Source organism: Xyrauchen texanus, chromosome 25 (assembly GCF_025860055.1).
Source record: "Xyrauchen texanus isolate HMW12.3.18 chromosome 25, RBS_HiC_50CHRs, whole genome shotgun sequence".
NCBI lineage: Eukaryota > Metazoa > Chordata > Actinopteri > Cypriniformes > Catostomidae > Xyrauchen > Xyrauchen texanus.
Window position 1 is genome coordinate 39964333 of NC_068300.1, and position 122138 is coordinate 40086470.

At 40.9% G+C, this 122138-nt stretch overlaps 1 protein-coding gene across 1 annotated transcript; it reads left to right on the forward strand.

Annotated features, from left to right (window-relative positions):
- Nucleotides 1-31942: 31942 nt before the first annotated feature.
- Nucleotides 31943-103466, forward strand: opn7b (opsin 7, group member b). Its single transcript, XM_052092162.1, has 5 exons — nt 31943-32030; nt 38066-38228; nt 57755-57882; nt 82099-82433; nt 102975-103466. Exons 1-5 carry the CDS (start codon nt 31943-31945, stop codon nt 103464-103466), a joined length of 1206 nt encoding a protein of 401 aa, XP_051948122.1.
- The last annotated feature ends 18672 nt before the right edge of the window (nt 103467-122138 follow it).

Genomic DNA, 122138 nt, shown 5'->3' on the forward strand with positions numbered 1-122138 from the left:
AAGATTTTGCTAAAATATGCAGACCTTGTATCTTTTAGAGCCTGTCTGTAGCTAAAGACTCTCCTTCCATGCACCCTGAAACACCTCTAATTTTGTACTATATTATGTACTATTAAGAGCTGCTCTCTTAAGCTTGAGTATGATCATTATATCACCCTGCAGGTCTTTTCTCTTTAACTTTTTTTAATCAAAGGGGCAAAACTATCTATTTTTCTAAATTTAATCTGTGACTACATGTTCTTCTGATGTTTTTGGCATACTCAGTATTTGGGACAGATCTGGAAGATTCTTAGTGAAGCTATCTTTAGTGGTCAATAGAATAGTTCTACCAGATCGATAATGTGTTGTTGTTTGATAATCTTAGCAAGAACAAAATACAAGAGACACGTTATTTTCATCTCTGTGTTTTGTGACACAAAGTGTTTAATGTCTTCATCAGTAGTCGAAGATGTGAAACCTTCCGTGACAAAATAGTTTTATCTGTATTTCAATCGGGTCAATTCTCTGAGGCCATCGGATGACATTCTGTGCTTCAGCTCTGCCTCTGCACTTTTAATATTTCCTTCCAACTCCACAAGTTCTTGTGCTTTGGATTTTTTGATGAATGAGGCATATTATATGATCCAACCCCTAAGAACTGCCTTAAGTGCCTCCCAAGCCACACACACAGAGGATACTGAGGTCTAGTTGGTCTCCATATAGACATTGATTTCAGCCTTAAGCATTTGTTGGAATTCAGGATTTTGCCAAAGGTATACATTAAAGCACCAACTACAGTCGTATGCAAAAGTTTAGGGACCCCTGACAATTTCCATGATTTTAATTTATAAATAATTGGGTGTTTGGATCAGCAATTTCATTTTGATTTATCAAATAACTGAAGGACACAGTAATATTTCGGTAGTGAAATGAGGTTTATTGGATGAACAGAAAATGTACAATATGCATCAAAATGAAATTAGACAGGTGCATAAATTTGGGCACCCCAACAGAAATATCACATCAATATTTAGTTGAGCCTCCTTTAGCAGAAATAACAGCCTCTAGAAGCTTCCCTAGCCCGTAATGAGTGTCTGGATTCTGGATGAAGGTATTTTGGACCATTCCTCCTTGCAAAACATCTCCAGTTCAGTTAGGTTTGCCGAGCATGGACAGCCCGCTTCAAATCACCCCACAGATTTTCAATGATATTCAGGTCTGGGGAATGGGATGGCCATTCCAGAACATTGTACTTGTTCCTCTGCATAAATGCCAGAGTAGATTTTGAGCAGTGTTTTGGGTCGTTGTCTTGTTGAAATATCCAGAATAACTTCAACTGTGTGACTGATTCCTCTACATTATTCTCAAGTATCTTATATTGAGTGGAATCCATGCAACCCTCAACTTTAACAAGATTCCCAGTACCGGCACTGGCCACACAGCATGATGGAACCTCCACCAAATTTTACTGTGGGTAGCAAGTGTTTGTCTTGGAACGCTGTGTTCTTTTGCCGCCATGCATAATTCCCTTGTTATGACCAAATAAATTTATCTTTGTTTCATCAGTCCACTGTACCTTCTTCCAAAATGAAGCTGGCTTGTCCAAATGTGCGTTTGCATACCTCAAGCGACTCTGTTTGTGGCGTGTGCAGAAAAGGATTCTTCCGCATCACTCATGATTGGATCAAATCAAATCAAATCACTTTATTGTCACACTACCATGTACACAAGTGCAACAGTAGGTGAAATTCTTGTGTGCAGTTCCGAGCAACATAGCAGTCATGACAGTGACGAGACATATACCAATTACAATAAACAACATACTTACACAACACAATTTACATATCAAATGTACACATACTTACACAACACGATAATTATATACAATACACACAATATAGAATACAATATAGAATACACAATATGCAATACAATAAGTAAGGAGTATATGAAATATATATATATATATATATATATATATATATATATATATATATATATATATATGAAGTAGTATATTGAGGAGAAGTGTGAGATTACAGTTGAATAAAGTGCAGTGCTAATTATTGATCCTGATAGATCAAGTGTTCAACAGTCTGATTGCTTGGGGGAAAAAGCTATCATGTAGTCGGCTGGTGCGGGTCCTGATGCTGCGATATCGCCTGCCTGATGGTAGCAGTGAGAACAGCCCATGACTCGGGTGACTGGAGTCTCTGATGATCCTCCGAGCTTTTTTCACACACCGCCTGGTATATGTCCTGGAGGGAGGGAAGCTCACCTCCGATGATGTTCCTGGCAGTTCGCACCACCCTTTGCAGGGCTTTGCAGTTGTGCGCGGTGCTATTGCCATACCAGGCGGTGATGCAGCCAGTCAGGATGCTCTCTACAGTGCTGGTGTAGAACCGTGTGAGGATGTGTTGGTTCATTCCAAACTTCCTCAGCCGTCTCAGGAAGAAGAGGCGCTGGTGAGCCTTCTTCACAACGGCCTCAGTGTGGATGGACCATGTGAGTTCTTCAGTGATGTGGACACCGAGGAACTTGAAGCTGCTGACTCTCTCCACCGGTACTCCATTGATGGTGATGGGGCTGTGTTCTCCGTCTTTCTTCCTGAAGTCCACAACAAGCTCCTTGGTTTTACTGACGTTGAGGGAGAGGTTGTGCTCTTGACACCAGCGTGTCAGAGTGTGCACCTCCTCTCTGTAGGCTCTTTCATTATTGTCAGTGATCAGACCTACCACCGTCGTATCGTCAGCAAACTTAATGATGACATTGGAGCTATGTGTTGCCACACAGTCATGTGTGTACAGGGAATACAGGAGTGGGCTGAGAACACAGCCCTGTGGGGCTCCAGTGTTGAGGGTCAGTGATGACGAGGTGTTGCTGCCCATTCTAACCACCTGACGTCTGCCTGACAGGAAATCCAGGATCCAGCTGCACAGCGAGCTGTTTAAGCCCAGAGCCCGGAGTTTCTCATCAAGCTTGGAGGGCACTATGGTGTTGAATGCTGAGCTGTAGTCTACAAACAGCATTCTCACATATGTGTTCCTTTTTCCAGATGGGAGAGAGCAGTGTGTATTGTAGATGCAATGGCATCATCGGTGGAGCGGTTGTTGCGGTAGGCAAACTGCAATGGGTCCAAAGAGGGGGGCAGAACAGAGCAGATGTGATCTCTGATTAACCTCTCGAAGCATTTGCTGATGATGGGAGTCAGAGCAACAGGACGCCAGTCATTTAAGCAAGTGATTGTGGCTTGCTTTGGTACAGGCACAATGGTTGATGTTTTAAAGCATGTGGGGACTACAGACAGGGAGAGGGACAGATTGAAAATGTCCGTAAAAACACCAGCCAGTTGATTCGCGCACGCTCTGATGACGCAGCCCGGAATGCTGTCTGGACCCGCAGTTTTACGGATGTTCACCCGTCGGAAGGATCGGGTTACATCCACAACAGAGACGGAGAGTGAATCAGCCTCTGTAGCGTCAGCCGCGAGTGCTCTCTCCGCGAGGGTGGTGGTGTAGTCCTCGAAACGAGCATAAAATGTATTAAGTTCGTCCGGGAGAGATGCAGCGGTGTTCATGGCGGAGACTTTATTCCGTTTGTAGTCCGTGATTGTGTTAATTCCCTGCCACATACTTCTGGAGTCAGTGGTGTTGAACTGACCTTCAAGTTTGTGCCTGTACTGGCGTTTGGCTTCACTGATGGTGTTACGGAGGGCATAAATGGCTTGTTTACGCTCCTCCGTGTTAGAAGAATTAAAAGCGGAGGTCCGCGCAGTGAGTGCCGCGCGAACCTCGCCGTTAACCCATGGTTTCTGGTTGGGGTATATCCGTATAGTTTTGGTCAGAACAACGTCCTCTACGCACTTCCTGATGAAACACGTTACGCTGTCAGCCTAAACCTCGATGTCGTCATCAGAGGCGGACCGGAACATCTCCCAGTCCGCGTGATCAAAACAGTCTTGTAGCGCAGAGTCTGATTGGTCCGACCAGCACTGGATCGTTCTGAGGGTGGGTGCTTCCCGTTTTAGTTTCTGCCTGTAAGCAGGTAGAAGTAGAACGGAAGAATGGTCTGAGTTGCCAAATTGGGGCGGGGGAGGGATTTGTAGCCATCCCGGAAAGGAGAGTAACAATGGTCTAAAACCCAATCCCCTCGTGTGTTGAACTTTATGTGTTGGTGGTATTTTGGAGCGATTGTTTTGAAGTTGGCTTTGTTAAAGTCCCCGGCAACAATGAACGCAGCCTCAGGGTGCACGGTTTCCTGCTCACTTATACTCCCATACAGTTCCCTGAGTGCCCGGTCTGTGTCGGCTTGTGGGGGGATGTACACAGCTGTGATGATGACCACTGTGAATTCCCTCGGCAGCCAGAATGGTCGACACAGAAGCATGAGATATTCCAGATCAGGAGAGCAGAAAGACTTGATGAAATGTACATTCCTCTGATCACACCATGATTTGTTGATGATAAAACACACACCACCACCTCTGCTTTTACCGGAGAGGTCTTTCGCTCTGTCCGCTCGGTGCACGGAAAAGCCCGTGATTTCGATGGCCGAGTCTGGAATCTCTGCAGCCAGCCAGGTTTCTGTAAGGCAGATAAAACAGCAATCTCTCGTCTCTCGTTGGAAAGAGATCCGCGCTCTCAGCTCGCAGAGCTTGTTGTCCAGAGACTGAACATTTGCCAGTAGTATACTGGGTAGCGGGGGTCGATTTGCATGACGTCTTACTCTGATGAGAACGCCGGCTCATTTTCCTCTTTTCCTTCTGCGTTTCCGCGGCCGAGCAGCCCAGCCAAAGGGCTCCGCCAGCGTGTTTGTAAACAGCGGGTCAGCATTAAGGAATTTGAAGTCCGGTTTTCGATGTGTAATTGTAGAACCAATGTCCAAAAGTGTTTGTCTGTCGTAATCAATAAGGCAGACAACATCCAAGACAAAAAAACAAAGAACTGTAAACAAAACAAACAATAAACCGCAGTGTTGTAACGGAGCTCGCAATGCAGCAGCCATACTCGGTGCCATCTTGAGTCTTTTAAACGTCGCACCTGTCTATGAAGTTCAAGGCTTAATGAGCTCACCAAACCAATTGTGTGTTCCAATTAATCAGTGCTAGGTAGTTACAGGTATTCAAATCAACAAAATGACAAGGGTGCCCAAATGTATGCACCTGTCTAATTTTGTTTTGATGCATATTGCACATTTTCTGTTAATCCAATGAACCTCATTTCACTACCGAAATATTACTGTGTCCTTCAGTTATTTGATAGATCAAAATGCTGATCCAAACACCCAATTATTTATAAATAAAAATCATGGAAATTGTCAGGGGTGCCTAAACTTTTGCATACGACTGTATATGATTTCCTTTTCTCCATATGTTGCAACATCTCTAAACTCACAAGGGAGTTATCTGAGACTGTTGAGATGTTTCTAATTGAACAAACAACAACAGATGAAATGAGGTACTTAGAAATAAATCTTATGGACTGATGAAAAAAATGTACTGTCCCTACCAGATGGGTTCAAAAGTCTCCAAATATCTGTAAGACCAAGATTTGTACACATACAGTGAAGCGTCAGTGTTGCTCTAGGGGGCTTACACACTTTTGCTTTACTGTGATCAAGGACTGAGTCCATCAAAAGATTAAAATCTCCTCCCAATAATATATAAAGCCAGCTGCTTGCAACATCCCTTCAAGATCTATAAAAAAGCCCTGATCATCAGTGTTAGGTGCATGAATATTAGCCAAAATCAACCTTTGCCCCTTAATGTCTGCTAAAACAATAATGACACTTCCTAATTTAGCTTTAATCTGTTTGAGACATTTGAATTGTAGATGCTTACCTATCAATGTAATGACTCCCCTGCTCTTATTTGAGCCAGAATTAAAGAAAATATGTCCACCCTATATTTCCCAAATTATTCAGCTGCCTGCGGGGAAAGATGTGTTTCTTGAAGAAATACTGTATCATATTTCTTACATTTAGATTGTGTGTCAAAAACAAAATTATAAAGACCACATTTCAACATTAGAGCAACAAAAAAAAAACCTGAACTTCCCCCAGAACCAACCAAACAAACAGAAAAAATAAAAATGTGTTCATTAACCCCGCACATGACAGCGACCAACTGCCGTTCATCCCTCTAAACTCAAACAGTCTATGTACACCTATGAGAGCCCCCACAACATCTTTGCCATCGGATTGTTCAAGTCCAAAAAAGGCCATTTAGTTTCCTCGGGCAGACAAACTAATGTTCAGTTAGCCGGGCCATTCGGCTGACACATAATTGTAACATATTTCCTAATCACTCCTAATAATTATTTGCAAGAAATATTCCACAAAACAAACTCCATCTAATAGGAGGCATAAGCACAAAGAACGTGTAGATACATCCACAAACTGTCCCGAAGGAGTGTTATTCCACAAAACAAACTAGCCACTACAAGGAACCATGACAAAAGAATTGATCGCGGCCTGTCTCCCTCATCGGATCGCCGAGCCGAAACTCTGTGAGCTCGTGCAATTTCCAGCTTATGGCCTGTTATGTTGACTTGGGAAGAGCTCTCGTCTAGGAATTTTACCATATCTCTGCTTTCTTCATTCTCAGGAATTCCAACAATTCTGACATTTTTTTCGGCGGGTACGAAGTCTTCCAACTTTTCCCAAACACGTTCCACGCCCGTTTTGGTCACTAGCAGGTTAGCAGCTAATTCCATCTCCGTTGACTACAGATAATTGATCTGTTTCTCGACATCGCCCACTCTTGTAACCAACTCAGAGAATTATGTGTCCATGGCAGTGATCAAACGAAGTATTACAGCAAGATCCACCAAGTCAGCAATGTCCTTTGCCAGCATTGCAGACATGCTCGACAGTTGACCCTAAATATCTCCCAACGCACCAACCAAACTGAGTCCCCGGTCTGCGGCCCTGTCAGGAGTATCAACTTGAGCGCGTAAGTCTCTTTTAATGTCTCCAGAACAAGATTATTTTGAATTCTTTAACATTTTGTCTTCATTGAACAGTTATGGAACAGGGTGTATCGAATCTCATCGGTTTTTGACACAAAAAGTATTAAAATCTAGCAAAGTGTGCATAGTTAACCATTCAAACGTCCAACCCTTGCATGGTGCCACGTGACTCCAAGTACAAGAAATTATGAATACAAAGCAACATTGAATGCAAACTTTATTAAATAAAATGTATTCATAGGTAGGCCTTTTTCATGTATTGCCAACACATGTATGTTGTTTGATAGACTATTCACAATGCAGAGTCCAGTGATCAATAAGTGTCTGTATCCAGCATGATTAATATTGAAATGTGTGACAATCAATAACACAAGTTTTTATAAGCAAATATAAACATTCAACATTTATTCAAGTTAACATATATCCATTCTCACTCCATTCTTTCACTACTGTCTCTCAACTTTCTCCCTACTTGTACTTCTCTTGAGCAAGGGTCCTTAAGAAAAACCTTAAGAATAATTTTTTCTAAATACAAATGCCTTTTGGCTCTTTCCACCGCTTTCTCTTGTGGAAAAACAGCTGCCCGAAGCTTGGGGGAAGTGGTGGAAAGAGCCTCCTGTTGGCTCTGGCATAAGAGGGAGGACATTAACTGGAAGCCTGGAGGAGAGGTGCAGTGACTTGGCCACCACTGACGACCCGCCAACTGGAGAATGTTGTGGATAATGGTCGAAACAATCTGTGAAGGTTGGGTGCCACCTGAAGACCTCTCTACCTGGCCAAGGCTACATTCATTTAAAATGGTTGTAACATGGCATCTTTGATGTAATCAAATCATTGATGAAATAAAAAGAATTACTGTGTACATAATGGAAATAAAAGCATAAATACAAACAAACAAACCTGCTGTTTCTCCTGGACTGTCATCTTCATCTCTCTCCTCATCTGAGTTTTTCTTCAAAGCTTCAGTGCAGTGCCGCGTAGAGAGCTCAGAACACACGGCTTTCAACATTTCATACATTAACCATGAAAAACATCTAATTTATTGGCTGTGTTTAGTACAGAACAGTAGTTAAAGTGATTTTTGTCCATTTAAAAGTGTCTGCTAAATAAATAAATGTAATGTAAAGTGCATCGATGCTTACCAAAATAGTTTTCTTCTAAATTATGCAGTTTTATAGAAATAGTCTATTGTTAAGTCCAAACAGCACAAACATGGCATTCATTCGATCCAATCAAGTGGGTAATCTCATTGAAGAAATTTATTTTTCATTTACTGAGACTTATAAATGAAATCAAAATCAGAGTAACATATCCTCCTCAATCTATTAAACTGACTTTTAGGAAGACCCTTTTTTAAAGGAGTAGGGTTTTACACACCAACACTGTAAAAACAACAATGTTTTTTCTAAAGAAATGGGGGGAAATCCTCAATAAATGCTCTCTTGACCTTATGCTCTTGATCATAGAACAAGTATCTTTTGAGGAGATTGTACAACTGGAGGAGAAGTTGCGAATGCATCCCCGTAAGGACTTTGATTCAGGCCAAGCTTCCATAAATTTTTCAATTGATAAATATTGTGAAAAACTACAAGAAATTAAACTGAAGAAGTATAAACGAGATACTGAGGACTATCTTCGTAATGAAGTGTAGGAGAAGGCACCTGATGCAGCCTCTTCTAACAGTAGATATATGGGGCCATTTAATGTTTATAATCCAGGGTCGGTTTTGCCCTCTAGGGAATTTATCACACTTCCATAATAGCGGACGACGTGTAGGATCCCGTAATTATAGCAGACGGGTTGCCAATTCTACCTATATTGACTTTACTTTGGACAGTGTGTCTAGTGCTACTATGTCTAATTATTTTTAGGATGACAAACTCCATCAAAAAGACCCCGGGAAAAAAGAAATGTTGAAGAGGTTCTAGGGCATCAAAAGCCAGGAGCTTCTCAAGGAGATGGTAATCAATATTTTTCCCAAAATACTGTCTGATGATCAAATCTAAGTTTTGTCTAAAGGATTATCATTTGTAAAATATTTTGCTCTGAAAGTAGATTTGTTTAAATGTTTCAGGAAAATTCAATTCTGGCATTTTTTTTCCAAATCTGTTTCGACTAATGTTTCCCAACCAGCGACACCTTTTAGACCTAAAAGTACATTTTGTACTTTTGTTTCTAACCAATGTTTCTAACCATTCTATTCATACTTTTTGTCATATGGTTGAACAAGACATCATGAAAACATGTGAACCTTCACATTTTACAGTTCCTTACAATTTATCGACAAGTGAGAAAAAATCTTTAATTGAATTGTCGAATGACCCCGATGTCGTTATTAAACCTGTGGATAATGGAGGGGCCATTGTGGTTCAAGACACGGAAAAATACAGACAAGAGATTCTCTCACATATAAAAAATACCAGGTTTTACAAAAAACTTCAGAATGACCCTACCTATACTTATCAATCTGAGGTATTTTGTTTTTGAATAATGCCCAATAAACCCAAGGATGGATATCTTTGACTGAGTTTGATATCTTATAATGCAAGCATCCTATCAGGCCTGTTTTTTATACTCTACCAAAGATTCACAAAAGCTTATTGATCCTCAAGTGTGTCCAATTGTGGCTCAAACCAATGCTCTTCTATCTCCCTTATCTCCATATGTAGATTTTTTTTATTAAATCTTTTGTTCATATGTTACCAGAATATATTAAAGATTCAACGGATTTCATTAATAAACTATCAGATGTACAAGGTTTATCCGAAACATCTTTGTTGCTTACTTTAGACATAACTAATTATATACATAATATCTCTCACAAGGGGGGACTTCATGCTCTAAATCATTATCTTTCTGGCCGAGGAGGCATGATTACACTTTTTGCCCCAAATTATGCAAATTTGTTTGTGGGGATTTTTGAGCATTGTTATGTGTTTAACAGCAATGTTAATCTTTTCCTTTCATGCATCTTAAAATGGTGTAGATACATTGATGATGTATTATGTATTTTTGAAGGAGATCTTAACAAAGTTCATGATTTTGTAAAACTTGTAAATGGTTTTGTGGAGAATATGGAGTTTAATTTGGAAGTGAGTTCGGTGTCCACTTTCTTGACATGTGACTTCAGAAAAACGAAGGGAGTCTCATTACTACACACCCACCTGATTGGATCGAAAAGCCTTTAGGTCAGCTCTTCATAAAAGATACATTTTCAAAAAACATTGGCATTTGCTAATATCTGATCCAGAGCTAAATGCTTCATTCCAGCATCCTCCTCTTATCGCGTTTAAATGGGCTAAAAACCTTAAACATCGTTTAGTCCATGCCAAATTCTGCAGTAAGGTTTCTGCACCATCTCAGCGACTGCTTAGTCCGATCCCAAATGGAAACTATCGATGTGGTAATTGTGCACAGTGTAACAATTCTTTTAAATCATCCTTTTTTTGTCATTCATGAACTAGAAAAAGATATTCAATAAACTCTGTTATTACTTGTACATCTACCCATGTTGTGTATTTGAATTGTTGTCCTTGTGGTCTTGGATACATGGGTGTGGCATGGGGGGGCGTGGTCGTGTGTCGGTCTGCGGGAGAGAGAGAGCGGTAAGGCTTGTCACCTGGTTTGTAATTACCTCTGACACCTGTGTCTTATTATAGTGATACGGAGAGAGTCATTTAAGGAACGCCAAGTGTCGAGAGAGGGAGAGAGAATTTCCAGAAAGCACGACAGACGGGAGAGTGCATCTCAATCATGCTCAAATTTATATATATATATATATATATATATATATATATATATATATATATATACATACACCTTTGTGGGAGGTGTAATTGTGATCGACGGTCACCGTCGATTCTGTGTGTGAGAAAGCACGATCAATAAAAGGTCTGAACTTGAACCTGCCTCGTTGTCTCCTGACTCCTCCATCGCTTCAATCAAACCAGTTCACAATGGAATAAACGTCACATCAGTTAAAACAACCATTCGATCAGGAGAAAAGATCTCAATTATACATTTTTGTTGAGTTTAATCATGATGTCTCCTCTTTGCATTTTTGTGGCATCAAGAGTGTTAAGATGCCACCAAGAGTAGGCAACATTGAATTGATTTTACAGAGACGTGAGATTTATTGGATCTACACACTTCAAATCTTATCTCCAATGGGACTTAATAATGAAGCCTTGTTTAATGTGATGCTGTAGATATATTGTATGCTTAGTTTATTCCATGTATATGTAGGTGTGAATATGTGTATATGTATATATATATATATATGTATGTATTTATATGTACAGTATATGCGTATATATATACGTATATGGAACATACACTCACCTAAAGGATTATTAGGAACACCTGTTCAATTTCTCATTAATGCAATTATCTAATCAACCAATCACATGGCAGTTGCTTCAATGCATTTAGGGGTGTGGTCCTGGTCAAGACAATCTCCTGAACTCCAAACTGAATGTCAGAATGGGAAAGAAAGGTGATTTAAGCAATTTTGAGCGTGGCATGGTTGTTGGTGCCAGACGGGCCGGTCTGAGTATTTCACAATCTGCTCAGTTACTGGGATTTTCACGCACAACCATTTCTAGGGTTTACAAAGAATGGTGTGAAAAAGGAAAAACATCCAGTATGCGGCAGTCCTGTGGGCGAAAATGCCTTGTTGATGCTAGAGGTCAGAGGAGAATGGGCCGACTGATTCAAGCTGATAGAAGAGCAACTTTGCCTGAAATAACCACTTGTTACAACCGAGGTATGCAGCAAAGCATTTGTGAAGCCACAACACGCACAACCTTGAGGCGGATGGGCTACAACAGCAGAAGACCCCACCGGTACCAATCATCTCCACTACAAATAGGAAAAAGAGGCTACAATTTGCAAGAGCTCACCAAAATTGGACAGTTGAAGACTGGAAAAATGTTGCCTGGTCTGATGAGTCTCGATTTCTGTTGAGACATTCAGATGGTAGAGTCAGAATTTGGCGTAAACAGAATGAGAACATTGATCCATCATGCCTTGTTACCACTGTGCAGGCTGGTGGTGGTGGTGTAATGGTGTGGGGGATGTTTTCTTGGCACACTTTAGGCCCCTTAGTGCCAATTGGGTATCGTTTAAATGCCACGGCCTACCTGAGCATTGTTTCTGACCATGTCCATCCCTTTATGGCCACCATGTACCCATCCTCTGATGCTACTTCCAGCAGGATAATACACCATGTCACAAAGCTCGAATCATTTCAAATTGGTTTCTTGAACATGACAATGAGTTCACTGTACTAAAATGGCCCCCACAGTCACCAGATCTCAACCCAATAGAGCATCTTTGGGATGTGGTGGAACGGGAGCTTCGTGCCCTGGATGTGCATCCCACAAATCTCCATCAACTGCAAGATGCTATCCTATCAATATGGGCCAACATTTCTAAAGACTGCTTTCAGCACCTTGTTGAATCAATGCCACGTAGAATTAAGGCAGTTCTGAAGGCGAAAGGGGGTCAAACACAGTATTAGTATGGTGTTCCTAATAATCCTTTAGGTGCGTGTATATGAAAGAAAAGGATCTGTATGTAATGGTGAGGGTTACCTTTACAGGTGTATTTTATTATATGGAGTTGAGCTGCTGTATACGTGATGTTTTTCTCTGTTCTGTATTTATAGGTGTTTTCTAGATATTCACTTTTTATTGGTTGTCATTGGTTGTGATGTCATGGTCATCAGATGTGCTGATTGGTCATAACATATTTTAAATTTAGTGCTGTTGCTCTCTGTTTGTAAATGACTGATGAAGGTCGAGTGACCGAAACGTTGCTTAAAAGCTGGGATAGTGTGCAGGGTTTTTTTCAGTTCAGTTGACTTTGCTGAAGCTTGTGTTCTACACACCTATCGATTGCTTCTCAGGTGTGCGAGGTTAGTCGTTTATTGATAATATCTAAATAAATAGGCATTGTATGATGAATTCAGGACATTAAATATGCACTTTACAAATGATCAGACATTACAGGTGGTGAATTATGTTAATTTTATGGCAGACATAATGCAGCCTAATAAAGATCAATCTAAGCCAAATCATTGCCAGAAGAGGCCCAGACCAAGTGCCCTGCTCTGCCCCAGCTGTGTTGAGCCGGATCGGCCCAGTGCTTTAATGCCAGAACTAAAACACACGTGAGGCAGCCGGCTGCGGGCAACACTGGGCCAGGATTTTACCTGCTGATGCCGACTTTGCGCGTTTTTACAAACTCCTCCCCGCTGCGAATCCCCAGCGGGTACGTCAAAAATAATCATCCCCTTAGGGACACTACCCTATCCCACCCATTCTGTTCTTTTTATTTATTTAAATGTACATACTGTAATTACACCTATACATAGCCATATTCTCTTCATACTATCCATCCTGCACATACACTTATTTTTACTGCTCTTATAATGTTACCACACTGCACATAGCTGTACATACTGTACATATCTGTCTATATGGTTCATACAGATTATCCATATTTACTCTGTTTTTCTTACTATATATTCTGCTAATACACTGCATATATCTATATTATTCTACTACTATTTTAAATGTCACTGCTACTTCATTGCACATATCTGTACATGTTGTTCATACACTGCTCATATTACATAGCCATATTTATTCTGCTCTTATAACACTGCAATATATTTCTTGTCCTGCCTATGCGCCACCTGTCTATACTTGATTATCACATTGCATTTTCTGCTTTTTTGCACTTCTGGTTGGACGCAAATAGGGTCCATTTAGATTTTATATTGACTTTAATACCAGGTGTAAATATGGCTTGTTATATTAAATATGTGGTGTCATTTTGCACACATCTTCTCCTGAAAGGACACGTGCCAGCACACTTCTGTACCAACACATAAAAAACACATGGCTTTGCTTTTATCTCTTTCTTTCCTCAAAAGTCCATATGTTTTGAAGGCAGGCTGTCAAGGGACAGCCGGTGATCAGGTTTTGTCTGTAAAAGCCCATCTGCACAAGGACTTTCTCATAGAGCAGCTGGTGGAAGGGTCCAGTGCAAGAAAACTCTATAAAAGCAGACATAATTAATATAAACACAATAGCTTGAGGGGATACAGGCTCTTCATTTCTGTATGTTTCTGTGGAGCTGGTGGTGATACTGAAGCTAAAGAAATGAAAATCTTCCCATATGCTCTCTCAGGGACAGAGATAATCGCCAATGTCCTGTTTATATAATCAGGCTTATTGTTATAAATTCAGTCCCTTGTCATCATTGGCTTTAATTTAAATCTCCCAGATTTCTCTGGTCTTTTAATATTCAAGCAAGCTTTTATCTGTGTTCATCTAACCTCTTCTTCTACCCTTACATGTATGTCTTGGACTTTGTTTTTCACTCATTACTCTTCATTATCATTATCATTATCCAGCTAAAATAATGTAGATTTATTTCAACTTTCATAAGAGTCCCATAATAGTTATCTTATGAATGAAACTTGAAAATTTCCTTAGGAAAGAAAAATCACCATTATATGAAAGGACATTTCTCATCAAATTCATCCAGTCCAAATTATCTGAGCATCCTGTAGAAAAGAAAAATTATGAGATCTTTTTAATATCGGTTATTTCTAACTCACATAAATGTGATTAAAGTTTCACTCAGTAATTTTTTTTCCTCATTTAAAAGGTTTTACTTCTAAAAAAATTAATAGTAATTTTGAAACATATGTATAAAATCATGACCACTCATGTGAGATGAAGTGTTCAGTAATACAGCTGATTACTTCTCACTTAATCTCAGTAACTGCCATATTATTGGACACTTCCATTCATGGGTTAAAATTTATCCTGGTTTACTGTTCATAGGACATTTCTACAATGGCATTGGTAACTGAAAACTACAAAGTTTGTATGATGCAGGATCCAGGCCACTAGGTGTCAATGTAAGTCAATGTAAGCCACTTCGTCATCTTTCAAAAAATGACTGAGTGCACTTTTAAATAGAGAGTAAATGTGCTGAAGTTTTTTTGAATTTTGTATTATTCATTAAAAGCTTCTCATTTAAAAAATTTGTCATTTAAAAGCTTGGAATTTGGACTTGCTGCTAATGCTCCACTAATGGAGACAGAATAATAAATTTTAAATAGCTGTAATATGTCACCCGCACAAGAAGAGACAGTCACGATGTGAGTCAAAACTGCGTTTTATTGCAACAAAGGCAGGCAACAGTATAAACAGGGCAAATCCAGTGAAGAGGCGTCAAAGGGGAGCGTGATGTCGGAGCCGGGGAATCAGAATAGAATGGAGGGGCAAATCCGGGAGAGAGTGGTCAACGAGAGCGTAGGGGGTCAAAGCCGGGGTAATAAGAATAAGAATAACAAGACGGGACTAGTGGGGAGCAAAAGACGGGGGAACAATGGGAGCTGGCAAGCTAAGAGGAGGACAAGAGGAGTTCAAAACTAGACGAGACTAGCGGGGGGCAAAGACACGGGAAACTAAATACAATAACCAACGGGTGTGAAACGAATGTGCTGTGATATAAATAGGGGAACTAACGAGCGGTGCAGGTGTAACGAATAAAGGGGTGATAAGACGAGTACAGGTGAAACTAATGATCTAGTGATTGGGACGAGTGCGGGTGAAACTAATACTGGTGATAGGAGAGCGGGCATGCGAGCCCGAGGAGGGAGACCTGCTAACGAGCATGAGAGCTCGTAGGAGCAAAACGAGCGTGGAAGCTCGAGGGAGCAAAACGAGCGTGCGAGCTCGGGGTAGCAAAACGAGCGTGCGAGCTCGAGGGAGAAAACGAGCGTGCGAGCTCGAGGGGGCGGAACGAGCGTGGAAGCTCGAGGGGGCGGAGCAAGGGAGCGGGGTTTGTGACAAATAATGCATTAAACCAAAATGGAATGAAAATTAAACAACAAAACACACAATACTTACCCAAATTTTATTAAATATGGTGTAATATTTATTCTAGCAGTCATACTGCGAGAGCAGTGGTGGTTTGTGTTTCTTATGTATGTGTGGAATTGTGCTTGCCATCTCATTCAGAGACACTTATTTACAGCACTCAACAGTGACAGTTTCACTGTAAAACGTATTAAATGTGAACACAACACTCAAAATGGGTATAAGTAAAAACATCATACAGATCGAATAGTCATGACTCATCAGTCATAAAGTCTCAACCAATGGTGTAGTAGTGTTTGAGGAAGTGGGGATACTGTGTTTTTGAAGGTTTTTCCTTTATTTATGAATTTATGAAGGATTGGTCGATCAGCTTAGTTGGACTGTTTGTCTTGCCAGTGTAATCAGTTGAGCTCCAACCTACCGCTGCTAGAAAAAAAATAATAAATTCACTCAATGGTGCTGAGGCATTGCGTTAGTAGATTGAAAAAGTTCCGGGTCAAAAGCCTACTCTTGTTCTGGCGGCCATATATATCATCATATATATCATTTAGGTGGGCATATGCAATATCCTATGAACGATAGGTGGGCATATGGCATATGACTGCGTATGCCCTAGACTACATTACTGGTTTCTGTGCATTGTTACGTTCCCGTATGGAACCGGCATGTATGTCTGTTTGTGTTTTCTCTCTCCTTTGTCTCTCGCTCTTTTTTTGCTGTCATCTTCACAGATATTCACCATTGGTCCGGAATCCTGTCAATCCTTGTTAACCGAGCAATGTTATCACCCTACTCTCGCCAATCAGAGTAGACCTCATAGACTATAAAACCGTGCACCAAAGCTGACATGAGTGAGAGCTGACTTGATTACTGGCTGACTCGTTACTTGTTCATTTTGCTTACAGATATCATTGACAACTCTGTTTTTGTTAATTCACTCACTTTTGTAAGTATCACTTATTGTTGTACCATTTTCATGTTGTGTGATCCAACTTCTTCGACCTTGTTACTTTTAAACCTCCATGTCATCACAAATAGGTAAACGAGGACAGGTACAATGTGACATACATTGTGTGGATTTGTGTTTTTGTATAGATTCACTAGGTTTAGGGGCAATTACCCTCTGTGATGTTTTATTTCTAGGATAGTTAGAATAGCTTATATAATGCGTCATTGATGCTGAAGATTACTTTTCTTTCTTTAGACAGTTTAGAGGTTTTCAATCAGGAAGTCAGTTTGTTCTGTTTTGATTAGTTATTTTCTTTGGCACCGTCCATGTCCCTTTTCTCCCACCGGACTTGGTCTTCGGTAACTTCGTTTTTGTATATATTGTAGTTATTTCTCCTATTCCATACCACTTAAGTCATTGTATAATAAATTCATCCACTTTTGGTACATCTTGGCTCTGTCCCTTGCTTCCCAGCTTCCCATATTTGTAAAACATAAAAATGATTGTCCCCAATTAACATGTTCCGTTTTGGTTTGTTGCCTCATGAAACAAACAGAAAATGGGAAATGGCATGTCATTACTTACAGCAAATGACTAAAACAGCTCCAAAACAATGTAACAAGTTTGCAGAGATTTTGAAATATACCTCACAGAGTGACATTAGCTTGTCTTTCACACAGACACACTTTGTGTGCATACTTGCACTGTCGCTTAAGGAGGCCGAGTCCCTGCATGAAGGAGCCTGCAGCCGCAGGCTGTCCGAGATTTTCAGCCACATGCAAAATAAACTGTAACAAATTATCAGCTAAAATATCAGTGGTAACTGCATAATCAGTCATTATATTTTGATTATATATATATTGGGCACCGCATATGCATATCATGTATCCCTAATTAATATGAGGGAGAGAGGCGACTGTAGGAGCTAGAGGAAGAAATATTTGAATTCTTATTAATGTTGTAAGAAACTTTAAGCACTGTTTTCTTAGTGTTACTGACTGATTCTGTTGTTCTTTGTTTTAGAACATTTCAATTTCACTGGTGTAGGTACAGACTAATAACATATTGGTATTGTGACAACATTGCCTACAATGCATGGTAAATCTTGAAAATTATGAAAAAGTAGATATCATGCAATAGGAGAGTGAGCACCCCTAATCAGGTTTGTGTCACTGAAAACACAAGTTCCCTATCGATTTATTTCACTCGACAGTGCCAAAAGTACTATGGGGAAGTCCATCTTAGAGGACCTTGTTGAAACCCTTATACAATCATGCCAATCCTTTGATTGGCAAAGGTGTCTGAGCCCAGCCCCTTCAGGCACGCAGTTGGCCTATATAAGCCCTATATAAGCCTATACATGGCCCTGCGCTCAGTCACCATTTCTTCAGAATTTTCTTCCTTCAAGACTGCAAACTTTGTCTTAGTCTTGGAACCCTCTCTGCTTCGCCGTCGATATACACTTAGAGTGGATGGAAATTCTCAGTGAGACGTGGACAAGATGACTCATTGCCTGTGCTCAGCACTTGCACCGAGAGGCTTTCTGCTCCCCTGTGTGTTGCGGTGAAGAGTTCCCCACATCGCCGTCGAAGACACTCTTGGTGAACAGGTTTTTCACTTCAGACGCTTGTCGTTGATCAGCGCAGCACTTCAGCGACAATTTTTTTTTGCTTTAATGCAAGAATCGCTCACACAGCCCTCTTGGCCTGTGCAAAGTCATTTGGGTGTTAAGTTAAGGTCTAGAGCTTAGACAAAATGCAATCAGAAAATGTCTAGAGCCTCCAAATTTTAGATCCTGATTTGGGGGCCCTTGGGGATCAAATTTCCAGGTTCTACGACGTTTTGACCCTTTTTTCCCAAATGTCGTACTTGCCCATTAAACCAATGCAATTCTACAGCTAATACCTGAGGGCTTCGAATGCTTCATCGTTAGGCCCTCAGAAACAACATATAAAAATATACTTCCCTCAGTGTTTGGGAAGTACTTTTTCTGTATATTTTTTCTGTATAAAATTTTTATACAGAAAAAAGTTACTTTTCATACACAAGTCAGCCAATTAAGCACTTAACTAAGTCATTCAGACTTGAAACTTTGCAAACTGTCTAAGGGGCCCCTGAGAAGCAAGAGATTTCAAATTGGAGTTATTTGGACCTTTCGGAGTCATGTCCACCGACCCACTGTGAAAATGAATGGTATAAACTGTACGTGAGTTCGCTCCCTGAGCTCCAATGGACCCCAAATTTCACATGGTAACACTTTGAGGGCCCCATATCATACTAAGGTCAGACATACTATTAGGAGCAGACAAACACATACTAAGAGGACTAAAGCCTAGGTTGCAAAAAAATCAGACCAGTGGCAAAAAAAGAAGAAAAAAAAAAGATTCTGTATCTGCCCCAGTGCTACAAATGTTTGACAGCTTTTCATAGGTCATTAGTTTTTATTTATTTTTACTTATTATTTAGGGTTATAATGTTAACTTAGTTAATTTTAAATTATATCATGTTTAGGATTTTTATAGAAATAATATTACTACTAATTAAATTTGAGCTTATTATTACAAACCTGTGGAATAAGTCAATTCTCATAACTACTGCATTATGAATGGTTAATTATTGTTTGTGTTGTTGTAAATACAAACTATTAAAATGTGTTACTTAATAATACTTAGACTTTTATATGGTTATTTTACTTTCTCAGTGATATAGTATATTAACTATTCAATTTGAATATCCATTAAACATTCTCATGGTAATAAAACAAAAATAAATAAAAAAACGGGATGTGATTTAAAAAAAATCATAAATAAATAAAAGAAAAATTATAAGGTGCACTCAGTAATGTTTTCCTCATCAAACTAGCTTACCTACATTGGTTTTCTCATTTACAATAGTTAAATAGCTAATTTTTTTAATGGCATCCATTACCAAAAACATCTTGGTTACGAGTGTAACCTTGATTCCCCTTCTGTCACTCACTCAACGTTGTCGATGTAGTGACACTAGAGGTCTCTCTTGAGAGCCTCAGTTACGTGTGAAAAGGCCAATGAGAGTTGGCGAATTTAATGGGCGTGGTTTCGCCGGGTAAATCACCGCGGACCACCTGTTACCCAGCATGCTCGTTTGCCCCCGTCCGGTTCCGAGATGAGACCAGCTCGCATTATTGCCAGTCTGTTGACTCTCCCGGAGCCCCCTAGCTGGATGAGTGTTTCGCCGCTGCATCAGAGAGCATCTTGGCAGACTCGACTGAGCTAGTGCCTACAGGTGTGCCAGACCAGCCTGAGGCCGATGCCTAGCTGTCCGCTATGCTGACCCGGGCCATCGCGAGTCGCCACCTGGCGGGATCAACCGTCACTCCCCTCCAAGGCCTGTAGGTCGATGTCTCTGGCGACCAAGGCCTACAGTGCTGCTGGACAAGCCGCCTCTGCCCTGCACGCTACGGCCCTCCTGCAAGTCCACCAGGCCAAAGTGCTGAGAGATCTGCACTTGTGTAGTCCTGGTCCTGATGTGCTTCAGGAACTGCGCTCGGAAACCGACCTCGGCCTCCGGGTCGAAGGTCACAGTGCATAAACACGTACAGGGGATGATAACCCTCGTGGTCCAGGAACGACATCTGTGGCTGAATCTGGTCGAGATGCGGGACCCCGACAAGGCTCGCTTTCTCAACGCCCCATCTCCCAGTTTGTCCTATTCGGCAACACTATAGAGGGCTTAGCCCAGCAGTTCTCCATGGTGAAGAAACAGATGGTGGCCATTCAACACATCTTGCCCGCCGCGGCTCAAGATCCTGCATCTGTCTGCTTGCCGAGGGCATCCTCCTATGCTGGTGAAACCCCAGGCAGCTCCGCCCCATCCTGGATCCAGTTCTCAGCCCAAGCGTAGAGCTTCCCGCAGGAAGCGGACACCCCCATCTATCAGACCACCTCCCGGACCCAGAAGGCTCCCAAGCACTCCAGAGATGGGCAACCCAGGGAGAGAGACGTCTGCCATGGAGCTTGTATCCAGACCACTCCATTCCCCGGAGGAGGGCCGGTAGAGAATCTTTAGTTTCCTTTCCTTGCCGCACCCCCAACGGGCTGCAGTACCCATGTTGTCGCAAATGAAGCAGTTTCCTCACTCCCTAGGTCACTTAACTGGTGCCCACAACCACCGATCTCACGGTGATCAGACACCGAGCATCTGCAGTCGGGCCCCCATGAAAGCGGACCCTCCGCCTTCACGTGCCCAACTGCACCACACACGTGCCTCAGGCTGGCAGGTGGTGAAGAGTCCAGAGGTCGTTGCTACAGAACCTCCTCCTCTGCCGCCTACCCGCCCCAGGCCGGGTAAACGGAAGGAGGTAAGTGCTTTGAGCATCTCCTCAGCACAACCCCATCGGATTGAAGCAACGCTCCTCAATGTGCCGTTGCCTGCTCCCTCCCACCGCAAGGCCCCACCTCCAGGTACGTCACACTTGATCGTCCCCTTAGTGCCCCTCGCCCGGTGCTTGGACACGTGGCTAACGCTTTTCAACCCGTTGCGGTGGCTGGCCAGGACCATCTGACTTGGCTACACGATTCAGTTCACCAGGCACCAGGCAATAGAGCCTGTTCCTCCAGCCGAGTTGAGGATTGGGTTCTACAACACTTACTTCATCGTGCCAAAGAAAGGCGGTGGGTTGCGGCCAGTCTTGGACCTGTGAGTTCTGAACGGGCCTTATACAGACTCCCTTTCAAGATGCTGACGCAGAAACACATGTTGACGTGCGTCCGGCATCAAGATTGGTTTGCGGCAGTCAACCTGAAGGACGCGTACTTTCATGTCTCGGTTTTACCTCGACACAGACCCTTCCTACGGAGGGCCGGGTGTATCAGTACAAGGTCCTCCCTTCAGCCTGTCCCTGTCCCCTTGCGTCTTCAAGAAAGTCGCAGAGGCAGCACTTGCCCATTAAGGGAAGTGGGCATTACTCAACTACCTTGACGACTGGGTGATTCTAGCACACTCTTGATACATATATTTATTTGATATATAAAACAACTGCTGCTCAAACACTCATTTTGATAATGCAATTAAAGTAATGGAAGCCTAAGCGATAATTCTCTTAGAGGACTCGTAGTAGCATTACATTATTAATTCATTCAATTCCGGCATCTCATCTCATTATTATCTTGCCTATGCCTTATAAGGTCCCACAGCTGTCTCATTGGTTGTATGTCGTGTTGCTTTCCCCCACCACCACCCAAATATCACCAGTTTTGGTCCCATTCTGTTGTGGGGGGGGTATGCTCCTCTACCCTGCCGTCATTGCCTTCTGGTACGTTCTGATGTTTCAAGCGAGATTCCTGATGCTGAACCGTAGGACGGTGCTTACACCAACGGAAACTAATCTATAACTAACTCATGTTATCCCATATTATCGAGTTCTCTGAGAGAATTAATTCTACCTACAACTTGCCCAGAGCACAACACAAGATCAGGTAATTGTTGTAAAATGGGAAGTGAACACTGTGATGATAAGAAGGACCTCATTCATGAGAGATTATGTATTAACAACACTTTAGGCTGTGGAAGATTATCATCACATTCAATATGAGATATTAAATGCAGATGTTTAGTTATATAATTAGCATGCATCACTACTTGCGGCCTGACTAACTAACTGACTTAGATGTTAGCAAGATGCTACACTGTCCACCCATGTGATCGCTTTCACTGAAGAGTGTCAATCAAACAACACATACTTTGACATCTACAAAGACCTGCTCTGATATCAGAACCTAACAGAACACTTTACAAATCCATATATCAAAGGAAGAATTGTTGCATCGCAACCAACATTGGGAGGGGATATGATATATTTTTTGTGGGATGAATATTAATGTTTTGTTTTGGATATCACAAGTATACGTTTTTCTATGATAAAAACAGCTGCCCACAGGTGAAAGATAATAGTAGAGGAAGTCAAATTTGTTGGTAAAGAGAAAGCAATTGCATCAGGGAAGTGCCGATATATCACAGTTTTTGTGTTGCCTCTAAATAGCAAATTCACTAAACATTTGCACCATTGTGACCTGAATTTCAACACAAAAACTTAAACATCCACAATCTAGTTCAACCAGCCTCTAAATGTATTCAATTTAAGTCATTTGGATTCAATTCATGAGATGTTTGTGTTGTGTTTCTTTGGATCATGGGAGCAGTATTTTATCAGTGTTTGGGAGTAGTTAACAAAAATAACGATGCTACTAACTTAATGACATTTTACAGTAGCGTGACAGTAGCTCAGCTTTTTTACAATAGTGTTGCCTTTCCAATAATGAGCTACATTTTCCAACAAGTAGTGCTGTAGCGTCACAAAACGCTACATTTGTCACATTGGATTGTGAACGTAGCAACGGAGCTGAAGAAATTATCAAACACACTCACCTAAATGTCCTCTCTCTGTCATAATGCTGGAAAAACAAAATCATTGAAGTGAATCGGGTCTTTTAGACAGTTTATGTAAATGAACCGGTTTAATAAATGATTCCCTTATTTTTAGCATTGGGAAGTCAAGTGAGTCTATGAAGTATCATTTGAAAGCTTACAATCTAAACTTTTCAGGGATAATCATCACTGCTGCATTTATGTTACATAAAATAACAAAATAAGGCAGCAAAAAAATTGCATCGCAAATTTCCGCTCTCTAGTGGTAATGGGGTAGAAATATTTTGGTGAAAATAAAAGTCTTTCACATAGCACAAGTCATTGATCAAATGAAAGTTCTTTTGTTGCCCTAATACCAGTTTTTCAAAAGAATCACAAAGTGAAATATAATTTATGTAATTATAATAATTATGTAATTATAGTTATATCTTCTTTTACCGTTTTCTAAAAAGAAAAAAATTATAATTAGCCATTTTTTACTTTTCTGTGAGCTTGCTTGACTGAATAATCCAATGTTATATCTTAGATGTACAGAACAAAATATGCCATCCAGAAGGAAAAGCATGCTAAACAAATCATCAGATTTTTTTTTTTTTTTTTTCACTATTGCTGTTCTTATATCACTGTTGCTTTCTTATAATGCTTAGATTGAGTTTCTAGTCCACTCAGAGGCTAAGGTATTGAATGAAACAATCAGGGTGGTGCATGAACTTAAAATTGGATGAGCATCTATAGAGGAGCATATCTGTGAGGGCTAAAATGCGTTACAGCGCCACCTACACTTCAGATCTGTATATTGTGATGAAATGTGACAGAGAAAAAAAATAACTTTTTTCTAGTGCTTACTGCCATCTAGTGGAATGAAATGAGATTTTCAAAGTGAGTTTCACTTTTATGTGTTTGGTTCTTGTTTTCATGTCTTCTATTTTAAAGTTTAGTTCCTGTTCAGGTCATGTGGTTTCTTGTCATGTGATTTCCTGTTTCTTCATGTGTTCCTGGTCATGTGATATCCTGTTCCCCTCCATGTTCATGTGTCTTGTTTTCATTGGTTCATTGTCTTATTATTAGTTCAGTATTGTGATTGGTTGTCTTGTTTACCCCTGTCTGTGTATCTAAGCCCTCATGTATGCCATTGTCCCTTATCAGGTAATGTTAATGTAACATTGTTTGTGTACGTCGAGTTATTGTTCCACCATGCCAAGTCAAGTATAGTCTAGTTCATGTTTATTTAAATTTTTTTTCAAGTTAAGTTCATGTTTATGTTTAGTTTAGTTATGTTTTACTGCACTTGGGTTCTTCGTATCATCATCGTCTTGTCTTCATCCTCTTCAGCCTACCCCAATGTTACAGAATACCTGACCACATAAGATTAACCCATCAGTTCAGCTCCTGCGTCTCTACCAGGGGAATCGATCCCTGGAGGAATATGTGGAGGACTTCTGTGCTCTGGCCAGCAAGGTTGGCTTTAATGAAATCACCCTCAAGGACATTTTTTGGGAAGGCATGAGTGAGCCAGTCAGATCTATGATGCCAGGTGGTCGGATTACCCTCAGCCTGGCTCAGTTCATGGACTATGCCCTGGTACTGTGCGGTTCACCTTTCACTGTGGGAGTGGCTGATGAGGGACTCAGCACTCTCACAAAGCCTGCCATGTTCCACGAGCTGGGTCCCATTCCTGCCATGGTTAACAAGGCAGTGCCCATGCCTGTAGCCAGGACTGTCCCAGAGCCATTGCCTGTAGCCTCGACTGTCCCAGAGCCATTGCCTGTAGCCTCGACTGTCCCAGAGCCTATGGCTGTAGCCTCGACTGTCCCAGAACCAATGCCTGTAGCCTCGACTGTCCCAGAACCAATGCCTGTAGCCTCGACTGTCCCAGATCCAATGCCTGTTGCCTCGACCTTCAACGTAACCATGCTCCCAGCTGTCCAGAAAAGGAGGAGAAGGAAAAGGACACCTTTTCCCTAGTCTCTGCCTGTGCTCACGACCACGGAGGTCATTCCCTAATCTCTGCCTGGGCTCACGATCACGGAGGTCGTTCCCCAGTCTGTTTGTGTACGTTGTGTTATTTTTATGATTCTCACTTTTAATTTGTATTTTTTTTTCTCCTTCAAATTAACGAAACAGTAGATTCCATTTTACAAATATAATGGTTTTATCAAACCCCCTCCCCCATTACCCACCCATCTAAAATGTGTCAGTCATAATTATATATAGATCGCTAGAATAAATCCACAAAAAACTAAAAATTTAAAAAACAAATAAACTTGCAAAAAATAAATAATTTAAATAATAATGTAAAAAAAGTTAGTCACCAAATATATTAATGACACTCTTATATTGCATCTCATCACCAGGTCATTATCCTGTACCTTCAATAAATGTCAAGTATTTATCCCACTTTCTCCTATAAACATACATTTTTTCAAGTAGTCTACATTACATTTTTTCATATGCTGCGACTTACCCCAATTCTGTAACCCATTCTTGGAAAGATGGTGAACCTGGTGACCACCAACCTCTCATAATAAGATAGAGAAGATGGGTCTCCAAGGACATAAATGTCTGGACAGAATGGAAAGCAACATTATGACACATCTTGAATATCGTTATGAACCTTAGACCAAAATTCCTGTATGTTAGAGCAGGACCACAGAGCATGCATCAGGTATCGGTCCTCCCTCTCACATCGCCAGCATTCAGCAGGGTGCTTCAGACAAACCTAAATAGCCTGCAATATTTTAAATTGAATAAGTCGTACTCCCAGATTCCTTGACATTACTTTACAATTTTTACATATTCTGATCCAATCCTTATCACTAATTAAATGATTCAAATCCTTACTCCAGACTACTTTAAGAGCAGAATGGGAACTATAACCTACTTTATCCATTAGCAATCTGTAATATGCTGACACCTCATGCCCTCTACTCCATGCTGCTAGGATTGTAGACAAAATATTATCCTCTTGTGGAGCTTGACTACAAGAACCAAAAGTTGCACATAACACATGTCTCAGCTGTAAATACCTCCAAAATTGCACTTTGTTTATTCCCTTCATTATCCATTCCTTCCAATTTCCAATGCGCAATTTGGGATTCATCCAAATACTTGAAGCTGTGTTCAAAAAGTGGATAAACTGAAATATTCTCACTATTTTCTTCCAAATTGATTGAAGATGTGATATTATGGGGTGGGACTGTACTGTTTGAGGTTATTTGAATGGATAAGCATTGCAGTGGCGGCAGCGGTATTAGGATAGATTGCTCAACATTAAACCACATTAAACATTAAAACACAAGTTTAGGATGTCCCCCCCATCAACCGGCTGTTGCAACTTGCTCATATGCAGCCAAGGCCACTTACCATTCCAGAGAATTTCTTAGTTATCTTATCAAACTGTTTGAAATATTGCAGTTGAACTGATTGAAGTAAATAGATAATTCTTGGGAGATATGTTCATTTTGAGAACATTCACCTTACACTAAAGAGACCAATTTAATGATGACCACCTCCCTACATCATTTTAAACTTTCTGCAGTAATGGGTCAATATTCACTCTCACTAAATCATTAAATAAAAATGATTTTTATGAGGAAAAATAATACCAAGTTACCATATACCTTCTTTGGGCCACTGAAATGGAGTAGGTTGGAAAAACCACACAGGACAATAGGCTGTTAAAGGAAGAGCTTCAGACTTCGACCAATTGACTTTGTAACCTGAAAGCTTAGAAAATTAATTAATAATTTTAGCAAACACGGCACAGACTTGTGGGGCTCTGAAACAAACAACAGTATGTCATCTGCATACAAAATCAATTTGTGAACCGATCCCCCCACAGCAACCCCAGGAAAGCATGTACTTGATCGTATATCTGCCGCGAGTGGTTCTAAAGGCAAAGTAACCCCATTATACATGTTAAACAGCAATGGAGACACCTCAGCAGTATAGCACTTAAAAAATCTCTGCAGTAAAGCCATCTGGCCCCGGAGACTTAGGTTAAACAATTCATCCTCAGGCAAGGATTACTTATACAATTTCATTCAATGTAATGGGGGAATCAAGTTCCTGTTTCTGCAATTCTGTCAACTTTGGCAAATTTAATGAGTTCAAAAAATCCTTTATATCTCCACCCTCTGTTTCACAGGTATATGTGTATAAATCCATATACAATTTTCTAAAATCATAATTAATATCCTCTAACTTAGAAACAGTTATTCTTTCAGTAGACTGAATAGCAGGAATTAGAGCAGACATTTCTCTTTGCTTAATATAGTTTGCCAGAAGCTTGCCCGCTTTGTCCCCAGATTCAAAATATGTCTGCCTTGCCCTGAACGATCCAAACTCCACCTTCTTCGACAGTATATCATTGTACCTATATTTTAATCACGTTAAATATCTCAAACCTTCATGTGTGGTCTTTTTCATCATCTCCAATTCCCTCTTTTTAATTTCTCTTTCCAAATTAGCCAAGTCTTTAATATTACATTTCTTTATATATGATGCATTCTAAATAATATAACCCCTTAACACTGCCCACATTTGTCTCCTCATATATTTTAATTTCAGTTCTCAAAGCCTCCTTAAAATCAGATCTCTGTAAAAGGGAAGAATTGAACCTTCATCTGTAAGTACATTGCCTATGCTGATATGGAGTCATTTCCATACATACCCAAGCATGATCTGAAATAATAATGGTGCCGATCGATAGAACAGGTCGAGCAAGAGACAAGAGATTTTGATATAAAATAATAATCAATTCTAGAGTACATTTTATGAGAAGCAGAATAGAATGTATAATCTCTCCCATCCGGATTCAAAAGCCACCAAATGTCTACTAATCCAAAAGCTTTGCACATATTTTTTAACTTTACTCTAGCTTTGGCCATTTTACATCTTATCAAACTACTCCGATCAAGCACTGGGTCGAACACTAAATTCAAATCCCCACCTAAAACAATATCATACTGCCCAGCTGCATATAACAGCCGGATCATCCTTATTTGGAGCATAAACGTTGGCTAGTTTTATATTCTGCCCATTCATTTCCCCCTATAGAACAAGAATTCTCCCCTCTTCGTCCTTCATTTGTTTAATGCATTTAAATTGTAACTGTTTATTTCACACCCCTACAATTGCTTGAACCCACATTATAGAATACTTTCCCAACCCAACCCCTTGTTAGCTTCTCTGCTTCCTTCTGTGACAAGTGAGTTTCTTGAAGAAACACAACATCCCTTTTCTCTGCCCTAAGTTTAGACAACCTTTCTTCTTTTAATCGGATGACCTAACCCCTTGACTTTCCATGTGGTGAGACGCAGTACTCTAGATAAAAGCAATACCAACTTTCAAAAAGGTAATAAAATAAAAAATAGCAATCAAAAACATACATGTACCATTTTGCCACAGACACCCCAACCCGAACAAAATAAACTGCGCTTGAACAAGAACAGAGCGCATAGTTGTCCAATAATTATCGATTAATGTCTTTTCAAACAAACATTTACATCCATGACTCGCATGCAGGTCAAAGGCAGCAAACAACTGTTACTCACTATTGCCGCAAAATACAAATCCCCGGTCAGTATGCATACTATAAGTATACGTAATATGCATTAGCCTACTCAATAATTGACATAACCAATACTGTATAAATACTTGAAGCCGTAAAATAAATAAAATATCTAAATTTCAAATTACTTTTTTTTTTTTTTACCATCTAAAACAACTCGAGTCATAATAATGAAATAAATACCAAAAAAGATACATAGATCCAACATGAAGGATCAGTCCAGTCACTGCTCCATCTCTGTAACATACTTCAAGGCTTCTTTTGGGCAAATTAAGCGTTTATATCCCTTGCTGGTCTCAAGCCTTAAGGTCGCTGGATACTGTAACGCTGAGTAGATGAAGGAGACGAGGGGCAAGGATCTAAATGCAGTTCGTATTTATTTAAAGTAAAACAGACTGAACAGGAACAAACCAAACATCCACGATGGGAAAAATAAACAAAAAGCACGAAGACGTCAAGGGACCACGAACGGGGAGAACAGGTGGAAAGGTGAAGAACAAACATCCATAAACATCAACAACGATTGACAATGACTGAACAAAGAACCAGGGTTTAAATACAGCAAGGAACAAACAAGAGAATGAGGGACACCTGGAAGAAACAATCAAGGGAACACCAATCATAATAACAAACTACAAAGGACTACAAAAACCAAACAGGAAACAGGAACCAGGAAACAGGGGCTAAACTAAACTTCAACATAAGAGCACAACAACAAAAGACACCAATGAACATGACAGAAACCAAACAGGAAACAGGAAACAGGGACTAAACTGAACTTCAACATAAAAGCACGAAGACAAAAGACACCAATGAACATGACAGATACAACATTGCAATTTCACCCCACGAACATAAAGGACTCTTCGGCATTCTCTAAACTTTTCTCCCTTGAGTTGCGTCGCTCTTGCAAAGTCAGGGAAAATCTGTATCTGATTACCCTCAAAGTTGATCTCCCTTTTCTCCTGTGCAGCCCGCAACACCGAATCATGATCCAGTGATCTTAGAAATCTCACCAGTATAGGCCTAGGTCTGTCCTCGGGATTGGGTCGAGGGCCAAATACTCGGAGAGCCCGTTCTATCTCCATCTGTCGCTCCGATGTATCTATTAATGTGGAGATCAGCTCCCCTATGAACTTAATCATGTTTCCTCCTTCCTTTCCCTCCGAAACGCTGATAAAGCGGAGATTTTTTCGTTGGCTCCGATTCTCCATGTCCTCCACTTTATCTTTTAACTGATCAAGTTCACATTTAGTTGCTGGCGGGTTCGTTTGCCATTCATTCTCTGTTTCCTCGAGGAATTCCACACGTTTTTCGACATCATCGATTCGCGTGATCAACGCAGATAGCTTGTTCTCCACAGAAGTTGTAGTTCGGCGAATGTTGTCAGTGCCCCCCATATCATCCGAGATTTTCTTCAACATAATGTAAATATTCACTATGTCTTGTGACACTTCATTCTCTGGACACGGCTGCGGGGAGGAACTCTCACCATCCTGAGGCAGTTCAGGAGCCTGTGATCTCAAATGTCTCCAGCATTCAAGTTTTTCAATTGTTTCGACGTTTTACTCATTAGACTTTAATCAGGATATAAATCTCTAAAAGAACTGACCGTGTTATATTCGTTTAATAGGATAATTCTCTCAACGCGGTGCGGAGCTCAGCATTAAGCAGCCATCTAGCCTCCTCGCATCACATGACTTCGTGTACGTCGTGTTATTGTTCCACCAAGTCAAGTCAAGCATATTCTAGTCTTGTTCATGTTTATGTTTTGTTTTTTAGTCAAGTTAAGTTCATGTTTATGTTTAATACACGTTTGGATTTACGGTCTTTGGATTTCACTTATGTAAATTAACTGCACTTGGGTTCTTCACAGCCTCATCATCTTGTCTTCATCCTCTTCATCCTACCCCAACGTTACAGTGAGGTAGAGTGAACAGAACCAGAATTACATGTTTGCAAAATTGGGACAAAAAAAAAAGAAAATAAATTCTGTTTGTCATAATATTATAAACACATACAATATTGTTTATGAATAATTTGATTATTTTAATTTTATTTTGGGTGTTCTTTGAAAAATTAGACAAACAGTTTTCAATTAGTCCACAATATGTGTGAATGTGAGCTTTTACATTTGATACTAAAAATTGCGGACGGCAGCCCAAAATGCACCAGAGAATTATTTTCATCTTTTTTGAAGTGAAACATTTAGTGTATTACTGTTGTTTATAACTATATTTCAATTCTGTTTTATAAAATAGGCTGTTTTCCTAGTTTTTCAGTGTATATTGAGTAAAAATGTGTTCAATTTATTGTTGTCACCCTCATTGCAAACATTAACCATGGTTTTACCATAGTAATATTTTAGCAAACATAACTCTAGTAACTTTTTTCTTTTCTTTGTGGAAACCATGGTTTTGATACAGTTTCAAAACAGCTTCTGCAACACTGGTTATAACCTGGCATATATTCAGATATGTGGTGTCGTCAAGCACACTTCCACCATTTTTAAAGGTCTGGATCACAGTTGAGGAGTAATTCTTTACAGTCCCAGTAAAGTATATCGGATTGCAATAGTCTGCTGCTTGCTCAATTTGCATTCAAAAGGACCTGCAAGATCTGGAATTGCGCTGTGAAAATTGCGTTTGGTACTATTTTTGTGAGTGCGTATGCACTGTTATCTGATTTGCATAATGTCCTTAGTGATGTGGGGGTTAAAACAATGCAGATACGATATACAAATAAACAACACTATCAGCGGCTGCAATTCATTCTTTGTACATTCCCATCTGAATATTTTCTATGCTCCACTTAAACAACTGTACAGATGAATATGTTATACAGTTGTTGTATAATTCACTCGTATAGCTCAAACCCATCCACTGGTCTCATTTAGAGCCCCTACACACACTGTGCATTTCCTTTATGCATCAGTGCTCACATGCTACATGTCTTTGCCTTGTAGACTGTGTGCACTTCAAAGGAATTTATGGACATAATTAGCCTAACACTAGTTTCCTGGGGCCTTCTCATCTTTTAGACTGGAGCTGGTGTTAATGGAAATTCATTGATCAATTCTTTTAAAATAGGAAGGTGTGAAAAATATAGGACAAGTCAGGACATATCATACTGATGTTAAATCTGCTTCTCATCTTCTTGTGTGCAGATGGAAAACTCGTCTGAAACTAACTTGTTTCTGTCCAAAATATCAAAAGAGAATGACTTTCTTTTGGGAACCATCTACAGCATATTTGGTAAGTAACTGAACTGTCCAAATATGATTTCACGGTTAATTGGATTTATTGAAATGTTTCATTAATTAATTTTAATCTAAATATGGATTAGTGTACTTGCTAAAAACTGTTGAATCTGTAATCACTATATTGCTGGGTCATTACAATCATCTCATAATTCTTTAGCCTGATCTCATGAAAATTACGTGACTGGCGACATTTTTGTAAAATTACATTATGTGGTTCATTACACATGTCACAGTTATATGGTAAAATATCCACTGTTTGGCACTACAATTTAGTTAAATGTTCTCCCAAACAGATGAGGTAAATGCTATTTTGAGTTTAAAATCAACAAAACCTACCTCCCTAGCCTAAACCTTAAACTTAATTGATTGTTTCAGAAAACAAATGTTAGATGAAAAACGTCATTTCTAAAGCAACCATGTCATTTTGTGGTGCTTCTATGACAATTTCGACTTAAGTGTCAACTCGTGTGCTGTTCAGGACTCATACCCCTTTACATCACAATTGCAATTCTCTATCAGTTACCACATAATTTGATCACACTCGAACAAGCTTGTAAATGTAGTTGGTTATGTAATGCAAAGGTTAAAGTCATGGGGGTAACATATTACAGGGAACATGCGTAACACAATTAGATTACTTTTTCGAATAACAAGTAATATGTTTTTTCTTTTTCTTTTTTAAGACCATAACGTCTGAGTAACTCTTTAAAATATTTTAAACATTTCTGTTCTATGCCTCTCCTTTCCTCATATTGCAAGAAGTCACGAATAAGTGTGCAAGCTGTGTGAGATGTTGTTGTATGTGTGGGTAGTGCATGATGGGTATTGTTATTCTAGAGAATGTGAGCCATGCCCATCAGTGATATACAGAGCACAATAAGTCTTCTTTTAGCCCACCCTGAGATTTATGTTTTAAAAACTGCAAAATATTACTGGTAAAGGAATATAAATCTGAAAGCTTCAGTGAAATCTTGTTGTAAACATACATTAATTGGTGGCGGTGGATTTGTTGTGCAGTGGAGCTTGCATGTGCAGCCACCATAAATGTTGCCTTTGTCATGACAATCACAGCCATTTTTATCAAACGTGTTACATTCTGGTATGTAAAACTTTTTTTGCCAAGATTGATAAGGAGAAGTCTTCCCTTGGCCATAGCATGATTACGCATACAGTTTCATCCAATGTGGAATGATCACTGACAGCTTCTGCATCCAAAATGCTCTGTTTTAAAGCAGCCTGTAAGCACAGGTCTAGGAACGGTTTGCATCTGAACTGCTCTGTGTTAAAGAATTTAACATTCAACATTCCGGTGAGTGAAACGTGATTACTAAATACACACTGCTTAAAAACGTCTGTAAACACTGTTGGATTATACACACAGAAGAATTGAAACAACATGATTTGGATATAGAAAAAACTTTCAACTTGGAATGTTTCTACATCATAAATAAAATGGCACAGGTTGCGGAGGGGCCTTTCATTGGTCAGAACGGCCCCTCCGCAACCTGATCTCCTGATCTTCCACAGAGTTAAAGCAGACTTCTCTTTTGTAAGGTTACAAGGACCTTCAGATTTGCACAACTTTAAGACATTTCATCTTAATCTAGCCTTGCTAGATAATGCTGAAAATCACTTTGAACTGTGGTAAAATTTGTACCTGACAAATGAATGATTATAGACTGATGAACCTCTTTAAAATGTGTGTAGCGATGTGCAATCACCTATAATTGATAAATATAATCTTACATTTTGTATGATTCATCTCATTCTACTAAGAATGGTAACTACAAGGCTTAACTTGATAAAATGCAATGATGTGTAAAACCAATATGATTTTGTAACCAGAGATTTTCATGTTTTGTTACCTACACATATAACATCCATAAAAAAATAGAATGTTTAGTATGTAAGCGTTCGCTGGTGTATGAAGAGAAAGCTGATGACAACGAATATCATGTCTCTTGTACCATTCTCAAGATATAAAAGCTCATGATTAAATATGCACTGTTTTTGAACGGGACATTTTTAAGAGTCTGAAACAAATGACCATATCTCTGTCGGAAAAGACAGCCCAGTTGACCACGTGGCTCTGAAAAGTCACTTCTGATTGGCGCAGGACACCTTTGGGGGATGCACAGTTAAAGGATGGGCAAGGAGGAGGCGAGAACCGGCTTGTCAACATAAATAATATTTTAATGAGAAACTTAAAACAAGGACATAAACACACACACGACGGACATGCCCGTAATTCTCTCTCTCTCGAACCATCGTCACCGGCCGCCTTTATCCCTCATCATTCATACAGACAATAAACTTCGACCATACAGAGATCAAAACATCAACGGAACGAACATTCAACCAAGTGCCAAGAACCAAGCAACACAATGAACACAAGTACATATCCAATATTGTGCTCAAAGTGCTGGTGTATTGATTCAATAATTTGGGTAATCCGATAGCAAATTGATGTAGACTCAAAGAAGGATAAATGGTTCTTAAGGTATTGTCAACAGACTCTATAAGGTTAAATCATAGCTCACATATTTTGAGACTCTAAATTCCCTTCTAAATTTAGCATACCAAATATCCTTACATATAATGGTGCTAGAATGCGTGCAAATTATAATACATATAACGGTGGTAGAATGCGTGCAAAATACCCTACATAACTGATCCACATCTCTAAATTATATATGTAATACCCTACAACACACTTAGGCAGAGGGATTATAAGACTAGCCTTTCCCTGGCCCAACATGATATAAAGGGTGAAATGCTCACTCAATTCACTGACATATGCAGCTGAACTTCTCTGTGTTCTAGCAAAAAAAAAACTGACTCTGGATCAGTGGCTGCGCGCAATGTTCTACATGGTTTGTGTGCACAAAGAATATGCCTTAATTTATAAAATTATTTAACTTTATTGTTTTATAATAAACAAGTAGTTTTGTTTTTGAAATGTGATTCGTTTTTATTAAAGTTATATACATATACGCATTTGAAGTACTATGTGATCAACCAATGGCACCTGCAGCTATACAGCTATATGCATCATGCTCCGACTAAAACACTTTCCGACTAAAACACTTTCTCAATCAACTCAAGCCTGCACTGAGAGGACATGTTAGCATTTCCCACTGAATTTCATCCTGATTTCGGAAAAACATTTCAAGTTGACACTGGCATTGTCAGTGGGCATGCATATGTGGACATATGATGCAGGTTCCTTTCACCAGGAACAATGAGTACAATGAGCCACATAAAATTATGTATTTTTTTATTAACCGTGCAATAAAACTTAAACAAAGTGTTGCTGTAAGCCTTTTCTGTGAAAGCACTGAGCCCCACAATAATTTTAAGGGTTGTCTCACAAGTCATTGTAGAGCCGGGTTTTGGTGCAAAGGCATGTAATTAAGGGGATCTCCCATCCCTCTAATTACACATGGTCTAGTTTAGTGGAGGATCACTTGCAAAGTTATATCCAATATTATAACACCTATTCTAATGCGTTCAATGATACAACAAAATTCATTTTTACATAGAGGTAAATCCAAACATAAATAACATAGGTAAATATGTTGGTGATGAATAACTAGAACTTCCTTTTCAAGTCGGATGAATGTGGGACTACTATTCTTTTGATAGGGAACCATTTTGATTAAATCAGCAAAAGTGATTCTGTTAAAAAATGACTGAAAATCATAGGAGGGTCAATTGCCTCTCTTGCTTTTTTTTAGCAGCGTGTCAAAAGACTGCCATGTAATATAATGCAATATAACAACTTAAGACGTATGCAAAGTAAGGCGGAAAGTGTCTTTCCACTGTCCTTTAAGAGAGAAAAAACACTCACCGTCCCAATTGCAGCCCTCTCGCTTTCCCGCCATTGCGAACAAGTTGGCGGCATGACGCAGGTCAATTTCAGTGCCTGTTTTATTGCTGTTGGTGATGTGTAAAAACTTGTTGTGACAAGCAGTGCTTTCTTCCAGCCTCAAGAAGGTTTTCGAACCATTAACAAAACCCCGCAGTTTTCGAACCATTAACAAGATGTAGCATACTGCAGGTCACTTTGTTGACTGTTTTACTTTTGTAGTAGACATTTCAGAAGGCTGCCACATCAAAACAAGAATAACAGAACTATTTGCATATGCACGAGGCATGCATGCCATGTTAAACCTAGTGAAGTGGGTTCTTCTGCATTCTCAGGACGGGGATTTAGCTTTTCCCACCATTGTATGCCGGAAATTAGAATACCATCCAAGTCTGGTGACTGTTGTATTGCCCTTTGTTTGCATGCCAGAAGACTGCGACGGTGCATCTGAAATGACAATGGATGCACAAGGCCCACCAGCTCTAATTGATTAAGTTGGGCAGGGCGACCACCCCATGTGGGTGGGAGGCTTGCTGGCATTGACAGTCAAAAAAGAACACCTGCGTACACACACCTCACTACTTATTTCTCACTGTTAAGGGACTGAGATATGAGATCCCCTCTCATCTGTCTAAAAATCCTGATTAAATGGCGCTGTACTTTTTATGCTTTGAGACACACACATAAGGGGCAGAGTGCCAAGTGCAATCTGCCAATGAGATTGGCATGATTCTAAAAGAGTTTAGTAACAGTCCCTCCAGTGAGGAACTCCCATAGCGTCAGCCCGGGGAACAAAGGTTTCATCTGTAACCTATACATTCATATCCCTAGAACAGTAGTCCCACATTTAAAATGTTGATTTAAACTTTATGGCTGATTTTTGTTTTTTAAAGAAAGACTTGATGTAAGTGAGTTAGGAAAAATATGAGCTTTATAAGCTATATTTTTTTGGAGTATCTGACTCAAATCTGTTGTTTACAGACTGGACAGAAAAGAACAACATTGAATCTATACTAATCCAATCCAAACCACATATATAAAACATTCTAAATAGTCAATTCAGATTTCAGTGTCTGAATTCACTCACTGTTTGTGAAATATTCTGAATATAACGATTGTAACATTTCCTGTGTGGTTAAATATGAATGAGTGAATTAATAAATTGTTTCAGACACAGCATAAATGTAAATACACTAATGTGTCTGTTGCTTATGGTAAATGGTCTGCACTTATATAGTGCCTTTTTAAGCCTTAATGGTATGCAAAGTGCTTTACACTGCATCTCATTCACCCATTCACACACCAATGGTGGCAGAGCTACTATGTAAGGTGCTAGCCTGCCATTGGGAGCAACTTGGGGTTCAGTGTCTTGCCCAGGGACACTTCAGCATGTGGAGTTGTGTGGGCCGGGATTCGAACCACCAACCCTGCGATTAGTGACCGACCCGCTCTACCAACTGAGCCCCAAATATGTTCTCTCATTGAGAGTTCAAACTGACAGCTACGCTCAAGATGGGTTTCAGTCAAACTGCTTCACATATTTATGCTTAGTTCTACAAATTTGACTAAAGAAAATATGAATCACTGTGTGTTTCCATCCACTGCATCATGCGTATTTCCCTTGTAATGATGATGGAGCAGCTTAATGACCTCCTTGCTTGGTAGAGAGATTTGTTTGCAGAATTGGAGCAATTTTAAATCTTTTTATTAAATGCTGCCAGGACACCCTGCAGAATACATTTTTTATTTATATAAATCTGATATAATGAGAGGCCGAAATGGCTGTGATGCCCATACGCCACTAGCCTCCGCAGACCTGGGAGTGCCCCCACTTAAAAAAAAATTCTGGAGGATTGTGAGGACCCACTTTCACAACCAGCTGTAGGTTAAACACTGAATGTCAAGTCAGTATTCAATAATTGTGTGCTAAGGTCAGACCTTTCATTGGGTCAATCACATCAAGCTATCGTACACTCGTAACACCTTCACAAATGGTCAAAACACGTCAACATTTGCAAATAAACTGTTTCCATCACCTTAGTATTCTATCACCTTGTTTGTTTTTGCACAATTTAGTAACAAATGCTGTCGATAAAGCTTTCCTTTATAAACCAGTTTGCACTGTGTCTAACACCATCTCTCTGTCTTTCCCTGTGCAGGTGTGCTGTCTGTGTTAGGAAACACTACTTTGTTGTTTGTGGCCTATCGTAAGAAGTCATCTCTTAAGCCAGCAGAGTTTTTTATCATCAATCTGTCCATCAGTGATTTGGGCATGACAATATTCCTCTTCCCCTTCGCTATTCCCTCTGCTTTCGCTCACAGGTGAAACTCACTTACAGCAGGAACATTTCACATAAAAGTCAAAGAAAGAAATCACCCAATAATTTCAATTCTGTCATTATTTACTCACCCTCATGTCATTCCAGACCCATATGCTGCAATTTTTTCTATAGTACACAAAAGGAGAATTTTAAGGATCTTCATGCAGCTATTTTCCATATAACATGCAACATAAAAGTAGTAAATATGACTTGTGTGCTGTATTTCATATCATCTAAAGTTATACGGTAACTTTGTCAATTGTCAATGTAATTTAAATTTTAATAAAGCACAAATTAAAACAACAATAGTTGACCAATGTGCTGTACAACAACAAAAGCAATATAAACAAATATCAAAATTATACTATAAAAAACATCTTTTCAAAACAAAATACATAAAACATCACAATATACCTAAGATTGAAGTTTAGATGTGAAAAAGGGCACAAATCAACCTTTCAAAATCCTTAAAAGAGAGAAAAGCCTTGACTTTAGCCAAAACTGTCAAATAAAACACCTAGGATTTTCACAAATGCTTTTTTTTTTTTTACAAATTACCAAAATTAAGGTTTGGTAAACCCGAGGCTTCAGAAGGCCCAAAAACCATGATCTCAGTTTAACTCTTGTTGAGGTTTAAGAAATCCAAGAAGCGAACCAAGAAGTAAATGCAATGTTGTAACAATTTAAGCCCCTGTTTCGGAACAAATCAAATGAGCTACAGGTCTGAAAACGCCCTCAGATTCTTTGTTGACAAGATAACGATATTAGATCATATATTCTATTCTCTGCCAATGATCCATCTGTCCATTCCATTTGGACTGGTGCTTTAAGCTAGTTTGAACATATTTCACGTACTGTTTACAATAAATTGTTGGTCAACTAAAACTACAGTTTCTCCCCTTGACCTTATTCCCCCACATCTTCTTAGATATGTTTTTGACGCTGTTAGACCCAGTATCCTGTTAACTATCAATAAGTGCCTAGTAAAAATGATAGTGAAATAGGTTCAAACTGACACCAGTGCAAATAGAAGGGACAGATGGATCATGAGCTAAGAATATGATATGCATTCTTTTATCCACTATCTTGTCAAAAAAGAATCTTAAGTTTTTTTATTTGTTTGTTTGTTTGTTTTTTAGACCTGTATCTTGTTTGATTTGTTCCCGAAACAGGGACTTTTGTTAGAATGTTGCATTTTCTTCTTGGTTCAGTTCACTTCACAAGGCAACAAAACTGTGGCAATTAGTGCTGTCATAAAATATTGATATACTATATAGATTATTACGGTATTTTATCAATATATTTTTGAGGCATCAACATTTAAAAAATATCAAAGGAGACCTATTGTTACGATGAGCAGGAAGGCAGATGAGGGGCAAGGATCTAATTGCAGTAGGTCTTTATTAAAGCAAAAATCATAACACGACAAAACAGGAATAAAGGAAATATCCACATTGGGAAAAATAAAACAAACACGGAGGAACAAAAACACGGAGGACATAAACAGGGAAACAGGCAAAACAAGCATCCAGAAACATCGACAAGGGAATGGAGAACAAACAGGATTTATATACACTGGAGACATGATGATGACAAACTACAATCAGGTGAGCACAATGACACAGGGCTGGCAGTGATGAGGGCCGGGGATCATGGGAAGTGTAGTTTTGGACAAAGACAAGTGAAACCCAGGGCAGACAAAAAGGGAATCGTGACATAACCCCCCCTCAAAGGAGCGGCTTCCAGACGCTCCTCAAAAACAAAAAGGGAATACCCAAAAAAAAACATCCAAGAAGTGGGTGGGGGGGGGCAGGCCAAAGAGGGGACAAGGGGCAAACAGACAGACCAAGGGAGCACAAGGGGCAAACCGACAGTCCAAAGGGGCACAAGACAGGCAGTCCAAGGGGGCACAGAGAGCAGACAGGCAGTCCAAGGAGGCACAGGGGGCAGACAGGCAGTCCAAGGAGGCACAGGGGGCAAGAAGGCGGTCCAAGGAGGCACAGGGATCAGACAGGCAGTCCAAGGAGGCACAGGGGGCAGACAGGCAGTCCAAGGTGGCCACAAGAGAACTGGATCAGGTGGCCTGGGAGCTGGCCACAGAGCAAAGACAGGTTCAGGAGGACTGGGAGGTGGCCTCAGGACCACAGCCATGGGGAACTCCGAGGGCGGAGCCGAGGTAGGCGGAGCTGTGGACTGCTCAGGAGACCACATCGTAGAAGGCTTCGGAGGTGGAGCTGAGGGAGCCACTGGAGGCGGAGCCAAGGGAGGCTCAGGAGGTGGAACTGAAGGACGTTCTGGAGGCTCAGGAGGCGGAGCTGAGGGAGGCTCTGGAGGCTCGGGAGGAGGAGCTGAGAGAGGCTCGGGAGGCGGAGCTGAGAGAGGCTCGGGAGGCTCAGGAGGTGGAGCTATGGGAGGCCCAGGAGGCGGAGCCGAGGGAGGCTCAGGAGGTGGAACTGAAGGAGGTTCTGGAGGCTCAGGAGGCGGAGCTGAGGGAGGCTCGGGAGGCGGAGCTGAGGGAGGCTCGGGAGGCGGAGCTGAGGGAGGCCTAGGAGGCGGAGCTGAGGGAGACTCAGGAGGCGGAGCCAAGAGAGGCAGAACCAATAGGGGCTCAGGAGGTGGAGCCGAGGGAGGCTCTGGAGGCTGGGCCGAGGAAGGCTCAGGAGGCTGAGCCAGGAGGCTGAGCCGAGGAAGGTGGCACTGTAGGAGACTTTAGAGGCGGGACCTGGAAGGCTCTGGAGGCGGAGCCGAGGGAGGTAGCGCCGTAGGAGGCTCTAGAGGCGAAGACCTGGAAGGCTCTGGAGGCGGAGTCGTAGGAGGCTCTGGAGGCAGAGCCGTAGGAGGCTCTGGAGGCGGAGCCGAGGGAGATGGCACCGTAGGAGGCTCTAGAGGCGAAGACCTGGAAGGCTCTGGAGGCAGAGCCGTAGGAGGCTCTAGAGGCGAAGACCTGGAAGGCTCTGGAGGCGGAGTCGTAGGAGGTCTGGAGGCAGAGCCAAGGGAGTTGGAGCCGTAGGAGGCTCTGGAGGCGGAGCCGAGGGAGGTGGCGCCGTAGGAGGCTCTAGAGGCGAAGACCTGGAATGCTCTGGAGGTGGAGCCGTAGGGAGGCTCAAGAGGAGGAGCCCTGGGAGGCTCGAGAGACGGAGCCCTGGGAGGCTCGAGAGACGGAGCCCTGGGAGGCTCGGGAGGCGGAACCGTAGAAGGCTCAGGATGCGGAGCCCTGGAAGGCTCGAGATGCGCTGGCTCTTGGACAGTCGAGGCTACAGGCGCTGGTTCTGGGACGGTCGAGGCTACAGGCGCTGGCTTACTGACGTTCGGGGCTACAGGCACTGGCTCACTGACGTTCGGGGCTGCAGGCATTGGCTGGTTGGCCGTGGTTGGCGGAGGCTGGAGAGCAGAGGCCTTTCCTCTTCTCCTCCTCCTCCGGGCGGATGAAGTTGGCAGCGCTGGTTCGTTGACCACAGCAGGCGTGGGGGTTGGCTCACTCACCGTGGCTGGCGAGGAAAGCCCAGAAGCGGAAGCTGGGATCAGGAGAGGTGGCTCCCTGGCAGCTAATTCCTCTACGATGAGTCCCACATATTCTTGCCAGGTGTAGTCTCCGGTATCTGGTAATTCCCACCACCAGTGTTTGGGTACACCGAACCGGTACGCCACCTTCAAAGTGTGGTCATCCCAGCCGGTGTAACTGGCCACGCTGGCGAAGAAGTGGGAGAACTCCCGGACAGACAAGTCCGCCTGTGTCAGCTCCTTGAGGAACCCTGCTAGATCCATTGTTGGTCGATCGTTCTGTTACGATGAGCAGGAAGGCAGACGAGGGGCGATGATCTAATTGCAGTAGGTCTTTATTAAAGCAAAAATCATAACACGACAAAACAGGAACAAAGGATAGATCCACATTGGGAAAAATAAAACAAACACGGAGGAACAAAAACACGGAGGAACAAAAACAGGGAAACAGGCAAAACAAGCATCCAGAAACATTGACGATCAACAAGGGAATGGATAACAAATAGGGTTTATATACACTGGAGACATGATAATGACAAACTACAATCAGGTGAGCACAATGACACAGGGCTGGCAGTGATGAGGGCCAGGGATCATGGGAAGTGTAGTTTTGGACAAAGACAAGTGAAACCCAGGGCAGACAACAAGGGAATCGTGACACCTATTATGCTCCTTTTTACAAGATCTAATATAAGTCTCAGGTGTCCCCAGAATGTGTCTGAAGTTTCAGCTTAAAATACCCCACGGATAATTTATTATACTATGTTATAAATGCCTCTTTAAATGCAAATTAGCTGCTACTCCCCACCCCCTTTCCGGAAGAGGGCTGTGCCTTTACAGCTCCTGCTTCAGATACTACAGCAGCAACAAATCTGAAACAATACAGCATAAATACCGGAGTTCAGCCATATATGAAAAGTTGGTACTAATCCATGCTTGAGAATCAATTTTTTTTCAATCCTGCTTTATATTGACACTCATTCACAAAGCAGTCCAGTGTAAAATTATTTGCACAAACATACATGAATATATGTATGGGGCATATTTCCTTCAAAAGCAAAACTTGTCCACTATGTCTTCAGTGGCTCTGATGCCTTGAGTACATGAAGACTCTTATGTTCACTTTTACAGCCAACAACAGAACACTTATGACACTTACGAAGCTGAGACATTATTCTTCTCACTCAGGTCAAGTACATTTTATTTGTATAGCACCTTTCACAACACACATCATTTCAAAGCAGCTTTACAGAAGATCAGCATTAACAGACGATAAAACTGTAATGTCTATAATGTCGATGAATCATCATTGTGTAATTAGATAAAATACGATTGTTAATCGTGCTTAAAATTAAGTAATTAAATAATAATTGTATTAATAACCTCAGTGAGCAAGCTGAAGGCGACTGTGGCAAGGAACACAAAACTCCATAAGATGTTGATTAATGGAGAAAAATAACCTTGGGAGAAACCAGACTCACTGTGGGGGCCAGTTCCCCTCTGGCTAACATCAAGAATATAATGTCAATATTACTTATGTATAGTTAAAATCATGGTTTTAAAATTATTAAACTAAATAAGTGTTAAGGGTCAGTGTTTAAACATCGATTTTGTTTGAACTGTAAGATTAATGACCAATGTCTTTGAAGTCCAGCCTGGATTAACTGCAGAAGTTCACATAGATGCAATTGTCCTTATTAATTGGCTGATGAAGGCTTTTTTTGGCAATTGATAGTCTATGCATTCCATTTCAAGATTGTAGTCCATCAATAGTCCGAGGTGATGCAGGCAGAGATCAGGGATATGAAAAGCAGTTCAACCTGGCCGGTCATTTCGGTGAGATTCGGTGTGGTCCATCCTAAATCCAAGGTTCAGACAATGGCATATGAAGTATCCCATGTCTTATGTATGGAGTTAGCATCAGTTCATCCTCTGAAGTCTGAAGAGATGCTTGGCTGGCACCGGCTGTATTTAGTCATCATCATTCAGTGACACGTAGCAGGAATGGTGCTGGATCCAGCCGGTTCTGGTGACCTCAGGATAGGAGTCCCTAGGTTGAGGCAGGGAAACAAATAAAATAATATAAGCATAGATGCCATTCAATTTATTGCAGAGCTATATATCATGATCAATGTTTCTGGTGTTTGGTTCCGGCAGACTAAACTAAAGCAGTCTAATTGTGGGTATAAAAATGTGCGGATAAAAATGGCGGACTGTATGTATATCACTCAGGGGAGAATCTATGATATAGGGTGGATTCTGCACCAGTTGTGGGCGTGGCCTGCTCTAACGTGACGGCACTTTAGAGCAGAAACAAAAACCATTCATTTTGTCTCACTGTTTTTGATTAATAGAAATATAAGAAAGAGGAGTGGTTGGATTTTTAAAATTGTAGGGTGGCTGTGTACACACACTGCAGACTCACATTTAGGTACAAACACCATGTAAAAGTGAATTTGCATAATAGGTCCTCTTTAAATTAGAAGCCTAATTTGCATGCTTTCTAATTCACTCAGCTGGCCTTCTGTTTAATAGTGTGGTATAAAAGCGATGGGAGACCACAAGGTGGTGATATTACAATTACTGAAGCCGGGTCGCAGGTGGGATAAACATACAGAGGACAAGATGGTGGCACAGCATCAATCACTCCAAAGTTACAAAGGTTTTGTTCTTCAAAAATGAACAAATTGACGTTGAGGAGTTTGCAGGTTAGTGTATACTTCTAGTAACTCCGCAAACTGAACGATTAGAAACGGACAATGTAGTTCATTCTACAATGTCTCTGTATGTAGCATTGAATAGGTCTTTCTATCAAACTGTCAAACCACAAAACAACATATTTTTAACTGAAAATACATTGTGTAGGCTATATGAAAGTAACATATAAATAATAGTCTATATCGTCCAGTGATGGCTAGAGCAAATAATCTATGTCCTTTGATAATGATTGAAGTAGAATTTAATGGAAAAAAATGTGAGTTGCGCTCTGTGGAACTGCAGATATTTGATGTTGAGCTTTGGCAGTGTGTGTGTACCCATGTAGAAAATAATTTTAATAAATCTTTTAACACGCCATGTCATCTGTCAGACACGTCTGGTACACCCCTCTTTAATTTACCCTGCCTCTAATTATTACAACATCAAGTTATGTTGAGAAATATGTTTGAAATGACAAACTATTGTGCAACGAGCAGTCCTATATCTATCTGAAACAAATTCCTATATCTTCAATAATCATCTGGATAATCTTCAGATTAATGATGCGTGAAAAAGGCATCGATACCAAACCCAGTGTCAATAAAAGTCCCATCGGATTAAACTGTTCCCTTATTGGTCAGAATGTTTGTGTGCTGTTCTGGAATTTAGTGGATCCATTGATATACCGGTTGAAATTATATACCTGTTAAAATTTGTCAAGCGTGTACATTTTCAAGTGTTGTTTATGTCACATTTATGCAAAGCACCACCATGTGGTACAGAATGTGTGTTCCACTTTTATTTTTATCCATCAATAGTTCCTTTTGCATGTGCAGCGCGCTTCAAATGTGAGCACCTGTGAATGTGTGGAGAGTGTTGTGCTGACTCTGGCTGCACCGCATTTACCATTTAATCCTCCTTGGTTCATACAGGAAAAACTATCAAGTGCATCGAGCACTCTGTTTGAAGCAGATGATAGCAGAGTACAAATTCACTTTGTAGAGCAAGGCACAAACAGAGTACATACTTATTTAATTAACAGCAGCCTTTGCGGTTTAATAATCACTTTGAGTCACGTTGCATCTGGCTTATTCGGTGGCGCGACCAGCTTTTCCAGAGTGGGAACCTCATCATAACATCAGTACTGAGATCAAAACCTCCACGTTTTTATAATAGGAGAGAGCATAACGGTTAACTAGCATGTTACTACAGTAAGTCGAAATTCGCGAATATCATACAAATGAACGGGGAGAGCTGTAAACTGACACCTATGCCTTCTCTTACAAAACAGAAATTTTATCATAGTAAACTCCACACATAGTTTACTCCAAAAGTATTGTTTAGTGCAATACATGTTGAAGATTAATGGACAGGTGGTCAATTCTTTAAATGATGAGCTGTTTCCACACAAAAGCAGTTTATTCAACGTAATCTCCTCCATAAACATCCCTTCAAAAAGAATAGCCTACTATCTACTCGCCAGTGTACCACCCATAGAATTTCTACGGGACTGCAGCATTATACTATTTTAGGCTAAGCTTGAAGGCTCCCTATATAGAAGGGTTCTGGTCAGAGCTACTTGGTTATAACAACACAGAAACACTTCAAAATAAAAGTTCTGCCAAAATAATGGTGTTCAATGGTGAAGTTAACTATGCCTTTAAGCAGCTTGGAAAATGATGTCAAGCCTTTGGGCAATTAGCCAATTAGCTTCTGATAGAAGGTGTACTGAATTGGAGGTGTAAATGTGGATGTATTTTTAAGCCTACCTTCAAACTCAGTATCTCTTTGCTTGAAATTATGGGAAAATCTTCATAAATTAATTAGTAAAAAAGACCTCAGAAAGAAAAATCGTGGACCTCCACAAGTCTGGTTCATCCTTCGGAGCAATTTTCAAACACCTGATGGTACCACGTTCATCTGTACAAACAATAGTATGCAAGTATAAACAGCATGGGACCACGCAGCCATCATACCGTTCAGGAAGGAGATGCATTCGGTCTCCTAGAGATGAACATAATTTGGTGTGAAAAGTGCAGATCAATCCCAGAACAACAGCAAAGGGCCTTGTGAAGATGCTGGAGGAAACAGGTAGACAAGTATCTATATTCACAGTAGAACAAGTCCTATGTCGACAGGCTGCTCAGCAAGGAAGAAGCCATTGCACCAAAACCGCCATAAAAAAGCCAGACTACAGTTTTCAAAAGATCTTACTTTTTGGAGAAATATCCTCTGATCTGATGAAACAAAAATGTTACTGTTTGGCCATAATATCCATTGTTATGTTTGAAGGACAAAGGGTGAGGCTTGCAAGCTGAAGAACACCATCACAAACGTGAAGCATTGGGGTGGCAGCATCATGTTGTGGGGGTGCTTTCCTGCAGGAGGGACGGGTACACTTCACAAAATACATGGCATCATGAGGAAGGAAAATTATGTGGATATATTGAAGCAACATCTCAAGACATCAGCCAGGAAGTTAAAGCTTGGTTGCAAATAGGTCTTCCAAATGGACAATGACCACAAGCATACCACCTAAGTTGGGGCAAAATGGCTTAAGGACAACAAAGTCAAGGTATTGGAGTGGCCATCACAAAGCCCTGATCTCAATCCGATAGATAATTTGTGGGCAGAACTAAAAAAGTGTGTGTGAGTATGGAGGCCTGCAAACCTGTCTCAGTTACACCAGTTCTGTCTGGAGGAATGGGACAACATTCCAGAAACCTATTGTGAGAAGTTGTGGAAGGCTACTCAAAATGTTTAACCCAATTTAAAGGCAATGCTACCAAATACTAACAAAGTGTATGTAAACATCTGACCTAGTGGGAATGTGATGAAAGATATAAAAGTTGAAAAAAATAATTCTCTCTACTATTATTCTGACATTTCACATTCTTAATATAAAGCAGTGATCCTAACTGACCTAAGGCAGGGAATGTTCCCTGTCAAAAAGCTACACTTTGATGCTGCACTGATTTAGCGCTTTGGGAACAACTTTAGGTACGACAAGCTGTGAATATGTACGCAACACGTCAATGAAATTGACCAGAATTTATAGCCTCAGCTGGTGACATCATTGGATGCACTTGTAGCAGGGCTATAAATAGATGCGTCACAGGTGCATTGTCAGATCTTTTACCTTCAGATCATTCTGTGTGTGTTGTGCTTCTTGACGGTCAGAACTTTCTACTTCCCTCTGTTAGGAGTTATAATTGTTAGGCAGTGCGCAGAAACCTTTCTCTTTCTCTTTTCTTAAAAAAAAGAAGAAAAAGAATGACTGATTAACAAAGCAAGCAGTGTGTGTTCCCATGTTCATGCTCTATGGCTGAAATGGACACACACCAGTTTTGTTTTGTGTGTTTGGGGGAAGATCATGCTGCTCTTGCGTCGGGGCAAGGCGGTGCAAGCATTGCGATCTATTTACAGTCAAAATGCTTCACACTCGTCTTGCTTACTTCCAAGAGCCAGTGCCCACTCTTTCATCATGGGGCTCTCGCATAGATATGGCTGTGGAGCGAGAGACTGTCCGTACCTATCGCTCGCTCTCTCCCCAGATCCAGCTGATCCTCCTCGTAAGCCTGAAGCGCGCTTTCCATGCACAATAATAAAGCGGCTGAGGAATTACTCGAGGTGGTTACTCGGGATGTGGCCAGACTACAGTTAAACTGGCCACATGAACAAGAGACCCCCAAACTAGAAGACATATTTCCTTCTGGTGGCCAAAAAAAAAAAAGAACGCTATATCAGTCCCTTGCTTTCTTTGATGACCTCCATGACGAGCTCTCTAGTTCATGGAGGAAACCTTACACTTCCCATGTCTTCATGCCCTCGACGTAGACATATTCGACTATCGTGGTTGTCGAGGCACAGTGATGTACATATTCAGTGATGTAGCCGGTAGGAGTGACACTTGCAGGTTATCTCTCACCTGGCTAGGCATTATCACGAAAGAGACCCACTCTCCCCACAAAGCAGTGCAGGACCACCTCCACACTTGTGGGGAAGGCTTATTAGACAGCAGGTCAGTGACCCTTGGGACGGGGCGCGTGTATCATCCACTTCGACCCTCCCGATACCCCCACGAAACCTCTCCCTTCCAACCCCCTCTGTTGTTTCGGGAGTTGGAGGCTTCCAGCAAAATGTTGGGTGTACCGTTGCTTCCTGCCTTAGTCCAGGACACGGAACGTTCTACATCCCCTCAACAAGAAGTGTCAAAATTAATACCCATCTTAGAGAACCTGGCAGTGTGGAAACTTCTGCCAGGTATTTCTATGTGGGTCCTAAGAACAGTAGAAAAGGCTGCAGAATTCAATTTGTTCAATTCAATTCAATCTGAATTTTTACAGCTAATTCCACCTCTTAAAAAAAACTCTGTAGTGGCTTCCTTTCCTTCTTAAGCCACTTCTGTGAGGGAAAGTATGTTTGACGCTACACCTGTTTTAACAAGACTTGAGCTTTATTGTAACAAAAAGGTGAACACTTAAAGACAAACCTCTGTCCTCCAAAACAAGCAGTGTGGTGTAATGTAGGTCAAAAAACTTCCCCTCTGCCCTTGCCACATCACTTCCTGTTTAAGATGGCTACCTTCAGGAAGTCCCCAAAAGGGGTGCAATTCTTTCCCCTTACCACAGGGGGGAGTACAGACAATAGTTACATACAGCCGTGACATTAAGTAACATTATTAATAGCCTTATGGCTCCTACAAACTCCTTTTAAAAATACAATATTATCATATATGCCACTAAAGTCTCCAAAATATCACAATGTATTTAAATTACATCTCGTTTCATCAGCTCATAAATTCTACTGTAGGAAATTAGCTTTAATAAGAGAATTATGATTAATTCTCTTATAGGAGTAATATTATTCTCGTGGCTTATTGACAATAATATTACACATATAGGTATAGCTTTGAAGCTAAATCTTTTAGAAACAGGGGTGAGATTATTTATCAAAATATACCACAGTCAACATATAATTAAAAGGGAAACATGAATAATTAATCATAAATTGTTATAATTAATTATGAACATTTTGATCTTGAAAACATTTTGATTTTGATTTATTAGAATCAACTTGAGATAGCTGAATTAACATTACAATCAATTTATCTGTTCGTCCAGTGAACACTCAGTATTGATTGTCTATCAATTCTCAGAAAGGATATTTTTCATGGCCACAAAAAAATGTACTTTTTCTTAGCATGGAGCTGAGATCGAATCGTTAAATTTACATTGATTTACAAGCAGACCAGAATCAACTCGCAAGAATGTACACAAAAGTGAAAATAAAATGAATCAGAATAGGGGAAATGCAGTTATGAAAAGAGTCATTTTGACCATCTGAGAGAACCATCGAGCTCTTAATTTAAATGCACCTTTGTTACAAAGGGGTTTTCATCTTATACTAAAACTAGGTTCAGTTAGTTCCCCGTCTGTCACTCAGTCGGCGTTGTGTCGCTGGCACCCGCGACCAGACCTCTGGAATCTCCATGTCTGGCCCTTGGACGGGATGCGGTAGACTTAGGTGGCCTACCACCCGCGGTGGTAGACACGATCACTCAGGCGAGAGCCCCCTCAACGAGGCGTCTTTACGGCCTGAAGTGGCGTCTGTTTGCTCAGTGGTGTTCTTCCCGTGGTGAAGACCCCCAGAGATGTGCAGTTGGATCAGTGCTTTCCTTTCTGCAGGAAAGGTTGGAGGGACGGCTGTCCCCCTCCACGTTGAAGGTGTATGTAGCCGCTTATCCAGTGGAAGGTAAGTATTTAGGGAAGCACGATTTGATCATCAGGTTCCTGAGGGGCGCGAGGAGGTTAAACCCCTCCAGGCCGTGCCTCGTTCCCTCGTGGGACCTCTCCGTGGTCCTTCGGGGCCTTCGGGGAGCTCCCTTTGAGCCCCTTGAGTCAGCAGAGCTAAAGGCGCTCTCTCTGAAGACCGCCCTCCTGACGGCGCTCACCTCCATCAAGAGGGTAGGGGACCTGCAGGCGTTCTCTGTTAGCGAACTGTGCCTAGAGTTCGGTCCGGCTTACTCTCACGTCATCCTGAGACCCCGACCGGGCTATGTGCCCAAGGTTACCACGACCCCCTTTAGGGATCAAGTGGTGAACCTGCAAGCGCTGCCCCTGGAGGAGGCAGACCCAACCTTTACGTTGCTGTGTCCGGTGCGTGCTCTTCGCATCTACTTGGACCGCACGCAGAGCTTTAGAAGCTCAGAGCAGCTCTTTGTTTGCTTTGGTGGACAGCGGAAGGGAAGCGCTGTCTCCAAACAGAGGATCGCCCACTGGGTCATCGATGCCATCACGATGGCATACCATGCCCAGCACGTGCCGCCCCCTGCTGGCCTACGAGCCCATTATACCAAGGGCGTTGCGGCTTCATGGGTGTTGTCCCATTGCGCCTCTCTAGCAGACATATGTAGAGCCGCGGGTTGGGCAACACCTAACACCTTTGTGAGGTTCTATAACCTCAGGGTTGAGCCAGTTTCGTCCCGTGTGTTATCAGGTGACACAAACAGGTAAGTTCGGGTCAGCTGGCCGGGTGTATCGCTTGTGCATAGCTCCTTTCCCTTCCCTTGAGGTGAAGACGTGCGCTCTTTTCCCTAGTTGCGTTTGCAGGAAGTGTGAACCCTGGACGTTCTTCCTCCCTAGCCTAGCAGCCGTTGAGTCTTCAGAAAGGCTCACTGCCCCCCCGGTGCGGGCGTCACTAGGCCCCCGTACTGAGGTAAGCGCTCCACATGTGCTGGTTGCCCCCTTCGGCAACCCTGTGTGATGTATATCCCGCAAAATGTTTTCCCTACCGGCAAACCGCGTCTTCCTTGGACAGAGGGTCCTCTGCCCTGGGTCGCCGTGTTTGTAGTAACCCCTCCCCACCTTTGGGTAGGGTCTACCACGGCGCCGTTCCACACGATGTGCGGTTTCCACCCCTCTCGGGGCCGGGTGTGGTCTCCGCTGTGTCCTCCTCTTTGGAGGGACACCCCCCAGATGGACCACTTATATTTGGCCCCCAGCCTGTCCTTATACTTCTGAGCAGTTAGCTGTTCCCCCTAGGAGCAGGGGACCACTTCATGCCTGCCAGTGTGTTGGGGGTAGTTATGCGACGGCTTGCTGCGCTGGCTACGAGGCACACAGAGGTTTGCCCGTCTTGCACCACTTGTCTGTGTAACTCGGTTCAGCTCTGTGGCGTTTTCCATGGGACCCCTAGTGTCAACTCAGCGACACAACGTCGACTGAGTGACAGACGGTAACGTCTCAGTTACTGACGTAACCTCCGTTCCCTGATGGAGGGAACGAGACGTTGTGTTCCCACTAGCCACTATACTGAACCGTCCGCTGAAAGCGCAGGGTCTTTGGCTCGGCTCCTCAGTGCGATACCTGATGTGTATTTGCAGCGTCACTCCTTTTATACCCGTATGTCCGGGGGAGTGGCATGCAAATTCCACACGGCAATTCTCATTGGCCTTTTCTCAAAATCAGAGATGGATGTGCTCCGCAGGAGCAACCCCTAGTGTCAACTCAGCGACACAACGTCTCGTTCCCTCCATCAGGGAATGGAGGTTACGTCAGTAACTGAGACGTTACTGGTACGATACTTGCAGTTGCAGGAGAACGTCTTGATGTGTTCAAGTTGCAATCAATTTCTTCCGTATTCAATGAAGAAATTAGGATGAACTCTGGTCATTGACTATGGTCCAGGTAGTTGCACATGGCTTGAGATGTTGAGGCCTGCCAGCCTGTGACCTCATGGTCAGCATGACCAGCAGCAGATGGTCAGGGGAAAGATCCAGGGGAAAGAGAAAGTAAGAGGCGGGACATGTCTTTTAACTCCTGATGGAGTTCCCTCCTCTCGAGTCTGCCTTGACCAATGAGAAAGGTGCAATTTCCAAGCGGGAAATGTTCCTTTGTTTGGAAGCTGACTCATTGCATGAGTGGGGGGTAAGTTGATAATGTGTGCCCCTTTATGCTCTGATTAATATAGCAAGCATACAATACGTGCTATCAGAATTATATATATATACCACTTTGCAGTGTGTCACACAAGGATTAATTTGATAGAAAACATGCCAGAACTGATTGTACATTATCTGGTTGTTCTTACTGTACAAAAACACTTTACAAGACAGTAATGATCCTATACACAATGTCCTGGGGATATACAGGTATATTTATAGTTTTTATAATTATTTTTTAAATATAGTTTATTATTTAATGAAGAAAAGTCTGTTGTTCTGGGCTTTAAGTCAATTTCTTATGGGGGAAAGATTGCTCTGGAATGCAGTTAGCTTCCCCCGCTTGGAATGTCACTGATGTCCACTAGTTGCTGGACCTTGTAAAGACAGTGTAAAGCTTGATAATGATCAGTGGGGAGCAGACATAACAGAGTTGGCTTGGGCCTACTTGGACCTTTGCTTGTTACAGTCTTGAGACATCTGTTGGCTTATTCATTAAATCATGAATAATTGTGTGTCTGATTGATTGGTCAAGATGCTACAGCTAGGAGGAAGTAATACATCTTGTATGAACACATCTTGTGAACACTACTGGGAGTTGACAGCACACGTCTTCAGCTCAGTGGAGGTGAAAGGTGCTATGCGCTAGCGATACACCCGGCCAACTTTCCCGAACTTACCTGTTTGTTCCTGTTAAGACACGGGATAAAACCGGCTCAACCCGGAGATTGTAGAACCTCGCAAAGTTGTGGGGTGTGGCCCAGCCCGCTGCTCTGCAAATGTCTGTTAGAGAGGCACCACTGGTCAGCGCCCAGAAGGCCACCACACTCCTGGTAGAATGGGCTCGTAGCCCAGCAGGAGGCAGCACGTGCTGGGTGTGATATGGCCTAGCTATGGCGTCTATGATCCAGTGGGCGATCCTCTGCTTGGAGACAGCACTTCCTTTCCACTGTCCACCAAAGCAGACAAAGAGGTGCTCAAAGACTCCGAAGCTCTGCATGCGGTCCAAATAGAGGCTTAAAGCTCGCACCGGACACAGCTGGGTCTGCCTCCTTCTTGCAGGTTCACCACCTGATCCCTGAATGGGTCTCAGGATCACGTGAGTAGCCCGGACCAAACTCCAGGCATGTTTTGCTGACAGAGAATGCTTGCAGTTCACCTGCCCTCTTGATGAAAGTGAGTGGTGTCTGGAGGGAAGTCTTTAAAGAGAGTGCCTTAAGCTCAGCTGACTCTAAGGGCTCAAAGGGGACTCCCCTTTAACTAACATTAACAAAGCTTAATAATTGCTGTAAAACTATGTTGTTCATTGTTAGTTGTTGATACCTAAGTTATTATCTATTGTTAACTAATAGAAACTTTATGATTCAAATACTTTAGTCCTTTTTCTAATAATCATACTTTTTTGTTAATTTTGGAGCTTGACAGAAATAGTCAAAATAAACTGTTATTGTATGAAAAAAGAGCTGTGTAAAATTGACTGTATGTTCTACATGAAAAAATAAAAGGGTGAGTAAATAATGACAAAACTTTCATTTTTGGGTAATGTAATCCTTTAAGGAAGAAAAGGACATCTCTCTATCTTTTTCTTTTGCCCTTTAGATGTTGATTTGCCCTCTTGAGACTCATTAAAGAGGGTCGTCTCTCTCTCATCTGAATGGCGTAATCATTATAAAGGCTTATTAAATCAGCTGAAACCGCTGAAAGCACTTGAGTGCAGCATCAGGACATGATCTCTCTTTTGATGTCACATTTATGCAGTTCACACATGAATAAATATACCTCCAGAGGCACATTGTATTTGCTATTCCATCTTTTCATTGCCTTTTTTGTTTGTTTCATGTGGTCCAATCATTGATTACGTAAACACTATTCTATCTTTGAAACCATTTCTAGATTATTTGAACAAAGATATGTTCAAATACATACTTTAACATCTATCTCATGCAGTATGTGTATGTGCAGTGCATGCATGCATCTAAAATGCATGCACTGACAATGCATCTAAACATTAGAAATGAAAATGCCTGACAGGGACAGAAAAGTCTAGGCAGTTCTAAGGCTGTTTTCTCAGCTGACTATCCTTGTTTTTGCTAGTAATGTGATTTTTGCATCATATTATCATTCACTTTAGGAAGAAAGCGTTTCATAATAACATAAATGTGATGTAAAGTAGTGCATCTGGATTGCCAAACAAAACTTCCTGGTTACTTCCGTAACCTCCGTTCCCTGATGGAGGGAACGAGACGTTGTGTCGATGTAGTGACACTAGGGGTCGCTCTTGAGCGCCCAAGACACCTCTGATCTTTGATAACAGGCCAATGAGAATAGGCGAGTGGTATTTGTATGCCACTCCCCATACATATGGGTATAAAGGAGGGGACATGCATACCGCTCATTCAGGTTTGTGCTGAGGAGCCGAGAATAAGTTCCCGGTAGTTCAGCGTTGTGTCAGGTGGGACACAATGTCTCGTTCCCACCATCAGGGAATGGAGGTTACAGAAGTAACCAGGATGTTCCCTATCTGTCACGCACTCAACATTGTGTCAATGTAGTGACACTAGGGGTCCCCAAAAATGCCACAACTAGCTGAACCATGTTATGTGGATCGGCGGTGCAAGACGAGCAGACTACTGTGTGCCGCATAGCCAGTGCACTGGGCCTCACATAAATTCCCCTGATGCTAGTATGAGTGTCGAACAACCCTTTGGGGATGAGTCGACTACCCAAAGGATAGCGACAGGCTAGCCCAGTCATGCCTCTTCTCTCTTTTTTCTTTTTCTCCCCAGAAAATGAGAGAATTCGCTAACCAACCAGGATGCCAGTGTTTACGTCGGGAGAGTGTGTGTGTATTTTAAGTGGAGATATGTCACATGATCTTCCACTTCTCTGCAAATGTCTGTTAGAGAGGTGCCACTGGTCAGAGCCCAGGAGGCCACCACACTCCTGATGGAATGGGCTTATAGCCTTGCAGGGGGTGGCAAATGCTGAGATTCAGCCAGTGCTGAAGCGGTCTCATGTGCATCAACCCGAGCTGTGTGGCCACCGCCAAGGATGACATATGCCCCAGGAGCCTCTGAAATAGTTTCAGTGGAACCACTGTCTTCTGTTTGAACCCCTTCAAACAGGCCAACACCGACTGTGCACGCTCATTCGTGAAGCACGCCTTCAACAAGATGGAGTCAAACTCCAGACCGAGAAAAGAGATGCGCTGAATCGGGAGGAGATTTCTCTTTTCCCAGTTGACCCGAAGCCTTAGCCGGCTGAGGTGCGAAAGCACTAGGTCCCTATCGCAAGCTTCCGCAGAAGGTTGCCGATTTCCGCTGGCAAGGTAGCGGCGTTCTCGTCTTTCTTCGTGGAGTAGTGGATGCTGCTAAACCTGGGTGGGCGCCTGGCGAACTGAATCGCGTAGCTGAGTCTGGCGGTTGGGGTCAGCCATTGCGACGGGTTGAAAAGCACGAGCCACGAGTCCAAGCTCCGGACGAGGGGGACCAAGGGGACAAGATTGACGGGGCTTGAGCCCTGTGGCGGTGCTGAGTCGAGAGAAATAGATGCACCTGATACTCACCAGTGGATCGGTTGAGGCAGGGTAGGTTTTTCTAAACCGTCCTGGTTTGAGTATGTTTGTGCCACAGCTTGGTGCGCAGTGGCAGGGAAAATGCCGCCGGGGCGCTGGACCTGCCAAAGAGAAATGGTGGATTGTGGTCGGGGTGACGGACATACACATCGGTTATGTGACCCAGGGAATGAGGAAACTGCTCTTTTGATGAATGTTTGGGTAACGCAGCTACTGGAGTGAGCAGCAAAACAAAATGAAAGGGAAACCTGTCTACCAGCTCCAGAACAGCAGGTTTTCTCGTCCATGTGTCACCTGTCTCAGGGGCTCTTAGAAGTCTTCTTAGCAGGCAGAGTGAGATGGGTGGTGTCTGCTTCTTGCGGGGGGCTCAACACCAGTGCAGGGCCACAGGGGCAGGCCGAGTTGGATCCGGTGCAGCCGCCACAGGGAGACGCCCTTGGCGGTGTGCAAACTGGGTGAAGGATCTAGAGCCGCACCGGGGCAGGATATGCTGGATGGCCTCCGTCTGCTTCTTCACCGCTGAGAACTGCTCCGACGGTGTCACCGAATAGGCTGTCCTGGGAGATGGGGGCGTTCAAGAAGCATGTCTTGTCGACCTCTCGCATCTTGACCAGGTTAAGCCATAGGTGGCGCTCCTGGACCAGCAAAGTGGATATCGTCCGCCCGAGAGACCTTGCCGTGACCTCCGTCGCTGAGCGCAGCTCCTGCATCAATCACGAGGCAGAACTACCCTTGTGCAGTTCTTTCAGCGACCTGGCTTGTTGTACCTGGAGGAGAGCCATGGAATGCAGGGCGGCTAGTCCAGTGGCACCGTAGGCTCTGGCCGTCTTTAAAAAGACGTTCCGATGTGTGTTTCTCTTTTAGAATATATTCATTTAGGAAGGAAAATATAGTCTTACAGAATACACTCTAAGTGATCTGCTGAAGTGCCCAGGGACAATCTCTGCAGTGCACCGTGCAGAGAGGGAGAAAGCCGCTGTAATGTGCTGTAAGGATCCAGCAAAGGTGAGGAATGGAAGCCGTGGGAAATTCAGGTCGCTGAACCATTGACCGCTCTGCTCCGAAGAGAAAATCTGAATGAGCAGTTTGCACGTCCCCTCCTTTATACCCATATGTCCGGGGCAGTGGCATGCAAATACCACTCACCAATTCTCATTGGCCTTTTATCAAAGATCAGAGGTGTCTCGGGCTCTCAAGAGCAACCCCTAGTGTCACTACATCGACACAATTTTGAGTGAGTGACATATAGGGAACTACAGTTGACAATTGTAAGTGTGATATTGCCTAATATTGCTTTCAATTATCCTTACACTATTGAATCTGCATGATTCAAGTTTTGTTCATGTGTGATGACTTTACAGGGCCTTTCAAATAGAACATAATTTAGTGAATTAGATCTAACATGTATCCCATTACCAGTGTGCAGGAAGCAGTGAGCACTGCAATTTAGCCTCAACTTTCTCTGACATTCACTGGTTTGATCTGATGCATTGAAGGTCAGTGGAAACATGCTTCACGTTATTGCTTAGCAACTGTTTAACCATGCAAATGATCTGTGGAGAGGTTATGTCATATCAGAGACATTAGACAGACAAGTGTGTAAAAAACAGAATACAACAAGATCTCATCCCTTTTGCACTTGGGTTTTTGTTTTGTACTGCTTATATGCTCAAATAAGCTTAAAGGGGTAATTCGCAGAAAAAATTTAATCCTGTCATCATTTTGGAACAACATAGGTGTGAGTTTGTGATGACAGAATTTTCATTCAAGTGATTGCACAGACTAAAGTCTTGTTGTCTTTTTCTCTATTTAGGTGGTTGTTCACGGAGGTGATGTGTATGTGCTATGCATTCTGTGGAGTTCTGTTTGGTCTCTGCAGTCTCAGTAACTTGACTGTGCTCTCCTGTGTGTGCTGGCTCAAAGTCTGCTGCCCCAACTATGGTAAGATCTGTATTTGTGTGTTATATGGCATGCTACATAATTCTGTTAAATCTAATAAAGAATCGTCTATTAAGTTCCAAATTTTTGATTGGTTATTTTAAAGCCCTAGCACTTCAAGGGTTATGAGAGGTATACTATATGAGAGGTATACTTTCAACTATAAAAACATACTGTAAATTTAAGAACTCAAAATGTAAACCCCAATGCAATAAAAGCATTTATTGAAACCAAGCTGCAAAAATGCCGCAACTTCTCTAAATCATTTGGGTCTCATTAATTCATGACCGCCTCTACATCAAAAAAACATTAACACCTATTAAAATCATTGCACCCTTGGCCCCGCCCACTTCGTACTCAGAGAGAGCACTGTGTTCTTTTGCTGACCGGCGCTGTTTTTTTTCTTTTTAATTTTCTCCCCAATTTGGAATGGCCAATTCCTAATGGTGCATTCACATACAATGCAAAGCGAGCGTTTCGCATAGCACGATTACATAAAAAGTAAAAGCCGGGTGGCGTGAATGAAGCGAATGGCGCAACTCGAACATGCAAATTTGAATCGCGTCATTAGCGCGAGTTGATTTTTTTCAATTCGACTGAGAAATCCGCATGAAGCGTTGTCACGAAAGCCTATTAGCATTGAGATTGTCCGGCTGTCACTGACGTAGTAACAGAAGAAATCTGGAAAAAAGGATAAAAAATTTGTTGTAGCGGTGTGTGGGCACCTGGAATTGTGTGGACACAACGTCATACATGTACAGAGACCGGACGAAAAAAGACATCGCTTGGAGGAAAGTGAGCGAGGAAGTTAGGCTACCTTGTAAGTTCTGAAAATATGCGCATTACTTGATTCCAGCTATTGGTTGTACTTTACTATGAAGTCGTAGAAGCCCCTCCTCTTGTCCTTTTCCGGAAGAGAAGGTGGAATAGAGTTTAAACATAAGTTTATAATCCAGCGGTCAAACTCGCATGAATAATGCAAGGCGAATATTTTCTTCACGTTGTACGTATGTAAACACATCAAAAGTCCTCGTGGTTGCATAGTGACTCCCTCAATCCAGGTGGTGGAGGACAAATCTCAGTTTTCTCCATGTCTGAGACCATCAATCTGCGCATTTTATCACGTGGCTTATTGAGTGCGTTACCACGGAGATGTAGCGTGTGTGGAGGCTTCACGATATTCTACGCAGCATCTATGCACAACTTGCCACGTAATCCACCGAGAGCGAGAATCATACTATAGCGGCCACAAGGAGGTTACCCCATGTGACTCTACCCACCCTAGCAACTGGGCCAATTTGGCTGCTTAGGAGACCTGGCTGGAATCACTCAGCATGCCCTGGATTCAAACTCATGACTCCAGGGGTGGTTGTCAGTGTCTTTACTCGCAGAGCTACCCAGGCCCCCTCCATCTGCGCTATTTTTAATTGTTGGTGTATGAAAACATGTTATAGATGGACATCTATAATCATTTTGACACGTCTGTGCTGATGTGATGCTGGATGTGTGTGCGTCTATGTGTTTTTTTGGCTCATGTCAGCGTGGTTTGTTTGTGAACCAGTCATAATATGATTTAAGCTTTGCAAAGCAACTATTTTTGAAGGATTGGGCAACTTGTTGAAAAATTGTTAAAAACAATTGGACCTGATGCAAAACAATAACAGATTAATTCATGAATATTTCAATATGTCATGACTGTTTGATAGTTTATGGTGCTGAGTGTTAACTGTTTTGCTTGAGATGAACAGTTTAATATATTTGGATGCTATGTGTTAGATCTGCGTTATGTGTAACCCCTTAAATTTAGTTTTATAATGTTGTGGAGCTTGTTCATTCTCTTTCGAGTGAGTTAAATATGGCTGATTTCAAGGGGCTGCACAATGTTAGCCAATCAGATCAGTGGGTGTTTACCTTGAAATTTTCAGGAGGCTCTTAGGTGGTCACATAATGCCATGCAAAGAACGGATGTGTGATCAGTGAGCTATGCGCACTTTGCTAGTTATAACATTTTTAATGACATATACCGGTGAGATTCGATACAGTCTGTTCCATAACTGTTCTAGGAGGACAATATGTCAAAGAATTAAAAATCCTCGGGCTCTGGAGACATTAAAAGACACTTAGGTGCTCAAGCTGACACCCCTGAGAAGGCCCAGAGCCAGGGAGTCAATTTGGTCAGAGAGATGAGGGAAATGCGGAGAGAGATGTTGATCATGGTGGCTTTGTTGACGAAGGTCGTTGCTGACTTGGAGGATCTTGCAATGATATGTTGATCGATCACTGCCATGGAGACTCAATTATCTGAGATAATTACAAGAGTGGGGGATATTGAGAAATGGATCCATTATCTGGAGTCATCGGAGAGGGAATTATCTGCTAATACACTAGCAACCAAGGTTGATTGGAGCATGTCTGGGAGAAGTTGGAGGACATGGTGAACCGTAGTCAGTGGAATAATGACCGTATTGTAAACATTTCTGAGGCCAAAGAAGGTCAGGATATGGTGAAATTCCTGGACGGCTCTTTCAGAATCTGATTTACATTACAGAATCTGATTTGCCCCTATCAATTCTGGCCAAATTTCTGAGATCATCCGAAAAAGATCTTGTGTTAAGCAAGGCGAGGAGTAAAGGAAGGATTTCTTATAAAAACCACAGCATTTTCTTGTTCCCAGGCGAATTCGACGAGAGAAACATGATCGATTCAACAAATGCAAGAAACATTTACATCAACGGAAGGTCGCTTTTGAAAATTTAAGAATAGATGATAAGGATGGCCATAAACATTCACATTAGCCACAGCAAGCAATGTCCTTCATAAAGTCAATGGAGTGAGTAAGCTATCTTGTGGTACTCATGCTGCAGCCAAGTGGGCCGACTCACTAAACATTCACTTGAGTGTTTGAGGAAACTGAGCACCTTTATTTTTTGTGTTGGTTCCACCTAGAAGCTGGAGTTTGTTTTGTGGAGTATTTTTTGCAAGACATTGGAGTGATTATTTCATTTTTTGCACTCATGTAGCAGCCAAGTGAGCCGGCTCACTGAACATTCGTTTGACTGTCCGAGGAAACTGAGCACCTTTTTTTCTTTTTGTGCTGGTTCCGCCTAGCAGCTGGAGTCTATTTTTTTGGAGTAATTCACCTTCGGGACAGTTTTGTGGATGAATCTACATGCTCTTTGTTTATTCTGCCTATTGGCAGGAGTTTGTTTATGGATTATCTTTTGTTGTGTAATTCTGTCTAACAAAATTTATATTGAAACACCGGACTTGAGCAATCCGTCACAGGGGTTCTCATAGGCATACATGTTTGATTGTTGGAATGTGGTCTTTATCATTTTGATTTTGACACACAATACATTTTTTCCTATATGTCAAAATGTCAAATATTAATATGAGTGGATTGTCTCCACATGGAATGTGACTGGGTTGGAGCAACCCATAAAAAGAAGGAAGGTTATTTCTCTTCTTAAGCATAATAAATATGATAGTGTTTCTTGAAGAAATGCATTGTTCCCCGCAGGAAGCTGAAAAATTTGGGAATATATGGGATGGACATGTTTTCTTTACAAGTAGCACAAGTAACAGCAGGGGAGTCATTACATTGATAAGTAAATCTAAAATTCAAATGTCTCAAACAGATTAAAGATAAATTAGGAAGAGTCATTATTGTTTTAGCAGAAATTCAGGGGCAAAGTCTTATTTTGGCTAATATTTACACACCTAACTTAGAAGATCAGGGATTTTTATAGATCCACTATCATGAGGGGTGCCACTGGCACCCCTCATGATATAATATTGGGAGGAGACTTTAATCTTTTGATGTACTTAGGCCTTGATCATAGTGAAGCAAAAGTACCTTAGAGCAACATTGACGCTGCACATGATGTGTAAAATCTTGGGCTTACAGATATTTGGAAACTTTTGAACCAATCTGGTAGGGACTATACATTTTTTTCATCATTCCATAAAATTTACTCTAGAATAGATTTTTATATACATCTAAGCCCCTCATTTTATCTGTTGTTGATTGCTTAATTGGAAACATTTTAGTCTCAGATCATGCCCTGGTTGGTTTAGAGGTGTTGCCACATATGGAGTAAAGGAAATCATATAGTTGGTGCTTTAATGTATTCCTTTTGCGAATTCTAACCAATGTTAAAGGCTGAATTTAACGTTAATATGGAGACCAACTTGTCTTCAGTATCCTCTGTGGGTGTGGCTAGGGAGGCACTTAAGGCAGTTCTTAGGGGCTGGATCAGACAGTATGCTGCATTGACCAAAAAAATCCAAAGCACAAGAAGGAAGGGATTATTAAATGTGTAGAGGCAGAGATAAAGCGCCGAATGTCATTTAGTGGCCTCAGAAAATTGACCCGATTTAAATATAATAATATTTTGTCACGGAAGGTGGGATTTTGGCTATTCAGGGCAATACAGTCATATTTTGAGTCGGGGGACAATGCAGGAAAACTTCAGGCTTGATATATAAAACAGAGAGAGTCTTTCTCTACCATTCCCTCAGTGAAATCTGCTTGTGGTGAAATATTTACCTCAGCCATTGATATTTATAATGCTTTTAAAGAATTCTGTCTTGATCTCTATAGTTCCATGTCTTCGTTTATTGATGAGAATATTAGAAGCTTTGTGGAACCATTAGAACTTCCTAAACTGACGGCTGAGCAAAAAGATTCTCTTGATTCTGATATAACCTTGGAGGAGCTTGGCGAGGTAATTAAGGCCTTGCCTACAGGCAAGGCTCTGGGGCCAGATGGCTTTGCCCCTGAGTTTTCAATATCTTGTGCTACAGAAATGGCTCCACTTTTACTAGAAGTTTCTATGGAATCATGGAAAGCTTCCACCAACCATGACACAAGCCCGGATCAGTCTGATTCTTAAAAAGGACAAAGATCCAAGTGAGTGTAAGATTTACTGTCCAATTTCCCTGATCCAGCTAGACGTAAAATTATTTTCACAAATTTTGGCTAATGATTTAGGAAATGTAAGGGTTCGAGAATCTTTTTATTGGTTGGATTAAGTTACTTTAAAGACAAAAGGTAGCGGCGATACAAATGAATGGGTTAATTTCAGATTATTTTACTCTGAATAGGGGCAAATTTGGGTGATTTAGTTAGAGTTAATTTTGAAATTTTAATAAAAAGGCTTTCGAGCGATGTGGGCAGGTGGGCTTCATTACATTTATCTATGATTGAGAAGTTTAATATTATTAAAATGAATTGTATTACAAAATTAAATTACCTACAGTACTATAATATCACCCTATAGATGTTCCCCTCTCTTATTTCAAGCCATTTGATAGAATAGCGTAGGTACAGAGGTACCAATTTGGAATGGTAAACGTCACAGATTACATTTCAGTATTTTACATAGGCCGACTGACAAAGGTGTGCTAGGTCTACCCAAGATTTTGCTTTATTATTATGCATTTGGTCTCAGACATTTGGCTCATTGATTGCTTCCACCTGTGAGAGCCGCTCCCTGGTTTATATTGAACAGGAAGTTCTTACCCCTATTTCACCATTGCAATGCCTTTCTATCAAACTAACCAGAGAAGTTAAGTTACACCCTGTTATCTTGCATGGGCAAAAGTGTTCAGAGTGTTTAATTCAGACATTTATTTAAATTTTGCTTCGAGTACATGGCTGAACTCAAAGTTATGTATTAAAAAAGGTCATCTTTCTGCTGGACAGAGAGGTTTTTGTGGGAGGTTAATACACTCAGTGTTCTATATGAGAGTGGTGTTGAGATACTTTGAAAATTGGGCTGAACATTTTGAGATTCCCAGGTCTCAATTCTTTAGGTATTTACAGCTGCGCCATCTGCTTTGTACTATTTTGGGGAGCAGCATACACCCCGCTATAGTGGCAGATACACTGGAAGTGGTGATTACTGCTTTTGGAAAAGGCCATGAGGCATCAGTGTGTTTCTCCCTGCTAATTCAGAGTCTTTAACTTTAACTTTAACTTTAACATCTCTCAAGAGATTATGGGAGAAAGATTTAAACTTTGTATTGGAGGAGGTAGTGTGGGGTAGGATTCTAAAAAACATCAAGTCTGCATCTAGAGATGCAAGTGTGCGCCTTATGCAAGACAAGATTTTACATATATTCTATTGGACCCCCTCTAGATTTTATAGGCTTACTATTAAATAATCACCCACCTGCTGGCAATGTCAATCAGAAGATGGGAACACAACTAATTTTTTTCGGTGGTGTGTTAAGATCCAAGAATTCTGGTTTAGGGTTCAGAGTTTTATGTGTGATTTATAAAATGTAATTTTTCCCCAGACTCGCCCAGGCAATGGGCGGTCATTAGTATAGGGGATAAATACAAGAAATTGGGTCCTAACCAGTGTCATGATCGGTAGACAGATCATTCTGAGGGTATGGAAGTTGGCTGGTTCACCCTCATTTCTGGAGTGGTACACGAAGATGGGCAGGGTGGCAGCATATATATATATATATATATATATATATATATATATATATATATATATATATATATATACTGTATATACACTCACCTAAAGGATTATTAGGAACACCGGTTCAATTTCTCATTAATGCAATTATCTAATCAACCAATCACATGGCAGTTGCTTCAATGCATTTAGGGGTGTGGTCCTGGTCAAGACAATCTCCTGAACTCCAAACTGAATGTCAGAATGGGAAAGAAAGGTGATTTAAGCAATTTTGAGCGTGGCATGGTTGTTGGTGCCAGACGGGCGGTCTGAGTATTTCATAATCTGCTCAGTTACTGGGATTTTCACGCACAACCATTTCTAGGGTTTACAAAGAATGGTGTTAAAAGGAAAAACATCCAGTATGCGGCAGTCCTGTGGGCTGAAAATGCCTTGTTGATGCTAGAGGTCAGAGAAGAATGGGCCGACTGATTCAAGCTGATAGAAGAGCAACTTTGCCTGAAATAACCACTCGTTACAACCGAGGTATGCAGCAAAGCATTTGTGAAGCCACAACACGCACAACCTTGAGGCGGATGGGCTACAACAGCAGAAGACCCCACCGGGTACCACTCATCTCCACTACAAATAGGAAAAAGAGGCTACAATTTGCAAGAGCTCACCAAAATTGGACAGTTGAAGACTGGAAAAATGTTGCCTGGTCTGATGAGTCTCGATTTCTGTTGAGACATTCAGATGGTAGAGTCTGAATTTGGCATAAACAGAATGAGAACATTGATCCATCATGCCTTGTTACCACTGTGCAGGCTGGTGGTGGTGGTGGTGTAATGGTGTGGGGGATGTTTTCTTGGCACACTTTAGGCCCCTTAGTGCCAATTGGGCATCGTTTAAATGCCTCGGCCTACCTGAGCATTGTTTCTGACCATGTCCATCCCTTTATGGCCACCATGTACCCATCCTCTGATGGCTACTTCCAGCAGGATAATGCACCATGTCACAAAGCTCGAATCATTTCAAATTGGTTTCTTGAACATGACAATGAGTTCACTGTACTAAAATGGCCCCCACAGTCACCAGATCTCAACCCAATAGAGCATCTTTGGGATGTGGTGGAACAGGAGCTTCGTGCCCTGGATGTGCATCCCACAAATCTCCATCAACTGCAAGATGCTATCCTATCAATATGGGCCAACATTTCTAAAGATTGCTTTCAGCACCTTGTTGAATCAATGTCACGTAGAATTAAGGCAGTTCTGAAGGCGAAAGGGGTCAAACACTGTATTAGTATGGTGTTCCTAATAATCCTTTAGGTGAGTGTATATATATATATGTATATATGTATATGTTTTTTGTTTTGTTTTCTGTTTTTGTGTTTGTTTATGTGTGTGCGTGTGTGTGTGATTTGGCTTTGACCATGTTTGTTGGGGGTTAGGGTGGGATTGGGGATTGGGAGGGGGAATAATGGGGGTTAAAATATTATTCTGTGCATGTATGTTTTTCTTTTCTGTTTCATATGTTGTAATCAATATAAAGTGTTAATTGGAAAAAGGAGGCTCTTAGGCCAAAACCAAGCGTTTCAGAAAAATTGCCAGAGACAGGGTGGAAAATTATCATATATTACTCAATTATGACTGTTTTGGAGAAGAAAAAAAAACGTAATAACATTATCAGCAGACCTCAGGGAAGTTAATGAAACTACAAAAAAGTAAAGCCTTTAAACTCTTGTTTTAATACAGTGGTTAATTGACAGGTGAGTAGGTGGTCATTCACCGCTGTCCAAGATGTATCAGCATGGATTAGCTGTTGCGGTTGCTGCCTGCATGCTGCACACTGATTAGGAGCCACATTGAACCACATAGATCTCAAACCATCGCTACTCAAGCACAACCATAACAACAACGACAACAACAAACAATTGCTGTAAGTCATGCATCTGCTCATGTTATTTCTTCCTGCATTGCATGCAACGTTTACTATAGCTTCTTCTGTCAGCAGTGAAGGATACACAAGTGAGAAACATAAGGAATTAGTTAGGCTGATGGAGAAGGTTAATGAGTTAAAGGCAGGCATTCGAACGCTAATGGAGGTCAGTGAGAAACAGAAGCCGGTAGATACCGTTTCGGATGAGGGCAGTACAGTGAGCAACACAAACACTTTGGTTCCGGATGTAGAACCCACGAATCAGGACATTTGGGTGACATCTTGGCAGCATATTCATTTAGAAAAGAGACACCTCTCTCCCATTCCTGTTAGGGTTTCCAATCGATTCTCCCACTCAGTGATGCACCCACTGAAAATCATGTTGAAAGAGCCTTAATAATTGGTGATTATATTGTAAGGATCATGGAAATAGAGACTCCAGCCACCATTGTTAAATACATTTCCTGGGCTTGAGCGTCTGACATCAGATCAAATCTACAAGTGCTGGCTAATGCTAAATATAGATATTCTAAATTTGCTATTCATTTTGTCCAGGGCTAACAATGTCCAGCTTAGCCAGTCGCAGATCACTATAGATAATGTTAAAGAGGTGTATGAACTTGCAAAAACAATGTCAGACACTGTAATATGCTCTGGCCCCCTCCCTGCTTGTCATGTTGATGAGGTTTATAGTAGATTAGTGTCACTGAATGGCTGGATGTCTGAGTGGTGTCTAGAGAACAGCATAGAATATATAGACAACTGGAACAGATTTTGGGGCATACCTGACCTGCTAAAGAGAGATGGACTCCATCCCTCCCGAGAAGTTGCCACTCTCCTCTCTAGTAATTTGGGTCTACAACAAATAAACTACAACACATAGTGACTGTATCAACTAGATATCATATAGAGAACAACCAAACACATTGCTCTCACTAAATCATTTAGAAAAAAACATTAGCTCTCTTTCTACCAAAACACTAATTGTAAATTCAATTATTACAGATCATAGTTGGATGTGCTGTGTTTGACTGAATCCTGGCTTAAACCAGATGAATATAATAGTTTAAATTAATCTACTCCCCGAGGTTATTGGTCTAAACATGAGCCTCACCTGAAGGGTCGAGGAGGAGGTGTTGCTACACTTAACAGTGAAGTTTTTGGTGTTACTCAGAGGAGATGATATAAGTTTAAGTCTTTTTAACTAATAATGTAACATCATCAGATTTAAATAAAAAATATCTGTCATCTTTTGCCCTTGCTAGAGTAAAAAGATCACCCAGAACAGTATTCTTCCACTTAGCAAATATTGCTGACAAACTAATTCATGCATTCATGACCCCAAGACTGCATTATTGTAATGCATTACTGGGAGGATGTACTGCAATTTGAATAAATAAACTTCAGTTGGTTCAAAATGCAGGTAGTAGACTGACTTGAACCAAGAAATATGATCTTATTAGCTCCATTTTATCGTTGTTACACTGGCTACCTGTTAAATTTTATATTCATTTGAAAATTATGTTAACTACATACAAAATTTGAATGGTCTAACTCCACAGTACTTAAGTGACCTTCTGGCATGCTGTATTCCATCATGTTCATTATGATCACAAAATTCTGGCCTGTTAATATTCCTAGTATATAAAAATCCACAAAAGTGGGTAGATCCTTTTCCTATTTAGCTCCTAAACTATGGAATAGTCTCCCTAACACTGTATGGGACGCAGACACACACTCAGTTTAAGTTTAGACTAAAAACTAATCTATTTAGCCAGGCATACACCTAATGCATCCATCAACTCACAATTAGGGTGCTTTTGTTAGGTCTGCCGGAACAAAAAACATATGTCATGATCTATAACTCTGCATAAAATTGAATGGCATCCACACTAATATTATTCTATTTGTTTCCATTACTGCTAGGTGTTAGACTCCACTGCTACATGTCGCTGAGTGATGAAGACAAACTACAGCCAGTGCTAGCCAGACATCACATAAGCCTTTTACGGTGCACTTCAGAGAAAGACCTGATGCCAGTTCAAACTGTAAGACATCGGATAATTCATATGCCACTGCCTGTACCTTGGACTTAGGATGGACCCCACCGAACCTCACTGAAATGACCTGCCGGTTGAACTGTCATGCACCTAATTGATCTCTGCCTGCATCACCTTTGTCTATTGATGGACTACACTCTTGAAATGGAATATATAGACTATTTAATTGCCAACAAAATGCATGATTTTCTGTAAAGCTGCATTGAAACAATCTGTGTTATGAAATGCGCTATACAAATAAAAATATCTTAACTTGTTTACACCTAAAATGCAATGTGGTCGCATTAGTTTTTTATTACATCTGAATGTGAATTCAGTGATCCAATAACAAACCATTTAGGAACATTTTTATTTACCACTTGCCACATAAGATTAGATCACCCTAGATGGATCTTTTGTCAAATGGGTCTAGAGGTCTGTTTTTAGAGGACTGATTTCTCCAGTGTGTTCCCACATGTTTAATTCAAACTTAAAGATTTTCATTCCTCTCCCGCTCAACTTAGGCTCCATTTCCACAATACTACACTTTCATTATTTCAAAGGTGACATATAGCTGTTTATTCTTCTCACTAATGTCATAAAGGAAAATAAAAGGAAAAATAGTGGCATGTTTGTACAGTATATGTATTATTATAATTTGCAATTACTACAGGTTCCGTCCCTGTGAAGTAACCTAACCTTTCAGTTTAGAGTTCAGTGTCTTGATCAAGGGCACAGTTGTTTATGAATCATCCCATGTGGGGTTTTTATCATACTACCTCTTCATTACCTGATTAGATCATTTACCACTAAGCAGGCATTCAGATGAGTCTAAAGCAGATTTTACAGCCTCCTAAGCTGTTTGATGTGGAAGGACACTTGAAGGACACATGAATGCAACGCAAAGTTATTTCTACACATTAATTTGAGGTGTCAGCCACAATGTGTGATTGTTGACAACATTACATTGACTTTCTATGTCCTGACACCCATGTTCTATGTTGTATTTGAATTTCTGTAAGTGTTCTTGTATATTAGTGTTGTTTTGTTTGTGAATGATTTGGCCTTTTTGAATAAATCCTTCTTGTTCACCTCCATACATTAAGTCTTATATCTTGTTCATTGATGTCTCTCCCTTTTGAAGCCAATGAGCTTTACTGCTTTTCATGCCTATAAAGACTGACTATGGCATGAGCCATCAGCATTCGAGTGCAGGCTGTGAGGCAGCATATCTTTGGTTTCACCTGCTAAACAAATACACCCTTTTACTGAACCAGTTGAGCTGGTCATTGGAGTCTGAATGAGATGAGACATCTCGTTCATGAACGGACTGAATGAACTAGTAAACTCGTTCGCAAACTAAATTAATGTCTCGGTGATCTCGTTGGTGAGCGAAGATCAAGGAGGCATGTTCATTCAGTTCGGCATGTGAGTCAATCATGATAAACAAGGAGTGAAAGAGGCGAAATGCACAAAGAAAAGTTTATAGGTATGCACAAAAAATAATACAGAATTGATGAATGTTTAAAAATTACTGAAGACCATACAGTTAAAAGGACATGAATTACAAATGGATATGTTGTGCTTTGGAGCACAGTGTGAGATATAATTTTCTTGAAAAAAATGTTGTGTCTTCATAAAATTGAAGATCAGCATTTGACAAAATATAGTAAAAATAAGACCTATCATTTGTAGTGAAAAAATTTCTTTGTACATTTGTTGAAATGCAAATTCCATTTGTATTGCTTTTAAAGACTGACTTTAGTGAGAGCAAGCTGTGAAGAAGCATATTATTGGTTAGACACACTAAACAAATATGCCCCTTCAATGAACCATTCGGTCATTTGAGTCTGAACGAGACAAGAATAACTAATCTTGAATGAGAATCTACTGTTCACTGAACAAGGGAAGGCATGTCTTTCATTCAGTTCATCTCATTCAACAAGAAAAGGGGCTGGATGAATTATGAATAAAAGTGAGCGATGACCATACATTACAATGACATAAGGACGTTAATGAAACTCATAATTATTTTGCAGACTAGTATTGTTGTCTTTTTTGTATAACTTGATAAAGTTGTGCTCAGCAATTCACAATATGATAGATATGCTTTGCTGTAATTTGTGGGGAAATGCTAAAACTCTCTGCAGTTCTGAAGTCTCTTAGTATATTTGTTGACACTTTTGATTCAATGTAAATACTTGTTCAAAATGTAAAAGATGGTCATTTGGCGGCATCTACATGTGCAAAGGTGTAATTTGCAGAAATGGTCAATTAACAAATCAATGAACGATTGTGAAGTTTCAAAAGTCTCGAGTCACTGAGATGAATCAAAATTACCACCATTGATGGGCGATTTCCAATCGGAAGTGAGCATCCCCTGCTCACTCCGAAGGCCAGAACCCTTGAATTGGGAGCTCTGGAGGGAGCAGGCCACTCGCATTTCATATACGGCCCTTTGGAACACCCTTGATGAAGGGAATAATGAAAACATACATCACTTACTCTTTATCTTTGCCTGAAATATTACCATTATGACATAGTGCATCCATCATCCTATTAGCTGTTTATTTATTGCTGTTATTTTGTTGTTGCAAATAAATATATTTTTTGTAATATATTTTTTCAAACACTGCCTTTGCCCCCAAAGTCTTATTCAAGTGTCTTATTTGCCCCCATGTGGTGTTTTTATAACAATAATAATAATAGTAATAATAATAATAATAAATAGCTGTACTACATAAATATATAAATACATGAATGAACATTACCCGCCAAAAGTTATTTGTTGTGAGCACGAGATATCTTAATAATTAGGTTTCCTCAATGTTTATGCTACAGGAAAATGGCCCCTGTTTATTGAGTATTACTGCTTATGGCTATATCTGCTATTTTATGTATGAGGACGAATGTAAACTTTGGAGGAGTTGTATCTGTGACAAAAGGGCTATAGAGCTTGCATGAGCATTTGAACGTGATGTTTTACTGACAACCTTGCTTCAAAATATACTGGTATACACGCCACCCAGGGTCACATTATTATAAAAAGTAAAATTACTTTGTTTAAGTGACCATCGCATGTAACCTTTGCTAACTGCCTTGTGGAATGGCCTTTCGTGGAGGGGTTTATTTGCTCACTTTGATTTGGAACAGGCATTTATTCATTGTTGTGGAGAATCCAAAGGAATTTTTACCAAATACAAGATTTTTTCACTGTTTTTGACAGCAAGACAAACATGTTTACCTGTTCATTTATCACTATCAAAGATGATTGGACATGTGACCATAAAAAAATAAATGTCTTGTGATCTTCTGTTATCATGTTAACTGAGGTATAGACAGGTCAAGAAAACACTGCAGGAGAGAGATGGGTTAGAGTGGATTACAGACAGTTTGTGATACTGGAGAGGAAAGTTTCAATTAAAGACAGCAGGACCATAAATCATTCAGGATGTTTTTTAGAGTTAGGTTAGTGATTGTGTCGAGAATGTCAAAGCCATGAATTCAGTTCCTTACCAAGATGAAGAGAATTTATCAAATGCTTCACTCAAAGAAACACACAAGCTCAAGGGAAAGACAGAGACAAATGGAGATGACAAAGAATTGCAAACATGAAAGAATTTGTTTTAGACAGACTTCATTAGCTGAGAGGATGTATATGCCTTTTGAAACACAAAAACCTAAGGATATAACATCAGCATTTTATTAACTTCCTATATTCAGAAAATATTCATAATACATTATGTAAATTATACTGAATGTGGTTATGAGAACATGAGAATTAATTAAAAGTCAAGTGAAACAAAAAAAACCACAAAACAAAAATTTTTAAAAATGTCAGCACTGATCCAAAAGACGAGTAAAATAAAAAAAGATATAAAAAGAATAAATAGAGTATTCTGCAATTGTTAACTCAAGGATATATTTCTACTTGATCTAACCCTTAAAAACTACTTTTGTTGGTGTAACATAAATTGTCAAAAGAATTGTCATATTAAATAATAAAAAAATGTTTTATGTGAGGATCGATATTCTTGATACCACAAAACAATAGGAAGTATAGATACTTTAGTAAAGATTGTATATGCTTGTGTGTGACTTTCGGGACGTTTTTTCCTTTTTCATTTTCATTTCTTCGATAATTTTGGCTGAGTTAAAGCCAAATGCATACATTGTGCCAAAGGTGTGTATTTTTGGGGTATCTATAATACGCTGTGTACATAAAATAGTTGTCTCCACTGAAACCCATTAAAGCATAAAACTCAGTGCCATTAAAGCATAAAATCATGAATTCTATGATATTGTGCTTTCATTCTGGAGCCTTGGCTTCAAAATTTTATTTTGTTATATTTTCCACCAGATGGCACCATTTTACTCTTGTTTAGCCTTTGGAGCAAATACATGCTTTTTCCTATTTTCTGTTAGCTGTATTATAGAGCACTGCAGGCCAGTTGAATAAACGATGCAGATAAAATTGTGCAGGTGTGTTGGTATGGATGTCAGAGTGTGTTGTGTGTGTGTGTGTGTCTGTGTGTGTGTGTGTGTGGCCGCAGCACGGGCTGGAGAAGAGATGGAGTGATGTGGTACAGGAGGATGTGGAGCTGAGTGGACTTGCCGATGACTGGTACCAGCGGTGTCAAGATCGGCCTCTTTGATGGGAAAAAGCATGTATTTGCTCCAAAGGCTAAACAAGAGTAAAATGGTGCCATCTGGTGGAAAATATAACCATCATGCACTTCCGGGAACAAAGGTACGGGGGCGGGGTGCGGCCGTAAGCGGCACTCGGAGCCCCGGGACCGTTCACCCGGCCACGAGGGTTCAGGGGGGTGCGGAGGATTCCACTCCATCCCGACGCTCGCAGCCGCTGGGCAAGCATGGCCGTCAGCTGTGCATGGCGACAGACTGAACCAACCCACTCTCTGATGCTGTAATTGAAAGCTCATCCACTTCCCGAGCCGTGAACGCGACCGCAAACTCGCCCTGAGATGATCCGGCGGTCACATCGCAAACTCGTTGGGGTAAACGAGCGTGCTGGGGAATGGGAGATCCGTGGGGCGTTTCCCGCCGGAGAAGCTCCCATTGAAATCCCCAAATGGTCCCCCAGTGCTAACCGACCCGTCCCTCTTACGAGAGAAATTGCCAAAGTTGCCAGAATCATGCCCTCGCAGTGAGAGCATGATCCATCCACAAGTGCTGTCCCTGCGTGGGCATTGCCCAACACGAGAGGTAGCAATAGTGGCTGTGGGAAGCGGAGACGTAACAACCGCAAACAGGAAACATACACAGACGAAAAAGGCATCTTGAAAAAGACGTTTTTCGTTTGCGCCACTCTTTTAGAGGAAATGAAACTCTTTTAAGTGTTGTTATATATATATATATATATATATATATATATATATATATATATATATATATATATATATATATATGTATGTATACGTAGGTATACATAGAGATATATATATAAACGAAGTTGTTCACTCCGTAGTTTTCTAGAGCTGAAGCGCCCAGTGGTATTTGCTCAGCACAACCGTGGTGTACGAGGGGGAGGACCGCTGGAATGCGCCGTAGATCCAACAGCGTAGAGAGATGAATGAAGGCGGCAGAGGAATTCAGCTCTGTGAACTTGCTCGCCCGGCTCCGAAGAAGATATCTGATGTGTGTTTGCAGCGTCACTCTTTTTATACCCGTATGTCCGGGGGAGTGGCATGCATATTCCACATGCCAATTTCCATTGGCCTTTTCTCAAGATCAGAGATGTCTGGGTCCCTAGTGTCCACTCATCGACACAACGTCGAGTGAGTGACCGATAGGGAACTCAAGGGCATGAACTATAAATCTTTTCAAGTGCAATATTTTTAAGTTGACATTTACACTTGCAGCCACTGTGTGAAAACACAGCATACATAGGGCCTTAGAAAAGAATTCAGACTCTTGACCAATTCTCACATTTCACTGAAAATAAAATGGCCTATATTCAACTTTTACTGTGTGTAATACATTATGTAAAACAAAATGTCACTAGTAAATTAATGTGACAATGGTTTTATGTTGAAATATGTACTGAAAAATTAAAAATTAAAGCATGCAGTTTTATAAAAATCTTCAACCCCTCTATCTGCTCTGGAAGCACCATTTTTGTACACTACTAAAAAATGACAATGGCAATTCAAATACTGAACAACTGGCCTCAACCTGTAAATTTAACATTCTTAATAATGCTTTACAGGCTACCACAAGCCATTCTAAATTTGCAGCAGAAAATGCAGCATTGATGATTTCATTAACTTACCCAAAACTGACACTGGTCTGTTGTCCTTGATACCTAATTACAGTGGTCCGAGGATGGATAAACCGCAACCGGCGACAGGTTGTTGGGTACCCAAGGCTCATCAATGCACAAGGGCAACGAAGGCTATCCCATCTGGTCTGAAGTGACAGAAGGTCTTCTGTGGCACGAGTCACAGAAAATTTTAATGATGTTACGGGAGGAATTTGTCACAACACACTGCTGCGTATGGGGCTGCGTAGACGCAAACCGGTAACAGTGCCCATGATGACCCCTGTCCACCGCCGAAAGCAAATACATATACATACATATATATTTCTGTATGTAAACATAATATCTAAAGTATATTTTAGAGCTGCTAATCTCAAACCCTACCCCTAAACCTAACCATAACCATTTCTTGACTACATCAAAAAGTGCCAGGCAGTCAAATCACAATAATTTATTCAGAAAAATAGCACAAAGCAAAAGTAGTCCAAACAATGCTTTGATGCATTTAAAGCGCTAGCAGAAAGTTGAATTTAAGTTGTTAATTGCTAAAAATCTCCTGATCCACTCCATGAAGGTTTCATATTTAATTTAAACAAATACATCACGCAGAATATTGCATGTTGCAACCTGTCACGTGACACGTGAGAGGTAATGAGTATTTTTCAACACTGACGTAAAACATGTTGTAAAGCTATTGAGGCTGCAATTTTTAAGTGTTTAAATGAATGCAGGATTTGTTCATTTTATCATTTAAAATTTAGTGTTGATTAAAGTTATGTAATCCATTGAAACAAGTCGAATAAGCCACCAGAAATCATACAGAACAGAATGAAAAAGTTATTATATCAAATTAGGTAAATGTATCAACTGCGTTAAATAAATGTGATGACAATTAACATTTAATTAATCTTATTGATTATAAATATGATACAATTAACTGATTAATTCCACTAATTCAATATTAAAGTATTAAATAAGGATCAATAAACATTTGTAAATCTCTAAAGTTGTTCATACTTCAGACAATCATGAAAATCATGAGGTGAGCAAATGATGACATCATTTTTTAATTTAAAGAATTTGGCCGAAATAATGGTCAGGTGGCTGACAAGTGGTGTCACATCCCAACCCAGAAATAACTTTTCCATTATCACATAGATTGCCTTAAAACATCTGTACAACCTGTCCAAAATCTTCACATGGCTGTCGTTAAATGAGTGTGTTTTATATGCAGGTGCACACTTGAGACCTGTCCAGAGAGCTTCATCCGTCTGTGTTTCTCCAGCAGACTGTGAAGTGGCTTTGTTTCACTGCACAGCATTGCACTTGCTATCCTGTCTATGTCTTTGAGCTGGTTTGTGTTGTTTGTGCACGGTGCTGTACTGTTGACTACCCCAGGCTTGTGTTCCTGTGGGTGACTGGATATGAACAGCCGGTTCTGGCCTGTGTGTGTGTCTGTGAGTGCACTCGTGTTTGTGTTGTCTCAAATAGTCAGACCTCTACAGTAACTGCGGCAAACGATCTGGTCCACTTTTTAAACTGGCCATGAAGCACCCTCTTAGACAGGAAGAGATGTTAATGACATATAAAATGATCAATAACAGTTCAATATGTAATTACATGGCAATTAGGGATGGGGTTTCTGGAGATATAGTATACCATAATAATAGACCAACCTAAAAAAATGTAATGTATATAATGGTGCGGCAGTCTCTGTAAGTGATTGCAAAAAAAAACTAATCTCTAAAAATGTGAGGAGAGTGTAAGTACAGTACAGAGAACCTACATATAGTCTATTTTATATAATTAAGAAAGTAAAACTGAATTTATAGTTATGAATTTATTCAGTGATTATTTGATCCTCAAAAGCACTTGTTGTTTTAACCTGGTATGTTGCACATTGGTTTCCAGGCAGTTGGATAAAATGTCTTGTGTGCTTTTACTTTTGGAAGTTATATTAAGGCAAGGCTAGTTAATTTATTTAGCACATTTCAGTTTGAAAAGTGCTTCAAAAGGGTAATTCAAAGTGCTCAAGACACAGAGAACTTAATTTTAAATAATTTAAGAACAAGGAATTATAAATACTAATAGAAATATAGAAATAAAAGATTCAAATATAAAAAAGGATATAATAGTATAATAGTATAATAGTAAGATGAAATAGTGCAATCAGTGAAGTGCTGCATAGTTCTCAATCAGCGAAAGCACAGGTAAACAGATGTATATTGAGAATTGAAAGTATAGATAAAGGAAACACATTTCTATAGATGGCAGTTTTCTTACACACACTTCTACAGAACAGGAAACAGCTTGCAACACATCAACTGTGTCCTGTAACAGCAAAGTAAACTATACTGACAAGAGAAACAGTTGTTGAGAGGCCTTTACTATTTTACAGTGTGTGTGTGTGTGTGTGTGTGTGTGTGTGTGTGTGGGTGTGGGTGGGTTTAAATGGTTTACGAGGACATTTTCTAAGGTTACAAATGTCTAGGTTAATGTTGTAACTTCCATTCCCTGATGGAGGGAACAAGATGTTGTGTCAAATGAAGTGACACTAGTGGACTTTCTTGAAGGCCTTGGTCCTCCGAACTTGAGAAAAGGCCAATGAGTAATTGGCAGACAAAATTTGCATGTCCCTCCCCCGGACATACGGGTATAAAAGGAGGGAATCATGCATCTGTTCATTCAGGTTTTGCACTGAGGAACCGAGAATAATTTTCGGCTGTTACAGTGGCTCGGTTCAGCGTCGGGTTACAACAGTACCCCATCTGTTGTTCGCTCGACGTTGTGTCAAATGAAGTGACACAAGGGGGTCCCTATTCAATCACACCATGCACTGAACCGTGTACTTGAGCTGCTGACGCAGGTGCGGGCAGTTGCGTGCCAAAGCAACAGGCTGTGTCACACTGCACGTAACCTTCCCCAACGCCCCATAGAAAAAGTCATAAACTTTTTAGGCTCCTGGCATCCCGAAGGGGGGAACAAGCGATGTGCCAAGCATGGGAGCAGGCCACACCAGCCACGCCTTTTCTCTCTCTATCTTTCTCGCAAAGAGTTAAAGCGGCTGGGGCCACTTAACGCTATAACACGCATCGGGGAAGGCATTCTTTTCCAACTTCTATTCTTTCAGGGGGAAAAGACCATGCGGAGACCACAACCTGCCCAGGCTGGGGGAGGTAAAATGTGGCAAAATACATCACATGGGTTTTCAGGCCACATGTGGAAGTGGCGCGGTGGTACATCATACTTGCTGCGAGGGAGAAGTTGCTAAAAACATGGAACTGGGGGGCAGAGGGGACTGCCCAAGGGAGACGTGGGTCCGCCAGTAGGGGGACCATACCATGGAAATACACACAGGGGGATTAATCCATGAAGGCCCATCCTGTGGAGCACCTATTCCAGTACCCGTAGTGGGTCTGGTCGGGGAATTCCTCCACTGAATTCGCGGACCAGAGGGCTAGTGAGGAAGGACATCCAGGGAGTGCAAGTTTAGTGGACTCTTCTGGACGAAAGAGCGCACATGATCACCTGCAAGCGGAACCCCCCGGTCAGATGTTCCATATTCCCGAGTTCTACATGCTCAGACCTGAGAAAAACACAGACTCAACCCTGAGATTCTAAATTTCTTATAAAGGTATTGTGTGTCGCCCAGCCTGCTGCTCTGCAGATATATGCTAGGTAGGTGCCGTTGGCCAGTGCCCACAAGGATGCCACACTTCTCATCAAGTGTGCTTGAATCCGCAAGGAGTGGGACATGGCCTGGGTGTGATAGGCCAAAGCAATGGCGTCAACGACACTTTGGGATAGCCTCTGTTTGGAGACAGCGTTCCCTTTCCGCTGTCTACCAAAGCAGACAAAGAGCTGCTCAGAACATCTAAAGCTCTGCATGCAGTCCACATAGGTATGCAAAGCATGCACCAGACACAGCAACAAAAAGGCTGGGTCTGCCTCTTCCCGGGGCAGTGCTTGCAGGTTCACTACCTGGTCCCTGAAGGGGGTCGTAGGAACTTTGGGCACATAGTCCGGTCGAGGTCTTAGGACGATATGGGTGTCTGTCGGACTGAATTCCAGGCAGGTGACTCTGACAGAGAGCGCTTGCAGGTCCCCAACACTCTTGATGGAAAGAGCACGATCAGGAGGGCCGTCTTCAAGGAGAGGGCTCTGAGCTTGACTGATTCTAGCAGCTCAAATTGGGGTCTCTGGAGGCCTGAAAGGACCACGGAGAGATCCCATGAGGGGAACAGGCATGGCCTGGGAGGGTTCAGCCTCCGGGCGCCTCTAAGGAACCTGATGATCAGTGCTTCCCTAGGGACTTACTGTATACTGCATCGTGGTCAGCCGATATAGTGGCTACATAAACATTCAAGGTGGAGGGGGACAGCCTCCCCTCCATCCTCTCCTGCAGAAACGAGAGCACTGACCAGGGGCCAGACGTGGAGGTTCCAGATGTCTGGGCGCAAATGCCAGAGGGTGCCCCATCCCTGAGAAATAAGGTCCTTCCTCATGAGAATTTGCCAGGGAGGGGCTGTCGCGAGGAGCGTGAGATCCGAGAACCATGTCTGTGTGGGCCAATAGGGGGCCACTAGAGTGACTTGTTCCTCACACTCTCTGACCTTGCACAGCACCAGTGCAAGTAGGCTCACTGGGGGAAATGCTTACTTGTGCAGCCCCCGGGGCCAGCTGTGCGCCAGCGCATCTATCTCGAGGGGAGCCTCCGCTAGGGAGTACCAGAGCAGCCAATGGGAGGTCTCTTGGGAAGCGAGCAGGTCTACCTGTGCTTTGCCGAACCGCTCCCAAATCAGCTGGACTGCCTGGGGATGGAGCCTCCACTCTCCGCTGAGCGTGCCCTGTCGTGACAGCGCATCCGCTGCCATGTTGATGTTGCTCGGGATATTAAGTTAATGAGGAGATGGCGGGCAAGTTGCGACATGTGACAAGAGAGCATGCCAGATTTGCAATTTATGTACGCAATCATGGTGGTGCTGTCTGATCAAATCAAGACATACTTGCCCCGAAGTAATGGGAGAAACCTCTGTAGGGAAAGAATTACAGCCAGCAACTCTAGGCAGTTGATGTGCCAACCCAGCCGGGGCCCCGTCCAGGAGCCGGCAGTTGCGTGCCCGTTGCACACGGTGCCCCAACCCTGTTTGGAGGCATCTGTGGTGACCAGAACGCGTCAGGACACCTGCTGTAGTTGGACTCATTTCCACAGAAAACAGAGGTCTTTCCAGGGGTTGAAAGTCTGTCAGCAGGTGGGGATGATGAACACACGGTATGTGCCGTGGTGCCATGTCCATCTCGGGACTAGAGTCACAGACCAAATTATAGTTTCAGCACGGTAAAATAATGCACATATTATTTTCTCTTCTCAGAGTCAGTCAAACTTTCTTTACAGGTAATAGTCAACAACAGTGATTCTCAACTAGATTCAGAACCAAGACTTACCATTATTTGCATTTAGCTTAGTTTTTTACCTGCTGTCTGCAACCCAATCAGAACAAACATGCATCCCAGGGGGGTCACAACCCAAAATTTTTGTTTCAGTGGTCTACCAGCATGATCACAGAGGAAATTGACATGCTGCTTCCGAATGTTCATGTACCATGAATTCAACCCTTTCCTGCCGAATGACCTTTCAGTGTGATGTAACAGTCAGCTGCACGGATGAAGTTGGGAAGGTCATTCCTCCTACGTGGAACAATAAAACCAAATGTCCAGGAAAGTGTTTTGGTCCCTCTTTGTGTTGGTACAACAAGGCATGTTCTTTAGCCAACCGCAGGCTTCTGGTGGGAACGTAGCTCTTCAAAAATGATTTTAGGTATGCTGGAGCAGACCCAGTGACTGTTCTGTATGTCAGCATCAGAGCCTTGAATTTGATAATTGCATCAACCAAAAGCCAGTGTAGAGAGACTAGGAGTAGTGTAACATGCACTCTCTTTGGTGTAACATGCACTCTCTTTGGTGGGACCTTATATCATGCTCCCCTGTGAGATTTTTTTTATTTGTATTCTTTTGTGCAAATAAACAACGCTTAAATAAGCATCAATTCTGGTGACTGAGATAAGCATTTATTTAACATGTTTTTATCAGTTGAAGTTCTTTTAACTTGACAGCATCTAAAAATGCAGCGCTTAAGTGAGAGATGCTAAAAACACAGTGAAACATGACGCAGTTGTCAAAAGACATCCATCTAGTGAATGTTTACAAGGAAAACAATTGAAAAACAGCACAAGTGGATGCAAAACACTTTCAGTTTGAACAGCCCCTTGTTCAAATGACACAGCACTAGCTGAAGTTACCTCTCAAAAAGACAGCCTTTTGTTTCAGTTGACTGTAGGTAAATTTACACTGTATACACTGTATTCGTAAATATCCAGAAGAAACTGCTCCAAATGATTCAGTGAGAGAGCGCTCTGAACGAATTGTACTGAATTACGAATTGATTCCGACAGTTTTGCCAGATCAAAAAAATGATTATTTTGCAAATTGGGCATTGTTAGTTCTTTTAAACAGCCAACAGAAATACGGGAGTCATTTCATGATTGGTGAAATATTCTGAGAGTAATTATTTCTAAGGTCAGTGAGAGCACTCATGGTATGCACAGTGTGTACGGCCCTACAGCTGCAGGTGCCATTGGTCCGTGGTATATATTATGTGCAGTTTCTGTCTATCCCTGCTCGGCTAGAGAGCGCAAACAAGTGCAACTAACATGCGGATCAACGTCTTGACTATTGATAAAGCTAACAGAGAAGTTTCACGTTTCACTTACAGTCATGTAAACCATTCATGTTAAAAACACTTGTTAATCAGTGATTATTTTAGCTTCTGTCCAAGATTTAATAACATAAATGAAAGGCTAAAATAAAATAAATAGCCTAATAGATAAACAATAACAGACATTGTGTTCACAGTTGACAATCTTGTGAGTATTCCTGAGGCATCACTTATGTGGAGCAGCATTTTCTGGGAGACAGATGTGCTGGAACACTTCACACATAGTGAGTGGGATCAAAACTTAAGGAGGGGGAGTTCTGGTGAGGGGGAAAAGTAAAAGGAAAATATCTCTAGTAAACATCTTGTTATAAGAAATATTCCTTGTTCAATGCAAATTAATTAAAAAAGAAAATGTAAGTAAAGTAGGGCCAATTCTAACTTTTTTTTATATTTTCATTATGCCACAAATTCTGTCAACTGAAATTAACTTGTATTGAACCCGGAATATTCCTTTAAAATTTTAGATTGTGTAGATCTGTAAAGGTTCACAGTAAGCATAGAGGTTTAGTACAACATAATATTTTATTGTAAACAACAACAATACTTTTCTGTAATTAACTTTGAATAGAGAAGTACAGAAACTGAACCTTTTTCTTTAACAGGTTGCCTATTCTTTTCACATTATATGCATACTATATGTACTAACATTTTTTATTTAAGGGTAAGCATTGTAAGCACTGATTCTACAGGTATATATTGCAGCAATAGTAAGAGTAATATTGTAGAGAGCTATTCTCTCTCATGCTTTGTCTTTTATGTTTTCATCAGGAAATAAATTTTCCCCATCTCACGCATTTTTGCTGGTGGTGGGGGTGTGGTGTTACGCTGCTGTGTTTGCAGTTGGGCCGCTCTCAGGCTGGGGTCAGTACGGGTCAGAGCCATATGGTACCGCCTGCTGCATCGACTGGCATGCACCCAGCTACAGCACACCTGCCATGATCTACATCATCTTCCTCTTCTTCTTCTGCTACATTGTGCCCTGCACCATCATCTTCCTCTCTTACACACTCATATTTGTGACAGTACGGGAGTCCCAGCATGCAGTGCAGCAGCACATCTCTCCTCAAAACAAGATCTCCAATGTGCAGACACTTATTGTCAAGGTAAGACTAATGAGCGAGCTAAAGTAGAGAGAGAATGGTTACAAGTGCTCTTGATCTTACAATTGGCACAAGTAAATGTAAGCAGTACTGATGTGTGAATTAAGCCAAATACATTTTTTGGGTGTCAATGACAAATAAGGATGTAAGTTAAAATCTTTTAAATAGCTAGTTTATGTTTAATGCACGTGCCAAAATTTGTATCTTTGTACTCATGTTGGTTTCATAGTTCAAAACATTTTAATAATGGTTATTTTGTTAACACTACCTTAGTTCTCTTTGTTAAGGGTTTATAAATGGCTTCATTAATGACTAATAAGTCATTAACAAATGCATTATTTATTACTGATATGCAATTATAACAGCATGAATAACAAGAGTGTTTTTGTACAATACTTAACCCTCTGGGGTCTGAGGGTATTTTGCGCCCTGGAGAAGTTTTGACATGCCTTGACATTTGTGCTTTTTTCAGTTGCTTAAAAACATATTAATGGCTAAAGTCATCAGACTTTATCAAACACAGTATTCAGCACAAACTGGGCTACAATAATATGTGAGCAACATGTGTGTACATGTTTGTATTTTTGAGAAAATTACGTTTATGCACGATTTTTGGAAAAACTAAAATTTTAAGTCACTGAAATAAGGTCATATAACAGATACTAAACATTTGTCCACAAGACGTTTGAGAACTGGATCTTGTAGCCTAGAGTTTTTGCTACAAAATGATGTGAAAACCATCCTGATCACTCATTCATACAAAACAATATAGTAATTTAACTTTTGTACGACAATTTTAGTGTTGAAAGGTAGTATGCGAGGAGGCGTGAACTATCATGAATATTCATTGTAATTCACACATGAGAGACAAAGACCCTCCCCTGGGCCTATAAATGAGGGATAGAGAATTAATGTGAGGAGACTTAATGATCAAAATCAAGTTTTAAGTTAAAAGAAGTAATCTGACTATATATTTTCTTTACATAAAGACTTTACTTAAGTTTAGACCTACACTACCGTTAAAAGAAGTCTCTTCTGCTCACCAAGACTGGATTTATTTGATCCAAAATACAGAAACAACATTGATATTCTGAACTCTTTTTACAATTTACAATTTTCTATAATAATCCTTCACAAATCATTATAATATGCTGATTTTATAATATGGGCATATTTAAAGTGCATTTTACTCATATACACCTGAACAGATATATGCAAGCACAAGCTTTGTTGATGATAATGAGGCAGCATAAACGCTATTTAAAATATAATCTAAACATTCATGTAATTTTATATCATATTACATATCATATTTATATCATACAGCATACAATTGAAATACCTGCTTTAGCCGAAACAACATTTACATGTAACTAAAACTTGCTTATTAGGAGTCATATTTAAAATTTCAATACTCTGAATCCTGTCTGGCAAAGCTGGAACAGTCCCACTAGTAAAATATGAACATGTTTATATAAAATAGCATGTCAGCTAAAGAAAACTCAATGACTTACTCGTCTGAAATTGTATCCTCGGCTGGATCAAATCTCTCTTCAAAATACAAATGTTCATCGGAGTCCTGCTCTTCTTCTGAGGAAAATGTTAACTTTTCCATACTATTGTAGAGCTTTCTCGCCTGTGTATTGTTGCAAACGCGCAGAAAAATGAATGAAATGTATTTAAATCAAACCTCACAGTCGTCTGTGTATCGTTACAAACACGCAGAAAAGTTACGTTGTGTTTACATTAAACCTCACCGTCGGGGTGAGTTGCGTTGATCGTCTCAGCACATTAGCGTATGAATAGTGCGCTCTGCTGGTAGGTGTGATCACATTACAGATAATTAGATAGACTAGTAAAAACTGTACATCGCATTGTTTTATACAGATTACATTGCAGGAGAATATTTGTTTTAAATTTGAATTGTTTTATTTAAAAGTAGACATTTTAAGCTTTCTTTAGACATCTGTTTCGTGTTTGTGTGAGAAGTATTCGCAGAGTTTAATTCATTTTTGTGACGTGTTTCTGAAATATGCTCGTGAACACAGAGACTGCTGAAAGCTCACCCTTTTTATTTTCTTTATTTTACTAAAGCACAAGATTTTTTTGTTATTGTGAGTGTAGACCCTTTATAGTCTCTAATAATGTCTTACACCCAAAAATTATGGAATATTTTAAGTTGTTTCTGCTGTAATGATGAAAATATCCAGCAGGATATTTCAAAAACTGCGATTAATCACGATCATGCGATTAAATATTTGATATAAAATCATGCGATTAAATATTTGAATTGACTGACAGCACTAATAATTATAGTTTTATATATATTTATATTAGGTCTGGGAAATTTAACGTTAATTTCTGCGATTAATAGTTTACTTTTTAACACATTAAAAAACACCTGGGTTTTTTTCACTTTGTAAAACTTCACTAATGTTTTCCCCCACTTCAGATTTTCATGCTCATTCACAAAATGTATCATATAATAAAGCCGTATGGCCATTAAACCATATGGAACTTTATGGGCATTAATATTGTAAATATTTCATATGTATCCATATTACTATATTAAGGTGTATTTTCATAGGTTACTAATGTTGAATAAGTGTTATTAAGCGTTTATAAAATGTGAGGTAAAATGGCTCACTATTGGGCAGGTATTGCATGGAAATCTCACTTTTTATTAATGTTATATATGCATTTAATAGATTTTGAATGCATTTGTAGATGACATATTAGTATTTAATGAACCCCTTAACAAAGGGAACATAATGTATATTGTTAAAGGACTAAATCTCTATTGCTGCAAAAATCAAAAGTCAAAGTAAAAACGAATTTTCCCTGCACCTTAAATACATATCAGTGTACAGATCTTAATGATTAAGATCTGTACACTAAGATTGTGTATTTAAATTTTTTGTTTTAATGTATAGGTAAAACATTTTGGTAACTTTATTGGTATTTTAGGGATCAGAAATTAGACAGCAATTAATGACTAATTGGACTTGTAAAGGCCTGGTTACGGATTTATTTAGAATCATAAGGTACTTGTTATGCCTTTGATTGCTGATTTCATACCCTTGCCTAATAGCCTCTTTATATTTGTTTTTGTCTTGCAATAAACTTTTTAGGTAAAAAAACAAAATTATAAAGTGAAAAGTACATAGTTTATAGGTTCTTATTACTCTGTGTGAATGTGTAGCTTATACGTATAAATTAAATATAGAAACGTCTAGGTTACGAATGTAACCTCCGTTCCCCGATGGAGGGAACGAGATGTTGTGTCGGAGAAGCGACACTTAGGGGTCTCTCTTGAGCCACCGAATATACCTCTGATCTATGAAAAAAGGCCAATGAGAAGTTGGCAGTCAGTATTTGCATACCCCGCCCCCGGACATACGGTTATAAAGGCGAGGCAAATACTAGAGTTCATTCCGGATTTTTCTGAGGAGCCGGAAATGGTCCGGCCACTACAGCGGCTCGGCTCAGCGACGTGGCCGGGAAGGACACAACGTCTCGTTCCCTCCATCGGGATATGGAGGTTACATTCGTAACCTAGACGTTCCCCTTCTGTCACTCTCTCCACATTGTGTCGGAGAAGCGACACTAGGGGTCCAATTTAAATCACGCCATGCGCTGAGCCGTGTACGTGGTCTGACACAGGAGCGGGCAGGTGTTTTTTACGTGCCAGATGACCAGCTGTATCAGACTACACGTACCCTTCCCCAATGCCCCACCAAAGTCGTCGGAATCCTTTTGGTTACCCTAACAGGGGAACAAGGTGACGCTTGCCAACCTGGGAACGGGCCAAGCCTTTTCTCTCTATGTTTCTCGCATAGAGCAATAGACAGCTGGGGCCCTTACATGCACTGAGGGAAGGGGGTCTTACCCAATTTCCTATTCTTTCAGGGGGAACAGACCCTGCGGAGACCACCCCTACCCAGCTGGGGAGGTAATGTGGTGAATACATCACATGTGTTTTTAGGCGACACGTGGAAGTGGCGCGGTGGTAGATCCAGTCTCAGCGAGGGGGGAGTTGCTACACACGGCGACCGGAGGGCAGCCGAAACTTACCCAAGGAAAACGCGGGTCCGCTCGTAAGGGGACCGTATCGCAGAAAATACACACAGGGGGACTCTGCGTAGGAGTCCTCACCCTGTGGAGCACCTATTCCAGTACAGGGTAGATTTGAGTACCCGCAGTTGATTGGGTCGGCAAGTTCCTCCGCCGAACTGCGGACCCATGAGGGCTAGGGAGGAATCGACCAGGGATTCGAGCTGAGTGGAATCTCCTGGGAAAAAAGACGCACAGTTTTACCTCAAGCGAGGGAAAGGGCGTATATGCAAGCGATTCACCCGGTCAGCCCATCAGCGTGTTACCGAGTTCTACTGGCTCAGACCAGAGAAAACACGGGATGAGATTGTAGTATCTCGTAAAGGTTTTGGGTGTCACCCAACCCGCTGCTCTACAAATGTCTGCCAGGGAGGTACCCCTGGCCAGTGCCCACGAGGACGCAACACTCCTTGTCGAGTGAGCTCGGACCCGCAAAGGGGGGTCTGAGTGTGATAAGCCAGTGAAATGGCATCTACTACCCAGTGGGAAAGCCTCTGTTTGGAGACAGTGTTTCCTTTCCGCTGTCCCCCAAAGCATACAAAGAGCTGCTCAGAGTGTCTAAAGCTCTGCGTGCGGTCCAGATAGGTACGCAAAGCACGTACTGGACACAGCAACGACGGGGCTGGGTCTGCCTCCTCCCGGGGCAGCGCTTGCAGGTTCACTATCTGGTCTCTGAAAGGCGTGGTAGGAACCTTGGGCACGTAGCCACGTCGCGGTCTTAGGATCACGAGTGTCTGCCGGACCGAACTCCAGGCAAGTGTCGCTGACAGAGAACGCTTGCAGGTCCCCGACCCTCTTGATGGAGGCGAGCGCGATCAGCAGGGCAGTCTTAAGAGAGAGGGCCCTGAGTCCAACTGATTCTAGTGGTTCAATGGGAGGTCTCTGGAGGCCCGCGAGGACTACCGAGAGGTCCCAGGAGGGGCACAGGCTTAGCCGGGAGGGATTTAACTTCCGGGCGCCTCTTAGGAACCTGATGATTAAGTCGTGCTTACCAAGGGACTTGCCATCTACTGCGTCGTGGTGGGCCGCGATAGCAGCAACATACACCTTCAAGGTGGACGGGGACAGCCTCCCCTCCAACCTTTCCTGCAGGAATAGGAGCACTGACCTAACTGCACACCTCTGTGGGTCTTCAGCCCGGGAAGAACACCAATTTGCGAACAAGCGCCACTTCAGGGCGTAGAGCTGCCTGGTGGAAGGGGCTCTGGCTTGGTTGATCGTGTCTATGACAGTGGGTGGTAGGCCAGCTAGATCTTCCGCGTCCCGTCCAGGGACCAGACGTGGAGATTCCAGAGGTTTGGATGCGGATGCCAGAGTGTGCCCTGCCCCTGAGAAAGAAGGTCCTTCCTCAGGGGAATTCGCCAGGGAGGGGCTGTAGCGAGGAGTACAAGGTCTGAGAACCAGGCCCGGGTGGGCCAGTATGGAGCCACTAGTGTGACTTGCTCCTCGTCCTCCCTGACCTTGCACAGCACCTGTGCAAGAAGGCTCACTGGGGGAAATGAGTACTTGCGCAACCCCATGGGCCAGCTGTGTGTGTACGCTACCGCAGTGGTGCTGTCTGACCTGATTAGGACATGTTTGTCTCAAATTAATGGGAGGAACTGTCACAGGGCAAAGAAAACAGTCAACAACTCTAGGCAATTGATATGCCAGCGCAGCAGGGCCCCTCTCTAAAGGCCTGCAGCTGCGTGCCCATTGCATACGGCGCCCCAACCTGATCTGGATGCGTCGGTAGTGACCAGGACGCGTTGGGACACCTGCTGCAGGGGCACTCCTCCTAGAAAGCAGAGGTCTGTCCAGGGTTTGAGTGTTTGGCGGCATGCAGGGAAGATTATCACACGGTGCGTGCCGTGGCGCCATGCTCGTCTCGGGACTCGAGTCTGAAGCCAGTGCTGAAGCAGTCTCTTATGCATCAACCCTAGCGGCATGACTGCGGTGGAGGATGCTATATGCCCCAGGAGCCTCTGGAAGAGTTTTAGAGGGACCGTTGTGCCTGGCTTGAACTTTGCGAGGCATTTCAGCACCGACTGTGCACGCTCGTTGGTGAGATGTGCGGACACTGAGACTGAGTCTAACTCCATGCCGAGAAAGGAGATGCTCTGAACCGGAGTGAGCTTGCTCTTTTCTCGGTTGACCTGAAGCCCCAAGCGGCTGAGGTGTTTGAGCACCTGGTCTCTGTGAACGCATAGTAACTCTCGGGAGTGGGCCAGTATGAGCCAGTCGTCGAGGTAGTTGAGTATACGGATGCCGGCTTCTCGGAGCGGGGCAAGAGCTACCTCTGCGACTTTCATGAAGACATGCCGAAGGGGAGGACTTTGTACTGAAACGCCTGGCCGTCGAACGCGAACCGTAGGACGGGTCGGTGTCGCGGCAGAATTGAGACGTGGAAGTACGCGTCCTTCAGGTCTACCGCTGCAAACCAATCTAGGTGCCGGACGCTTGTTAAGATAGACTTTAGCGTGAGCATTTTGAACGGGAGTTTGAGCAGTGCTCGGTTTAAAACTCGCAGGTACAAGATTGGTCGTAAGCCGCCGCCTTTCTTGGGTACAACGAAGTAAGGGCTGTAGAAACCCTTCTTCATTTCAGTTGGAGGGACAGGCTCGATCGCGTCTTTGAGTAGAAGAGTAGCGATCTCCGCGCACAGGGATTGGGCATGTTCGCCATGCACTGCGGTAAAGCGGACGCCCGCGAAGGGGGGCGGGGGCCTGGCAAACTGAATTGCGTAACCGAGTCGGATGGTCCGGGCCAGCCAGTGTGACGGGTTGGGAAGTGAAAGCCACGCATCCAATCTCCGTGCTAGGGGCACCAAGGGGACGAGTATTTTTGACGTACCCGGCGGAGCTTCGCAGCGGGGCGGAGCAGGTAAAGTGCCGTCGGGAGGCAAGGGTGCGTCCCGAGGCTTCGGTGCTGAGAAAAGACTCGAAGCACTTACCTTGCTCCGCGCACCCGGCAGGGGCGGGTTAGTGACTGAGCAGGAGGTCTTATGGTGGCGTCCTCTGGACTCGTCAGAACCGGCCGGCCAGGAGTCAGTCGTGGGGCTGAAGGCGGACCTGTGGCCACGTCCAGCGTGCCGGGACTGTTGAGATCTGGGGGCAGAGTGCCGTGAGAACGGCATTTGCGGGCCAGATGACCCAGAGGCAAAGGAAATAGCTCTTTTATTGTGAATTTGGGTACCGCTGCCCCGGTTAAGGGGAGCGGCAAATGAAATGTATTCAAAACAAAATTCTCCTCCCGGCCCTTCACCGGGGGACGGAGCGGTCTTACCATCTCCGGAGCTAACGTCTTGGGCTCTGGGTCGTCCGTCTCAGGAGCGCCTGGGAGCCTTCCGGGTCCTCGAGGGGGTCCATGAGATGGGGGGCGCCGAATTCCTGCGGGGCGCTCGACGCGTGGGCTGAGAGCTGGGCCCAGGTTGAGGCGGAGCAGCTTGTTTCTTCGCAGGGGGAGCAGACGGGGCATGGCCCGAGGCGGCAGACTTGCGGCGGGGCAGGATCTGGGAGATCGCCTCCGTCTGTTTCCTCACCGCTGAGAACTGCTGGGTAACGGCCTCGACGGTGTCGCCGAAGAGGCCGAACTGGGAGACTGGGGCGTCGAGAAAGCGAGTCTTGTCGGTCTCACGCATCTCGACCAAGTTCAGCCACAGGTGTCGTTCCTGGACCACGAGGGTGGCCATTGCCTGCCCGAGTGACTGCGCCGTGACCTTTGTGGCTCTGAGGGCGAGGTCGGTCACTGAGCGCAGTTCCTGAAGCACATCGGGATCAGGGCTACCCACGTGCAATTCTTTGAGCGCCTTGGCCTGGTGGACTTGCAGGAGGGCCATGGCGTGCAGGGCGGAAGTGGCCTGTCCAGCGGCACCGTAGGCCTTCGCTGTCAGCGAGGATGTTGTCCTACAGGCCTTGGAGGGGGCATAGGTGAAGCCTATCCATCGGGGGAATCGCCGTGTATCCATGGACCATTCCGCCGTCGAGGGTAGCGAGAGCGGATGAGCGAGTGGCTTTGCGAGAGGTGAAAGGTGCTCTCCACAGCGACGTCAGCTCATCATGCACTTCCGGGAAGAACAGGACTGGGGGGGCGTGGCCATGGGCGGCGCCCAGACCCCAGGAACCAGTCATCCAACCGCGATGGCTGTGGGGAGGATAGAGGGTTCCAATCCAAGCCCACACTGGCGGCGGCCCGGGAAAGCATGTCGGACATCTGAGCGTCAGCCTCAGCCTGGGGGTGCTGGCCCGAAGCCGGCAGCCCAGGGGAGTCATCCGCGTCAGATGCCGTGCTCTCCAATGCAGCGGCGAGCTCATCCGTTTCGAGCTCTAGAGGATAGGCAGGCTGGCTGTGAGGCGAGCCGCTGTTGCCTCGAGCCCGGACAGGAGTTAACGAGCGTGCTGGGGAACGGGTGGTCCACGGGTCTCTGGTACCCGATGGAGCCGCACCCGCTGCCGCCCCCAAATCGTCTCCAGCGCCACTCGCACCGTCCTCAATCCCGTGGGAAGAAGGAGCAATGCGAGGTGCGGCTGAAGTGGCTTGTTCTCGGTTGAAAACAAGTCGCGACCGCAACGTTGTCATGGTCATGCTCTCACAGTGAGAACATGAACCAACCACAAACGCAGCCTCGGTGTGATCGCTACCCAGACACGCGAGACAACGCCTGTGGCCGTCTGAAGCTGAGAGAACTCTACCGCATCCAGGAACTACACAGCGGCGGAACGGCATCTTTATAAAGACGCGTCCTGAAAAGGACGTTCACGCTCGCTGTGTTTGCTCTTTTAGAGGAAATTACTCTTAAATAAAATCACTCTTTTAAGAAACTCTTTCGAGTTTTTATCTGCGCTGTCGAAGCGCCCAGGGGCAACAATGCACAGCCGTGCAAAGGATAGGAGAAAGCCGCTGTTATGCGCCGTCAAATCCAACAGCATGCAGATCGTCAGAGGAATACACGGGTGTGTGTAACTCATAGCAGACAGCATACAAGACCATCGGCTGCGAAGAAAATTTATGAATGAACTCTAGTATTTGCCTCGCCTTTATACCCGTATGTCCGGGGGCAGGGTATCCAAATACTGACTGCCAACTTCTCATTGGCCTTTTTTCATAGACCAGAGGTATATTCGGTGGCTCAAGAGAGACCCCTAGTGTCGCTTCTCCGACACAACGTGGAGAGAGCGACAGAAGGGGAAGCAGAGATTTTTGTTGCTAAGTGTAAATAAAATAAAATAAATAAATACAAATCTTTGCACAAAGTGTAAATAGATGCTATTTACTACCATACAATATAGGGGCATCCCTGCAGCATGTTTATTGTGTTAATTTAGAGTTCCACAGACATCCACCAACCCATAAACCTAACCTTCCCTGCTTTGATGAAATTTGTTGAATGATCATTTATTTTATACTTATAAGCTGCACATTCACACAGAGTAATGAGAACCTATTAAGGATGTCATTTGCATCATAGTAGCTACTGATATGTTTTGTTTTTATCTAATAAATTCATTGTTATATATAGAAAAGCAAATGTAAACGGGTTATAAAGCAAGAATAAAAAAATCAACCAATAAAGGCTTAATAAATATGTTATAAGTCCATAATTATTCACTTTTAAATGTAATTATTAGTCATTATTTATGGTCTAATTTTTGATCCCTAAAATAAAGTGTTACCAAAGTTATTCACTAATATTATAAATTTTTTGAGTCATGGATAAAGTTTTCTCAGGGTCATACCATTTGGCAATATAAACTGACACAAAGTAATGGGGATCTTCTGGGGTCTCTGTGATGTCCTGTTTGCTGGAGTTCTTCTCACATAACAACAGCATGTCTTCTTGCATGTTGGTCACACCAAAACTTCCTAGTTCAGTAGCAAATAGGTCAACACAGGCAGGAAAATTGTGCTCGAAAAGTGACTTCATGTGGTCTCTAAGAAATATTAAAAATGAAAGGCATAGTAGTTGGAATTTCAGAATTATACTTAATTTATTAATTTCCGTCTCAGGATGGTTACACCAACTATATGGAGCTAAATCATGACTAAAGTCTTTGAAGCATAAAAGCATGTTGAATTGCTCTAATCAGAAGAATAAATGCATTTCATTATCAGTTTAAATGCGTTGAATTTACAATGCTTGCATTTTGGAATGCTGAATTATTACAAAGTTGTATTTTTATGCATTGAACATTTAATTTGGAAACATTTCACGACTTATTTCATTATTAAAAATTCAGTCACCTTCCAAAGTTAATTTCCAAAATATTCAGTTCATTTGAAAATACCATCTCGATTTTTCGACAGGTAAAGTTCAGCCCGTTATATTTCGCTTAACAAAATTTGCTTCCTCAAATTCAGCGGATAAAATTCAGTTAAAATTCAACCTTCACCAGTACGTACTGCAATGCAGTCGGGTGTTGACTGCTGAAGACCAAAGCTACAGGTAGAGAGAGCAGCCATGTATGTTTTGATAGTTTGTGTTTCAAAATTGTTTGTGGGTAGAAAATAGATCAATATTTGATTTGCTCATAAGGTGGGCATGAAACACACATTTCCTCTGATTGGTCATCATCAGTTCCTCAATGCCGTCCAACAGAATAATTATTCACTGCTGCTCAACTTTTAATGCAACTACATAATATCTCTCTCTCATCAAACAACCGGACTAAGGAATGCTTGTGACACATACCGTACTAGTCAGGGAAGAGACTATAGAGATTGCCGATATATTGTCCAGGTTCTTACATAACTCAGTTGTTTGAAGCGCTGATTGTTGTTAGGCATTGTAATGTAGTAGGGTGACTAGTCCCTGAATAGGAAGGTTTTTTTTGGTTGTTGTTGTTGTTTGGTCTCATTTTATTTATTTGTCCATGGCTAGGTTTCCCGAGGCACTATAATACATTCAAGTAATATGAAAAAAAAGTTAAAAATCATCACTATAGTAACAAAACTTTGTAAATCATAAGTGCAACTTAAATTTATCTTTCTCACATTTTTCCCAGTTTATCATAGTATAAGGAGCATTTAATGTCTTGCATTGATATATTTGGATCATAGGAAAGCCAGAAACAAGGTTTTGTGTGTACCAAGGGAATGCGCAAGAACCGAAGCACAATAAAGTGAATTTGTTTTATAACTTTAACAATTGCCTTCCACAAAGGTAAATTTTCTTTTTAGCCCTGCGTTACATTATAATGACTTTATTAGCCTAAACAAATTACTGGCACTTTTATGGAGTTGGTAGGCATGTTAGTATATCCAAATATTAGGCTTAATATTTAGTAATAAAATTTGATTACATTATTTTAGAACATTACCTAATTATTTTCCAAAATCCAGAGGACAAATGCACAGGTAAATTAAGGGACAATGTGCACTAACTGACAAAAAGTACTACACCATGTTTTACATTCACTGATTCAAAAACATCACACATGAAAGTGTGATGCATTTTATAAAATAGAAAAATGACAATACAGTGTGCATTCAGTTTCCAGCAAAAGAAACAAACTTTTGGCAACATTAGAGACCCTTATTATGATTCACATTACATGCGTTCACATGCATGCATTTCTATAAGTAATATCTATATAGGTTGAGCATCAATCTGAAATCCCATTTTACCAAAGTCATCATTATTTCTTTATTTAAATGCAGTGATCGTCATTAGTTTTTGGCATCTCAACAATGCTACTTATAATTTCCATGCTTGTCAGTATTTCTGCATTATTGTCATGCTGAGAAGACAAACTCCTGGACATATTGACCGAGGTTTCGCCGTTGGAACGGACAGCTCCTAAAACAAAGCATTTAAGTTCTACTTTATAATGAGCAATCTTAGTGCCATTTTGAGAAACAGGCATTACTATTTGTTGCTACAATTTTCCCCTGTCTAGGGGCTGTGGTGAGAGTAACAAGGTAAAAACAATTTTAAATAAATCACTAAATGGAGTAAGAAATTAATTTCTAGTCTCCGGCTCCAGCACAATACACACAAATAAACAATGGTCAGTTCAAATGTTGTTATTTATTTTGTATAACAGAAATGGGCATAAACTTCAGGAAGGGATATAAGCCAAAACAACAAACATAAAGAATGTTCTCTTGAAAGGGAAAATGATAACTTACCTAAAAAGAAACAAAAGAAAAACATACTTCCCTGTCTACTTCTCTATAAATAAACAGGAGAAAACCTTTATTAATTAAATCTGCACCCGCCTCCCCACTAAATTTCCCATAAAGAAATCTTGTAATAAAAGTTAACTAAATTATAACAGATAAATTATATAATTAAGAATATAGTTTGTCAACAACAGACTAACACCAGCACAGCTGAAAAAGACATCATCTGGAGCAGGAGAGACGAAACTCTCCTGTGAAGGATAAACTCTCAACACTACTCTTGCGGTTGCTCAAAATGTAGCTTCTTTATACAGCTCACAACGAATGCTGCAAATGCGCATCTCTCTTCTCTCCTTCAGCCTTCCTTTTATGTGAGCCACAGTCCTCTTAGCGGCAAATCACAGCAGGCAGGACACCGCGATGGTAACAGGAAACAGGTGGCTGTAATTAGTACCTGCTCAGAGGAAAGTGGGAGACACAAAAGGAAAAACTAACGGATAGATCACACCCCAATAGTGACAATTTCACGCACCACAAACACTGTTGAAGGCGTTGTTATGAAGGCATCATGTTATGACATCTCATATACATATAGATCAGGTGGGGTTTATTCGGGCCGTAGCTCTTCTGATAACATCAGGCTTCTCATCAGTATAATGTGGTCAGTGGTGAATAATCAGACTCTGGTCGTTGCCTTCTCACTTGATGCCGAAAATTCATTTGTCATGGTAGAACGGGATTATCTTTTTAAGAATTTGGAAATGTACCTTTTTGGGAATACTTTTATTGGATGGATTAAGCTACTTTATAGACTCCCTGTATCATCGATACAAACGAATGTATTAATTTCAGACTATTTTACTCTGGATAGGGGAACCTGGCAGGGTTGCCCTCGTTCCACATTATTGTTCTGTCTTGCCCTGGAACCATTAGCAGCCATGATAAGAAAGGAGGATGATTTTCCAGGAGTGCTGGTGGAGGTATGGCACATACGTTTTTGCTTTACGCAGATTATATTTTTTATTCCTCTCTGACAGAGCTATGCCTTGCCTCCACAGAATTATTTATTCCTTTTCTAAGTTCTCAGGAGTCAAGTTCTGACAGAGTCAATTGGTCTAAATCTGAAGTGACCAAGATTAATATTTAATCTTGTAAAGGTATAGAGTGTTGCCCAGGAGGTGCCGTTGGCCAGTGCCCACGAGGATGCCACACTTCTCGTCGAGTGTGCTCGAGCCTGCAAGGGTGCGGCATGGCCTGGGTGTGATATGCGAAAGCGATTGTGTCGACGACCCAGTGGGCTAGCCTCTGTTTGGAGACAGCATTCATTTTCCGCTGTCCATCAAACAAAGCAGTCAGCTGTTCCAGCAGACAAAGAGCTGCTCAGAACATCTAAAGCTCTGCGTGCGGTCCACATTGGTACGCAAACACAGCAACGATAAGGCTAGGTCTGCCAACTCCCAGGGCAGCGCTTGCAGGTTCACTACCTGGTCCCTGAAGGGGGTCGTAGGGACCTTGGGCGTGTAGCCCTGTCAAGGTCTTAAAACGACATGGGCCTCTGCCAGACCGAACTCTGCTCACGGCGGCCCGGGCAAGCATGTTGGCCATCTGGACATCAGCCTCTTGGGCAGGCCGACTCGAAGGTGGCAGCCCAGTCAAGTCTTCTGAGTCTTCTTCAGATGGACACTCTCCAATGCAGAGAATTCATCATCCAGCTCAGGGGATTCGAAGGAGTAGTCAGACTGGCCGTGAGGTAAGCTGCTCTCACCTCGAGCCTGGACAGAAGTCAACGAGCGTGCGGGGGGCGGGTGGTTAGTGGGGATCTAATCGCAATCCCCAAATCGCCTCCATCGTCAGCTGGGTCATCATCAATCCTGTGGGAAGAAGGAGCGACAAGAACCATCCACAAACGCCGCCTCAGTGTGATCACGGCCCAGACACACGAGTTAGCGTCTATGATTGTCAGGAGCGGAGAGATATCGACAGCATGCATGAACTACACAGGGGCGGAAAGGCATCTTTAAAAAGACGCGTCCTGAAAAGGATGTTCAATGCCTGCTGTGTGTGGTCTTTTAGAGAAATAAACTCTTTTACAAAAATATTCTCAAAGCTGCACTGGCATGCAGAGAAATAAAAAGCCGCTGATACGTGGGAAGATCCAACAGCAACGCTCTACAGAGGTGAGTGGAACAGAAGTGATCTCAGCTCACTGATCGCACAACCGCTTGGCTCCGAAGAAGAAATCTGAATGAACAGATGCACGATTCCCTCCTTTTATACCTGTATGTCCGGGGGAGGGACATGCAAATTCTGTCTGCCATTTTCTCATTGGCCTTTTCTCAAGTTCAGAGGTTACCAAGGCCTTCAAGAAAGTCCCCTAGTATCACTTCATTTGACACAACGTCGAGTGAGCGACAGACGTGGAACAGTGATTATAGCACCAGATCTGTATAAAACAATACACTCATTAAATTAAGTCATTAAATGAATAAAATATATTTTGTTTATTCCACATTTATTTTGCAACAAGTTTTTCCTCAACATCAAGATATGCAGATCAACAAAGAAAAAGTTTTTGGGACTCGTTATCGCTGCTGAAATTATAATATTTTCTAAATTATGCTCTGTCAAACAATAGTTGCTCATGCTCATTGTAGGCATTGTTGACATGAATTTACAGAAGTAGTTTAAACTGAAATGGGCCCACAAAACTACTGTTTAAATTAAAAGTAACTTTAAATGATTGTCATCAGAGAAGAAACATTTGAGAAAACAGCAGTACCATAAAAGTCCATCAAATACCTTAAATGCAGGGAACACATTTAACTGTTGAAACCATGGCTACATTAAATTTGAAGAAGCCATTAGAATTAAACCAAGATATGAAAAACAATTAAAACAAAACAAGGTCCTATTTTAACAAGAACTTGGATGTATTAAAGACATGACAGACTAGTCTGTGTCATCAGAGAAAAGATGTAATGGAGCAGCATATTTAAGGTGCTGTGGGACTGGTCTGGTTGCCAATGAAGAAGGAATGGAGACAACAACTGAACTGTGAGCATATGGATAACCATGATGCTGAAGCTGTGGGGGGTAATCCTGGCAGCAGTGGTACTACATATGGAGCCTGGGCCATCGCAAATCTATCTGCAATTGAATTTGAAAGTTTTTCAATGTTGGAAGTCAGCCTGCAAATATTCTCTGAAAACTCTTTGTTTGCAGCATCCATCCTCTCAAATGTTTGCTGCCTCAACTTGTAATCCTCATGAGCAAGCACAATTAATTGTGACAATTCATTTGACAGTTTTCATTTCAGCTTCTCTTGTCTGTAGGATGACAGCGTTGCATTCAGTTGGTCACATCTGTTTTTGATCCTGGTAGACGTCATCTCTGTGTCTAAAGCTGCATACACACTGCCAGCTACTTTGTCGCTGCAGGTCGCCAGTGGCTGGCGGTGAAGTCGCTAGTGGGCGTTCCCACTACTGGTTGCCTAGTAACGTTTATAAATTACATTCACGGATGTCATTCCATTGCTGTTGACAGCGAATCGCTTTTCTTGCAGCTAAAAACAAAAATTTTGGAGGAAAAAGACTAAATATAAATGGAATCAGTACATAAAATGCTTTATGTCAAAGATGAATGAGAAACAAGGCGTGCTCTTTGCCATAGCGGCTGTTTATCTGCGGCGAAAATGCAAATGCCAGTCTGTCTGGGTCCATAAAATCCCTGCGATCTCAGATACACATTTCCATGCAGTATTTTTCTTAAAAATGTCCTTGTATGTGGGAAGAGACATATCATAGAGCACTGGAAAATTGCTAACAGCAAGAATTAGCCTTTCATCCATCTTTCCGTTACTGCAGGAGCTCAGAGAGAGAGAGAGAAGGATCACGTGAGCTCTACCGTCTTCTATCTTATTGGCAGTGTGTACGCAGCTTGAGTCCAGACTTGTCGTAGCAGGAGAAGGAGCAGAACTATAGATAGAAGCAGAATCTCGACTGATCGACTGTGGATTATTGTCATCGCTGTTGCTATTGTTGATATTGCTGGTTTCAATGCCAGAATTTATGGTGGTGACGGCTGGAGATCCACCCCAAATCTGCTCGCTAAGTTCGAAGTAAAGCAACACTACTCTGCTATGTCCGCTTCTCTTTCCGGAGTACACCGCATGTATGTACTTAAGCCTAATAGCCGTCAGTGTTTGTTGTAATAATAAGTTTTGTGAGATTGTCCTTATTGTGGGGGTATGCCGCACCATCAGAAGGATAGTGCTGTTTGAAGAGGTCCAATATTTCGCCTTATTTGTTTTGGCATGATTCCCAGTCAATATTTTCACTCACTTTTGCAAATTTTTAGTCTAGCGTTACCTGCAGCAACAGCTCCACCTATTTACCCATTCGTTTAAAAAAACTCCCTGCATTTCCTCGACATTGCCGCGACATTTCAAAGAGGCATAAAGTGTATCAGATGACCCCTCCCCCTTTTCAATACGGGGCACCAGCTAAGAATACTATCTTAACAATTTAAGAACACTCCCAAAAGAGCTGTTCAATAATTTCGAATTAATGTACTCTAACTAATTAATGAGTGAGTTGGTCAGCTGATTTATCTGAAGGATTTGTGAGAGTCTGGACAACTAGTAGAGTCTTTGATCATCAACAGAGTGAAGACACAGTTGTAATAAAATTTATGAAATGTATTAACAATAGATATGCAAGAGCAAATACCACACTGATTAATAATGCTAATAATGAATATGCAATGCTAAAGGATACTAAAATAATAACCAAAAGTAAAGTACTGAATTAAACAATAAAACAAATGCAATGCCGTTGAACTGAAGGTAGCAATAGGAGAGAATTGTATGGGAAGGCTTCTTATGGGAAGCCACCTAATGGCTCTGGCACAATGGTGATAAATAATGCTTGTTTATCATTAAACAAATAATATACCTATTATTTGTAACAAGCTGGCCGCAGGTAACTGTTATCTAAGCAAGTTAGAAAAACATATTCTGCAGGTATAAACTAATGACAAAGTCTCTAGAAAGAGTTTTGGTAAGTTTATATTTACGTTCCACACAGTCGTGTGATCATTCCGGCAGTAGAGATGTCTTCCACTGGCGATGGTGGGAAGGATGCAGAGTTGTGATCCAGTAGTCATTGCTGCTCTGGGCTGGAGGATGCTGAACTTCGGTTGTGCCAAGAGTGTCCTTAAAGAGGTCAGTTGAATCTTAAACAGGGTCCTTTACAGGCTGGCTGCATCACTGAGGAGCCGTGTGGGACAGGCAATGTCTGCAGATGCAGAGGTCCTTTGTGGACTGGGCTGCACTGCTGGAGGTGCCGAAAAGTTCAGATAATGTCCCTCAATGCTGGGGCCCTTTTTCAGCTAGAGTGCAGCAAAATAGCAATAAAGCAACATAAAAGGTTTTGCCCATGCATTATTTCTTTACCAAACCTCTTTCAAATTATTAAAGACATCGTATGGAACAGATAGAGACCAAACACGATAAGAAACGGTTAAGTCATCGTCCATGCATTAGTTTATCTGTTAATAATAGGTCTATCCTGTGAACTATTGTGTTAACAGTCAATAATCAATAACATAAACTGTGCTTTGCATGAAGATGGAGTGGAGTTTTTGAAGTTTATATTAATTTAAGGCCTCCAAACATAGCTATGACTAGATCTCTGTGGCCCTCCACTGCTGCTGCATCCGGAAGGTACTGAAATATTTTTTATGGCAGTTCTTACCTAAATCTTAGGAATGAGTTTGAAGAGTTAAAGTCAACCTGTAGTCCAATAAGAAGTCCTCTCCTTGGTGGTGGTGGGTGCAGAAGGTCCCACTCCCTGCCCTGCAAGAGGTGTCTGGCAGTTGTCATAGCATCTATCTGATGTTGCTGAACATTTGTTTATGTTCATTCACCAAGGATCCAATCACAGTGTGGCACATTTTCTTCCACACTGGCAGTTAGAGAGAGGCGCTGCCATAAACCGGTCCCTGGAATGCCATCTTAACTGATGTTCACCACATTACCTCTACCGAGAAGACGTGTCTGAGATTTTGCGATAGCACAGTGGACATCAGACACATTTTACACATTTGTTTTTTGCAACGCTGTCAATATGCTACACTTAGATTTTTCAAGATAGAAACAAAGATTATCGCTCACATGTGAATGGGTTCAAATTACTAATCGCTAGTTTTTAATTGCAGATGTGAGAGCACTGCACAATGACCCTTGTTTCCCAAAAGCATCGTAAACCAGGTAACATAAATGTACGCGATGTGAATCATAAGGGGCTTTCACATTGCCTAAAGTTTCTTTGTCTGGAAATTGAACAAATACACACAGAACAGGATATTAAAATGACGGACATCATATACCTGACGGAACAACTCATATACCTGTCTAAATATGAATAAATCATCTGGTTAGACTCCAGTGTACTGTGTACTTGTAGCCTTACTGCCATTATGCATCAAGCAATTGCCGTGTAAAAGACTATATGCAAGATGATTTGAACCAGCTGTTGGAGGAAGAAAGAAGAGGAGGAGGATGAAGAGAGAGAGAGAGAAGGAATCTCTCATTGCACACTCATTCTAAAATTCCAAGCCAATTCCTCCTAGTCTGCAACAACCTTCGTCAGCATTGCCGACACGTTCATCAATTCACAACGGATTTCTTTCACTTCACCATCTGAATTGAGTCAGGGGCTTTTGGCCTTCCGCTGCGGGGAATCAGCTTTAGCATGTAAGTGTCTTTTTAGAGTCTCCAGAGCCCGAGGATTTAGAATTTTTTGACATATTGTCTTCCTAGAACAGTTTCGAATCTCACCGCTTATGACACAGATAGAATTAAAAGTAGCAAAGTGTGCAGAGCTCGCTGCTCATACATACGCTCCTCGCACGGCACCACGAGGCTCCCCTCAGAGATTGACTTGTTAATTTTGTGTTGGCCACGCATGCGCATTGCGCAACCTCCATTCGTTTGTTATGTGAAAACTGCATAGGATGTACAGGAAACAGAAATTAATAGTTCACCTTTCATCTCTTTTGGTCCGAGTCGTTCGTTCTTTTGTCACATGACAGCCATATATGCTAGGCATTGCTCACACAGGAAACAAATGATTAGTACACCTCTCGAGTCATCTGGTCTGAGTCGTTCATTCTATTGTCACGTGACAGCCATATTATGCACACACAGGAAACAGAAATTATTGGTTCGCCTCCTGAGTCATCTGGTCCGAGTCGTTCATTCTTTTGTCACGTGACAGCCGTATACGGTAGCGCTATATTCCAGAGGTGAACTAATCTTTCTGTTTCTCATCATTTTTCCTTGGCTGCATAAAATTTTGTTTCTTTATTGGGACTATAATCAAAGTTTGCTTAAGGAGACTTGTTGGGGGGGGGGGGGTTGTCTATTGAAAATGTTTATTTTAATTCTGCTTAAATGAACGAAATTACTTGGATAAAGGTTTGTTCATTTTGCTGAACAAGACTCAAAGATCCAAGTCAGTAAAATGATCCGATCTTCCCATCACTAGTCAACACCCGATTTCAATGCACCACATACTGGTGAGAACGAATAGCATCAGGTTGAGATTGTGCATCAGTACTCTGCTGCTTTTCCTGCAGTTCCTAGAAGGTTGAATTTCCAACCGAATTTGAACCACTGAATTTGAGGAAGCAAATTTTGTTAAACTAAATATAATAGGCTGAATTTTATCTGTTGAAAAATCTAGATAGTATTTTCAAATGAACTGAATATTTTGGAAATTAACTTTGGAAGGTGAATATTTATTTTTTCATTTTTTTATTATGAATAAGTTGTGAAATGCTTCTAAATGAAATATTCAATGTTTAAAAATACAACTTTGTTAAAATTCAGTCTTCCAAAATGCTAGCACATTAAGTTCTATGCATTTAAATGCAAGCACTGATAAATCAATGCATTTATATTTTTTATTAGAGCAATTCAACATGCTTTTATGCTTCAAAGACTTTAGACATGAATATACAGTACGATACAACTAGACATTTTGAAAAAAAAAATATCAAAATGATTTTTATACTAGAAATTGAAAACATGTTATTTATAGAATAATTTTATTTGAGTCCTTGCCTTTATGAATTGCATCTTTAATGTATGTTAGAATACATACTACATCTCAAATACTACATCTGTCAGACAAATAAAAAAGCTTAACATCATTAATGCTTTGCCACATTTCTTTCTGTTGTCATATAGTGAAGGGGCTGGTTATCTGTATTATAGGATGTTTGTTGATATTTTTGTCTCTGTGGGTGTTTGCTTTCGTCTGCACACAGCTATCGGTTGCAGTATGTATAGGATTCCTGATGGCATGGAGCCCGTATGCTGTGGTGTCCATGTGGGCGGCTTTCGGTGAGCCAGACTTGGTTCCTCCAATAGCGTTTGCTCTGGCAGCCATGTTCGCCAAGTCATCCACCCTCTACAACCCAGTGGTCTGCCTCGTGTTTAAGCCCAGCTTCCGCAAGTCCCTGTGCAGGGATGCCACAAAGTTCAGGAGGACAATGTGTCCATGCATGTGCCAGACAAAGAGTCAACCAAAAGAAGCCACAAATCTACCGAAACTGAAAACAAAGGAGGAGTGTAACTACACATGGGCATCTACCGCGCTGCATGAGAGCCACCAGTCCAGCAGACACAGTCCAAAGTGCAGGATGGGACATTACCTGGACATCACACCCCAAAGGACAGCTCGCATCCTCACTGGCTCAACACACAGCGAGGTGGTGGTCAGTCAGCTCTCCAATGAGATGCATAGCGACTTCCTGTAGGCAGTGAGAGAGGGATGAAGACCACTTAAAAAAGCAAGATTGTTTAGGTTTGACCACAATCATAAAGGCAAATTGTTTTGTTGAGGGAATAGATACAATGGCATACTTTGGAAGATATGAAACAGGAATATGCCTTAAAGTCTTCTACTAAGAAGAATGCTGGTTGCAAGAGGATATTCCACTACTCAACTTGTTACAACCTGGTCTCATAAAATCATGTACATTTATGCAAAACAAGTTTTTTCGTGGCCCGTTATACATATCCTGGTAGTTTCCTGGTGAAATGAACACTAGAGGCGCTACAAAAACAATTACTTTTATTATTCACTTTCACACAAATCATCAATAAAACGGCAGATTATCAGTTCATAAGCCCTACATAAAAGCAAGTGGTTGCTTCAGCAATTGTGTTTTTTTATCTCACTTTGCTTTTTATTGATTAGGTTTAGGGTTTTAGGGTAGGGAGGTAAGTTTTATTGTTTGAAAACTCGATAGAGCCTTAAACTTAAAAGCCTCATCTGTTTGGTAGAAAATGTAAAAAATAAATCACTTTTAGTGTCACACAGTGAACATTTCACCTTGAAACTGCCTCGATATGTGTAAGGATCTACATAATATTGTTCTTCTAAAATTTCACCACCGTTATGTAATTTTCACGAGGTCAGGCTGACTCAGTAACTATGCTGGAAATACTGATCCCCTTCTGTCACTCACTCAACGTTGTGTTGTTGTGATGAACAAGTGACTCTAGGGGTCGATCTTGAAAGCCCAAAACACCTTCAGATCTTTGAGAAAAGGCCAATGAAAATTGGGGAGTTGAATTTGCATGCCAGTCCCCCCGACATACGGGTATAAAAGGGTGGCCAGCAAACAAGTTAATTCAGATTTCTTCTTCGGAGCCGAGCGTTCGCTCTACAGCAAGCTGAAGTTGTCTGCTTACTCAATCACCTTCCCTCTCAGAGTGTTGCTGTTGGATCTGCGGCGCTTTCCAGCGGTCTCTCTCCACTCTGCACTCCGCTGCAGACTACACCCCTGGGTGCTTCGACAGCGCTTCTTAAAGAGTTTATTTTCTCTAAAAGAGTGTACACAGTGATGTTGAACGTCTTTTTAAAGATGCGTCTATTTAAAGATGCCATTCCGTCTCTGTACAGTTTCTGGATGTGGTCATTACCTCTCGTGTTCTTTCAGGTGCGAGCAGGTAAGTAATTTCGTTACATGGACATCTGGCTGGGTGTATTAGCATGTGCATAGCGCCTTTCACCTCCTAGAAGGTGAAGCCATGTGCTCTTCTCTCCCATGCTTGTTCACGACTTGTGAACCCTGGTTGTTCTTCCTCCTAGCCCTCTGACTCACAAATTCTGTGGAGGAGTTCACGGTCAGACCCAGTACTTGTGCTACATGCCCTGTACCGAGTAAGTGCTCCACAGGTTTTTGGTTTCCTTGTTAACCTCCTGTTATGTATCTTCCAAGGCACACTCTCCCCTTCCTTGTGGTAGACCCGCATCTTCCTTGGCAGAGCCCTCTCTGCCCCGGTCGCTGTGTTATAGAACCCCCCCCCCCCACCATGTCCGGCCAATGGGTCCGTATGGTATATGTGACACTTTTTACGCTACCCTCATCTTCAGGGCAGGGTGTGGCCTCCGTGGGGTCTTTTCCCCCTGAAAGAATAGGAACGGAAAAGAACGCCTTCCCCGGCATGTTTTATGAGTATTTTTAGGCCCCAGCTGAATCTATTTTTCCACGGAGAGGAAACCTAGAGAGAAAAGGCCGCGGCTGGCACGGCCTGCTCCCACATTTGGTATTTCTCCCCCCCACCCCATCAGGGTTATGGGGAAGCACACAAGGTCTTGGGACTTCTGGGAGGCTCCGTGCAGCCCGAGGGCATCTGTTTCTACGCTCATAGTAGCTTTCCTATACTTGCATCGGCAGTTCACGTGACCAGTTCAGTCATTGTGGCGTTTCGTATATGGGACCCCTAGAGTCACTTCATTGAGTGAGTGACAGAAGGGGAAACGTCTCGGTTACTGTCGTGACCTCCATTCCCTGATTGAGGGAACGAGACATTGTGTCCCTCTTGCCACAGACAGAACTTTACCGCTGTAATGGCCGGGACCTTGTCTCGGCTCCTCAGTGCAAAACCTGAATGAACTTGCTTGCTGGCCACCCTTTTATACCCGTATGTCAGGGGGAGTGGCATGCAAATACAACTCAACAATTTTCATTGGCCTTTTCTCAACGATCTGACGGTTTTTTGGGCTCTCAAGATCAACCCCTAGTGTCACTTTATCGACACAAAGTCTTGTTGCCTCCATCAGGGAACAGAGGGTCCGACAGTAACCGAGACGTTTTGCTGCCTGGTAACTCGGAATAGCAAAAAACAAATTATGAAATAATTTAATAATCACCAGGTAAAGTTCACCCAAAAATGTCTCATATCGTTCGCAACCTGACATGTCATTTTTGCTATGGAGCACAAAAGGAGAGTTTAAATGAATCTTAACAATGGCTCATAGTGACCATATCTGTCAAGCTTCAAAAGGGAGGGAGGGGGGAGGGGGGAGGAGGGGGAGGATCATTAAAGTCATCTGAAGCTATTCAAAATCTTTAGGACCAAAATTCACAAGGTCCTTTCAACATGTAATCTGTAAACCAATCTGCTCGCACACTCCATCCTGAAACACTGCAAAAACTCTTATTGATTTTCTTATTGTTTTCCAATACAAATATCAATTTTTTTTTAAAACAAGATGCATTTACTTGAGAAGCGAAATTACATATTTTTTCATCTTTTCAGAAAAATCTAAAAATGTAAGGATTGTTAAAGGACTTATAATAAGAAAAAAGATTTGCGAATGGAGTAAGTAAAAAAAACTTGATTAAAAGGGAAAACAATTTATTGTTCTTAACCCATTTTTTTAACCATAAATTTCAATAAATTGTATGTGGTTTATCTGAAAACAACACTTGCCACTAATGTCATTTTGGCTTTTCAAGTATTTTTTTTAAGGATGTTTAAATATTTTTAACAGAAACCCTCCTCCTCCCCAGCACCAACTGTCTAGGTCTGTTTCAGGGGGATTGTATGTTAGTTTAATTGTGCAGCAGCAGCATGTCTTACATGCACAACAGTCTATCTGTGTATGTTCTAGTCTAGCATTAGCACATTTTTGTACTTGCTCTGCAGTGGCAGCAGCGTAAGAAGATATACAGTAGTCCACCAAGACCAAGCATATCAACTTTTCATATCCTTGAACTTTTCCAAGAGATGACAGAAATCTATAGCATGACTTCAGAAGACTATAATGCAGAAAAGCTATAAAAGCTATGTACTGCTTTTACAATACTTTAATGCTGTTTTTTCCCTATTTGGAGCTTGACAGCTGTGGTCACTATGAACTGTCATTGTATAAAAACTATGAACTCGTGAACCTCACAGCCAGTGAGGTTCACAGCCTTCTCTTCAAGAGGGACATCAGTTATCAGTCAAGTGCTAACCACTGCCTATGCATTTCGAGCCTTTATCTATTTATTAATTTATTGAAATCAAGCCTCATATGCAAGTAATATATTATGGGATCCAACAGTCTCATGATACTGTAACTGATAATAATTTGTACGAGATGGCGAAATCATACAATTTCATACAACTGGGCTCATACGAAAAGGTAAAACTTGTATTGCCAAACAGACCAACCAATCAACAAACAGAACTGAAAATCGATACAACCCAGATAGCAATAAGTCGGCGGGCCGCTGGCGGTGCTCCGGCGGCAGTAGAAGCGGCAGAATGGCAATATCGCAAACGCGTTTGACAGCGCACCGCCGGCGGCAGCCGGTTTTTAAAAGCGGCAGCCGCTTTCCTACCGCCTTCGTTCCGCGGCCGGCCCGCTGGCTATCCGCCGTTATATCGAAGGCGGACCGTCGGAGGCAAACGCTTTTTTCGAGCGATCTGCCGCCGCTTATTGTATATATATATATATTTTTTTTATATATATTTATAGCATGCAGTTTATCAAGAATAATGATTGATCAAACCAGACAAATTTCCATTTGCCGTTTTAATTCCACATTTCAAAGTACAGTAACTGTCATTGAAACAAGATGTCAGATCACTGAAATATAAATAACAGAAAAATACAAACATTACACACACACACACACACACACACACACACACATACACACACACACACTAAAGAACATGCAGGTTTCCAATTCAATTTTGGTAAAAAAAACATTTTTTTTTTAAAAAACACTATTGTAACACTTACAAATAATTGTTAATAATATAAAGAGGTCAGCTCTGGGATGAAAAGAATTACCAGTAAACATAAGCAATGAGGATATTTGGTACCAAAGAAAGTGCAGGATACCAAATAATTTGAGGTATAACATCATATTTACAAGTCATTTCTAACAATAGGTTAAGTGGTAATAATTTAGAGTAACGCTCTGGAGTAGAATATACCATTATAACTGCAATGCTGACCTGTGGCACAAGGATTTACAAGCTATATTTAACAATAGAATAACAGTTAAGCACTGTGACGGAATGAAAGTAGAATTTTTGGTACTAGTTAATGTGCAATATCGAGTATCAGAGGTATGAAATAGGATTTACAAACTATAATAGAATCGTTAAGCACTGACGGAATGAAATAAGCCAATACTAAAGTCACGGTAAGTAGAATATTTGATACCAGATAATGTGCAAATATCAAGTATTAGATGTATAATCTAGGATTTACAAGCTATATTTAAAAATAGAATAGTTAAGCACTGTAACAATGAAATAAGCAGCAAATTGTATATGAAATAATTGAGATCTTTGGTATCAAGGAATGTGCAGGATAACAGGTATAATATACATTTTGACATTCAACTTACACATGACAACAAGTGGGAATAAATATAATTAACAGCAGAAAATCTGGCTGTAGAGAACACAGCCAATCAGAATGTCTGGAGAGGTTGGGGACTGCGTGGCGTATTGGGCTAAGAATCACCGGTTTTCCCCGACCTCCAGAATGAGGCAGTGCAAATTGGCATATCTTCAGTGATTCCTCGTGCGCCTGTATAAAAGGACAAACCATCCCATATTCATCCAAGGAGCTGCCCTCAAAGCAGGGTCACGAGAGAAAAGAAAAAAAAGAAAAAAAAAAGCAATTTCCACAGTGAACAGTGTGGATTGGGTGAGTGTAGTCTGACACTTTTAGCAGGCTTTTTTTAGGGGTCTTGATGTTACTGACTGCAGGATAAAGAAAGGGTTCCAGTTGTCAGTGATCCTGGGGTGTCAGTAGTCAGCCTATGTTTAAGGGGTCGGCTGTGGGTCCCTCTCAGCTGTGCGGCGCCTTTTTCCACCTTCATGTTCAGATGCTCCTTTCAGGTAACGCGTAACGTTAACCTGGATCGCCTCATCAGTGGCACCCTGGGTTGCCGGATTCTTCCGGATGGCTCCTGTAGAAAATAAAGATCTGTCATTCCATTTGAATGACATAAGGTCATACACATCTACTAAAATATAAAAAAAATATACAACTTACTGTGAACAATGGTCTTCAGGAACATGTCTCTAAAACATGCTTTATCCCCTACACCAATCCAGGTTGTATTGATGGAAAGGTGATTAGAGAAGATACTCTGAAGCATTCGCCACACGGTTGTCTTTAGGTCCCTCCCACATTTGATTGGCAATAACCGAAGCTGAAAATACAAAAAAAACATGTTACAAATTACATTTCTCTGAAGCTTCTCATAAATGTAAAATGTGACAGGCTGTGGATTCAGACTGTAGAATATGCAGTGTACGATCTTAATTTTACTTTTTAGATTACCCTATGGCGTTATAAACGAAATCGGCACACTTACAAATCGTTGCTGGAGCTCTTTATCCTGCCTCAAACTGTTGTCAAGCAACGCCAAATCTTCCTGGGTGTCTAGGGGGGAGTAACAGATCCCCTGGCAGGGATAACTCTCCAACAGACACATTGGCACTGAAATGTTACAGCATAGCATTTTGTTGTCCATGCTACGCACAACATCGCCAAACTCCAAGACGTCGCAGCATTAGGGTTTGATCTGCACCTACAGGGGTTCCCAGAATAAGTCCTGGTCCTTCAACTACTAAACTATGACATTTATAGGTCTACTACATGTACAGGTGGCCCCAGTTGGAATTAAACCAACAACCACAGGTGTTGTTTGCAAGTTGTACCCGATTGCCCAGTGCGAGCAAACGTCTTCAACATTGTCCCAACTTGCTTCACCTGCTCTTGAAGTGAGCCGCTGTCACCTGGGAAGTAACAATATATTGATTAGCAATACACTAAATATAATAGTAATATAATATAACCACAATTATCATACCAGTAACTTTCCCTGTAATTTCTATCCACAGTATGTTATGCATGGCATACAAGTTCATAATGAAGAACCCTTATGATAACATCAATTTCATTTTTTTTCTTTGAAGCAGAATATTTGTTTGTAAAAGGGGAGGAAAAAGAAAATAATGAAATATTGGTATACAGCTTTTGGTTGATATATCATACTGTACAGTGAAATTTGCTATTGTTGTATCCCTACTCACCTGAAGGATGGATAGATCAGGCAAATCTCCAGTCAGGCCTTTGTAGTGTGTGTGCTCCTGCATATCCACAGATATTTTAATTCAAACATGCAACATATTGTAATAAATCTACAATATTCAGCCTTTACCTTACACCCTCGGTTGTTGCTCTACACTTTTATTATATTAAATACTTATTTATATAGCTTGCTCACTGTATAATCATGATAGCCTAATACTTATTAACACAAGATTGCATCTTAAACGAATGACTGAGTTGAAAACTTGAATAAGAACGCATTTTACCCGGAGGGGACCAGCTAGGGAAACTTTCCTGCCTACAATAACTGTTTTCATTTGATTTGCGTTACATTAAACATGAATAACCTTAGCCGAGTCCCCAGGAACATCGGGCTATTAAAGTAACAAGCCTGTAACTGCAGTCTTATCAATTCTAGCTTCACCATACACTCAAACTGTGAGGTTTATCTGTTTTCCTCATGGACCTGTAGCACAGTGCCCTGACAGTGACTTCACCTGTGCCCTGATCTTTATTAGAAACTGAGAGGAGAGCAAGTTAATATAAATTATATTACAATTATCACAAAAATTAACAAACAGTCTGCTTTAAAACTAAGAAAAAACAAGCTTCTACACTAACCTTACATAAAAAATGAACAAGTGGCGAACTAGCTTAGCCGCTATCTGCCGGCACACCACATTAGATTAAAATATTTACCCTTGTAGTTGTGCAGATAACTCGATATGTAGAGTTTAAAGCCCTTGTCCCTCTTGCTTGTCGGAGCAGGGGACCAGGCATCAACAATGCGATGAACATCGCTGACGCGTATTTTCGGAAGATTCTGGAGACATCGAGTAAAAACAGACATTTTGGGCGACGCGCAAGTAAACCGGAAACAGATATGGCGACAGCGGAACTTCACAGTTCAGTCTTTGTCATGTGTTTTAGCAATACATTTTTAACATTTATAATGCGTTTAGATTTTTTTTTATTGCCTTTACAGGGACTTTAACACTTTCTTAAACATTTGTACAGGTCATAATTGCAAAACCTGTAAAAGGTAAAATAACAAAAAAAAATAGAGGTTGGAAAAAATGTAGACATAAACGAAATTTCTGCGCAACTGTGAAACCAGAGGATAATTTCGCTTTTTCATTGAGTTTATCCTTCACGTCAAAACAGGGATTTTCATGTTTATGACAGATATCACCATGGTTGCAAATTAATAAAAAAAATTAAAGTATAGCCTACCCGAGATTTTGGCCATGTTGCAGATGTCTTTCACTGTTCACTGATAATCAGGCATTCGTGAAAAGTCTAACTTCATCAATTTATTCTGCTAAATTGTTCATACCATGAATTAAATATCTATTTTAAAACCTAATCAGAATCATAAAGATATTTATTGCCAAGTTTTACAAAAGGAATTCTTTTTGGTTTATTGGTGCATGTCTCAAATGCGCAGCAATCAAAGAAATGTAAACAATTTTCAAGTGCATAAAATAATTCAATGTATTTTACATATATTACTGTATAATCGCTTCAGAGTTTCAAAGTAATTTAAATGTCATTTCCTAAACCTTACCTTATAATGGAATCAAGAGTCAAGACTCTGTTATAAACCCTAATGGCTTTGGAGCAAAAAATAATAATAGCCAACATGGCTGGTCGATTTTGAGAGTAGAAATCCTTGTATTTCAAAGCAGCTTGCCGCCGTCTGATCGCCGGGGGCATCTCGCAAGAAATGGGAGTGACGAATTTGGCGGCAAACGTTTCATCCCCGCCAGTGGGACGCACCTATAGCCGACAGCTTAGGGACGGCGGCAAAAAGAAGCCGTGCGGATATTTTTTGCTATCTGGGAAACAGACATTAAATAATTTTTAGCTAGCCTCGTATCCAAAACTGTATTTTAAGAAAGGAAACATCAGTGAACAAATTTGGTTACTTATTCCATATTTATTTATGCAATACAAATGACTGATGTATGTCAATATCCTGGAATATGCTTCCCTCGTCTCATTCCAAACAACGTTTTCTTTCTTCTGTGGAACACAAAGCTTATTTTCCTTTTAAATTCGGTTTAGGGTTTGGGTAAGGATTTATTTAATCTCTAAGGAAGTAAAAGTCATACATTTACAATTTCACCATGTAGACTATTATTATGACTTGTCATGAGACCGGTTTAATTTCGCACGGTAGGTCTTGGCCATAGTTCAGAATCTAGTGTGAATGATCATTACATAAACACCATTCTACTCCAACAAGAAGAAGAATCTTATTTTGTTAATCGATTTAGTTAAATAGGGGATTCGCTCACAGACAGGCTCTTGTTGTACAATGTGGTTTGAGATCTATCTTTTTAAAGTGTTAATTACAAATGTACAAAATTACGTAACCAAATGGTTTAGAACTGAATGTTAAATCGATTAAATAACAACAATGTGGTCAAAATACTTAGAATTCAAATTAGCTGGAAACATACATACGATTATAATAGGTATTTATACATTGTTATACTGGAGTGATGTTTAAATATATGGCCTGCTTTTTTACACCTGTGACACAAAGCTTACAGTTAGTGTCCTAAACAAGAAACCCCTGGGATGCTCCATGCAATTAATTTACTGTAATTCACTTTCTATGAGACATGTCAGGTAAATGTCAACTAACTAGTGAGGTTTATAAATGTTAATGCGAAGAAAGATGACTCCATACACTAAGACTGATGTAAGGCATTGATTTAGATCTTTTTTTTTTTTTTTTAATGAAACAAAAAGCAGATAAATCTATATAATAGATTTATCTGTATATATTGTATATATATATATATATATATATATATATATATATATATATATATATATATATATATATATATTGTTTTCAAGTTAATTTATCTAAACTTCCTTACATTAAAATTAGGTTTGTATTAGTAAATGCATTAGGTTTCATATTCTAGCAAATAACAATATATAATTTAAAGCATTTATTAATCTTTGATAATGTAAATTTTTCAATATACTGTATATACATAATAAAAATACAATTGTTCATTCTTAGTTTGTGTTAGTTCATATTGCAATGTTTATACATACAACTTTTAATAAAAAAAAAATATTAGTATGTTTAAATTAACATTCACCAAGATTAATAAGTGCTGTTCATTGTTAGCTCATTTTAACTAATGCAACGAACAAAATCTTATTGTAAAGTGTTGCCAAATAATTTTTTAGAGAGTGCATTTTCAATTATACACTTTTATCGTGTTTCATCAGTAGATTTTATCATTTGTTTTAAGCATAAAGAGAACTAAATTTATTAATTTATTTTCTAACAGCAATTATGGACAGAGTTTTAATGAGACAAAAGTACATAAACACGCAAATTGCATATCTGAGAGAATGTATGTGTAGATATGTTTATTATACTTGCATTTGCAAGAACAAATATGATTTCCTCTTTGAGGGACTGGATATATATGAAAAATATTAAAGTATGAGCAAATAGGGAAATTAAGAACTGTGATGATGTCACAGGAAAGAGCTGATTCTACTTCTTTACTCTTATAGATATCAACAAGAGAATCACAGAAAGGTTGGCAGCAAATTCTGCAAACATTTTCAAAACATTTCAAGTTAAAAAAGAACAATAACTGCTCATGAAGGACTGTCTTCAGCAATGAATATACTTTTTGTTTTAAATATTTCCCCCCTTGATTTTCCCTTTAATTATGCCTCAATACAACAAGAATACCTCAAAATATATATTTTAATTTTTTTATGATTTAACAAAAATAGTTTCATATCACAAAGAATTATTAGAAATGTTAACAAAAATACTTTTAACTTTGCTTGCCAACCTGAATTGTTTAAGCAGGTAGACAATTACAAATGCCATTGAGACATGGGGCTCACTGGGATTCTAAATACAATTATTACTGATTTAATGAAACGTACATTCATATTTAATCAAACTACACAATTATGACTAAGACTTTATAGATATTACAGTTCCATGTTCAAAATCTCAATTCATAAACTTTTTGAGACATTAGAAATGATCGCACTGTGAATCAGCAACAGTAGGTCACAAGTTCTGCTGCTGAAATCGATCTGTGCTTACCAAAATTCAAACTACTGCCCTCAGAGGCCAAAGTTGGAAATTTTAGTTTTAGTTGTAAATTATGTAAAACAGTCAACAGGGATGCACATTTTATTGACTTAACCACCTAACACAAACTTCAACTCAGTAGAGGGAAATGAAAAAATGCAACCTCTGAACCACGCTCACCAGTCACGCCACAGAAAAATATCACAGCCGTGCTAATATTCAGTACAACATCACAATTGGGAGTGTGATATTGCTCCTATGCAGCAGTTCTAAACAAACAGTTGAACAAAACTGACTTAACAATAGTATTTGGACTTGCCAGAGCAAAACAACCATTTACTGCAGATGTCTAACTGAATGACGACTATCTGTGAATTTACCCAAAATCTTCACACACTTTCAGTTCACGCTTCCGTTCTGGTAATAATGCAAAAACCTTCCATTTTTGTGTCTGTTAAAAACGTAATTTGATCAATAATCTCTGTGACACAATGATGATAACTAGAACTAACTGTTGATTTATTTGTTTTAATTTCAATGCTAAACAAGCTAAACAATGCTAATCTCAGGGTATAAAGATAAACTTACTATAACCAACCGTACGTGCACAACAGTCTGTAAACGCCTAAAGAGGCAGTTGTAACCAACCTCTTGCACACATCACTGCATAGTTATTCCTTTATTAGTACTTTCTGGAATAATATCAGCATCTAATCTCTCAGGAGGCCACTTGATATCAACCACTGTGCTTCACCTGAGTAAAAACAGCATATCCTATCTGTAACCCAATAAACATCAATTCGTTTGATGGATTTCAGTTTACCCGTATTTTATGGTAAAACTGTTATTCAGATTCAGTCCAGTTTCACACATCATATTTCAACTGATATTTGTACTGGGTTTACAATAACAGAAACAGGTTTAAACCAAACACTGGCCTTTACGGATTTTAGAAATCAAATTATTTTTATGTATGGAAACTACTGTGAATAACACCATCTATGCAACAATGCATTTACACAAACAAGGTTAACAAAGTTCAATTTCTTTCTGTCTTTGCTTGCGCCTGATGTTTGATTTCTCTTGATTTGATACTGCATTTAAAAATGTTGCCATGCATTGATTATATTTGACATAAACAAAGACATATGTATATAGCCTGTATGCAAACGATTCTAAAATTATTGTTATTCAAGATTTGGGTGTGTTTTTGGCTTGTAACAGAGAGACTATGTAATTCTATGAAAAATCAGCTTATAGACACATGCTCTACAGTATACCATGCATTTGTATAAGGTTATACTGAAATTGTGTCTTTGAAGTGTAAAAGCTTAAAAAGAGCACATTGTATATATGTTCATGTTTGATACGGGTTGACATCATTAAGGCCTAGCCCAGGGAAATTCAAGAATGTCCGTTTGGTATCAGGAGAATGTACATTCTTCTATACAATTACTAGTACTGAAAATGAACAACATATGTATCTTGTCGGCATGTATGTCACTATAGCAAGGTGGTGCTATTGTGCAAATATAAACTCAGGACATTAATTTCTTCTATATACAGAATAATATTCAGAACATTACTATCAATCAAGGCTACAGTGGAACATGGGGGAATTTTACAAAAACATGTCAAGGTTTTATTTCATATGTCATATTTTATTTACTGTATGCATCCTGCAATGTAAATAATATCATCTTTTTTTCTGCATGACATTAATGAAAAAATGCATTGTGGTAATGAGATTTAGGGTGGAAAATGTGCTTAAACATGAACATACCACAATCCCATATATATATATATATATATATATATATATATATATATATATATATATATATATATATATATATATATATATATTTGTTCTGTTTGCTTTCTTTGTGTAAATATTGAATTTCTTCTTTTTTCATTTAAGGGGTAAAAGATAACCTGAACAGGTTTTCATGAGATTCATTCTTTCTTTCTTTTTGCTTTCTTTTTTTTAAGCAAAAGTTATGGCAGTGTCTGTTATATTGTGATTAAAAATGTGTCTGTATCCTTGTTCACACTCACCCTTTCAAAACTCAAGGAGCCAACTGATGTAGTAAACATGTTTATATACTGTATGATATATAATTGTAACATTATTACAATATTCATTTTATAACAACTATAAATGAGATTTCAAATGCACTGTAAAGAATTGTGTCAGTATGCATGATTTGTGGTGTAAAGATGGGCAATCAAAGCAAAAAAACTAACAAAAAAACTGAACTTCGGATATAAAGTAATCCATTATCTCTTTCACACAAATATCGGGCCTATGCACAGACCCACAATGAATTAGTTCAATGTATCAGGTTTTTCGTCGACAACTTCTAACGCTTCAGCTTTCAAATATCAATTTGCAGGCAAGAACTCTGTGTAATATAAAAACTACACTGTTCTTTGGTAGGAAACATTTATATATCTTGTTAATAACTGTCCAGAAGAAAATGCATTGTATCTACCTCTTGATTCAGAGACAGCTTTAAAATGTGATTACAATTTTTAACGTTGTACATTTGTTAAACATTGCATTTATGTGCATGTCAATTCTGTTTGGCTGTACATCTATATATGTTATGGTCAGGCTTTTCCTAGTTGTATAGTATTCAACAACTGTATTGTGATAAGTTTCATTGCAAAATATATATATATATATATATATATATATATATATATATATATATATATATATATAAATATATAAATATAAAAGTTGAATCACTTAATATTTGATTATATACTGTATGTGCAAAATAAACTTGTTGGGCACATAAATTATTATTAATGCCAGTGTGTGTGTGTGTGTGGGGGGGGGGGGGGGGTAGGAGGAGGAGAGAACGGTTACCTCCGTTCCCTGATGGAGGGTTCTGGTTGCTCGTGTAAAACAATTGTGTGACCCAAGGAGTTGAACTGCTCTTTTTTTGGACAACGTGAACACAAAACAAAAGGAACTTTTGCCGCAAAAGGCATCTTTAAAAAGATGCGTCTTTAAAAAGACATGTGCTGCTCTAATAGAGGAACATATACACTTTGCAGAAATATATACTCTCTTAGTAGCGCTGTCGAAGCGCCCAGGGTCATAATCTGCACTAGGCATGCAGAAGGAGAGAAAGCCGATGGAATGTGCCATATATCTAACAGCATACGCTTCTTTTTGAGGTGAATGGAACAGCAGTGTGATTCAGCTCACTGATACACAACTGCTCGGTTCCGAAGAAAAAATCTGAATGTGTTGCCGCATTCCAGCTCCTTTTGTATCCTATGTATGTCCGGGGGAGTGGCTTGCAAATTCTCATTGGCCTTTTCTCAGTGATTAGAGGTGTTTGGGGCTTCCAAGAGCGACCCCTATTGTCACTACATCGACACAACATCGAGTGAGTGACAGAAGGGGAACTTGCCTTTACAGCGATAATGCATGTTATAATGTTATAATCACTGTTGATGATTACTTTAGAATATTCAGATTCTGATCATATAAAGTAATGCATACTCACCATTTACAGTAAATGAGCGTTTAAATTCTGTTGCAATGGAGTCCTGTTTGTATATGAAAGAATATCTGAAAATACAACATTCCATGAAGCCACATGATTGGTCGAATGGAGTTATAAAAGATGTGTAGCATTCACGTTGTGTCGGAATCACTGTAAATGACCAAATGACAGAGATTAAACTTTTGAACTCTGAAAATGAGAAGTGATGGTTCCAGAAGCATTTCTACTCAACACATTTCGGAATGTTATGGTGCGATTACTTACCGTTCCTGGCCTGGATTACTCAGGACAGAGAACCTCTCTTACTTTAATGACATGGTGACTCACGACTACATGTCGCAAGATTGCAATGTGTTTGGAATTGAAATGTTTTTCATGCAAATTTTTTGGAGGGGGACAGAGGTAATTCCCCTGCAGTGTCCCCCACAGTGAGTTATTTCCACATATGACACTGCACAGCCAGCACTAAAGAGGGGCGGAGTGTAGGCAAGTATTTGATTTAATTCTTGCTTTCTTGTCAAAACTTTTAAAATACTGTATATACTTTAATAAACATATGAACAAATGGGTTATTTTGACTGTACTGTATTTGCTTTATTTCTTTATTTTATATACATCTATAAAAATATATGGTTTGCATGTGCACTGTTTGACATCTCAGACATTGTTTATGTGTGTCAAACGTATCATCACCTGATGTAAACAGACAGCTGCGTGCATTGGATGATCACGATTGTGTTGGCTGTGAGTATACGAGTTATAAAACTGCTATTGTGATGATTTTGTGATAGATTAGCTGTCTGTTTCAGAAATAAACGTGTCATATGTTTGAAAAGACTGTTTAGGGGGTCACGTGACACCATGCGAGAAGCGGACGTGTAATCTGCGAACTCTGTGCACTTTGCTGGTTTTTAATTATTTTTGTGTTATTATCAGGTGAGATTTGAAACACCCTGCTACATATTTGCTCTTTGAAGTCAATATTTCAAAAAAAGTCTAAATCATTGGGCTCTGGAGTCATTAAAATAAATTAAAGTGCTCAAGCTGAAATCTCTGGGCCTATAGTCCGGGGACTCAATTTGAATGGAGCAGCGGGAGAGATTCAGTGTCAAATGTCCAAAAGTTAATGCTGACTTACGTCTCACTGATCTCTCTGTCATATGTTGATCGATTATGGTGATGGAAACAAAATGATCTGAGCTGGTTACAAGAGTGGTAGATGTTTAGAAGCAGATCGATTATCTGGAGTCATTAGAAAAGGAATTATCTGATAATCCGCCAGCAACCAAAGTTGATTTGGAACACATTCTTGAAAAACTTGAAAATCTTGAGAATAGGAACTACAGGAATAACATCCGAATTATTGGAGTTCCTGAGCATGAGGAGGGCAGATATATGGAGACATTTCTGGACGAGCTCTTCCCGAGTCTGCTCGACATAACAGGCCAGACTTTGCAAATTCGACAATTATGATTTAGCTGAAATTCAGGGGCAAAGGATGATATTCACTAATATTTATGCACCTAATGCTGATGATCAGGGCTTTTTTTAGAAGGGAATATTAAAAGTGCAGAGGCAGATCTGAAGCACCAAATTTCATCTGATGGCCTCAGAGAAATTACATGATTGAAATACAGATATAATACTATTTTGTGGAGTTTTGCTAATTCAGGGCAAGACAGTCAATTTTGAGTCAGGGGACAACCCAGGGATGCTTTTGGTTAGAGATATAAAACAGAGAGAGTCTTTTTCTTCCATTCCCTCAGTGAAATCTGCTGGGGGTGAGATTTTTACCTCTGCCATTGATATTAATAATGCCTTTAAAGATTTCTATCTTGATCTTTATAGTTCCAAGTCTTCGTCTACTGATGAGGATATTAGAAACTTTGTGGAACCATTAGAACATCCTAAATTGACGAATGAGCAAAAAACTCACTTGATTCTGAGATAAACCTTTGAGGAGATTGACAAGGTAATTAAGGCCTTACCTCCCGCAAGCCTCCGGGGCCAGATGGTTTTGCCGCTGAATTTTTCAGATCTTATGCTACAGAATTGGCTCCACTTTTGTTAGAAGTTTATACAGAATCATTACGGAATTGAAAGTTTCCATCAACCATGACACAAGCCCGGATAAGTCTGATTCTTTAAAACATTTACATTACATTTATGCATTTGGCAGATCCTTTTATCCAAAGCGACTTACAGTGCACTTATTACAGGGACAATCCCCCCCAGAGCAACCTGGAGTTAAGTGCCTTGCTCAAGGACACAACGGTGATGGCTGTGGGGATCGAACCAGCGATCTTCTGATTAACAGTTATGTGCTTTAGTCCACTATGCCACCTCCACTCCAAAAGGACAAGGGGTTTATTTGGCCATTAAATTATTCAACCTTTAGAAATAAAGTGCTCTAATAATCTCATATGGAGAGTATTTAGTTCATTTACCCAGGAATCCAGAGGGTGCTCAGGTACATATCTCATTCTAAATATGGTAATAGAATTAGAAGGTTGTGCCTAATGTATAATTTTGCATTTCGAGTAACAGTGGTCAAAAAATATTTTGTTTCAGTATTTATTCATTGAACAGTACACTGTATCTGAATGTTATTGTATCTGATTGTATTGCTCTTTGAACCTTGAACAGTTGCCATTCCTGTTGCTATACAAATCTTCATTTTCTCCGCCAGGGATTTCAATGGGAATATGAGTGCAGTCAGTTGCTCCTATACCTCCTGGAAAACCAGTTATTGTTTAAGCGTATTGTGACAGTTTCTGCTGTCAGTGCAAATACTGATTTTTTTTAAGTTTCAGTTGCCCTTCACACCCTTCAAGGGCTGGACTGGGACACAGAATCAGCCCTGGAAATATTCAGGCCAACCAATCCATACATTCCCCCATAATCAGTGGTTAATTTTAAAGTGAAATAACATTTATATAGGGCTTTATTAAAACATTATAACAGTAGGACTTGACACTGATATTGATCTTTCATCAGGGTATAAATTATTTAATTAACTTTTTCCATTAAAGTTAATTAGAAATAAACATATTTACAAAGGAGAAAAAAGTCAAAGGGTGAGAAACAGATAAATATTTAAGTCCTTTTTTACTATCAGTTAGTTCACCCACAAATGAAAATTCTGTCATTATTTACTCGCCCTCATGCCATCCCAGATGTGTATGCCTTTATTTCTTCTGCAGAACACAAAAAAAGATTTTTAGAAGAATATCTCAGCTCTGTAGGTCAATTCAGTGTAAGTGAATGGTGACCAAAACTCCAAAAGCAAAAAGGAGATAAAGTTGGAATAAAAGTAATCCATAAGTTTCATCAATGTCTTCTGAAGCAATCCAGCTGGTTTTGGGTAAGAACAGACCAAAATATAACTCCAAAAATATCAAATCATTGTTTGCGTTCAGCACAAGAAAGACATACACATATGGGTTGGTATGAGGGTGAGTAAATAATGAGAGAATAGATTAACTATTCTTTTATATATGTTAGGTATGTAAAAAATAAAAGTCAAGGAACGAGGTGTGTGTCTCTTACTCTTAACTTTAATTCATATCTTCCTTTAACATGCAAAACAGTCATAGCAACATTCCACCGAAAATGTGTAAGCCCACAGTGCCTTTTGGTGGACATTAACAAAAAGACAATCTTACGGCGCAATCAAAACATGAGAACACAACAATCACTTGGGTAGATCTGGGGCCTGTACCAAGGGCGTTTCTAGGGTTAGTGGATATTCAGGGCTTACCCCAGACCACTGTGGATATGAAAGGCCATCTTTGGTTAAATATCAAAATATAAAACACTTATAATAAAAGTTTAAAATGTTGCATCTATGAAGTGCCATTTATATTATTCATATTTAAATATTACTGAAACTAAAAATAAAATGTCCTTCTTTGTCTCAGCCTCAAAGATCAGAAATTGCTTGCTTTAAATACTATGCATTATAAAAAAAAGGTGTAATAACATACTCTTTTTTTTTTTTTTTTTTTTTAATTGTACTATCTTCCCTGAGGTCCACTTAGCACTTTGCATCAAAATATTTATAATTTAGTCATATATAAAAATGTCCCACCCTGTCTCTGGCCCTCTGTTTGAAATGCTTGATTTTAAGCTGTCTGGCGCTTTAACACTTCAATGCAAACTCCCATTGTTCTGATTGGCTAACATCGTGAAGCCCTTCTAATACAACTATTTTTGAAACGCAATCCGAAGAAAATGAACAAACTCCACACTACATTTCAGGTTTAACACATAACATACACCGACACATTTCATCTGCATATATTTAACTGTTCACTCAAGCACCACCATAAAATATTAAACAGTCATGATCTATTCAATATACATGAAACAAAATTGTTTACTTACGGATTTGCAGCCCAATAGTGTTTTAACTATCCCATCCTTCAATAACAGTTCCTTTGCA

Excerpts from the sequence above, each read along its gene's own strand:
- opn7b (XM_052092162.1), top strand. The coding sequence starts at position 31,943 with ATGGAAAACTCGTCTGAAACTAACTTGTTTCTGTCCAAAATATCAAAA. Across the intron at positions 38,229-57,754 it reads CCCTCTGCTTTCGCTCACAG|GTGGTTGTTCACGGAGGTGA; the intron begins GTGAAACTCACT and ends TTCTCTATTTAG. Across the intron at positions 57,883-82,098 it reads AGTCTGCTGCCCCAACTATG|GAAATAAATTTTCCCCATCT; the intron begins GTAAGATCTGTA and ends TGTTTTCATCAG.